Source organism: Rhinopithecus bieti, unplaced genomic scaffold (genome assembly GCF_001698545.2).
Source record: "Rhinopithecus bieti isolate Rb0 unplaced genomic scaffold, ASM169854v2 scaffold_23748, whole genome shotgun sequence".
In the NCBI taxonomy this organism is placed as follows: Eukaryota; Metazoa; Chordata; class Mammalia; order Primates; family Cercopithecidae; genus Rhinopithecus; species Rhinopithecus bieti.
In genome coordinates this window covers 2,298,119-2,420,577 of record NW_016811596.1, presented here as the reverse complement: position 1 = coordinate 2,420,577, position 122,459 = coordinate 2,298,119, and the positions used below count along the sequence as shown (strand labels likewise).

At 39.9% G+C, this 122,459-nt stretch overlaps 2 protein-coding genes and 1 long non-coding RNA gene across 3 annotated transcripts in view; all 3 read right to left on the bottom strand.

Annotated features, from left to right (window-relative positions):
• Window positions 1-27,200: 27,200 nt before the first annotated feature.
• LOC108543698 (uncharacterized) lies at window positions 27,201-37,947 on the bottom strand. The gene is made up of 2 exons (XR_001889647.1): window positions 37,877-37,947; window positions 27,201-27,449 (listed from the first exon to the last, which is right to left on the bottom strand). It is a non-coding gene; the product is annotated as an uncharacterized LOC108543698 (long non-coding RNA).
• Window positions 37,948-47,239: 9,292 nt separating this feature from the next.
• LOC108543697 (ovostatin homolog 2) lies at window positions 47,240-93,879 on the bottom strand. The gene is made up of 36 exons (XM_017894305.1): window positions 93,815-93,879; window positions 93,308-93,491; window positions 92,619-92,775; window positions 91,275-91,327; window positions 90,802-90,822; window positions 88,489-88,657; window positions 87,586-87,670; window positions 83,994-84,111; window positions 79,470-79,581; window positions 78,411-78,520; window positions 77,909-78,067; window positions 76,664-76,891; window positions 75,136-75,190; window positions 74,453-74,598; window positions 73,946-74,095; window positions 68,150-68,320; window positions 67,193-67,337; window positions 65,690-65,795; window positions 64,719-64,947; window positions 64,344-64,473; window positions 62,652-62,770; window positions 61,893-61,944; window positions 61,021-61,104; window positions 60,117-60,290; window positions 59,273-59,354; window positions 58,491-58,647; window positions 56,379-56,453; window positions 55,097-55,262; window positions 53,832-54,043; window positions 52,634-52,843; window positions 51,952-52,073; window positions 50,454-50,544; window positions 50,016-50,084; window positions 49,684-49,685; window positions 48,557-48,657; window positions 47,240-47,868 (listed from the first exon to the last, which is right to left on the bottom strand). Exons 1-36 carry the CDS (start codon window positions 93,877-93,879, stop codon window positions 47,816-47,818), a joined length of 4,362 nt encoding a protein of 1,453 aa, XP_017749794.1. The 3' UTR covers window positions 47,240-47,815.
• A 26,297-nt stretch (window positions 93,880-120,176) lies between these two features.
• Window positions 120,177-122,459, bottom strand: part of KLRB1 (killer cell lectin like receptor B1) — a 12,691-nt gene continuing 10,408 nt past the window's right edge. The window contains exon 6 of the mRNA XM_017894308.1: window positions 120,177-121,044. Coding sequence (XP_017749797.1) covers window positions 120,891-121,044 — 154 coding nt within the window. The 3' untranslated portion in view covers window positions 120,177-120,890. The remainder of the gene's footprint in view (window positions 121,045-122,459) is intronic.

The following is a 122,459-nucleotide window of genomic DNA, read 5'->3' as shown; positions in this document are numbered from 1 at the left end:
ACCCACTTGATCATGGTGGATAAGCTTTTTGATGTGCTGCTGGATTCGGTTTGCCAGTATTTTATTGTGGATTTTTGCATCGATGTTCATCAGGGATATTGGTCTAAAATTCTCTTTTTTTGTTGTGTCTCTGCCAGGCTTTGGTATCAGGATGATGCTGGCCTCATAAAATGAGTTAGGGAGGATTCCTTCTTTTTCTATTGATTGGAATAATTTCAGAAGGAATGGTACCAGCTCCTATTTGGAACTCTGGTAGAATGTGGCTGTGAATCCGTCTGGTCCTGAACTTCTTTTGGTTGGTAGGCTATTAATTATTGCCTCAATTTCAGAGCCTTTTATTGGTCTATTCAGAGATTCAACTTCTTCCTGGTTTAGTCTTAGGAGGGTTTATGTGTCCAGGAATTTATCCATTTCTTCTAGATTTTCTAGTTTATTTCCATAGAGGTGTTTATAGTATTCTCTGATGGTAGTTTGTATTTCTGTGGGATTGGTGGTGATATCCCCTTTATCACATTATTGTGTCTATTTGATTCTTCTCTCTTATTAGTCTTGCTAGTGGTTGACTAATTTTGTTGATCTTTTCAAAAAACCAGCTCCTGGATTCATTGATTTTTTTGAAAAGTTTTTTTGTCACTGATTTTTGAAGTGTCTCTATCTCCTTCAGTTCTGCTCTGATCTTAGTTATTTCTTGCCTTCTGCTAGGTTTTGAATTTGTTTCCTCTTGCTTCTCTAGTCCTTTTAATTGTGATGTTAGGGTGTCGATTTAAGATCTTTCCTGCTTTCTCTTGTGAGCATTTAGTGCTATACATTTCCCTCTACAAACTGCTTTAAAAGTGTCCCAGAGATTCTGGTACATTGTGTCTTTATTCTCATTGGTTTCAAAGAACATCTTTGTTTCTGCCTTCATTTCGTTAGTTACCCAGTAGTCATTCAGGAGCAGGTTGGTCAGTTTCCATGTAGTTCTGTGGTTTTGAGTGAGTTTCTTAATCCTGAGTTTTAATTTGATTGCACTGTGGTCTGAGAGACAGTTTGTTGTGATTTCTGTTCTTTTACTTTGCTGAGGAGTGCTTTACTTCCAATTATGTGGTCAATTTTATAATAAATGTGATGTGGTACTGAGAAGAATGTATATTCATTGATTTGGGGTGGAGAGTTCTGTAGATGTCTATTAGGTCCACTTGGTGCAGAGCTGAGTTCAATTCCTGGATATCCTTGTTAACCTTCTGTCTCATTGATCTGTCTAATATTGACAGTGAGGTGTTGAAGTCTCCCATTATTATTGTATGGGAGTCTAGGTCTCTTCGTAGGTCTCTAAGGACTTGCTCTATGAATCTGGGTGCTCCAGTATTGGGTGCATATATGTTTAGGACAATTATCTCTTCTTGTTGAGTTGATCCCTTTACCATTATGTAATGACCTTCTTTGATCTTTGTTGGTTTAAAGTCTGTTTTATCAAAGACTAGGATTGCAACCCCTGCTTTTTTTTTGATTTCCACTTGCTTGGTAGATCTTCCTCCATCCCTTTATTTTGAGCCTATGTGTGTCTCTGCACGTGACATGAGTCTCCTGAATATAGCACACTGATGGATCTTGACTCCTTATCCAATTAGCCAGTTTGTGTCTTTTAATTGGGGCATTTAGCCCATTTACATTTAATGTTAATATTGTTATGTGTGAATTTGATCCCATCATTATGACGTTAGCTAGTTATTTTGCCCATTAATTGATGCTGTTTCTTCATAGCATTGACAGTCTTTACAATTTGGCATGTTTTTGAAGTGGCTGGTACCAGTTGTTCCTTTCCATGTTTAGTGCTTCCTTCAGGAGCTCTTGCAAGGCAGGCCTCGTGGTGACTAAATCTCTCAGCATTTGCTTGTCTATAAAGGATTTTATTTCTCCTTCACTTATTAAGCTTAGTTTGGCTGGATATGAAATTCTGGGTTGACGATTCTTTTCTTTAAGAATGTTGAATATTGGCTCCCATTCTCTTCTGTCTTGTAGAGTTTCTGCCAAGAGATCTGCTGTTAGTCTGACGGGCTTCCCTTTGTGGGTAACCTGACCTTTCTCTTTTGCTACCCTTACCATTTTTTCCTTCATTTCAACCTTGGTGAGTCTGACACTATGTGTCTTAGGGTTGCTCTTCTCGAGGAGTATCTTTGTGGCATTCTATTTACTGAATTTGAATGTTGGCCTGCCTTGCTACGTTGGGGAAGTTCGCCTAGATAATATCCTGAAGAGTGTTTTCTAACTTGGTTCCATTCTCCCTGTCACTTTCAGGTACACCAATCAAATGTAGATTTGGTCTTTTCACATAGTCCCATATTTCTTGGGGGCTTTGTTCATTTCTTTTTGCTCTTTTTTCTCTAAACTTGTCTTCTCACTTTATTTCATTAGTTTGACTTTCACTCACTGATATCCTTTTTCCCAGTAAATCAAATTGGCTATTGAAGCTTACGCATGTTCTCGTGCCTTGGTTTTCTGCTTCATCAGGTCATTTAAGCTCTTTCCACACTGTTCATTCTAGTTAGCCATTCCTCTAATCTTTTTTCAAGATTTTTAGCTTCCTTGCAATGGATTAGAACATTCTCCTTTAGCTCACAGAAGTTTGTTATTACCACCCTTCTGAAGCCTACTTCTGTCAACTTGTCAAAGTCATTCTCCGTCCAGCTTTGCTTTGTTGCTGGCAAGGAGCTCTCATCCTTTGGAGGAGAAGAGGCAGTCTGGTTTTTAGAATTTTTGGCTTTTCTGCTCTGGTTTGTCCCCATCTTTGTGGATTTATCTACCTTTGGTCTTTGATGTTGGTGACCTAAAGATGGGATTTTGGTGTGGCTTTCCTTTTTATTGATGTTGATGCTATTTCTTTCTGTTTGTTAGTTTTCCTTCTAAGAGTCAGGTCCCTCAGCTGCAGGTCTGTTGGAGTTTGCTGGAGGTCCACTCCAGACCCTGTTTGCCTGGGTATCACCAGCGGAGGCTGCAGAACAGCAAATATTGAAGAACAGCAAATATTGCTGCCTGATCCTTCCTCTGGGAGCTTCATCCCAGAGATGTACCCGACTCTGTGAGGTGCCTGTTGGCACCTACTGGGAGGGGTCTCCCAGTTAGGCTACACTGGGGTCAGGGACCCACTTGAGGAGGCAGACTGTCTGTTCTCAGAGCTCAAACGCCTTGCTGGGAGAACCACTGCTCTCTTAAGAGCTGTCAGACAGGGACGTTTATGTCTTCAGAAGTTTCTACTGCCTTTTTTCATCTATGCCTTGCCCACAGAGGTGGAGTCTATAGAGGCAGTAGGCCTTGCTGAGCTGTGGTGGGCTCTGCCCAGTTTGAGCTTCCCGGCTGCTTTGTTTACCTACTCAAGCCTCACCAATGGCAGACGCCCCTCCTCTTGCCAGGCTGCAGCCTGGCAGATCAATCTCAAACTGCTGAGCTAGCAGTGAGCAAGGTGACTTGGGCATGGGACCCACAGAACCTGGCATGGGAGAGAATTTCCTGGTCTGCCAGTTGTTAAAACCACAGAAAAAGCACAGTATTTGGGCGGAAGTGTCCTGTTTTTCCAGGTACAGTCTGTCACAGCTTCCCTTGGCTAGGAAAGGGAAATACTGTGACCCCGTGCACTTCCCGGTTGAGGCAATGCCCTGCCCTGATTCAGCTCACCCTCTGTGGGCTGCACGCACTGTCCAACCAGTCCCAGTGAGGTGAACCAGGTACCTCAGTTGGAAATGCAGAAATCACCTGTCTTTTGTGTCAATCACGCTGGGAGCTGCAGACTGGAGTTGTTCCTATTCAGCCATCTTGGAACTGAATTCCCCCCTCTTAAATTTTAGTGGAAGTTAACAGGCTAAAACCTTTGAAGAGGAATTTGCTGCATCCAACATGAGTAACTCTATAACTTTGCCAGGGACTTTGGGGCTGTGGACAGGGTTTTGCTTGAGTGGGCCTTGGCACTGGCTTCTGGAGTTCCTCCTATGGCCCCTGCTGCTCTGGCCTCTGCCACCCAGAACTGCCTTGAGAAGGGAGTCACAATCAGGACTTTAACAAGGCCCCTTGAGTTTGGGGAGCTGGTAGAGGAGGAAGTGGAGAAAGCCACAGAGAAAAGAGGGAGATTCCTTGCGGCTCTGCCCTGCAAATCGAGGAAGTTGTGCGCGGCATCCTGGAGTGGCTCAACTCGAAGCTGGAGCCCAGCACAAAGGAGACCCTGCAGGCCATGTGCTCACTGGCAGGCTGCAACACCCAGACTGTCCTCCCCATGCTGTGTAACAAGCCACTGCCTTAGGATAGGTTCCTCTCCCCTGATCCAGGGCATAATCTGCAGCCCAAGAAACCCTCCCCTGCTGTCTGGCTCCAAGCCCAAAAGTCACTATGCAAGGATGGTTTTTCTCTGTCCCTCCTTTTCTTGGATGTCCATCAAGCCTCAACGTCATGTCCTATGTTCAGTTCTTCTTTGGTCTCACTCCTTCTAGTCCCTGAAAACTGGCTCTTCATGGGCCTGAGACCAGACTAGCCCTAGGGGCCTTGTCAGCAAGGCCCATGATACAGCTGTCCCTGGGTCCCACAGAACCACTCTGGGCCTGTGGAAGGCTTTTGGAACCCAGGAGGAGACTGCCATTGGTGTCCTGCAGCTGCTCCCTAGCATCCTGGAAAAGGCCTAGTCCAGACAGGAAGCTGTGGGGATGGACTTCCAGCCTGTAGTGGTTGGTACAAGGGAGGAGAGGGGACGCAGGGCTTTCTGTTCCAGGAACTTGGGGGTAGAGGGAAAGATTGGTCAAAAGTTTTGACCTTGGGAGAGGTTAAACAGGTAGTGGGGAGGGGCACAGAGCAGCGGGTCCACATTAGAATCATCTGTGCTGGGCACCACCTCCATACTCTCACCTCATATTTGTACTTTAATATATAAGAACTGCATGATGGAGAAAGGTCAGGGAGCAATCTCGTTCTTTGAACAAGGACACTGACATGCAGTCATCTTTTCTTTCCTCTGATCTCAGGGCTGGCATCATTTTCCTGGAGGCCTGGCACAGTCCCATGGGGGATGGGAAAGGGAGAGGTCTGGCTGCCTGGCATTGGCGTGGACAAAAGCTGGCATTGGCCTGGACTAAAGCATGCCACACAGCATCTTTTGCTGAACATTTAAAGCTGGCTGCCTTTTCCTGTTTAATGTTAAGAAAGCAGGTTTGCATGTGTGTACCTTGGTTTCCTGGGGATGAGGTGTGACTTTTCAGTCTTTGGATGTGTCTTACATCCCTGAGTCACAGTGAGCTGCACCCATTGGGAGGACAGGGTGGAATTGCAGCCTTGGCTTTCAGTGTGAGGGATCCCAGCCCACTCGATACTGCTTCCCCCCAAGCATCCTGTGCTTTGTGTGCCATGCTGTGTGCCAGGGGCAGTCCAGGAGCTCTACCCACAGCTGCTGCTGGCTGTGCTGTGCCATCTCTACTGGGTGATTGAGCAACATCCTCCCCAGCAGACTGTGGTCTACAGCAAGGCGAGGGCCCTGGGCAACAGGAGCAGCTTTGACCCCACCAGATAAGGCTCACCACCAGGGGATGCAGAAATGAAGCCAAGCAATTCCTGAGGGCCCTGGACAAGCAGATGTGGATCCCTTAGTGGGATGAGGAAGAGAAGAGTCGGATGGGGCGTGGTGGCTGCAACATCATGCATGGGAACATTCTCCCAGATGCTCCAGTGTCCTGACTCCTTTTACTGCGTGCACCCTTCCACTGACCCCCACGATGTTCACATCCATGCTCATCACTGTGCACATGAAGAGATCAGCCAGACAAGGCCAGGCTCGATTATGCTTCCCATGCAGTTCTAGTCATGTCCATCAGAATGATTGGCCTATGGCTTGGCTTTGTTTACAAGTTGAGTCCTCCTGTGCAAGGCCCTGTTAAGAGTTCAGTTTCCTCATCTGTAAAATGAGACTCCTGACTGAAAGTTTGCCATGCTGTTTTCTTAACCTCAGCACATTTAATTCCAATGAATCTTGTATGAAAAGGAAAATGAATGAAACCAACAGAGCAGGGACATTTGGATTAAGTAGGTGTGGGGAGGTGATCCCAACCCTCCTTCTGTGCCCCAGAGAGCAGAATTTGGAAACCACAGCACTGAGATACCTCTGTGGCCTCTCCCATGGAACTCTGTGGCTGGATGAGGGACAGGGGTGCAAGACTGAGTGGATGGGCAATTTGAGATGGGTTCCATTAGAGCTGTGCATTTTTGTCAGCAGAAAAGCGGAAACCAGCCACTGGGGTTGCCAACCAGGGCATAACATCTTGTCCATCTTTTTATCCCTTTCTTTTCACAAACCTGGTGGTGGTGGCCTTCAGTTGTGCCCTGGAGGTCGTGAGGTTGGTGCTCCGGGCAGGTTCATATGACAAAGTGGTGGCCTATGGAAGCGAGCATGGCTGCTGGGAACTGCTGTCCAGTCCAGAGCTTATTACGCAGGGATCAGGGAGCTCACAAGGTGGGGCCATTTCCCCAGGACCCCTGGCACCACTCTGGCCCCTGATCCTAGTTCTCCCAGGTGTCAGGCTTCAACCTTCCCTCCCGTCTCCCAGGCCTCTGGTGTCCTGATTCCTCAGCCCTCACATTCTCCCTGTTCTCCACACACTGGTCCCTGGGCACTCCTCACCCCCCTGCAACTCGTGGTTGCCTGTGACCCATCCCAGTGGCATGGTGCAGAACTATGAGTCCATCCTTCTTCAACTCGTGAACCAGGTGCAGAGCCTGCTGTACAGCTCAGATAAGCTGAGGAAGGTCTGGCCAGGGCCTTCCATGTACAGGAGAGAGCAGGGAGAGCTCAATAGCTCCAGCCACGCATTTCCTGTAGCTGCGCAATGAAGCCTTTCACAGGACCTTAACTAACTTGCTCCTGAAAGAAGAGAAGGAGAGAACCAAGCCATCTCAAATAGGGTTCCCTTCCCTGGTACTTCAGGGGCACGGATAAGGGAGGCCGGGAAGGCCTGGGGAGGGGTCAGCAGCTCCAGTCCTCCCAGAACAACCCATGGGTCCCAGTATCTGGCTCAAATTCAAGCCTTATCAGCATCAGTCACCAACTCCTCCCACTTTGTCTCCATCCTATGTGAGCAGACCTGCCCTGCTGTCAGCTGGACGCAGTCTTTACCTAACCATGAGGCCTGAGGGAGGACTGGGAGCCCTCTCCTCCAGGGGCCTGAACCCACTGGGTCTTCTGTCTCCTCACACACTGCAGTCCCGAGGTTGCCTACATTTGCTTCTTTTGGATTCTGTTTTTCTCAAAACCTGTCCCCAAGGGTTGCATGATCCCCAAGGTGGCAGTGACCTCCGCCTTCTTCCAAAGAAATGGAGGCCCTGAAAAGCCTGGTTCCATCTTTGGGAGGCTTCTTGCACAGTGAGGTGTGGGTAACAGTACAGGTGGTGAAGAGACTGGGCGATATCCTCTGCCACAGGCAGGGTGGGGGGACATCTCACTGCTCTGCGGCATTGCCAGGCAGCTGTGCCCACTAATTAACACAGATGCACACATTTTCAATCTAATACTAGCAAGCAAATTCAACAGCACATTAAAAAGATCATTCACCATGATCAAGTGGGAGTTACCTCAGGGATGCAAGTGTGGTTGAACGTACATAAATCTGTAAATAGGACATGCTACATTCACAGACTGGAGGACGAAATCCACAGGATCATCTCCATGAATGCAAAGAAATAAAAACTCAACAAATTCAGTATAGAAAGGATGTACCACAACACAATAAGGCCACATATGACAAGCCCAAAGCTAACATCATCCACAATGAGATAAAGTTGTAAAGTTGCAAAGTTAACATCATCCACAATGAGATAAATTTGCATTGGGACTGCTGCAGCAGGGAGAGCTGGTTTTGAGTGTTAAACAGAGAACAATGCATCAGCCTGGAAAGAAAGGGCCCAAGCCCCCATGTAGTTTCGTATTTCATATAAATATGAAATATCTATATTTTCATCCAAGATATCTGCACCCTCAGGTGCACTGCAGCACTATCATAATAGCTGAGAGATGGACTCAATCTAAGCATCCACCAGCAGATGAACGGATAAAGGGAATGGGGCATATGTATAACAATGGAATACAATGTAGCCTTTAAAATACAGGAAATCTCTTCATGACATGGATGAACCTGGAGGGCATCCATAACGTTCAAATAAGCCAGGCACAGAAAAGCAAAGCCACACGGTATCACATGTGGAAGCTGAAAAAGTTGAACTCATGGAAAGAGAGAGTAGATTGGTGGTTATCGGGGGCTGGAGGTGGTGGTCGGGGAGCGTTGGTCAGTCAGGCAGGAGGAAGAAGTTCCAGAGAACGACTATCTAACATGGTGACTAGTGTTAACAGCACCATGGTGTAGACAGGAAAATTGTGAAGAGAGTGTGCTTGAAGTGTTCTCACCACAAAAACTGGTAAGTGTGTGAGGCCATACACAGTACATAACTCAGTGTGGCTCTTGCACAGTGTGTTTATAGTTGAAAAACACTACATTGTACACCATACATATATCCAGTTTTTATTTTTCAATTAAAAATACAAGGCAGATATTCTGCAGGCGGACTAAGTGGAGGAAACAATTCAAGGTAGAGGGAACAGGCCAGGCGCGGTGCCCCACTGGTGCGGGGCAGGAAGGGCACCTGGCACCTGCTCAGCACATGGCAAATGCTGGGCAAACCTGGTTCTCTTTCTTTCTCCTTTTTCCAAGCCATGGTCAGTGGTTTGCTGTGAGCATGATTTACGCCTGGGCATTACCTGCCGTTTAAACATACCCCTGGCTGCCCTGTATTCACACCCTTCTGACAGCCAAGCTATGTGGCGATCAGCTGGTGATTTTGCTGCAAAGTACCATCAACTCCGTGGAGCTTGCCAAGACAGTGACAGCCCAGCAAGTCTTCAGGGATGTGTCCTGCAGAGGTGAGTGGGAATGGGGCACAGTCTTGGGGTTCTAGGACTCGATCGTTCCTAGGATATCTCCTTTCTCTGGAGACAGTCCAGTATAGTAGTTAGAAGCACAGTTTTAAATGCAGAGTCATCTCAGTGAGTTCACATCTTGGCTGTGCTTCTCACTAGCTATGCAGCCTTGGGCAAATGACTTCTAGTTTGTGCCTCTGTTTCCTCATTGGAAAAACAGAGGTAAAAATAATTGTTACCTTTAGGGATTTTTAGTGAGGGTGGTGTGAGAAAACTTATGTGAGGTGCTGAGAACAGGGCTTGCTCTGCAATGGTTTCACAGTGGTTTATCTGTGATTACTGCCTGGAAGAGCAGGCTTCGCCTCCAATCGGGCGTGGGTATTAAGCTTTTGCTGTGTGCTAAGCACTGTGCCAGGCACGGAGAATACACACAGAGAAGACAGCCCCTGCCCTCAGCGAGCTCCCTGTAGGCTAGGGAGGGTGAGGCTGTCCACACGGTGAGACGGTGCAGGACAGCAAGCACTGGGCTGCTTAGACGGGAGCTGCAGTGCCCGCAGGAGGGCAAGCAGGCGGTGGTCAGGGGAGGCGGGGTGGGCTTTACAGAGGGGATGGGGCCAAAAGCAGGGAGGAGCTTGTGACCGTGGGTCGGGACAAGGTGGCCACAAGGGAGAGGAGAAATGGCCAAGGTTGGAAAGGTTGAGAAGGACAGACGGTGGCGGGGGACAGTTTGGCTGGAGAGGTGGATTTGTGTGGGCAATTGTGGGAGACTGCCAAGGGGTGGGGCTTGAATGCCTGCCTGAGGAAAGTACAGGCCAGGCTGGTGGGTTTCGGTGCAGGGGTGGCTGAGATGCCAGTGGAGGCTCCATCTGACCTTTGATGCCCAAGACTGTACCTGGCATTCCTCCCGCCCGGCTGTCCTCTGATGTCTCCCCAAGCAGAGGAGGCTGACCTCCAGCTGCATGCCTGTGTTTTCTCTAGTGACCCAGAGGGAGACCTTGAATAGGGAGGTGATGAGTTCAGTGGTTCTACTGATACAGGAAGATCAGAGACCTGTGAGCGTGAGCAATGCTGCGTGTTTGCACTGGGAGGGCAATTGCTTATTGATACCCTGAGGTCATGTAAATGGAGAGGGGAGGGAGATGGGGAATGAGGAGGAGGGGCAGGGCACCCTCACCAAGCTAATTCAGGCTCAGACTCCTGCCCTTGGGGTACATTTGGGTTCTTCAAAACCAGAGAAGAGTTTGAGAAGCACAAAGATGGTTCCTGATTTGCTTTATGCGACCACTAGAGCCGGTGCCAGAGAAAAAGGCAAGTAGGCAAGATAAAAAAGGAAACTTTATTACGTAGCCATTGTAAAGAAAGAGGAAGCGAAGTTCACCGGTCTCCGGTGGTGGAGGCTGAGGTAGTCTCTCCGGTGTTCTCGGGTGAAGTTCCTAGGTCCGCATATGAGGGGGGGCCGAGGAAGTTCGCGCTGCGCCGCCTGCCAGGAGCGGCTTTTCTGGGAGTGGGAGGGCAATAGGCGGGACATGGGCGTGTGGGGGGGGTGTTCCGTAGGTGCGGCCAGGTAAGTCTCGGTCTCTTCGGATTGACGTCACCTGGCACATGCCTGGTTGATCTGCACCTTCCCGGGCACCTGCTACATTTTCGAGCGTGTGAGAAAAGTTGGTGATGAAGAACCCGGAAGTACGCCATCTTAGTCACCTTTGTTCTTTGTTTCCCTCTCCCTACTTCCGGACAGCTCCTACTTTGACTCGGGAGGTGGGGTTGACCCTGGACCAGATTGAAGACTGGCTAAACAGGGAAGAGGGGAAAGCACCTGTGCATAAGACATGCCCACCAGTGCCATGCCAGTTTACTATTGCTATGGCAATGCTATCACCCTTTTTCGAGAAATTTCTGAGTAGCCTACCCCTCGGTGTGCATGTAATTCAAAGGGAGCATCAGTGTGACTGTGGGGCCGCCCCTGAGTAGCTGCTCTGGACACACTGCCTGTGGGGTTGCCCTGCTCTGCAAGAGCAGTCACGGAGCTGTATCACTGCCGCCTCAATAAAGCTGTTTTCTTCCACCATGGGCTTGTTCTTCAGTTCTTTCCTAAGGGAAGCCAAGAAACTTCCTGGGTGAAACCCCGATTTTGGGGCTCGTCTGCTCTGCAACACTTCTTGCCTTCTTCTGAGCCTGTTCTGTGGGCAACACTGTGGTGTCCTTCGGGGAGACACACAGCTCCAAATGACACTGACTGGGGCACTGAGAACCTGCAGGTTGCTTGCAAGGGAGAAAGCCTCAAGCATCATAGCTGGGGTGGGGCCTGAGAAGCTGTATTTTTAGCAAGCTCCACAGCCAGGGGTGCAGGCAGCAGAGACTCCCAGCTGTGGATGGTGTAGGAGACTACACTGGGGCTGCTGCAGCAGGGAGAGCTGGTTTTGAGTGTTAAATAGAGAACAACCCACCAGCCTGGAAAGAAAGACCCTTCTTGCCAGCCCCCAGAAGGGTCATGGCAAGCTGGGCTCTTGAGACCTGGGCCCTCAGGACTTACTGGATTGGTTCCTGGCTTTCCTACCAAGGCCAAAACATGAGACCTTTCCTTTACTCGGATTCCCCCACATCAATGCTCTTGCCAATTTCAGTATCTGTGGGCACAGGAGGTGTGGGAAATAAGTGCTTAGAGTTCTCCAGAAGGACAGTGGGGCTGGAGTGGGTTGGAACTTCAGAGCAGAGGATGGAAGTGGGCAAGTCCAGCCATTGGTGGTCTGCCATGGCCGTGGCACCCACCAAAGAATCACAGTGGACTTGGATTCAGGAGGCTTATGGTCCTTGAAGACCTTCCTGATCTGCTCTGGTCCTCTGTGTGCTCACCTGGAACAGGAGGCCATCCTGAGGCCCCTTCCTGTCATGCATGTGATGGTCTGTGACCCACAGGTACACATGGCCCTGCTGAGCTTCATCGAGATGCTGGGGCAGCACAGCTACTTGACCCTGCCCCAGGGGAACATCATCACCGACCACCTTGTTAGGCTCAGCCAGCCAGAGCCCTCAGTGAGTAGGGCCTGGTACAAGTGAGGGGACCGAGGGTGGAGCGAGCCAGGGGCAGGAGACCGAGGAGGGCAGGGGTGGAAGCAGAGATACAGAATAGGGGCCTGGCTGGCCTGACGGGGAGGGGCTTTGGTATCCACACCCTGAGTCAGTGGACCAGGGAGGTCTTGACCCAGGAGTTTCAGCTAGCATTGGTTCTAGATTTTAATTCTTTCTTTTCTTTTTCCGGAATAAAGACACCCAGCAGATGTGCACCAAGATCCTACGAATGGTACACACATTCGTGTGGCCCCATTAGGGCCAAAGAGGCCTCTCCATTTCCTCCCCCCCGACTCCCCAGATCACTATTCTGCCCCATTAGGCTGCCCTCCATCTTACCCCATGTACTGTCTCTTTTACCCTCCTGATCTCCATCTGTTCTTGCTTAAGGGCCTGGGGATCCTCTGAGAGGTGGCTCAGTGGAGCAAAAGACAGGGATTGGATGGTGAGTCTGGAGACCTGAGTTTGAGTCCCTCTGCGAGTTTCTGGCTGTGTAAGCAAATTGCTCCCTGGGCTGTACTTTCTCCTTCTGTGTAAAGGAGGAGATTCCCTGCCCTGCCTGCTCACAGCAACCTCCAAGGATTCCTGAAGACTCCTGTGGGCTGATGCATGGTTGGAGTTGGGACGAAGGCCCTGGGAGGGGAGATTTGTGAGTTCCTCTCCTCACAGAGGCAAACTGCTCTCCCAAACAAGCCCAGTCTCCTCACCTTTAACATTTTCTTCTCCTCTGGAATGCTCCCCAGTGAAGGTGATCACAAGTCACACAATTTCAAATTTTAAGAAACCCTTCTATCTAAGGGTGTGATTTTCATAAGGACCTTGGTGATCTTTTACCAATATGGGGCAGGAGGGGGAAGAGCAAGACCGGGAGAGTCAGAGATGGAGTCAGAGACACCAGGAGCACAAAGGGAGAGCCGACTGTGCGTCCGGGCCTCTACTGCCCTCCAGGAAAGGGATCCAAGGTCATGGGGTCGGAGAACTCAAGATGGGGGCTGATTTGGGCTTGCCGTTGATGTCCTTGCATATCACCTGCCAGGTGTCCCTGCCAGAACTCATCAATCTCCTATGCCAGCCATACCACATCTTGGTTTTCATGGTTTTTAGCCAGGTAGCTATGGAGGTGGCTCTGCAGGCTTTCTGCATGGGCCAGTTCCTCTTCCTCAGCAGCTTCCACCATAGACATGAGTACAAATCTGGGTCATCTATGGGAAGGGGGGTGGCCAGGAAGGCTGTGGCTGCTGTGGGCATGGAGGGAGGAGGTAGGCTGGCACACTGTGGGGGTGTGGGGTGAGGAGAGGGTGCAGGTCTGTGATGAGGGGGAGGCTGCAGACTGATCCTCGGCCAGGGTGAAAGGAGGGCCCTTTTCATAGCATGCAAAGTATGATGAAAATCTGCAATTGCCTCCAAAGGCCTTCAGAACACAGTAAGTACCCTGGTTTCCCCCACTTGTTCTCTGTCCTGACTGAGAAACACAGGGTGCACTCAGCTGCTCTGTGGCCCCACCAGCAGCGTATTTTCCCTTGCAGGCTTGAAACCAAAGCAAGCTGATAAAGGTGTTTGCATTGTTGCCCAAAACACTGAAAGAAACTGGCCCTGGCCTGGAGTCAAATGCCTTAAACTGTCATATAGACTCCACTCCTTACTAAGCCCCTGACTATGGACAGACCTAGGTAGAATACCCCTTCCTCTTGCTGGCTACCTTGAGGATCCACTGCAGTCCATTTTCTACGTGGTCTTCCCTAATAAATGCTTTAGACTGATCACCCTGGCATCTGGTGCTTCTTTCTTTGGGATCCCAACCGGCTCCATCTTGAGACGGTTTGGGGCATTCCCTTGTGGTAACTCCCCTGACACCACTGTTGACTCCAGCCATGAATTTGGCTGGGACAGAGCACAGTTATTTACTGCCTAGCCCGGTCCCATCTCTGGCAGATGAGATTATGAAAAACTGCGCACTGATCGCCAGCACTCAGTTTACTTGCAGGCTGAGCTGAATGCGCAATAGCTTCCTCAAAGCCTCTGGCCTTGAAGCCCCAGAAAGAAGAAAGTACCTTTTAAAATGTGTCAAAGGGGGAAAAATGAAAACAAAAAGAATTTAGCAATTTGCTCCAAGGCCTGCAAAATTCATTGCAGGAGTTGCCCAATAGGAGGGTGAAAAGAGTTACCTACTACCCCTTGTAATAGGTAACTGACATAAAAGGGCAACAGTGGCACAAACATTGAAGTCCACCTGCAGAAGTAGGGTCTGTCTAAAAGCCATTGTGAACCATGGTGAACAATTAGGGCTGGTGAGATGACCAGATCCCCAGAGCACTGGATTTCCAGAGTCCTGATCCAGCCCTGGGAGACCATCTGCCCTTGGTGTTTATGGAACCCTGAAGCTTGGTGGCCTCATGATTTCCAGAAATATCCTTACCATAGATTCCCATTACTGACGGCAATTCAGGAGGGTCTCTGTGACCCTGAGGGAGTCTGACTGATACGTAGGATCTAAGCATCTGGGGTTTGCAGAGAGAGTTGGGGAGAGCTGGGAGCAGAGCGAGCCACCGCACTCCCACTCTCGACTGTTTTTCCTCCAGCCTGTGCTTCTCATTCCTGCCACAGTGACAGACTGCACCTGCACAGAAGGAAGCCCTGGGTCAAGGATTTGGGTCTCAGTCCAAGCTCTTAAAGTGCAACCATTGAGGCAGGCACCTCTGTCACTACCACTTGCTTCTCCATGAAGAAACCTCCGCTCCTTCTGCTCCTCTGAGCCTGAGTCACTTGGTTTCAGGCCCCTAGAGCTTAAGACATGGGTCACCATCTCTGTTTTCACCCCGGGTTCTGCCCACGGTGACCTGATGGATAGCCCCAACATTAGAATGGGAACCATCCCTTAAAATCCATCTTTTCCCGAAGCCAGTTTGAATTTACATCTTTAAAAATCTCCAAAATATTTATTTCACAAGGCAGGAGCTGTGCCCCAAAGCTTGTGGCAAGTGGGGACCTAAAGTTCCTTGAAATCACCTGAGTGTGGAAGTGGTGATAAGGTGCTAAAGAGGTGACCTGAACTCACCAGGCTGATGTAGATAGAATGTGGACCCCAGTTCTGTCCCTCCATCCCTGAGGCCCCTCCCCAAACCCCGTGAACCCCGTGTCCACGGAGGCAGTGCTGTGTGCCAGCCTCTCTCCTGCATTCTGGAGATGCTGTTCCAAGATGCAGGTTCCCTCACACCTGCCCCCACCCAGCAAACTCCAGTGGACAGATCCATGACAGCAACAGCTTCACAGCTAGGCCCTGGAGGTATGGAGCTCACAGACCTCCCACTAACTAAGAAAAACATGGTAGAGAGCCAGGAGAAGCGTAGCAGCTTCCAACAGAGCCCCTACCATGTCCCCCACTCAGCCTCCCATCCAATCCCTTCCTTCCACCTGGACTCAGCACCGTCCTAAGTCCCTGCGTAAGAGGCACGTTGAGCCCTATGGAAAAATAACAAAAGTGAGAACAACTGGTGCAGTTGCCATGAGGCCCTGGATGCTCAGGGGACTGCAGGCTTTGATGCCCTCTGACACTGCCCCTCTCAGGGGATCCTGAGGACTATCGGGATGTTTGCTTCTCCACACACACAGAGGATCCCATTCCCTGGCTGCCACTCCACATGGATTACCTTCCTACACCAGAGGTTTCAGTATTTCTTTAACAGCTTGGCAATTTTGAAAAATTTTTTTTCGTACATTTATTCCTTATGATTCATTCCTCTGCCTTCTTACAATTGAGCATTTTGAAAGTAATTTAACCTTTTCATCATGACTTGGGGTCCTGATGATGAACACCATTATTGTGTTGAGGTGTCATTCTCCCCAGAGTGCAGGGACCACGTCTCAGTCCTCTGTGTGCTCCTCGGCACCTCGGCCAGCACATGGTGATGCTGTGTGCATCTGTGGGGCTGTCCTGACAGAAGGCAACAGAGGCTCCGGCATAGAGGCTGACAGAGCCAGCTGCTCTGGGTGGTTCTGCTTTGTGAATATGAATTCCTTAGTGTCTTTCCTTAGTATCCTCTCTTGCTATCAGTCTATCAGCTCACCAAACCTTGAGGCCCCTCTTTTTATTTTCACTTTTTAGAAGTTCAGATATCATTTACCTAACATAAAAATCACCCCTTTAAAGTGGTTTTCACATATATTCACAAAGTTGTGCATCCATCACTACTATCTAATTCTAAATATTTTCATCACCTCCACAAAGAAACCTCATACCCATGGTCAGTCTCCATACTTCTTTCCCCTAGCCCCCGGCAACCACAAATCTACCTTCTCTCTGGATTTGCCTGTTCTGCACTTTTTCATAGAATGAAATCCTGTGCCACGTGGTCCTGTTAGGCACGATATCCAACTCAGAGAAAGTCCCTGCTTCCTAAGCCCTCCTGAGACTCACCAGCCACGAGCCCAATTCTATAGCAAGTTCTTTTGAAGGCCCTCCTTACTGCTGGACATTCTTGCTTTGTGCAACAAGTCAATAAACCCATTTTGGTTCAGCTTTTTTTTGTTGTTGTTGTTGAGACGGAGTCTCGCTCTGTCGCGGGGGCTGGAGTGCTGTGGCCGGATCTCAGCTCACTGCAAGCTCCGCTCCCGGGTTCACGCCATTCTCCTGCCTCAGCCTCCCGAGTAGCTGGGACTACAGGCGCCCACCACCTCGCCCGGCTAGGTTTTTTTTTTTTTTTTTTTTTTTTTTTTTGTATTTTTTAGTAGAGACGGGGTTTCACCGTGTTAGCCAGGATGGTCTGGATCTCCTGACCTCGTGATCCGCCCGTCTCCGGCCTCCCAAAGTGCTGGGATTACAGGCTTGAGCCACCACGCCAGGCCTATAGGTGAGTTCTTGATGGTTTTTAGCTTAGTAGGATTGGCAGAAATAGAGGCTCCCTGAGTCAGCTGAGCCCCCGTCTCAGTTATGGTGGCCACAGCTGAGACACACAGGGCGTCTCCCGCTGTCTGAGGTGCCGGGTGGCCGCAGCTGGAAGGCAGCTCGGGCTGAATGGAGGCTGTTTCCTTGAGGCCGCTCCGCTTGAGGCGCGCTCTGCTCTGGGAATGAGGTGCTGTGCGACTTTTCCTGGCGATCTCATCAGGTTTGCCCGGCTCCTCAGTGAAACTGCTGTCTAGCCTTCTGAGAAATGCTCCTGTGTCTATCTGGTGGTCGAATGTTCTGAGCGTTGTCTCTAAGTGGAAAATTCAGTGGTCGACAGGGGCCCAGGAAGTCTGTCCTCAAGCTGGTCTTGGAGGTCACAGTGCTCAGGAGTTCCCCTGGGACCAGCATTCATTGGCATGAGCTTTGCCCCAGGTCACTGTTTCCATACCTAAAGGTGGATTTCCCTTCAACCTTGTCTCTGTGTGGTTCCTGAGAACGGCTCCCTTTAAACTTCCCTCTGCCTGGAATCAGGAGGATTGGGAACAATCAGCCTGTGGCCTCTGACCAAGCTCCGGAGGCAAGAAGTCTGTTCTCAGACTGCTCCGGTGCCTGTGAGACCTTCTTCATCGGAAGTGGCTCTTTCCCAGGCCAAACACCTGCTGCTTCCAGATTTCCTCACTGTCGTGTGAACTCATCTTATGTCTCTGACACAATTTCTTAAGACACCATTTGAAATTGCAGTGGCCACTCTGGGGAATTTTCACATGAATGAGCTTGTTTATTTGGGGGGTTCTGTACAGCAAAAAGGAAAGGAACCTCATGAAGAGCTTCTCTTGTGGGAAAGAGACACTGACTTGCTTAATGCAGGAGACACAGTCCCTTCCTCGTGTGTTTCCATACTTCAGGGATTAATAAGTGCTGGGGTTTTGTTGTACAGATTGATAAAACTATCAAAGGCCAAGCTATTGTCCAAAACAGGATAATTTCACTAGCTTTGAGAGTATTTGTCAAAAATACGTTTTTCTAACTTTTCTTTTTTTGCAAAATAACCTAATTAGCCTGATAGTCATAATTTCATACTTACTGGAAGCCAGTTCTCTCTACTTTTTTTGTTTATTTAAAAAAAGTTTACATTTCTTATTTTAATATTTATTTATTTATTTATTTATTTATTTGAGACAGGACATTATTCTGTTCCCCAGACTGCAGTGCAGTGGCACAATCACAGCTCACCGCAGCCTGGACTTCCCGGGCTCAGGTGATCCTTCCACCTCTGTCTTTTGAGTAGCTAGGACTACAGGTGCCCAACCACCACACCCAGCGAAGTTTTGTATTCTTTGTAGAGATGAGGTTTTGCCATGTTTCTCAGGCTGGTCTCAAACTCCTTGGGCTCAAGCATTCTGCCCACCTCAGCCTCCAAAGTGTTAGAATTACAGACATGAGTCACTCCATCCGGCCTCTAATTTGTTTCTATCCCTCCATTTTTCTTGGGCTAGATGACATTGACTCACTATTTTTCAGAAAAGAAAATAGAGGTTCAGAGAGGTTAAGTGACTTGCCCAAGTTCACACTGCTAACCTATAGCAGGGCCAGGACTCAACTCAGACTGTGAGATGCGGCCGGTGTTCGGAACAAAAACGTGCCTCATTGTGTTATCTCCCTCAGGACCAAGCAGAAAGGAGAGAAACTTGAGGATCATCAGACCAGCCATGCTAGAGCTCACAGCATTCTTACTCAGTCCCACAAGCCTACAGGGTGTCAGCACTCAGATGGATTTTGGAAAAAATCCAGTCTCACCTCTCGATTAACAGATGTGGAGACTCAGGCCCAGAGAGGAAAAGTGGCTTGTTCAAGGTCACACAGATTAGTGGCAATATCTAGACTTGAACCAAGATGAGCAGAGTCTGGTGCACTGCAACACTCCACCTTCTTCCTCCACAGCAGGTGCAGGGAGGGTCCACCCTTCTGGTCACTACAGCATGTTACAGTTTTCTGTGCCAGTGCCCTTCCCCTTAGGAAGAAACATTTCTGGGCTGGGGTAGCTAGCTCCCCCTTTTAGCCACGTAGAATTTCTCTCTGGGCATTTTAGGTAGGAGTGTTGTCTATATTTCTTAAGTGTCTGAGTCTGTCTTGGCTACAGAGATGAATTAGGACAAATTCGTCTCTCCTGTGTATGTGTGCAGAGTTCTCCAGGCACAATAAAGTGTGAATGAAAAGCAGCAAATGCTATTAGCAGCAGGGCAAGCCAAAACTGCTGTGCCTTTTTTTTAAATGTCCTCAAGTCATCCTCAAACCCATCCATGTAATTATCTTCTAAGTGCATTCTCAAAAATGAGGTTTTAAATTTCAGAGTCTATTTACAGCCAGATGATCATAATACTCCCGTGCTCAAAAAGCTTCGATGACCCCTATGCCTTGAAATTAAAGTCACAAATTCCTATCTCATCATCCAAGGCCACTTGTGATCTGGTCAAAACCTATTTCTAGTAGTATTGCCCACTGTTTCCTTTCCAGGCACTCAACTCTGTCTACCTCCAGCAGATTAGATTTCCTAGAAATAACTGCTCCTCCTTCTAAATCCCATGAACAAAAGTTTTCTGAAAAGGAATCTGGAGGAAAGAGACTTTATTTCAGTGGACTGTTTGCAAAGCTGGGTGTTAGGTTTTGAAGGGAAGGCGAGGGTTAAAGAAAGACGCACATAAGAGGGTGGCTTAATAGCAAATGCAGGTTTTATGTCCAGCATAAAACCTACAGAAGTTAGGGACCAGCATAATGCCAGAGCCCAATGCTGCCTACAAGCCTGGGCCGAAGGGGTCTGGGCAGTGTGGCTTGCTGCCTGGCAGGATATTGGTAAGATGTTCCCATGCTGAGACGGTTCTGGCCCTTGTGCCAGTGGGATTTCGTTGTGGTGTTCTGGGTGTTCCTCGGACCTTTGTCCAGCAAGGTATGATAGAGATGTGTCTTTGGTTGGGCCTTTTTCTGCCCAACCAGGTGGTTAGGCAGACTGTTTCTCACGCCTGAACCCCTGTTTCACTTTGACCAAGGTCTGCAGAATAGCAGAGAGAGCTTACAACATGGTGCAGTTTGGACTAACACCGCGAGACCAGACTTCAGTGTACGATGAAGGTGTGTTCAGAGAACAAAGAGAGGAGTCGGGCTTTATAGCAAAATTTGCTGCCCAGGTTCCCCATCAGGTTCATTTGCATATGAACCCAGGTTCCTTTGCATTGGCTTTCTTCGGATGCAGCTGAGCCCTGATTAACCGAGCAGATGAGCTCCGATTGATTGGTTTCCAAGCCCTAAACTGGGAGTCTCTGTCAGACTGTTGCTAGCTGGTGGTGGGAGGGGCCCAGCAGCAGTTTGTTCTGGGAACAACAGCAGGCGCCGGTTTGGCTTGATTGCGAAAAGAGGGGTCCTGTGATGCTCTTACATCTTTCTGAGAACACAGAGTACGTGACCGCTCCCACACCTGGCTGTAGCCACTGGGTTTCTGTTTTAAATGTGAGTACCTCAGTGAGTCATAGGGAGTCCATTTGGTCTATGGGCTGTGGATATACTTTAATATTCCCAATCCTGTTCTCTCTTGACAAACCACTTTCTCTGCCCAAATACAGATACTGGAGTGTGTGTCTTTCCTCCCCTTAAAGACAGGACCTCTTGGGCTTACTTTTATTAGCCCCACTTAGGAGAGAGCCCGGCACATGTTAGGTCTTAATCAGCACTGAGCAAATGAATGCGTTCTACGAGACATTTCATTTACCCTTCCCGGCTCCATGCCTGGGAAGAATGAGCTACCTCTGAAGACGGGTAACGTCTTGAGATTTTCACAAAAGAATATAAAGCTAGCAAGTCGAAGACAGTGTGATACTCCTCTGTTTTTAGTTTTGTTTTGTTTTTTCCTGAAAGGAACACAGCACATTAGGAGTTGAGATGATGGTATTGACTGTCCTTGTGGTTTGTGTGCAATTTTTAACCAGGATTCATGGCTGGGGAAACAAAAGCATTTCTTTGCCTGTATAACTTTGTTCCCTTCCTTTATTACTTCCAATAGGCAAGATGTGGTTTGCATTCATTTCACTGCTAATGTTGTTCAGATATTGCTCTCAGAGATCGCTAAAGATCTCCTCTCCCCTTACACATTCCACTCATTTGTAACCCAGATCCTCAGTGCGGCTAATGGAGGGCCCCTCAGTCCCGTAACTTCTGTGCATAAAGCAGTAGGTAGTGGGTCCAGTTATGTTAAACCGTAGGTAATATCGGTATCTTTTAACCTTACTATGAGAATCTTAAAGACAGAAGCATTATCCTCTGCTTATGATTGCTGTAGACAAGAATGTGCACCAACGCTCTCAAGAGTATAGAGATCATCACCATCACCATTGTAAGGTGACAGCTCTTTACAGTTCTCATACCTTTTTCCTGGTTATTCTCCCTCTTAATCACTGCAAAAGTCTTAGGAGATGGGTGTGAATCTTTCTAGGCCTAGCACAGCTGAAAAAGTTAAATGTCTCCTCCTAGAGCACACAGCTCAGCAGCACCAAGAACGAAATGTTAAATCTGGTATTTTTCCCTCTATGCTGTAGTGAAGCTCCACTAGAGATTTACCAAAGTCCTTGATATTTTCACCTAGCTATCAACTTCGGCCCAGAGAAAATCTTCCAAAAGTAGATTCCAAAAGTATATTCATCCATCAACCATAACCTTAAATCTGAAGCCAGGAACTAAAAAGAAATTCTCAAGTTAACGCAATTGTCATGAAGGCTCACTTCCAGGACCAATTATAATCTGGATTTTTTGTCTTCATCCTGCCAGATGTCTCCGATCCCACTGTAACCAAACCTTGAATCCTAGGGCATTTCTTCTGCTTATTTCGCTCTTTCTGTACACATTTTCCAGGCACTTCCACCACTCATCACCTCCCCAAAGGAGCTGATCCCTAAGCTTGTGCAGTGATTCATGATTTTCATGTCTTTTTCATATGCCTGCAGTTACGCTACAACATCTCTTGGCAAAGGACTAGCCAAGTATGCCTAATATACACATTTGTGTGATTTAACAAACTGGTTTCTACCACTTTCGGCCTGAAGTGACAGTGCTTTTTAATGTTGGTTGCAGGCAGGGGGCTGTTGCCCCCTCCCAAGCGCTTCAGCTTCCTTGCATGGCCTCTCCTTGGCTTCTGTCTGTCCCTGCCAGCAGCTCTTCATGGGACCCATCCTGACACTCAAAGAAAGCAGAAAAGGGGGTTCCTGATGCAAAAAGTAAAGAGCTTTCATCTGAGGAAGGTGAGTCCTTTTTGAACTATGAGGCCTAAAGAGACGTTAAAATGAGATCACACCTTTACTGCCCGCTTTGAGTTATCTATGCATCTCTTAGAACTGCTTGCTATTGCCACAAGTAGCTATCAATTACTTTTAATTTAGGATAATTATTATAGTGTCTCACCAGAAGTATAAGCCACATCCTATAACTTAACAATAACCAATTGCTCATCAATTTTATTTCTGTAATCCAAAGAGAGTTTCTGATCAACAGTTTTATACTGGCCCACTCTCTCGGTCCCAGTCTTTTGTCTTTAAAAACCTGCTGGTAACAAAGGCTCTAGGAAGCTCACAGCCAAGAGTACTTGGGTCTGAGTCTTCCAGGCAGCTGTCCTCACTTTGGCTCAAGTAAACTCTTTAGATTCTAATTTGTGTCTCAGCCTCTTCCTTTTGGGTCAACACTGAGGGGAGTAAATGAAGGCCCCTGCTCCTTCTCTGTCTGAAGCTTTCACTTCTCTTGAGAGGACTTCCTATTCCAAGATAGGAGGGAGTCTCACTCAGGAGAAGAAGGAGCTCCTGCCTCCGAGGACACGGTTCCGTTCAATGAGGTCACCAGGGCTGTTGGCAGCTTCCGTTAATTCTGTTGGGGCAGGCACGTGGCAAGTGGCAGTTATTTGAGCTGAGGATGCTGGGATGGATTTTTACATGAGCGGTTGGCCCTTAGATCATGAGACCAGCCTAAGTGTCCAAGGAAATGGAACAGCAGGGAGGGGGACATCACACCCACCACCAAAACTTCTTGTTAGTCTCTGGCTTCCACATCCTTCCCCAAAACTTCAGCCCAATTCACAGCCTCATTTTTCCATCTCTTCTCCATTCCTCCATGGGAGAGCTTTCTGTTGGTACAGGAATAGCTGCAAAGTGGGAAAGATCAAGGGTAGTAAGAGCTGCCCCAGATAATCTACAGAAAGCTTTGCTGGAATTGGGTTGTGCATCTTTGAACCTGAGCTGGATCTGTTGGCTCAGGGACCATACTTATTTACTGACCCAAGAATTAAAAGAGGAGGTGTCTAAGAAATGCTTGTTGGATGAATAAATAAACAGCTGAGTGAGTGTTTATATGAGCCTGAAAACTGCCTGCACCAGCACAAAAGTAAAGCCCTGACATCCTCAGGTCACATCTACTAGAAAAACATATGTCAACCCCAGAAAAATGTGGGTGACATGAGGCAAGTCCGGAGCAACACAGGAAACTGCCCTCCTCTTCTGTCCTCTCTTCCACTGTGATGCTAAAAATCTCATTAAGGTTGGTCATCTAACCAGGATGTAAGAGGGTCATTCTCTGTGGCCATTCCAGTTTCCTGGAAACTTGGCTTTCTCCTTACCATTGCCCCATGAGCGTGGTGCTGACAAGCTTGAGCTCTGACATCAGAAAGTCCCCAGTTTGAAACCTCTAGCTTCTTACTCGCTAGCTGTGAGACCCTGGGCAAATTAATCTCTCTCAACTTCAATTTCTCAATCTGTAAAATGTTCAAGGTCAAGCAGCTCACTTTTCCACATTGTAATTGATGAAACTAAAATTCAGACTCAGATCTGCCTCACTCCACAGTATGTGCTTTTCCTTCCCACTCATCTTTTCTCTTTCTATTAAAATTTCGTAACACGTTTGAGATTCTGTCTCAACTCATATCACTAAGATCATCTGTCACGTCTGATGATCAAATAGAAGCCAGACTAAGATTCAGTCACAAATGTTATGCCTAAACCTTTCTTATTATTTCTTCTTAATGTTTTTCATTTATACAATAAAACTTGCATCCTAGTATTACTGGCAGGCTAACTTATGCCCATGAGACACGTAGCTTAAATCTCTATATGGGATAGGATAAATATTCTCCCTTTGTTTGTGATTTGAAAGCTTTCCATGGATGCTAAAGCGATTTGTTAAGATATCTTCGCCTGTAGGTATTTTTTCCCTCTTAAAAGCCAAATTCATCTCTGAGTTTTACTAAAATAATCTAATTTGCTCATTTTCTCTAACCATTCCAAGCTAAATCCCAGGAAATACTAAAGAAGCAATGCACAGACGCAGTATCATACCATCTGAGACACAGTATTACACAATTGATGTGAACTTCTAGGCACAGTGTGCTCACAGTCTGTCCAGAAATAACTTTGTAGCAAGCATAGCTCCAGTCTAGCTGCCTGGCAGCCTGGCAGGATGTTATTATTACTGATACTAATTTACTTTTTAATGTAAATTTACCCAGAATATATTAAAGAAGTTTCAAGAAATCAGAATCATGGATTATAACCTGACACAGTTCTAAGGAACCACCAGTTCCATGTTAGTTTAGCTTTTGGTTAGCTTCTTCAAAGTCCATGCTTGAGAAACATTTTCGCTCTCCCAATCAGAGCGTTGCAGTTTTTTTTTTTTTTTTTAGCATACTATTGTGCAGATAAATAAATCAGATATTAATGCCATTGCAAGTTCTGGCTTTGTGTAGGGTTTTCTAATGAGGCCTATTTAGGATCCTGGATTTGTCCAAGCTGTTCTGATTATCCCATCATTTTTAACATGGATAATCTACAGTCTCTCGTCTATTACGTATGTTAAATTCTGGCACAAGTTCAACTGCTCTTCGTTGAAACTGAGAAAAATTTTAGGATCACTTTGCTAGAATCCAAAGAAGACGTTAAATACCACCCCCCCCCAAAAGCCTAAAAACTGGTTTCCAAGAATCTCTGAGGCATCCTTAAGAACTCCCCTTGCATGTTCATTAGACAACCCTTTACCCAATGCATCTCTAATAGCCTGCTGAAAATACTCAAAGGCAAGTAATTTTCATGTAATCAACTAAATAAAGTGTTTAACAAATATGGCAAGTATTAATATTTTTAACTGTTTACGTAAACTTTATGTAAAGTGTAAATATTAATATTTTTAACTGTTTACGTAAAGTGCAAAAGAGTTATTGATTAGGAGAGTAACTCTGAAGCTGAACAGCCTTGGTCTAAATCCCAGTTCTGTCATCAACAAGCTCCATTACTGTTGATAAGTTATTTCGATTATCGGTGTCTTAGTATCTTTCCTTATAAAATAGAGGTGATGATCGCTGCCATCTAATAGCACTGGAGCGATCATATACGCAGAGCTTACCACACTAATTGACATTCAAAAATATTAACTCTTAAAAAATTATTATTAGAAATTTGAGAAAAAGAATCACACTAAAAAAGGATAAAAGGCATTGAATATAATTCCCCAAAAGAAAATAAAATTTCTCAAATCATATAGGACTTATTTTTTAACATTAAGAGGATTCCAACTATTTCAAATTAAATGGATAAGGTGCCTTATCTTCACTATGAGAGTCCAATAGCTCGTTTTCTTATGTCAATGAAAATACATAACGATGGTGAAGATTCAGTGAGAAAGGCACTTTCATACTAGCTGCTGGAATTCTACCTTGACACAATGTATTTGGTGAGCAATATGACAATCAGAAGACTAAAAGAATGTTGCATATTTTGTCTTGGCAATTCCTCTTCTGGGAATTTTTCTTAACTGAACAATTCCTAATTCAAAAGCTGCTTACTATGTAGTTATACACAAAGACATATGCTACAAAATTATTAATTACTAGGAAAAAAATGAAATCATCTATATATTATATAATAAAAGAATAACTAAATTTCATGTAGTCACATAAAATATGTTTATGCAGCAGAAAACTGGTATTTATGAAAAGATTGGCATAATATAGAGACAAGTTTTCTTAGTTATCATGAACAGAAAAGCATGATGGCCGTCATGAAAAATGTTCTTTAATTAAAAATTAGAGGAAAATAAATTACCTCTCTGTGTGTCCATCTATCTTTCTATCTATATTTTGAGATTCTGTTTTATAACTGAAGTTTGGACTCTGTGACCCTCCCCTAAAACTCTGTTCATTTCTTTTTTAGTCAAGACTGTTGACCACTTTTTCACAACAGCCAGTAGACATCAGTGACCATTAACCACTTTTCTCATACATTCTATTTTCCGTATTTCCAAAATACTTTCCCTTAAGCTGAATACAACTTCTCCCTCTGCATCTGTTTTCCATGAGCATATCTGGATTTACTGGTATATCTATGACTTCCATGTCCTTTTCAGGATTGGTGAACCAGGTCATCATTTCCTGCTCCTTGCAGAAGCTTGTTCTCAGTCCCTGGTTTTGAGCCTGTGTATCTGTCTCTCTCTTCTGTTTTTATTTTAGGTTCAGGGGCACAAGTGTATGTTTGTTAGACAGGTAAACTCATGTCACAGGGGTTTCTTGTACCTATTATTTTGTCTTCCAGGCTCTAAACCTACTACCCAATAGTTATCTTTTCTGGTCTCCTCTATCCTTCGACCTTGTACTCTCAAGTGGGCCTCAGTGTCTGTTGTTCCCTTTATTGTCTCCGTGTGTTCTCATCATTTAGCTCCCACTTATAAATTAGAACATTTGGTATTTGGTTTCCTGTTCCTTTGTAAGTTTGCTAAGAATAATGGCTTCCAGCTCCATCCATGTCCCTGCAAAAGACATGATCTAGTTCTTTTTTGTGACTGCAGAGTAGTCCATGGTGCATAGGTGCCACATTTTTTTTAAAATCTGGTCTGCCATGGATAAACATTTAGGTTGATTCCATGTCTTTGCTGTTGTGAATGGTGTTGCAAGGAACATGTGTGTATGTATGTCTTTATGGTAGAACAATAAATCACAATGTTAATGGCAGTTGGTAGAATTAATTTTAGGTAATTTCTTATGCTTTTCTTTATATTTTTCAAATATTCTACAATGACAATACATTGCTTCTCTAGTAATATGAATGTAAGCATATAAACAATTAAAGTTACCTGGTTAATCTCACTTGTTGTCTCTGAACTTTGTGTCTCCCTGCAAAGGCAAATCTCCCAAATAAATGCTTACTTAGCACGTGCATCCACTTGGAATCAAACATCTGAAATAGTTACTGTTTGTGGTGCACTGACCGTAACTTCAAACTTGGGCAGCACTGGAAACAAAGAGAAATATACTTCAGTCCCCATAAACACTGGTGAGCAAAACTTATTGCAATTATACAGCTTAAGGTGCTTCCCAGCACCAGCTTTCACTGTATGACCATCTGGACAGATCATGTTCTGTTGCCCCAGATTCCATGTGGCACCAGTCTACATGATGGTGTCTCACTAGTCATTAACTCTTCCTCTTTCTTTTCTCTGTCCTCAGAATTTTAAGTTTTTCCATTGTAATCTCTTAGATCTCTCCTGGCAGATTGGGCTCTAGAAAATGTATATTTTCTAGGGGAAAAAAAGGCAGAAATCAGAATAAGAATACTGGGGGAGGAGTGAGGAGCAGGAAAATGCTGATGATGAAGCCAATCAGGCCAAGGAAGGGAGAAGAGAAAAACCAGATCAATCGCCATACTGTTTTCCATAATGGTTGAACTAGTTTACAATCCCACCAACAGTGTAAAAGTGTTCCTATTTCTCCACATCCTCTCCAGCACCTGTTGTTTCCTGATTTTTTAATGATTGCCATTCTAACTGGTGTGAGATGGTATCTCATTGTGGTTTTGATTTGCATTTCTCTGATGGCCATGGCGATTCCTCAAGGATCTAGAACTAGATGTACCATATGACCCAGCCATCCCACTACTGGGTATATACCCAAAGGATTATAAATCATGCTCCTATAAAGACACATGCACACGTATTTTTATTTCGGCACTATTCACCGAAAAATAGCAAAGACTTGAACAACCAAGTCCATTGTACAGACTGATAAGAAAATTGTGTCACATATAACATGAATACTATGCAGCCATAAAAAGGTCGAGTTTTGCTCTTTGTAAGGCCATGGATGCAGCTAGAAAACCATCATTCTTAGCAAACTATCAAAGAACAGAAAACCAAACACCGATGTCTCACTCATAGTGGGAACTGACAATGAAGATTACATTGGACCTCGAAGGGAACATCACACAGTCGGGGCCATCATCGGGGAGGGAGATGCATGGAGTTATACCTGAATAAATGACGAAATTGATGGGCTGAACATTGAATGGTTGTAAGCAACAACCACATGGCAGCAAATACCATATGTAAACAAACCTGCACGTTATGCACATGTACCCAAGAACTTAAAAAATAAAAATAATAAAACAAAAATAAAATTAAAAAAATTAAAAATTTAAAAGAGAATTAATGATTATAGACTGTCAGTTCTATTTTAAAGATGAAACGATGCACCAGAGCAGATTGAAGCAGGGAACGTGAACTTACTGGGGCAGTAACCTCCTTCATTATACACAGCCATGGATGTGGCAAGTGAGAATTAAAAACATCAGGTGACTGTTTTTGTTCCTTCAAAAGCAAGGAGGTGCTAAGTTTTCCAAAACCCAGCTCATTGCTCAATAATAATCTAAATTATCATTCAATTTCATGAGGGCTTTAACAAACTGTATTACAGAAAAATTTGTTTATTTGCAATAAAGTCTATTTGCTTGACCAAAAAAAAAAAAAAAAAAAAAAAACCAGATCAAGCTTCACATACTTCTGCCTACGTCTAACATCCAAGGTGTTTTGTTCCATCCTTTGAATCCTTTATCTACATAGGAAAACTACAAATAGCAATTGGTTACCCTACCCCCGACAGTAAATTGGTGTGTCAGTGTCTTTCCTGATTTTCTTTTCACAACAATTGAGTAACCTCCAAACACTGTTTCTGAAATCAACGGGAATGAGAGGAATCGTACAGTATGGACTGTTTTGTGACTGGCTTCCTTCTGTCCACATTATGTCTGTGAAATTCATTCATCTTGTGGCAGACAGGAGGAGCTCGCTGCCTTTCACTGTCTTGCAATCTTCCATGGTCTGAGCACCCCACACTGTATCCATTCTATTCCTTCCACTTTTTGGTGATGATGAATGAAGCTTCTCTGAATATTTTTGTGTATGACTTTTGGTGAACATAAATGCTCATTTCAGTTTGGTAGATACCTAAGAAATTGAATTGCTAGGTCATAGTTTTTTCTTACATGTAGCTTTAGTAGATACTGAAAATTTCTTGTAGTTGTGGTTCAAGTTACACGCCCACCAAGTGCAGACAAAAGCACTAGTAGCTCCACACTCTTGCCAACACGTGGTACTGTCAGTCCTTCTCATTCTAGTGCATCTGGGGAATGCAGTGCTATATAACCTGCATTTTCTTTTCTTTCTTCTTCTTCTTTGTCTTTTTTTTTGTTGTTGTTGAGACATGGTCTTACTCTGTTGCTAAGGCTGGAGAACAATGGTGTGATCATAGCTCACTACAGCCTCCACCTCTTGGGCTCAAGGAATTGTCTCTCCTTAGCCTCTGGAGTAGCTGGGACCACAGGCATGCACAGAATGCTCAGCTTAATTTGTATTTTCTTGATGGTTAATGAAGTTGAACAGTTTTTCCATACACTTAATGGCTGTGTGAATGGCCTCTTTTGTGAAATACTTGTTTAAACATTTGGCCCTTTTAAAAAGATTTTTATTGTCTGTCATTTGTTATTAATCGGTGGGATTTCTTGATATATTCTGGATAAGATTTGCTTTGAAAGACATATATTATGATAATCTTCTGCTCTGTGGTGTGTCTTTTCACTCACATAATGATATTTTTTGATGAACCATGTTTTTTATTTTAATGAAGTTCAATTTATTAATCTGTTTTTACTATATTTTATTTTAACAACCTTGTCAATATATTATTATTTTGTTTATTTACTTATTTTGTAGTTAGTGATTTTTTGTATAAAAAATATTTGCCAATCCCTTTGTTATAAAGATAATCTTATTTTTTTAAAAAAAATTCTAGACCCTTTTTTTCTTCAATATACCATGCTTAACACAGATTGACTTTTTTTACCCTTCATGGTTTGGTCTAGGATCCATCTCAGATTTGTTTACATCAAGACTGAGGTGGAGAGTCATGGTTTCTATTTTTCTATATGGATGTGTAGTTAGCCCAAGGTCATTTTTTGAAAGACCACCCTCTCCCCACTTAACTGTGCTGTCTCTCCTGTGTCATCTATCAGGTGTTACTGCATTTTCACCTCTGTGCACTCTTGTTTGCGCCATTGGTCTTAGAAATATATCCTTGTGCCAGCACTTCAGCATCTTAGCTACTGCAGCTTTAAAAGAAGTGTTGTTGTCTAGCAGTTAAATCCTCCCGCTTTGTTGTTCTTTTTCAGGGCTGCCTTGGCTGTTCTTGATTCTTTGATTTTCCAAGTATACTGCAGAATCATCTTCAATGTATACCAAAAAAAATGCTGAGATTAATTGGCATTCCACTGAATCCGTACATCAAATTAGAAAGATTTGGCATCTGAAAATATTGAGTCTTCCAATCCATGAACATGATATAATCCTCCATTAATTAGGTATTTCTTTAATTTTTTTCTCAGCAATGTTTTGTGTTTCATAGTTTTCAGTGTAAAGGTCTTGCCTGCCTTAGTTTGATTCCTAGGAAATTTTTGGTTTTGGTGCTATTGTAAATGCTCCTTTCAAAAGCGTATTTTCCAATTGTTTATTGCCAGTATATGGAATGCAATTGATTTAGGGGGGTTATTTATTTTAATTGTGATATGATATATGTAACATAAAATTTACCATTTTAATCATTTTTAATTGTACAGTACAGTGGCATTAAGAATACTCACATTGTTGTGCAACAGTTCAATTGATTTTTAATATCAGCTTTGTTGAGGTGTGGTTGACATATGTTAAAATTTGCCAGCTTTAGGTGTGCAGCTCAATGAGTTCTGATAAATGCATGCAGCCACATGGTCATCACAATGAAGACACAGACCATTTCCAGCATCCTTCAGGGTTCCCATGTGCCTGTTAGGGCTCCTCCCCAGCAGCCTCTCTCCTCGCCCTCATATCCACAGATCTGCTTTCTCACACTGTCATTTTGCCTTTTCTAGAATTTCAGGTAAAAGAATCCTACAGCAGGTATCTTTTGTGTCTGGCTCTTTTCACTTCATGTAAAACTCTTGAGAGGTATCCATGTTAGATGTGTATGAGTAAGTTGCCCTGCTTTATTACTGAATATATTCCACTGTATGGGCATACCACAGTTATTTTTATCCATTTATCAGCTGAAAGCCACTTGAGCTGCTCTCAGTTTCTGGGGAGCAGGAGGAAGCTGCTGGAACATTCTTGTGCAGATTGTTGTGTGGAAATCTGCATTCATTTGTCTTGGATAAACACTTAGAGGAAGGATCGCTGGGTCCTATGTTTGACTTTATAAGGAACTGCTAAACTGTTTTCCAGAGCAGCTGTGCCGTCTTGCATGTCCATCAGCACCGTGTGAGTTCCCCTGCGCTGCAGCCTTGCCAACATGGATGTGTCTTTCGATTTCACCTATTCTAGTGCGGATGCCATTGTGGTTTCAGGATGCATTTCCCTAATGAATGATGACGTTCTGAATCTTTTCAGGCATTTTTTTTTTTTTTTTTTTTTGGCCATTTTTTTTTTTTTTTTGGCCATTTTGTATACTTCTCTGGTGAAGTGCCTGGTCAAGACTTTTACCCATTAAAAAAAATCAAACTGTTTTCTTATTGATTTATAAGATATAAGCCAGGCATAGTTGCATTTGCCTGTAGTCTTAACTACTTGGAAGCCCAAAGCAGGATGATCACTTGAACCCAGGTGTCTGAGGTCAGCCTGGGCAACATGGTGAGACCCTGTCACTAAAAAATAAACAAAAATTAAAGATATATGTATATCTCACCATGCTAGGCTGAATGATGGCCTCCCAAAGATGTTCACAACCTAATCTGTAAAAACTGTGAGTTTCTTACCTTACCTGGCGAAAGGGACTTTGCAGATATGATTCAACTAAGGACGCTGAGATGGGGAGATCCTCCTGGATTACCTGGCAGTGTCTGATGTAATCACAGGAGTCCTCATGAGAAGGAAGCAGAAAGGCCAAAGTCAGAGATGGAGAAGTGGCCATAGAAGCCGAGGTCCATGTGCTGTGGGACCATGAGCCAAGAAACCCATGCCGCCTCTGGGAGCTGGGAAAGGCAAGGGAGCAACATCTCCCTGGAGCTCCAGAGTGAGCCAGCCCTGATGACACCGTGACTTCAGCCCTCAGAGACTGACTGTGGACATCGGATCTCTGGGACTGTAAGATCCTAAGTTGATGTTTATTTGTGGGATTATGAACTCTCTCTTCAGTGGAGGACTTGAAGCTGGCTCTTCTGACTTTAAGGCCGTGTTGATTTGTTCCTACCATTGTTTGGGGTGGAAGGGAGCAGGCTATCTCAGGTGGTGGGAACAGTGCGAGGAAGCCCCCAGTCAACCATAAGCGCTGCCGCCTGGGGAGCAGGCACCTCTCAGATAAAGCAGCGTGTGCTGGGACAGTGGGAGGTGAGGTCCATCCGGTGGATCCACTAGGCTTTGGAAGCAGAGAGTCTGGGCTGGAGATGGTGAGAAGCCATATAGTGGTTGAAGTGCTTGGGGGTTTGTCAGAAGGGTCAGGGCTGCTGGCCCAGGCAGGAGCAGGTGCTGGGTAGACAGCACTTGCCTGCCTCCCTCCCTGGGCTCTGAGGAGGCATTCCGTGTGTGCTGTTCATTATTATTCCAGAACAGCGCTGCCCAGTTCCGTGCACCAAGCTGCTTCTGTGAGTGAATGGTAGGGAATCCAGGAGAGTAAGGCCATCTCATTTCTCAGAGACCCTCTGGCTCACTGGATGGCCTCATCCCTTAATCTTCTTCAAACGGGTGCTGGCCTCGCTGAAGACATTCTGAGCTGGCACCGTCAGCCTGAGCAGCACTTCACTTCAGTCCACCCGCACTTCACTCTGGAGTGCACCCTGAAAAGACATGGATTTTGTTTGAGGGTGAAGCCATGTATGCCTCTGTCTGGGAGCTGGAATGTATGCAGTGGTCATCTTTGCTGCTTCTGCCCTGGTGCCACACTCTGAAGAGTGAGAACATAGACAGAGTGGTCGATGGCTTCACACTCCTGTCTCCCCACCAGGATCTCTGGCTGAGACTCAGGGTCGGAGAACCCAGGGTGCCTCCAGACCACAGAACAATGAATTTTCTGTTCTCTTTTAAACTTCTTCCCAGCCTAGGGCAGTTCCAAGTCAGCTTCTTTCAGGAAGCCTGCCCTGAGAGTGCCACCTAACTACAAACACTTATTTTCTGTGCTGCGTATTTTCAGTGCTAAGTGATCGTGCGTTCAACCTTTCATGACACGTGGTCTCCTGTGGTTCTCTAGTCCTTCTGGAGAAGCAAGTGCAAGATGGATGCCTCATCCGGTGAGGTTACAGACCTTCTGAGGACGGGGAGCAATCTTTCTTCATTTGTACCGTGTCTCACCAAATAGATGATAAACCACTGGAGGACAGGTACTGTTTGACATGGAAATAAAGTTTATGGTGCCCTCCTGATCATTGTTCAGTAAACTCTTCAGGGAAAGAAGTGGAGAGATCATTAGTTAATTTGAAAAGATGTTTCTTGTCTAGTGGGGTGGATTCCTAAATTTAGGGCAAAATGTGTCATGCAGCTCTTAATTTTCTACACCATGAGAAGGTAGTCCCTTTTACTTCTTTCATGTACAGTCCATGCATTTGTTCCACAGACATCTGATGTTTACTGAATGCCCTGTGCAATAGAGATTGAGGATTCAAAGGTGAACAACAGGTGATCTTTCTCTGCAGGTGGCTGTCTCTATGCACATCACTCACAAATGCCCATCTACGGTCCCAAGCTCCTTCCCCTAATCCACGTCTTCTGTTAGGTGTTGGGCAAACTTTCCAGATGTCAAGATGCAGACAATTAGACCTGCAGCCCCGAGAGGAGCTGAGATAATGCTACTCCTTTTGAGGAGGGGCACATTATATCTCCTGACCTGCTGAAGCAGTGGACAGAGCGGGGTTTGGGGGACACTAACTGGAAAAGCTAGCCCTCCCCACCTGTGTGTCTTATAGCTGTAGGCTCTGCATCCACGGATTCAACCATGTGGGGTAAAACTTCTCAAACAACATTGCACATGTGCTGAACATGTACAAGCTTTTCTTTTTATCATAATTCCCTAAACAACTATTGACATAGTATTTACATTGAATTAGGTATCACAAGTCATCCAGAGCTTATTGAAAGTGCATGCAGGGTGTGCATAGGTTGTCTGCAAATGCCGCACCATTTTATATCAGGGGGTTGAGCACCTGCGCTGTTGGTATCTTCAAGGGAGGACCCTGAAACCAGTCTCCAACAGATACTGAAGAACGACAGTATGTGGGTTCTGACAGAAAGCTGAGAAACCCAGAATGTCAGAAATAACCTCCTAACAGTAGGAAGCTGAGTTAAAATCAGGAAAAGCCAGTGGTTAAATTAAGCCTTTCTATACATAAGAGCAAACCACATGTTCTACAGCAACGGAGGGAAAACTCAGTGATTACCCAATGAAGTGAATAAAAGCTGCAGTGATAGTGACAACAACACGACAACAGGTTATCTTGAGAAGCAAGATCGCATTTAGGGTTTGTTAGAGGAAGCCAGAGCCAGTAAGGATGCAGCCTTCTTTGGAAGCACTGACCTAGTCCCTGCACCCATGGACATGGGAATAGTGTGGGAGCTGGCAGGGTCTCAGCAACCTCTCAATCCAGTGTGTCTCCTTAGACAGCAACCATCTCCCCCATTCTCCATCAGCTCCTTTTCCAGCTTCCCCTTCCTGCACTTGTTTTTGCAAGGCTGCCAGGGAGGTGTCTGGGCTTACGACAATGCCTCACATTGCCAGGAGACGGCAGCAGATCATTCTCCCATCCTAGGTGCCTCTTCGGCACTGTCCAGGATTCCAGTGAATTTTCAAGGGTTATTGAGGGTTCATGGGAGCCAGGCTCTGTGCCAGGCTCTGGGAATGCAAAGCCGACTGAGATATGGGGCTCTGCTCTGCAGGAGCTGGTGGTCTAAAAGGGTGAGGCAGCCATGGAAACAGATACAGGGCCAAACAGTGGGGTCAAACGCTGGGGCAGAAGGCCCTTCAGGGGACTGTGGGATCCCCAGGAAGTAGGGAGAGGAGGGGGTCTCAGAAAACACCCAGAAGGAAGAGGTGCTTGAGCTGAGTCTTGGAAGCTGGCAAGCTTTCCTGGTTCCTAGGCCAGGCAGGGCACCCCAGGCAGGGGAACTGGGCTGAGCGTGACACCACAGGGCAAGCTGGGGCTTGAACACAGGGTGCTGAGGGCAGGAGGGGTCTCAGGGAGGGGAGGATCATGGAGGTCTGTCCCGCATGGCCGTGCTAAGGAGTCTGGACCAGGACCTGGAAGGAACCGATACTGAACCCCGAAGGGTTTCATTAGGAGAACAACCAGAGCAGACCTGCACTTTAAAATGACAGCTCCCTGTTCGGCCTGTGGAGGACAGACATGGCGGGATGGAGAAGGGCAGGCCTGAAGGCCGCTGGCCCAGTCAGCTTGGCTTGAGCTAGGCAGAGGGAGCGAGGGCGGTGGTCTGAACTAAGGCAGGAGCAGTGGGAAGGGAAGTGGGGTGAGCGAGGTGGAAATGACAGGTTCTGGTCTTTGGGGCCGGATGAGGGCAGAGGTCTCCCAGGTTTCTGGCTTCAGTGGCTGGTGTAAGTGTTGGTGGCAGCTGAACACAAGGGTGTAGGAGTGATCTCGGGAGAAAGATTAGGAGTCATTGACAAATGTGGGGCATCTCCCCAGCCCCCACTATTTCATTTCCCACTGCACGCTCTAATCTAGATCCCTGCTATTTTTCACTGGTTTTGAGACAGTGCCTTCCCTTTGGGTCTTATAAGGTCCAGTCTCTCTTCCTGTTGGAAGAGCTTGTGAATTCTTTCTTTCACTGCATGTTGATGAACAGCCTTCCAGGGGCAGGCACTGTGATGAGTTCCTTCTCCCATCGAGCTCCTGGCCTGACACAGAGGAGATAGATGGTGAAGCTGATGGTTGCAGTTCAATATGCATTGTGGTCTCATAAGTGAAGAACAGGCTACAAGGAGAACATTCCAGGAGGGGCCTGTAATCTGGACTTCAGAGTGCTGAGAAGGTTTCCTAAAGAAATTGTCTGGGCTCAACTGGATGTACAGGAGCTCCTAAGTGACAGGCTGTGGAGAGGGGCTCCTGTGGGGCTGGAAGGAGCCAGTGCAGTGCCCGACCCTGTGGCATAGAACGTGAGAGGTGGGCAGCCTCCGCTTGAGAGGATGCCGGGAGTGGTCAGCAACGATAATGGTGGCGGGGCCTGACGGGGCCAGCTTGCATCAAGCTGGGTGGATCACGAGTAGCTCCAGGCCTCCCATAGTGCCCTGATCCTCAGGCCTGGAGGGGTGTCCTTCTAAAGGAGCATTCTCAGTTTCTGACGAATGAGGCCTGCATCTCTGGCTGGAGTTGGAGTGGGTCTGTGTCTGAAGCAGGCACTTGGGCTCTGGGAAGAGGCTACAAACTCTAGACTAGGCTGGGCAAACTATGGCCAGGTCCTGTTTTATCAGAACACACCTTCGTACCCTCCTTCATGTTTAAATTGTTCATGGTTGCTTTAGTGAGTTGAGTAGTTGCAACAGAGATTACATGGCCTGCAAAGCCTGCAGACGTTTCCTAACTGCCTAACTGGCTTTTTATGGAAAAGGTTTCTGAAGCCCTGCTCTAAACTGGCAGGCAACTTTCTCAGAGATAGTTCAGGTCTAGTCTCCATGTGTGGACAAGATGAGCCCATACCCTGAAGCTGGATCTCCCAAAACGCATGTCTGTCTCAGGTCTTATAAAACTGTGATTCATTGAGCATGTGAACATACATATGGTCATGTGTGAATACACGTGTGGTCACATAAGCATACATACGGTCATGTATTAACATGCATGTGGCCACATGTGAACATGTACATGGTCATGTGAGGTTCCATGTGGTAATGTGTAAATAGCCATTTGTCCACTGTTCCATATNCCTGCTCTAAACTGGCAGGCAACTTTCTCAGAGATAGTTCAGGTCTAGTCTCCATGTGTGGACAAGATGAGCCCATACCCTGAAGCTGGATCTCCCAAAACGCATGTCTGTCTCAGGTCTTATAAAACTGTGATTCATTGAGCATGTGAACATACATATGGTCATGTGTGAATACACGTGTGGTCACATAAGCATACATACGGTCATGTATTAACATGCATGTGGCCACATGTGAACATGTACATGGTCATGTGAGGTTCCATGTGGTAATGTGTGAATATCCATATGACCACATGTGCATATGGTTGCATATGACATGCACATGGTCGTGTGAACATGCATATGGTTGTGTGAATATACATATGGTCCTGTGAACATATATATGGTTGTGTGTGAACATGCATGTGGTCATGTGTGAACATGCATATGGTCCTGTGAACATACATATGGTCGTGTCTGAACATGCATGTGGTTTGATGCATGTGGTTGTGTAATGTGAGCTTGAGGTGCAGCGCCAGGCTGGGATGGGCCTTCCCTGGGTGGTTCATGGGCTCAGTCACTTGCTTCAAGAGACCACTTCCTGAATCCTGGTCCTAAGCCTGCTAGCCTTTGCTTGGCACCAAAAGCGACTCTGTTGATACCGAATGAGATTCAGATGCCTGAACCTGACCTTCTACACACGTGGCCCTGCCACGTGGATCATTCCAGCCTCAGTTTCCACCTCTCCCCACATGCCTACTAAATGTGTCAGCCAAACCAGACTCCTTCCCATTCTGCACACATACTTTCTCCACCTTGGTGGCTGAATCCTTTGGAGCCTGCCTGTCACATTCAGCTCCCTGTTCTTGGTTATTTGGGCTCCTGTCTCATGTGCTCTATCAGGTTCTAGGCTTTGTAGGAGTGAGTTCTATGTCTCCACTCATTTCTATGTGCCTCGTAGGGCTGACTCTTGGGAAGGTCTTCATGGTGACTGAGGCATGGATCCTTAGCCCTGTAGCTTGAATTCACTTGGCACTCAAATATTCATCCTGAAATGGTGCTTTGAAAGTGAGGCTTCCAGTCAATGAAGGGTCCACTGTATTATGGATTCCCAGCACCCAATACCTGGCACATAAGAAATGAATGAAACATAGTGAATGAATGAGTCAATGATCTCCAGTATGCCTACAAGGCGAGAGGAAAGTGATCCTACTTACTAGGCATGCTAGGGAGGCATTTGGGACTGCTGGCTCTGCTGTTGCACAATAGGCCTGGGACTCTGAAGGCTGGCATTTCCTCTTCCTAAACCTAAAATTTCAATAAATTACCTCCAAGTGGACAAAGGTCCATGGGCCAGGGTTCTTGGTATAAATAAGCCACCTCTTTTGGGTGTGGTTAATGGACAGGGACTAAACGAAATTAAAAACAATGTTTGAGTGCTGACTACCTGTCAGCCATGGTGATGAAGCACTCTGTATACAGGCCCTTATTCAATGCTCACTACAAACCCATGAAGCAGATTTTTAGAAAAACTTTGTATCTGGAGTATTTTGTACAAGAGGATAGTGTAATGAGCTTTTACCTCCTCATCAGCAGATTTAAATATTTGTTAACTCATGGCCAATCTTGTTTCCTGTATACTCCCACCCACTTCTCCTCCTCTTTTGTTATTTTAAAGCAAATCCCAGACATCATATAATTTCATCCATGGATATCTTAGTATGTATCTGTAAAAGAAAAGGACTAAATTTGTTGTTGTTGTTGTTTTTGAAACAGGGTCTCTGTTGTCCAGGTTGGAGTGCTATGGCACTCCAACATTCATCACGTTGATGAATTCCTTCCTGTTTCTAGTTTGTTGAGAATTTTTTTTTTCCATGCATGGGTAGATAATTTTACTCTCATTTACAGAAAAGGAAATGGTTATTTAAGCAGCCTGCTTCCAGACAAAGCCCTGGATTATGGTGCTCTCTACAGCACTCTTCTTCCATTTAATTTTTCCTCTGTGCCTCCTCTAAAATTGTCTTTCAGCTCACTGGGGAATGTTGGTGTTCTCCAGGATTCTCAGCACTTTGCTTGGGTGCTTCTCTGCTGAAGTGGGAGAATGGATTCAGCCATCCCCTGCAAGCTGATGACTGCACATTCCCTATCTTCTGTCCTGAGCTCGGTGAATCCTCATGCTCCCAAGCCTTTTCCACTTGGATACATCAGGAAATCTCAAACCCATCTTGTCTTAAAATGCCCCGTTATCCCTCTCCACTCAAGTGGGCTTCTCTGCCTCTGTGTTCAACATTGTATGCTGCTGCCATTTGCCCTGTTCGAGCCTGAAACCTGGGCGTGATCCAGCACTTTTTCCTCTCCTTGACCCCTCCTCTCACCTTTTCTAATCAGTGGCCAAGTTTGACGTATTTTTACTCCTCACCTCCACTGCTACTGAAACAGGAGGTAGAAAGACATTATTTAGGCAGATAGTGAGGGGAACAGAGTCCTTGGCAGCGCTTCCCTTCCAACAAAAGCAGCCCAACAAATTATCTTTTCTAACAAAGAGCAGCCTGAAAATCAAGCTGCAAATGTAGTTAAGCAAGCTGGAAGCTTGCACGGGGGAATGCTGGCAGCTGTGCCAATAGAAAAGGGCTACCTGGGGGCCGGGCATGTCCAACATGGTGGGTCCATTTTCCCTTTTCTGTCACCACGTGTGCAGTAATAGAGAAATGGGTAACATGGCACAGCTCAGGCAGAGAACCCGCCTGCATAATACAAGATTCGGGAGGGGGCGACCAGGATTTTGCACCCTATGCAAACGGCATACCGGGTCTAAGCAGTTTTTCACGTCCTATGCAAATGGCACGCCTGGTCTGACTAGTCTTTCACGTCCTTTGTAAATCAGACACCATCTCCTCACCAGCTCATCTATAAAACCCTCTGCGTTTTGCCATGGACCGGCGATCCATTTCTCTGTGACCCCTCGCTGCAGCAGAGAACTTTCCTTTTTCTTTTGCCTATTAAACTTCCACTCTTAACCTCACACTTTGTGAGTCCACATCCTTGTTCTCCATGGCTGTGAGATCACAAACCTCAGGTGATACCCCAGACAATGAGGCCGTTTCATTCCTGCCTTGCTCCTGCCTCCAGTCTCATTCCCCTCAAATTCACCCTCCACGTTACCAACAGAGCAATTTCTCTGAATTACAGGTCCTCTCACACTTAGCCTTTTAACGGTTCCCTATTCCCACAGCACAGCAATTAAGGCCTGTTCTCATCTGTTCATTTCATGCACTAGGAACTTCCACTAAAGACTGAAGTCACTACATGCACTTTCTGATGTCAATTTTAATAGCCTCCTCCTGCTTTCATCATTTGATGTTAGAAATAACGTTACCCATTTGACTCTGCTTTCTTCTGCATGCTGTGTTTTCTCTGCCTCAATGCTTCTTGTGTACTCTGTTGTCTTTTTAAAATATTGATAGAGACAGGGGTCTCACTATGTTGCCCAGGCTGGTCTCGAACTCCTGGGCTCAAGTGATCCCCTCAGCTCGACCTCCCAAAGTGGTGAGCTTACAGGCACGAGCCACCACTACTGGCCCTACTGTCTTTTTTTGAAAAGTTCTTTCTCCTCCCGTGCCATCCCCTCTATTCCTTTATATCCTGAAAAGCCCTCTTCTTTGAACCTTCTCCTAGCTGGTGCATGGTTAATTATGCCCCCCTCTGTATTATTTCAGAACATTGTGAATGCCTATAATATCACATATGTTATCCTGTAAGTACTTGTCATGTTTTCACTCTAGATTTATACTAGATTTATCTTAAATACTCTTATAATTGCCTGCATATTGAAAGTGCTTAAAGAATATTTGTTGAATTCACCTGAATTAGGATTTGCCTATAAGCCTCCTTGCTTTTATTTTTATTTTTTATTTTTTTATTTTATTTTATTTTTTTTGAGATGGAGTCTTGCTCTGTCACCCAGGCTGGAGTGCAGTGGCCGGATCTCTGCTCACTGCAAGCTCCGCCTCCCGGGTTTACGCCATTCTCCTGCCTCAGCCTCCCGAGTAGCTGGGACTACAGGCGCCCGCCACCTCGCCTGATTAGTTTTTTGTATTTTTTAGTAGAGACGGGGTTTCACCGTGTTAGCCAGGATGGTCTCGATCTCCTGACCTCGTGATCTGCCCATCTCGGCCTCCCAAAGTGCTGGGATTACAGGCTTGAGCCACCGCGCCCGGCCCCCTCCTTGCTTTTAATAAACAACTTTCTAATTTGTCAAACAGTTTAAATGCGTTTTGAAGAGAACATACTTTAAAATAACATTTTAAATGTGACAAAGTAACATGTTTATTTTAGACTATACAGAACATATTGAAAAGACCTACCAAGAAAAGAAAAATGATTTTTAAATCTACGATCTGGATACTGTTAGTCCAGACTGCACCGTTTCGTAAGCCCCCTGCCATTTCACAGACCTTGGTCAGAGTAAAACATTCCATGGGGGTTCCACTGTGAGAAACGTCCTGCCCCACCACCTGACCACAAGGCACAGGAACGTCCCTATCATACCCTGCCGGGAGCAGGCCCAACCGAAGGAAAATCTTTGTCAAGCAGCAAGCCATGCCACCCAGACCCTTCCCGCCCATACCTGTAAGTACCCCAGCCTGTTAGCGGTGGTGGGCTCCGGTGTTAAGCTGGTCCCCCACCTCAGCAGGTTGCTCTGGCAATGAACTTGTGTTGCTGTCGAGCTACCAACTCTCCCTCTGTCTTTTTTTAACCCTTGCCTTCCCTTCAAAAACTAACAGATATGTTACCATTTTGATATACGTCCTTTCAGTTTTATCTGTGCACTCATATGTGCATTCATATATGAGGATTAACCTGGCATTTATTATATAAAAATCACTTGGCTGCTTTTCTTTAAAATTCTTATTTTGAAATGACTAGATTCACAGGGAGTCGCAAAAGTAGTAGAGAGTCCCTTGGATGCTTTTCCTGGCTTCTCCTAACAGTGCTATCTTACAGAACAGCAGGACACCGTCAAAACCAGGGCATGGGCATGGGTTGGCTATTGTTAGACTACTGACCTGATGCAGTTTTCGCAGTGTTTGCATGTACTCCTTTGTCTGTGTGTGTTCTATGCAAGATGGTCTCATATGTAGTATCTTGTAAATACTTGCACCAGTGTCCTTGCCAAAGAACTGTTTCATCACTGAGAGGAACTCACTTGTGCTACCTCTTTTTAGTCATATCCTCGTACCTTGTCCCTGTCTCCTGGCAACCACCAATCTGTTCTCCATCTCTATAGTTTTGTTAGTTGGAGTGGAACAGGAATTAAAAGAAATTAAAGAATGTGTAAGCAAAAACTCATCTGTATGTAAGAAAACCCAGTTCCCCCTGAGGAAGAGAAACAGCTGGAGTCTTTAACAATTAACTGCCTGTTTTTCTGTGACTAGTGAGCCTTATCTCTCCCTTTCCCAGGCATTACGAAGACCCGTTTCTCTAGCTGTGCAGCTGCAAGGTCACTAGACAGATAAACTCAAGTCGCAAAACATGTTTTTCCTTGAAAAGTAAGAAATAATGTAATGCGAGTCTCAATTGAATAACTGTCTTTGTTTCTTGATTCTGTAATATGCTTCCCCCTGCACAGAACTCCCCCCGTCCCACAAAATGCTTAAAAGGTAACTTGACTCTTCGTTCGGGGCTCAGTCCTTTGGATGTTAATCCAACTGGACTGGTGCACCTAAATAATAAATGTCCTCCTCAACCCCTCAGTCTCTCTGATTCCTAAATTATCCTGCAATAGGAGAATGTTTTATACATGGAATCTTATAAGCGTAAAACCTTTTAGAAGATTGGCTTTTTTCACAAGAGAAAGTTTTTTTCTTTCTTCAACAAAAGCCAAAACCCAATCTTCAACAAAAGATTGGCTTTTTTCACCAAGTTTCATGCTCTAACAAAACTTCCAAGTTGTTGCCTGTATCAATAATTTCTTGCTTTTTATTCCTGGGTAGTATTCTCTTATATGGATATAATAGAATTTGTTGAGTCTTTCACCATTGAAAGATAATTGGGTGGTTTCCAGTTTGAGGCTATTTTGAATAAAACTTTTAAGAACATTCATGTACAGGTTTTTGTGAACCTGTTTTCATTCTTCTGGTTAAATCCTGAAGAGTGAAATTGCTGAGTCACATAGGACGTGTACCTTTGGTTTTATAAGAAACTGCCAAACTCTTTTCCAGCGTGTCTATATCTTGTTCAAGTGATGCCAGTGATGTGTGGGTTATCTGGTTTCTAAGCAATCTTGCCGGCATTTGGTGTCATCATTGACCTTATCCATTCTAACAGACATAGTGATACCTCATTGTTTTAATTTGCATTTCTCTAATGGTTACTGATGCTGATCCTATTCACTTGTGCTTCTTTGCTGTTCGTGTTCTTTCTTTGACAAAGTGTCTTTTCATGTCTTTTGCCCACTTTTTCATAGGATTTTTTTTTCTTTTAAGTGATGAATTTTGAAGGTTCTTCATAGATTCTACATACAAGTCCTTTGTCCGCTATATGGTTTGTGCTATGTTTTCACTCAGTCTGTAGCATGTCTTTTGTCGTCTTAATAAGATCCTTCACAGAGCAAATGTCCTAAATATTGAGGAAGTTCATTTTATCAGTATTTTCTTCTATGAATTGTTATGTTGGTGTCATGTCTGACAACTTAGTCTTGAATATTTCTCCTACAGTTTCTTCTAAAAGTTTCATAGTGTTAAACATGTTTTATTTAAATCTGCGCTCCATTTGAATTAATGTTTATATAAAGTAGGAGCTTTAGGTTGAGGTTCAGTTTTTTGCATATGAAAGTTGAGTTGTTTCAGTAGCATTTGTTGAAAGATTGTCCTTTCTCTATTGAGTTGTCTTTGCAGCTTTGTTAGAAATCAATTTTCCATGTCTGTGTAGATCTATTCCTGGACACAGTCTGTCCCATTGATCTCTGTGTCTATCCCTTTGCTGGATTCACACTGTCTTGACTACTTTAGAATTGGAGCAGAACTTTAAAATTGTGTAGCATCACTTTTCCAATGTCATTCTTTTTTCTACCTTTTAATCTTTGCATGTTTTTTTAAATCAGATCACCTGATACGCAACATATCCTTTGGTAGGATTTTGATGGAGCTGTATTAAAAGTATAGATCAATTTGGGAAGAATTGAAATCTTTACTATATTGAGTATTTCAATCCATGAGTCCATATATTTCTTCATTGATTTAGGTCTTCTGTGATTTTGTTTACAGGATTTTGTACATTTTCAGCATACAGATCTTATAGAGACTTAATCATTTCATTTATTTTTCAGAGATAGTACAAATGCAATTATTTTAAAATGTCGATTTTCTGTTAGCTATTGTTAGTATATGCAAATTAAATTGAGTTTTGTATTTTGAACTTGTGTTACTTCTGGAGTGTGTGTATGTGTGTCTGTGTGTTTGTGTGTGGTAGTCCTTGGAATACACCAGAACCAAGTGGGTTTTTCCTGGGAATGCAAGACTGCTTCAATACTTGAAGATCAATCAATGTAATCTGCCATAGTAATAATCTAACAAGAAAATCAACATGATCACACCAATTGATATAGAAAAAAATTTTACAGAATTCAACATATTTTCCTATTATAGATTTTCTGCAAACTAAGAATAGAAGCAAGCTTCTTAACCTGATGTATGGCACCTTCAAAAAGCCTACAGCAAACATCTTACTTAGTGATGAAAAACTTATTGCCTTCTCCATAAGATTGAGAACGAGGCAAGGATGTTTACTCTCATCGCTCCTATTCAACATGGTATTGGAAGTCCTAGCCAATACAATAAGGCATGAAAATAACATAAAATAAAAGTAGTAAGATTAGAAAGAAAGAAATTGTATTCACAAACAAGGTGATTTCTTTTCTTTTCTTTTCTTTTTTTTTTTTTTTTTTTTAGACAGGTTCTTTCTCTGTCACCCAGGCTTCAGTGCGATCATGGCTCATTGTATCCTCAAACTCCTGGGCACACACAAACAATCCTCCTGCCTCAGCCTCCCAAGTAGCTAGGACTACAGGTGCATGCTGCCAAGCCCAGATAATTTTTTTATTTTTATTTTTTGGAGGGACAGGTAGTCTCATTCTGGTTTCAGCTCTGGAAGGGGTGAAGAACAACTCCCCAGAGCCTTTCCTGTCTGTTGTGGATGACATACTGAGGGCTCAGGAAGACGCTCCCTCTCAACCCATCCTGGTTTCCAGGCTGAGCCACCTGAGCAGCTGCTTTGGAAAGCCTCTTGTGCCACAGCCATGCTTAGGAAAAGGCATATCTTCCATTCTGTCCACCAAGAAACAACTGGATACAAAGAATAAAAAAACCCCGCCACACTGGCAGGGCAGGTGGGTGAAAATTGTGCCCCTTCCAAAGGTAATGTCTATAAAAGGACAACTGGGGCCAGCACCAAAGTCCACCTACAGAAGGCGTGTCTGTCTCAATCCCAGCTGCCAGTCACTGTGAACCTTTAGAACTGGGGCTGACGCTTCTTCCAGTTGCTTGCCCGGATGTCAGTGAGACCACTCCACAGCAGATAAGGGGAGCTGTGTGTCAGGAAAGTCCCAGCCACTGGGACAAACTGCACCCCAGGCAGATGTTTCTACTCTTGGGCAAAGAACAGAGCAATCCAAGTTCACAGGGGCAGGTGACACTTGAAAATGTCAGGGTCAACTTGCAGGGCAGAAGTTAGCAGGGATGTCTTCCTGGGGTAGTGGGAGAGCCCAGCAGAATTTGGGAGGAGGGAGGGGCGATATTGGGGCAATCCTCTGAGTCCCTCTTTCCTCTTCAGGCAGCGTTCAGGAAGACCCTGCAATCTCTCTGCAGGCTCATGGGAGCTCCCAGAACTGAGACAACACACAGATCCAGGCCTGCTTTGAAGTCAGTGGGATGAGGCCCTTGAAAGTCAGTATTGGGTTCCTAGGGCTCACATAAAAACATGCCACACCTGGCTGGTTTTAAACAACAAGAGTTTATTCCATCAGTTGCAAAGGCTAGAAATGCAAAGTCAAGGTAGTGGCAGGACGAGTTCCTACTAGAGGCTGTGAGGCAGATCAACTCCATGGCTCTCTCTTGACTTCTGCTGGTTTCTGGCAACTGTCCATGTCCCGTGCCTTGTAGAAACATCACTCTAAGCTCTGCCTCCATTTTCACAGGCACATTCTTGTGTGTGTGTGTGTGTGTGTGTGTTCTCTTAAGGACAGGAATCGTTAGACTAGGTGGGGCCCACTCTAATCCACTGTGAGCTCCTCTTACTTTGGTAACATCTGCAAAGACCCTATTTCCAAACAAGGTCACATTCCATCTTCTAGGACTGTCTTCTGAGAGATGTCTCCCCAAGGATTTGTCCAAGTGGAAGGATGCCCTTTGATCTGCAAAGCCAGCCAGAAAACCAGGATCGGGGCAGCACAAGGGGATGCTAGTCTGTGATGGCTCCCACCCAGGTGGGGGTGTGAGGAGCAGTGCCTGTGGGCTGGGACACGCCAACTTGCTCCCATCACCTCATCTGAGATGGATTGTACAGTGTATGTCCAGGGCCCATCCTGGCACACTCTGCCTTTGCAATGCTGTCTCTGCACTTTGGAAATCTGCCGAGCCCACTGCGTGGGGTGGTCTGAGGCAGGCCACAATCATTTCTCAACCATCCCTGAGTACCTGACCAGTATCCCTCGGGGGTGACGACTGGCCACATCTGGAGTGTGAGGGGTGTGTTTACCTAGTGAGTAAGGATGCAAGCAAAGGATGTGCTGGCCTATCCTCTGCATAAGCAATGCCTTTGCTCCAACGGGATGGGCAACGTTGGATTAGGCCTAAGGAGGCAGATTTGATCTTGGAAGATACATTCTAGTCCATGTTGTGTGTGTTTATTTTTGTTTCCTTGAATTAACATGGAGTCCATTTCAACTTTCACTTAGTCTGCTTCTTTCTCTTCCCCTACTTCTTTCTCTCTCTCTCTCTTTGGATATGGAAGAATTCTAACTCTGTATTCCATAATGTCTAAGCATTTGAATTTAGAGTTGACAGCAATACAGCAAATTATTCAAGTTGCTGTCAAAAAAACCCCTGCGTTTTCTAGGATTAAAACTGTGAATAAAGTACTGGAAGGAAAAAAAAAAGTCATAGACTCAGTTGCAAAATGACAACATTTAATGGGATGACAAGGAAATAAAACCTGATAAGAAGCCAGAGCAGATTGTGGACTGTTCAGGATGCCAGATGGTTCATGAAATTTTTCCAGGTTTGATACAGAAGAATCAGTTTGTTAAAAGAAATGCTTTTCCACCTGGTATTTAAAACATTGTTTAAACAATAAACACATGTTTGTATGTATATATAAATATTTAGATATAAAAACATGCATATATAGGCACATAGACATGTCTCATACGTATACATGCATATGTACAAATACATGTGCCTAAATTTTTACTGACCTGTCAACTTACAAAACAAAAATGAGAGATTTATAAAAGGTACGTATATAGCTGTGAATTCTGTAAAGCTATTTTTAAAGAAATTAATACAATCTTAACGACTATCAGAATACTCATGTAGTACACAGTTACACAATTCTAATGAAGTACCAAACACTTGTCTTTCTTCAACCATTGTTCTATCTTATTTAGGTTTTCATTTTCTTCTTAGATGTGTTTTCAATGGTTTATGATGTAATAAAATTTCTTTACCTCTTCCAGTAATTGCTTTGTCTCACTCGGAAACTGAACTACTGTCGATGTTGTAAAAAGCAAGGGCATATTCTTCTGAAAAAATAAAGGGAACATGTATTTTTATTAAGTAGATGATATAGGCACATTCGATCTAATCTTTCCAATAATTTTGAAATAGAGACAATTACTTTCCCATTTTATACATCCAGAAATATGCTAATAATATTTAAGACACTTGATGAAATACATTCTATTAGTAAATAACAGAGACAAAATTCAAATACTCGACAAACTTCACACAGCATTCGACAAGAAACAAATAGCACCAACCTTCCAGGGAACAGTTGTATGATCTCTACGACATCTTAGTAATTGTTTTAGAAATTAATCGATCAAATTTTTAAAATAGCATTTCAGAATATTCCCCACTCCCCTTTTTAAGTCAAAGTCCTTAGAGGTAGCTTGGAATGGTCAGTCTTAGCATGAACAACAATGACAACAACAAAAAGACCTGGAAGCTTCATGTGTCTTGTATTTCAAGTTCAAGTGGAGCCCTGTCAGATTATATTAAAAGGATTCTGCTGTTGAAAAACCCTGGTAACTGGAAAATGGGTTCAGTTAGAAGACGCATCATGGAAGAAAGAAACCAGTATACAAAGTAATGCCGTCTATTGCTTACTCTGTGAAGACAGAGGTTGATTTTGGAAAGTTTAGTAGCTCGGGAATGTTAGATATAAATACCATGTTCAATAGCCTTAGGGCATGGCTGTTGCTTGCCTACCTTTTTCATAATAATCGTAGACCATGACCGGGGCTGGCTGAATATTGAACACAAGGTTGCTCTGCTCAACAGAAAAGTGAAACTGTAGGCTGTACCAAAACCTGTAATGACACAAATTATAATTACATTGTAGCAAGTCTGAGAAAAGATAATCACTGAGAAAATTATCCCCAGAAGTTTATGATCTACATAATTAAATAGATCTAGGGTATGATTAACTTACATATTGGCAAAATAATGAGTTGCTAACCTTAAATCATATAAAATTTTCAGTTCCTTTGCTTACATTGAGGTGAGAGGAATTTAGCTGGAAGTCTTAGAGGAATGTAGGCATTTATGTGAGTGGTAACGATAACACATAGAAAAGACGTCTCTAAACTGCAAGCCACAGTTTGGCTTTTCCTGGGAAAAATAAAAATAGAACTATCCTATGATCCAGCAATCCCATTTCTGGGTGTGCATCCAAAGAAAATGAGATTAATATCTTGAAGAGACAGCTGCAATCCCACGCTCATTCTTTCATTATGATAGCCAACATAAGGAACCAACCTAAATGTTCGAAACAGATGAATGAATAATGAAACCGAGGCATATATATATACGTATATATATATATACGTATATATATACACACACATGTATATATATACGTGTATATATATATATATATACACACACACACAAATTATTCAGCCTTAAAAAGAATTTCTGCCATTTGCAACAACATTGACAAACTTGGAGGAAACTATTTGGAGTGAAATAAACCAGACACACACAGAAAACACTGCAGGATCTCACCTGTAAGTTAAATCTAAAGTTGAATTCACAGATGCAGAGAGAATGGTAGTTATCAGGAAAGGGAAAATGGGGAGATGCTGGTCAAAGGATAGAAAGCTTCACCTGTGCAGAATGAATACATTCTACAAATCTCAGATACAGCAGTAGCCTACAGTTGACAATGCTATACTGTATATATAATATTCCCTAAGGGAGTAGATCTTAAGTGCTTCATCATGAAAAAAGAAGAGGTAACTGTGTGAAGAGAGGGATGTTTTAGTCAGCTGTTTCACATATAATCACGCTAGATGATAACAATCAGCTCACTACATCAAAACATCACACCACACACCTTCAATACACAATTGTAATTTAAAAAATTATGGCAAACTTTGTGAGAGTTAAATCAAATTATAAAATAATTACACATCTACTCTGTGACCAGACTGTGTTTGATAGGGAGAGGAAAGCTATCTAGTCACGTAGCCAGGGCATATATGAAATAGCCTTAGAACTAGCAAGGAGAAGATAGACGATCAGTGGGATAGAACACTGGTCATCCTTAATGTTACTTATTTTTTTCCTTTTACAATCCTATCATTCTATAAGAAATGGAAGCATCCAATTGCCCTTAGAAGGAAAAAAGAAAACCTTTAAAGAAAAAAATTATTGCTAAACTTACATTTTCCAAATAGAAAAGAACATGGCCATTCTTGACTTCAGTCTTCATCACTTGGCCCTTGTTTTCAAGCTTTGAAGAAATTGTTAGGGAAGGATAGAGAATAGATATTAGAACAAATGACAGCACCACTGCAGAACTGAATGTCCATGCTTTTCCATGTCAGGTTCTGTTTTATGGAACATTCCTTGGTGCCATGATGTTTTCATAAGCATGGATAGCAACTAAAGAAAAATATATGACGAACCATGGGAAATATTGACTGCTAATTTGTATGAATTAAATACACCAGCTCTCCAGTGTTAGCGTAAAAATATAAAGGTGAATGTTGAAGAATTCTATAGTTTTGTTTTGCTAAACAACTGCTAAACAAGTATTTATTTTATTTTTATACTCTATGGAGCTGTCTTTGTGCTGACAGATTAGGCTTCTATTACTTACCTCTTCAATGGAAGACATGGCTGGAGTAAATCCTGATAGCATTTTTACATCTGTAACCACAATACTGGATTTATTGTGAATTCCAGTATATCTGAAAAGTTTAAGAAAACACTAGTTTAGATATCAATTTTAAAAAGTGACTTATCTCATAATGAGAGTGCCAGGTGGATAAATACTAATTGGCTAGAAGTCTGGAGGACAGGTAAAAGCCGAAGAGAAAATTTGAAGAAAGTCATTTTCAAGCATCTGTGAATAGGCATGATCAGAATGATAATGAAAGAGATGATACATAGCAACAGACATTGGAGCAAATAATGAATTATCTGACATGAAATCTCCCCCACATCCTGGTCTTAAGCTTACCTTCAGTCTCAAAGTTTGAACGGATAAACAAAGCTTCTAAATCTATATTACATATACTTAGGTTAGTGTTAGATTTGCATAACACTTAGAGGACATCTTTGCTTACAAGGTGGTATATTAGCAGAATTATGGAGTAGACATGTCTCCAAGAGATCTTCTAGCTCAGTTTCCTGCTTCTGGATAAGACTATTGGGGTATGAAGTTAAGAGTTCCATAGTTCATCAGGGCATGGTTGCTCACACCTGTAATCCCAGCACTTTTGGAGGCCAATGTGGGTGGATCACTTGAGGGTCAGAGTTCAAGATCAGCCTGGGCAACATGGCAAAACCCTTACTCTACTAAAAATAGAAAAATTAGCCAGATGTGGTGATGTACGCCAGTAATCCCAGCTACTCGGGAGGCTGAGCCATAAGAATCCCTTGAACCCAGGAGGTGGAAGTTGCAGTGAGCTGAGATTGTGCCACTGTGCCATTGCACTGCAGCCTGGGTGACAAAGTGAGATTCTGTCTCAAAAAAAAAAAAAGAGTTCCCCAGTTCATTGAGTTCTTAGCCCTGGAGCTCAAGAGATTTTTATTTAGAAATTCTAAAGAATATCTGCCAAACTAATTTTACTCAATGCTTTCCACATATTAACTAAGGCTAACATCCTTTAGCATCTATAAATCATGCTTGAAATCAAGAGGATCATTTTGTTTTTCTATTCTGAAAAGTAAAAATCTAAAATTTTACTCTTTACAGTTATAAAATAAACATTTGTGGGCTTGCTACTATATGACCATGCATGCTTGTCTTGAGAAAGAAATATAGAATCTGTTTTTCAAAACTAGGAGTACTTCCATACAACAGAATAGAAAGTGTCATTGGAATATCAGTGCAGCGAAAGCTTTCAAATCATGCTCACGTAGACTGCATGTTATACTTGCCTCATTTTAGCTCTGATTTAGCTGAAGATGTACTAAATTGTGGTGTCTGGACAGAGGGCTAAAAAGTGACTGTGCTGTAGAATTGTCACCACCAACATGAGAACTCATCATATTACCATGATTTATATTTTGTGATTTCACTACTGCTCAAACTTTTTAAATATTTTACCATCTTGCTCACATGGGAGTTACTATCAAAATATGACACTTACTTGAGGGTCACTGTGAGCTCAAAAATAGTCTGGAAGATATCAGAAGAGTTCTTTACTATTTCCAAGGAAAGAGAAAATCCAGATGCCTTCTTAGGTAGGAGAACATTGTACTTAAGCGTGGCCTGGAAAGGATAGCAAATTATAAGAAAACCCATCCTGTATTAAGAATTATACAGGCTGACTATAGTCAGTAGTAATTTTACATTTTAAAATAACTAAGAGTATATTTCCATCATTTCTAACACAAAGGATAAATGCTTGAAGTGATGCATACCCCACTTGCCCCGACGTGATTCTTACACATTGTATGCCTGTATCATGCACCCTGTAAATATTTACACCTACTATACACCCACAAAAATTAAAAATAAAACATTTTTTAAAAGAAAGAACCTATTGCTTATTTCTATTATTAATGCAGTTTACATCTTTATCATCAGGGAATTGGGTTAAATTCTTTAGCTTTCAGAATAATGTAATTTAATGAAGATAGAATACTTTCTAATAGCAATATTCCTCAAGAAACTTCGACAACTGAGTATCTTTTCATAAAATAACTTGCATTTTCGGCTATTGATAGTGTAAATACACAAAACGGTCAGATAACACTTCACGTAGAACTGAACAGTCTGACTCTTTTACTGGCAAACACTCATCACCCTCTCAGGCAGATTTCTGTTACCTGGATAAATGTACAACCGTGTCCTTCCACATCTACTGTGTATTCTCCAGGTGCCTTTGTTAGTTCTGAATGTTGGACCAGTAGGCGGTTATCACTGTTAACCCGGAAAGTCTTACTGGATCCTTCACTGCTAAAGGTAACGGTGTTTTGATTCTTAGAGAAGGTTAACTTCATGTAACAGGTTATGGCAAGAAGACAAACTGGAGTTGCCTGCACAGAACAGCACAAGCAATGATCCAAGCTCAGTTATGACACAATATTGGTCATCATTTGACCACGGACTTCGTATCAATCCTTAGAAATGTTCCTAAAACAGGTTAGCAAAACACCAAGAAGCAATATCCTGAATGATAGGAAAATATACTTGCTTGTGCAAATTGTTTCCACTTAAATTAGTTTTCTTCAACAAATCTTAATTGTGTTTTACTTTCTAAAATTTTCATAAAATATAGTCTCTTTGGTTAAAAATGGTGTCAAAGCTTTTCTAAAAGTTAAGGCGTTACATAATTCAGCGGCCCCTGTGGCTGCCATGGATAATTCTTTTTTTTCTGCTTATCTTCAAAGAAGGGAAGTCAGAATCAGGAAAAGATCTTTGGAAATTTATTAGTATATGGTTTTACTCAGAAACTAAGACCAAACACAAAGAGAAATGCAGATTTTTCTCATGGAAATAAAACTTTTTTTTTTTTTGCATTTTCAATTTGTTTCCAAGTAAGGAAAAACATGTCCTTGTTTCTCATACCCCCCGTTTCTCCTGTTTTCCTTCTTTTCATTTGCTTTTCCCAGTGTATAGCCCACAGAACTAGAGAGAAAACTTTCTTTTTGGTCCATATATAATTTGAACATAGTATCATCAGGTGTCTAATGTACCACCAAGAGTGGTGCTTATGACAAAAATATCCTCTAGACTTATTCTGTGTTTGCTGTGTGAATGAAGATACAAATGGTGATAAATTCCTGGAATAGGTGGCCTCATTTCATTCACTTCTACTTAGAGGCTTCTTAGTAGAGTGCCCGATACACAATAACTGGTCAACAAATAATTGTTGAGGAAATAAAATGGGATTAATAATATCCACGATTCTTCTTCTCAGAAAGGATTTGTTGTGATATCTTTACTATTAATATCTCACTCGTCATAGAGTTACAGCTTCTGCATTCAACAAGCTGCTATTAATATCAGGCCTACATTAATCACCTGGGTAGAAGAAAAGCCTCCATGGGAATTCATCTGTTGGGCGAGCCACTGCACAATCTTACTGGCATAGGTGAGGTCAGGAATTTTCCGGGAAATGACAGCCAACAGCACATAGCAAGTCTTCTCAGTCTCAGCAGAAGGTGCCCAGGGAGTAAAGGATGGAAATTCTTCTGTCTGGGGTTTCCTTTCTCTTTCCCAGTAGATGACATTATCTGAGAAAAAGGAAGAATTTTCACATAGTCTGTATAAAAGTCATGGGTTACACACAAAGAAGGATGCAAATTCCATTCCCGACCTCTGTTTGTGCTGAATTGTTCCCCTCAAATGTATATGTTGAAACCCCAACTCCAAGTACCTCAAAATGTGGCTGTATTTGGAGATAAGACTTTTTTTTTTGAGATGGAGTCTCGCTCTGTCACCCAGATTGGAGTGCAGTGGCCAGATCTCAGCTCACTGTAAGCTCTGCCTCCTGGGTTCACGCCATTCTCCTGCCTCAGCCTCGGGAGTAGCTGGGACTACAGGCGCCCGCCACCTCGCCCGGCTAGTTTTTTGTATTTTTTTAGTAGAGACGGGGTTTCACCGTGTTCGCCATGATGGTCTCGATCTGCTGACCTCGTGATCCGCCCGTCTCGGCCTCCCAAAGTGCTGGGATTACAGGCTGGAGCCACCGCACCCGGCCGAGATAAGACTTTTTAAAGAGGTGACTAAGTTAAAATGAAGCTTACGGGCCACAATCCAATCTGACTGGTGCCCTTATGAGAAGAAGAATTTTGGACACACCAAAGGGAGAGCAGGGCTGTGCACACACAAAAGACCTTGTGAAGATGAAGGGAGACTGTGGTCACCTGCAGGTGAAGAAACCACACTTCCAACACCTTGAACTTAGACTTCTAGCCTCCAGAAGCGTGAGAAAATAAACTTTTGTTGCTTAAGTCATCCAGCATGTGGTATTTGATGACAGCTATAGCAAATTACTACAGCCTTAAATAGCAACTTTCTAAGTAGCAGGTGATTAAGCTTCCCCAGTAGTTATAATAGTCTATGGCTTGGTCACCAGGCTTGACTCCCCTCACATCACTCATTTGAGAGGAAGCTAGCATAAAGCAAAAGAGGAAAGTCTAGAATATGCAGTGTTCTTGAAAGGTATAAAGGCCACTGATAAATTCCATAAGAGAAATAGAAACACACTGGTGAAGAGGGAGCTCCTATGTGACTGCTTAGAACGCTTCCTCACCCCCACTAGCAACAATGAATAATAACGTTACTTATTTTTGTGGCAGATTGATCCAGGGTCTGGAGTAAAGATTCCACTTTCTGCTCTTCTCCAGCTAAGGCAAAAGTGTAAGCTAGAATTGCATGATTGTAGCCATTAGTGACACCACTGTCCAATGCCTCTTCAAGGCAAAAGAGTGCGCTTCGTAGAGCAGGAAACTGTTGGTCAGGAAGAAGAATTATACATTGTAAACTGATAACTGAACATTCCATGAGCTTGCTGAACATTTAAACTAATCATTGTTTATAATATATATATAATATATCCTCAAAGTATATTTTACATACAAATCCTTTTATATATACACATATATTTTATCCTTCAAAAATATCATTAAAATAAATTCATAATGTCATCATTAGTACCTAAGCAATAATTTTTTTTTTTTTTTTTAGATAGAGTCTCGCTCTGTTACCCAGGCTGGAGTGCAGTGGCATGATCTCAGCTCACTGCAACCTCCACCTCCCAAGTTCAAGCGATTCTCCTGCCTCCGTCCCCCAAGTAGCTGGGATCACAGGCATGCACCACCAAGCCCAGCTAATTTTTGTATTTTAGTAGAGACAGGGTTTCACCATGTTGGCCAGGCTGGTCTTGAACTTCTGACCTCAGGTAATCCACCTGCCTCAGCCTCCCAAAGTGCTTGGATTATAGACATGAACCACCATGCTCGGCCCAATAAAATTTAGTAAGAAAATGGTAGTTTTTATATCTGATCAGTGATATTTTAGTTATGAATGTCTTCTATGTGGCAAAGCCTCCAAATTTATCATAGGCCCAAGAGGCTTACATTTTTGAAGATAATTTTCAAGGTATACTAATGACCCTGACAATTCCTAGCATCTTAGTTCAGGAATAGATTTTGGAAATCTAACCTATGGATTGGGAGGTGGCGAGGGTGAGCCACACTTGAGTTGAAAATGTTTACTCACTGTTGAGAGAGAAACAGAATACTAGGCTATGGCTTTACTTAGAGCAGGGGTTCTCAATCTGAAATTCATGGCTGAACTTCAGGAGAGATGTGAATGCCTGCAGCTGTGTGAATAAGTCGTTTTTGTGTGCATATGCGTATTCTCCCTAGGGAGAAACTCAATCCTGTTTTTCAAAGTTGTCTATGAATGAAAAACAGTTTGAACAGCAGAAATTTAAAGGGTGGTAGTAAACTAAATGTTATCTCGGGGTTTCATCCAGTCTTAGAATCTCAAGTGACTCTGACTCTACAGTCTATTTAATGTGCATTCAGCTGACTGAAATCAGAAGATGATGGGGATCCATACAGTGAAATTGAGCCCAGCTTCAAAGAACATCCCAACAACATATGCAGTGAGTGAAATGTCCTCTTCATCTCCACCCTGAAAACAAAGGAACAATGAGTCATTTGGGACAGCAGAGCACAAAATAACAAGTATTCTTTTGAAGTAAAACTAGGTAAGAAAAAAATACTACAACAAATACCATTATTCGTAAAACACCCAAACATGTGTAGTTTTAAATTAGATGGTTAATAATCATACTATCTGAGCAAGAATCATTCAGACGCTATGCAATAATTAAATCATAATTATTAAGTTGTTATTATTATAACAGTTAATTTCAAAAATAGTAAATAACATATGTAATCGTATTTATGCTGCCTGATGTTAAACTTGCATTTTAAGGAATTCACAGGACTCTATTTGTCTCCACTTGGTATAAATCGAAAAAAGCCAACAAAGAATCTCTGATGAGGTGAAGCAGAAAGTTGCTGTGAAGATTCCTGGAAATTCCTGGAAAAGCACACTAGAAGGTCACCAGAGTCAAGTCTCAGATTCTTACAGTGTAAAATGAGAAACTCATTTATAAATCATGTGGTTTGCAAACTGACTGTGCATAAAAGTCCTCTGGGGTACTTAAATCAACCAGCATCTACACAGAGATTCTCATTAAAAAAATTCGGGAATAAGACAGCGAAATGCATTTTAATGGGCGCTCTAGTGATTCTGATGGAAATGGTATTCAGAATGGCATTTGGGATCTACTGATCTTGTACAAGCTTTCCGTTTTATCTATTTAAGCAAAGGACAATCCTTCCTTTCTTCGGAAAAGAAATATTTCTGATAAACCAAGTGTTTAAGACGCAAATAACAGCATATGGTAGGCAATAACATGAGGTACGAGGACTCACAGTACATCTAAATTACAGCAAGTGGTATCGCCATTCCTCTGCAGTGTAAGCTTTTACTTTTCCCTTGCATTTTTATTTCTCTCAACTCATAACACACACAGACACCCACCCACTCACCCCCTCAACAGATATTTAATTATAGAGAAAATACTGGGGAAGATCAGACAAACTGAAGCAGTAATCAGCAATGATTCGCCAGTAATGAATCCAATAAGAAGAAAGATGGGATGTGAAGATGTTTTAGAAGAGAACGTGGGAAAGTTTTTGATTTTTCTACCAAGGAGCAAGAGCTCTTCTCCATCAGGGCCCCCCTGTTGTAAGGAATAAGTTTGGAATAAATTAAAAATACCACAAAACAATTTGAATACAACTTGCATGCAAATTAAATATCATAGAGTGTCTGTTCTCATTCATATTTTGATGTGGATTAGATATGTATTCTGTGTTTCAAGAACAGGAGTGATGATTAAGAGGAAGGATGCTGAAGAAAAGCTCAGGGTATTTCAGGGGCCATCGGAGCATGCTAAAATGCCATGATAGGAGATTTTGAGTATCCAGAGGGAAAAATAGGATGGGAAAGGAGACAGAAGATGGGCTGGAGGTGGACAGCTATCTGCAAAGAAAGGAAGTTGGAAGGGAGGGATTTACCTAAATACGGACAGGAAAAGGGTTGGATTCTGCCAAGGATATACTTCACCTCATTTGTACTTTGGCCCCAGGGCAAGCTTGGCCTTTGAATTTTTCCTTGAGAGGGTCTTAGAAAAACTTGCTTCATTGAAACAATGTGAACTACTAGATATTCTCCCCAGAACTTTCTTGCCATCTATGGACAGGAATAAACTTTCCTTCCTCATATACTCACAGTCCCCTCCCTTTATACATTGACTGTCTCCAAATTTATGGAAGTTTCTTTTCTAGGTTCCCTTTCTCTCTCCTTCCTTCTATTTCTAGTTTACTTTCTGAAGAGGACTGATACTCAGGAAGGACTAGAGGCTGAGTAAGGCAGAAGAGAGACTCAGAAGGAGTCACATCCAGGCTGTGGTTAAACATGCATGCAGCAGGAATGGTGCTGCTGACCAACCCACCACAGGCCCAGGACTGCAGTGGCTCAGAAGGCTTCATATTCACAGGAAGAATATTCATATTCCAGATCAGGAAAGCCAGAGGCAGGGCAAGGCAGGCAACGCCCAGGAGCAAGGAAAGCCTGGTGCTGCTCCTCTCTCACCTCCCAGGCATGGTTGAAAAGCTGGCCATCATTCTTAAAGCAGCCGTTCATTTTCTGCTGGCTTGAAAGCCAGATTAAGGTCTGTTTCTGAACATTTTCATCAATGAATACATAATTTTTCATTCTCTCCAATGTCTTAAAAGTAAGAGCACTGAGCCTGTAGTACAAATCAGCAAAGCAAAAGTTAGATAAACAGGAAATGGCGTTGTTAGCAATTCCACGTGTTCATCGCCATCGTTCTCTTTGGGTAAGGGACGCATTCAACTCATCTGCTGTAAACCATCTTTATTGATAGTGGCTCTTTCCTTTGGGTCAGGAAAATATTATGACTAGCAATAAGTGGAAATTAGAGTACGTAATTTTCAGCATGTTTGCACCCAAAGGTCTTGCTGTGTAGCCCATTAGATTACCTATACATGGAGAGAGAACTGATGTAATTAGGCATTTTGGGTTCTTCTAATTTCACTTTCCTGAATCTATAGGGGACTCTGAGAAACACAGAGTAAGACGTGCCCTCTTCAGTGGAGTTAGCCAGTTGTGCCTGTAAATGGGCTGTCATGAGAGGATCAGACTGCTGAGCAAATCATCATGAGACTGAAGGTATATTGTTGTATTAGAATTGGAATCACTAAATCTTTAGTTTTATCTCTTTCACCTCTGTAAATTGACTTTGAAACCCACTTTGCTTCTAAATCCCCACTGAACTCTATCCTCCTTCACCTCCTTGCAAGCCCTCCTCAGGTAATTTCTATATGATATACAATAAAAGTTTTATGTCTCACCATATGCTTCCTTTTTGATTCTGCTGCCAAAACACACTATATGAACCATCAGAGTTCTTGAAAGATAACTGCCTTTGATAACCTAAAATGGAACATTGTAGGAAATTATTTTTTAACCTAAGAAAGTCAGAAGAGAAAGAATGGTGCAGTGCAAGCCCGAGGTTTTGGTGTTAGACAGACACAAATCACTAGGATGATCATTTCCATTTGAACTTCTGAAACTCAGTTTCTGTATTCATAAGGGAGAAAACATAACTCTTACTTTATAGGATTTTGATGACAAGATAATACAGATGGATATGTCTGGTTCAGTAATTGCCTCATCATTGGTACCTACTAATTATTCAGTATATTTCCCCTAAGGTCCTTTTACTTCAGTGTTACCTTTCTGAGAAGAAAAACCAAAGAAGATTATTTTATGCTCTTGGACTTTTCCTTAACCTCACATTTTACAACATTGGCCCTCTTTCTGTATACAAAGCCAAGGTCACTTCATTGCAACAGACCACAGCTGAGCAAACACAGACGTTGACAGATGAACCACTGACAACAACTCTTAACAAAAACAACAGCAATCACAACAACAAACAAGGTAGCTTGCAAAATACCAGGCATTAAAAAAAATTAAGTGCATAGCTTGAAAACTCTGCAGCTGCAAATGATGAAGCTAGCTGACCACACAGATTTTGAAGTCAAACAGAAAACAGAGCTAGGACTGAGAGTTCCTAGGTTCAGGTTCACTTTTCTTTCACCAGACTACTGCATAAAAACAGCTTATGACATCTTTGTATGAGTAACAGTTGATTTCAACAATTATGGGCAGAAATTACTTAAATCTTCTCACCGTTAGACAAGAGAAAGAAAGCCTTAGATTGAACTTCCTCTGTCAGTTGCTCAGTAGATTTCAGATAGTCAAGAACGTAAGTATCAGATGCCAGCAGGGCAGCATTCTGCTCTCCACTTCCATAGGGCATTTGCAGAACAACCAGATTCTGCATGGCAAGTCCTAGAATATCCCCTAAAAACAGGAAAAGCGGAAAGCTGTGTTGTTTATAGTTGCCATCTCAGCATTAATAACTATAGACAAAAGAGGCCTAGTGGAATAGGTAACATTTAAAATTGAGTCTAAATGGTGGAAACAAAGAAAGTTTTATGAAGCAATTTGAAAGAGGAGATAGCCATGAAGGGTGAAGTTAAAGTGCTATGGAAAATATTTCTGAAAATCTCATTACCAGAGAGAGGAGGAAGTTAGGAGAATGTGTTTGCTTGTTTGCTAGTTTTTTTTTTTTTCTTTTTTAAATAAACCAATCCTATGAATTACAAAGTGTAATCCATCCCTTCCAAGAGATGTTCATGTTAATAACAGACAAAGAAGCTTGCCTTTTGTAGCAACAACAAAAAATTCTCCTTGTACTGAGAAAACTCCCAACATCATTAACAGGCAAAGTTAATTCTGATTCTCCAAGAGGTGAATTTCATATTTCAGATTAATGATTATAAAGAACCTCTTGCTTTCTGAATGCTAGTTACCATCTACACAAGCTAGGGTTTCCTGAGCATACAGGTCTGGAAACAGTGCTGTAATCCCTTCAGATCCCACCAGGAAACATAGAGGGGACCTGAACAATAATTCCCTCCAATTGATCGCTGAGGAAAACCTCTCTATTCTGTTATTTTAAGGATTGTTTTAAGACCACCTCAACCAAGATTTTCAAACCCTTGTGAAACAAAACATTCAATCAACTTACCCACAACAGTGAAAAAGCCTCTGGCTGAACCTTCTACTACATCGTTTGGCAAGTCCAAAACTCCCTGCTTGGAGGCTTTGGCACCTGGAATGAAAATATTGATTTAAAAAATGTGATGGCTTCTTTATATCAGCAGATTTGGGGGATAAACGTATTGGAGGTAAGATTCCATTACTTATTTTTATTTCACAAGTTGTTTATTAGAGGAGATGAAATTGGAGTTCTGACCTAGTTTAGGATAACAGTACATTCAGAAAATGGCATATAAATCTGTGCATTAGATCATGGCCCCCATTCTTCACTGGTTTAGTGCCTGAACTATTTATGTATGAAAACAATGTAAAACTACACTGACTGTAACACACAAAACAACACACACAAAAGGTAAAGCTTGAAGGCTCTGATGAGGGAGTATAATCGGATCACCATCAACCAGGTAAAATAATACCCCTCATGGCCATGAAACCAGAGACTGAGGGGCAGGGGCAGTGATGTATCTACGGGTTATTTTATCCTAAGAGTACAAAAGCAAAGATTATATTATGTGCTACTGGGCCTCAATCCTGATGTCCCATTGTCCAATGTTGTGTGACAATCATAGCATAAGAGGAGCTAAGAACACATATAATGAAAAAAATAATAGGTCGGGGCAGACCAACATCAAAAAGTGAACTAAAAACCACCTTCTGAATATGCTTCTCAATGGCTAAAATTATATCATGAAGATAAAGCATGAAACACAAGAATCCTCCATGAGATATTTAAAGTGAAATCACAGGGCACATGGACTCATGTGGAAGGAGAGGACATAAACTGATTCTTCTGGTGAATTTTATTTAGGACTAATTTGACTTCCTAAAAGATCCTCTTACCTTCTGTACAGATAAGGAAACTCTGGGTCCTTTCCTTTTCAATACCTTCAGGCTGTCAAAGAGTAACACAAACAAGCACAGAAGAATGAGTCTAAGTCCTCTGTCCATGAAGGAAAAGTGATTAAGCACCAGCTCACTTAAGAATGGCTGGTGCAAGTTTATCCCTGAGAGAAAATCCAACTCATGGTCCCCTTCTGTTCATATCTGGAAGGCATGGGACGTCACCAGCACCCATTTTAGCCTCTGAGTTCTGTAGCTTGGACAGGCATAACCTTGATGTCATTGTGGGACACTCTCAGCTCCTCTGATCCTATAGAGCATCTCCAGTAAACAACTAAAAGTGCTTTGTGGAGCAGGGATGTGCAGAGAGGCAAATCAAGAGTGTTCCTCTGACAAGTGCTGATTCTTGTTGAGGGTGACGGGAACTGCACAGGAGTGTAGGACAAGTAGATTTGTCTCTTGAATATGAGAATCAGAAAAATAGAAGGAAGAGAAATAGGTGTACAAGAAACATCTTGACTCAGAAACAAACAAAAAATTGTCAAGTCTGTTTCAAGTGTTAAGCTTTACTATCCTGGGTGAGGTATGAATTAAAGAAAGGATGAACTTTATGCTGTTTTAATTCATTTAAAATGGCATGTCTTGTGTCAAAAGTAAATGTTGTCAACTAAGTGTCTTCAAGGAGAATGTCTTTTAATACAGAGCCTCTTAGATGTCTGTTTCTTTTCAGGAAAAGCTTGACAGTTTGCATATCCATACCTCTACCAAGAAGCTTTTGACCACAGTGTCTTTCCAGTTTAGCTTTTGCCGCTCCATTCCTTCATTTGGGCAAGCATTGCTTTGTTTGGCCTCGGCAACTACAGTGATATTCACTTTACCTGCAAGAGATTCCAAAATATAAATTAAATTGATCATTGGTCCCTTCTATAATGAGAAATGGCTAGAGTCTGTGAACCATGTCTTGAATTGGATGAACCAAATTCTATCGTTAATTTGATGCTTAGAACAAAATAACTTGTTTCTTCTCCTTCCTAGATACAATGTGGTATCTTCCATTTCACCTGTTCCTTGATTTTCATGATTCCTTATATTAAGTAAGTGATAAATTTACTTAATTAAAACTTAAGACATTTTAGGAAAAGTAACATTCTACAAAGTCATCTGAGTCAATTCCTTGATATTGATTGTTTATAAAGATTACTTATGACAATATAGGCAAATAATGTCAGCTAATTAGGGCTCCTAACTTTTCCCAAGATCAACCAAACAAAAATAGTAAAATATTATATAGTAGACAGGCACTGGGATTGAAATACTGTCCTAGCAAGGAATTCATTGTCTTTAAACTTCCTGATTTCACATTACACAATTAGAGCTGATCTCGTTTCCTTGCTTGTAAAAATTAGAGGATTGAAAACAATCATTCTTTAAAGTTATTATTATTTACATGACTGTACATCAATATATACAACCAATATATTGTTCTTATTTTTTGGTGTGTTTGATTTGTTTCTCTGTCTCAGAAAGCTTGTTATTTCACTCTTAACACTGTGTCTTCAATTTAATGTCATAAAACTATACAAGTTGGTACAGTATTCTATCTCAATTGCCAAGGTAGGATTTTGAAGATCTTGTGCAGTAGAAATATTGAGAAACTTCAAATGTAATAGAAAAATAGTCTGAGAACAGCATTAGAACTGAACTAAAATAATCTAATCGATGTATTATTTGCTGTTAAAATAATACAACAAACACAGGACATTAAACAAAGAAAATTTGAATGACTATTTTTTAAAAGTAGTGATTAAAAGTATCACACATATCACATCTAGCATTCCTTGTTTACTAGAGTTTTAAACTTTTTCCATTCCATGTATTTTCAATATTTCAATAGGAGACAAGTTTATTTTTCCATCTTGCAGATAGCATAGGCACTAAATATTCTCAGTTTTTGATCTCATTACAATCATTTAGTGATTTTGGTATCCCCATGGCACATGTAGTAAATTTACAAACCTGACAATTACCTAACTGATCATTGTGATGGAGTAGCAAGTTTTGTGAAGGTGACCTGGGTTCATGAGGGTAGGAGAAGGAGCCAGTGAGAAGTCAAATAATTAAGGTGGCATTAATGACAACATGGCCTTTATTTGGGATATGGCATATTCCAAACATATAGTCCATGATAGGTCATGCAAGTTAGCATTTATATTGTATTTTAATTGCATTATGCTCTCGTAAAAATGAATGGTGGTTTTGCGCTACACAACATTAACAACCAGAAATTAGATTACTATAGATTAGAATTTCTAGTGGAGAATTTATAACAAAAATTTTAAAAATGTAAAAGAGAAAATCATGTTTGTATAGACAATTTAAGGAAAATAAATGGATACAATTAATATGCGCTGGTTTTCCATGAGCGACTGGTGTAGACAGATAGCTGCTTACCCAATTTCTTAGGTATAATAGTCCAGACATTTGTTTTCCTCCCTCCAGTTTGGATAATCTCACTGCCATTGATTTTCAGGGTGTTAATATTTGCTTCATAATTCTGAGACTCCTCCACTTGAACAGAAATCTGGGAAAACAATCATGGCAATGAGGATGGCACTGGAACACACATCACTATGAAAAGCCATGCTCAATACACTGTTTAAACCGTCACTGTGAATGTAAGCAATTATATTTGTTTGAAGAATATGGACCTAAGTCTCATACCTTTATAGTAGCATTTTGCATTTGAGAATAAAGAGAATATGGAAATATTAAGAAATATTTTAGCTTTGTTAAATTTTTGCCTCCAGATCAAAGAGAACAACTCACCTCTACACATGTATCCAGGTAGTTGAAGACATTGACGATCAAATCAAATTGTTCATTTTGAACAACCGAAAAGGGTGAGGCAATTTCAATAAAGAAAGGTTGGGAGACCTCTAGAGTGGTTGTAGAGGACACACCAAATCCAACGTCGCCATTCACACAAAAGCCACTTGCCTCCCATTGTGTTATCGTATCAGGAATGAGGAACGAAAGATTGGCAGAGCCTGAGGAACTGGAAGAAGAGGTTATCTGTAAAACATATCCTTTGTCTGAACCAAGAACTTAAAATTAAGTGCGAAGCAAGCAGGAAAGTATTGACTGAAGCTCAAAAGTGAGTTATATTGTTTAGATGGGGCATTAGATAAAAATAATGAGAGCTGGATTTTTATAAAATTTGAGTATAGAAAGGTCATGTTTCTTTAAACACCGCATTATGTTTTGTTTTGTTTTTTTGAGACAAAGACTCTCTCTTCACCCAGGTGGGAGTGCAGTGGCACGATCTCAGCTCACTGCAACCTCTGCCTCCCGGGTTCAAGCAATTCTTCTGCCTCAGCCTCCCGAGTAGCTGGGATTATAGGTGCCCACCACCACACCCGGCTATCTTTTTGTATTTTTAGTAGAGACGGGGTTTCACCATGTTGACTGGGCTGGTTTCGAACTCCTGACCTCAGGTGATCCACTTGCCTCAGCCTCCCAAAGTGCTGGGATTACAGACATGAGCCACCATGCCCGGCCCACATTATGTTTTTTAATTGGGGCAGTTTAAATCTGTCTGCATAAAACGAATAGAAGAGAAACTCTTGGTGAAGGGAAAACAATGCTAGAGAAAAGATAAAATGTGTGATCAGTGCATGCAAATCGATGATATATATTTTACAAATATGGTACTGTTTTATATACCCAGGAAGAAAAGTGAAGAAAGAAAAAGAAAATAGAAATAAAGACACATAGGAGAGAAAATGGTTAAAACTCACTCGACACTGACGAGGTCCCATATCCATGTCTCTGGAAAGTTTGTTCTTACTGTTTGAATTATAGCCTGTTCTACATAGTCAGCATTCTCCTCTCTGATTTCACCAGCTAAAAAAAAGAAAAAGGAAGAAGTACCTTATTCAGACCTTGGACTCTGCAAATTATGGTATTATCAGGGTGTAAGGTCGCCATAAAACACCTCACTTTCCTGTATCACAGTCACTTTCTATGACTGTTTTCGTGTATCACCATACATTGCCTGTTCCTATACACAGTCAGTTACCACATAATGACATTGTGATCAATGACAGACCACTTAGACTACAGAGGTCCTGTAAGGTTATAATGGAGCTGAAAAATCCCTATCACCTGTTGTCATCAAAGCCATCATAACATTGTAGTGCAATGCATTGGTCATGGGTTTGTGATGATGCTGGTATAAACAAACCTACTGCACTGCCAGTCCTATAAAAATATAGCAGAGAAATTCTGTATAGTGCATAATACTTGATAATGGTAATAAATGACTATGTTACTGGTTTTTGTGCTTACAGTAAACAGTATACTGTTTACTGTTTAAAATGTGCTCTTTTTACTTATCAAAAAAAAAAATTAACTGCAAAACAGCTTCAGGCAGGTCCTTCAGGAGGTGTTACGGAAGAAGGCATTCTGTCACAGGATAGGACAACTGTATGTGTGTTATTACCTCTGAAGACCCTTTCAGTGGTACAAGATGTGGAGGTAGAAGACAGTGATGTTGATGATCCTGACCTTGTATAGGCCTAGACTAATGTGTGTGTTTGCGTTTTGTTTTAACAAAAAAGTATAAAAGTTATAAAATTGAAAATAGGAAAAGCTTATAGAATAAGGATGTAAAGAAAGAAAATATATTTGTACCCTGACTCACTCAGAGTAACTTTTAACCTTGCAAGCTCCATTTATGGGAAGTGCCGTATATAAAAGTACAACTTTTTTTATCCTGTATACCACATTTTCACTGTGCCTTTTCCATGTTTAGCAATGTTTAGATACACAAATAGTTACCATTGTGTTACAACTGCCTACAGTATCAGTATAGCCACATGCTGTGGAGGTTTGTAGCCTAGGAAAAATAGACTGTACCACATAGCCTAGGTGTGTTGTAGGCTACAGCATCTAGGCTTGTCTAAGTACACTGTATGATGTTCACACAGCAATATCACCTATCAATGCATTTTTCAGAACAAATTCTCCATCACTAAGTGAAGCATGATTGTATTTCTGACATTGTATTTCATCAATAAAAGTAAACTACATCTCACCTCTGAAGCTAATTTCTTGTTAGAGCCAAAAGCATTTCTAATCTGTTTTATTCTGCTTTATCCAACTATAGGATGTCTAACTGTAGCCAAAAACATGGCATAATTCACATATAAAATTCCAAAATTGTATAGTTTGTCTCAAATACACTAAATTCCACAAATCGCTTTGGTCATCCCCCAACAAAAAAGTTTAAGATTACCTACATGCAATTCTAGATGGAGCGTTAAGCATCAGACCATAATGTTCTGTTCCTACATAAAGCGGCTTAGAGAGTGAACGCCCTCTCTCCATCACACATACTTCTGGTTTTCGGTAATGGAGATTGGTAAAGACTTTCAGACCCATGTTCTTTAAAGAAACAAACAACAAAAATATTGTTCATTCTTTTCATGCAAGAACTATAAAAGGCCTTTTATTTATATTGTAAAGATAAACGGATCGTCAGTATCCATATTTTCTGTCTTAACAAAGGCCTGAGAAGTTACAAGTCAACTTACCTCTATTTGACTTATGGAAAAGCCCTATTTCAGAGAAAAAATGGTAATTACTATGATTTAGCACTTATTATGTGCTAGCGTTTTTCTAAGTATTTTCCATTATTCTCCATTTCATCCTAAGTGAAAAATACTGATGAGATCAGCGCTATCATTACCCTAATTAACATCAAACACACACACGCGCGCGCACACACACGCGCACACGCACACACACACGGCACACTCAGTAAATTGAAGAGCTGATAAAGTCCATCTGATTCAACGCCCCTTTTCTTATACACTTGTGACGTTAATTATAAAGATACTTTCATGGAAGACTCAGCATATTTCATTAATGGCCTAGGGATATCTGGAGTCCACACTCTCTTAGCCTCTTGACTTGACTATCTTTGCATAACATTTATTGTATTAATTGGAGCCTGTCTTTTTCTTTAAATGAGGTTTTGTAATTATAGCTACACGATTTATTTTCAGCAGAAAATTTAAAAATCAACAAAATTAATATCTCCTTTTATAAGACAGTTTCTCTGTACTCTATTGGCAGATTACAGACACAAATCTCAAAGTATAGGAAGAAAACTACATAATTAAGAAAACATCAATATGCATTATGAATACTAAAAATTGAGATGAAATATTTTCCAAAATCCTTAGTGATCTTACCATGACAATATTATAGATGTCTCCATCCCCATAGTTGCTTACAGGCGTGTAATATAAACCATTGTAGAACATATCTCTCTGAGGAATGCAAGGGTCTTCCTTGCTATCATCAAGATGGAGGCCACGGTAGAAATAACCATACAGCTCTATACTTGGAACCATGTTATACACCTATGAGAAAAAACATTTCCCAATAATTTTAAGCACTTCTTTTAAAATTACAAAATTGGCAAATTGTGTACTGTACCATTTATTCTTGTTCTTTTCTTTAAGAGCATGGCCATCATATTTAATCCAGTATTTTCACTTAAGCTCTTCCTTTCAAAAGAGCAAACCAGTTTTGTTTTAGGCCACTGATACCATGTTCACAGAATTTCTCAGCTTAGGCACAGGATTTAAGAGAGAATATAAGAAAGCAATGCCTGATTATTGATTAACCCAAGGCCCATTGTACAGACAATCAATTATAATGCTAGAACTTCTAAGTCTGGAGAATAATATTAGCTGGCTGATTTTAAATCTTCTTACTTAATCTTCCAAAGAAAACATAAAATCAACAAAGAGAACAAGTAATGATACTCATGACTAATATCTTTAACATTACTGTGACACAGAGAATACTGTGATCTTCAAATTATTCCTTAGTAGAGAAACAAACACCAAATTCCAAGAGAGCTTCTACTGCTGTTGCAGAGGGAAGGCTTAAGAGACTGCAGAGAAAAAGCAGAATGGCATGGAAAAATGAGAAGAAACACGCACCAAGTCAACGCCAAGTAAAAGAAAGTCTAGCATTGTTAAAAATACAAATCATAGTTTCCAGACTCAACAGTTCCCAGTACTGCACACAGGGAAAGGGCTTGGAATGAATGGGCCTGGTAGTGGAAGCTTCCATAAAACATGGCTAATGGGAAATAATCAGATCACAAGAAGAGGTGTGCAGACCCTTGGAGACAGGGCATTTAAAGAAGGAAAGGATGTCAAAGGATAAAATAACTCCCTTCACCCTCATTTCCATCACCAACATTTTTTAAATAATGCATTTTTCTAAAACAAAGAAAGGGCACTCTTCACCTATGAACACTGTGCACAAAATAGCAAGAACTAGAAAAAATCAACTCCATACAAAGCTGCTGTAAGAGAAAATAGGAAATGTAAACCAAAACAGTTCAGTTAATGAAACTTCTCCACTAAAGTCCCTAAGTAAATAAATAAGTAAACGAAGAAAAGCCATACCAAAATAATTTAACATAAGTGAAATATTCTCAAGCATGTATTTTGGGTATTTAAAAGGCAGCATGAGTCAGAAATTCAATTAAGAGAAGAGAGAAATGGAAAAAAAACAAGAAGAAATAAAATGAGGCTTTATTGAACTCAGAAAAACTAGACAAAATTATATCATAAATAAACCCTAAAGTATAAGGACATCAAGATAAAACAGTTCAGAGAAAACTTTAAGGCAACGTAGAGGAAAAACAAAAGAATAAAACTGAGAGAGAATGAATTAAAACAGGTCACAGACAAAGTGATTGAACTGGAAAGCAGGCAAGGAAGATCCAACACATGTACAGAGATTTTTTTAGAACAAAAGAAAAGGGAAAGACTAATATTTACAATTATAATTCAGGAGAAATATCTGAAAATAAAAAAGATTTGAGTTTACATATTGCATGAGTCCACTGTGTATCTGGCAAAACTTCTACAGAATAATACATTCTTACTGAAACTATTAGATTAAAGTATAAGTGGGAAAAACATCCAAGGCCTTCAGACATAAAGATAAAGCAGCCCACAGTGGAAAATGAATTTAAACTAATGTCAGCACTATTAAAAGCCATTTTCAAAGCAAGTCAATAATAGGGTACATTTCAAAGAAATTTTAAAATGTATAAACCAAAGATTTAATATACAAATACCTGTCCTTCATTTATTAAGGCTTTAGAAAAAATAATTTTGAATATGAAAATGTCAGAGAATTCTACACTCATGTGATATCCTGAGGACTTTAGTAGAGAATTCACATTTTAAAAATTTTTATTTATTTATTTTTGAGACAGGGTCTCATTCCCTTGCCCAGGCTGAAGTGCAGTGGTACAATAATGGCTCACAGCAGCCTCGATCTCCCAGGCTCAAGCAATCTTCTCACCCCAGCCTCCTGGAGAATGAGCTTTATGTAGCCAAAAGGTGACTCAGGAAATTAGTAAAACTTGATGAATAAGAGAAACAATAAAGAATGTAAACATTATATATCCTGACAAAAAAGGAAAGATACCACAATCAAATGAGAGAAGAGGGAGAGAAAAGTGGAAACTAGAGATGACTGACTGTTGTGTAGGTAGCAGTTAAGACTCAAAGATTAAAAATAATAGACTAGATATTAACGTTAAGCAAGAAAAAAATGAGATTAGGATATTATAAAATATGTAAATATAAAATAATCACTAAAATAAAATTCAACCTGGCCTGAATACTCAAAGAAGCTTTAAGCAAGGTAACAAAAAGCAAACAAACAAAAAAGCTAAAGAAATAAAGTAGTTTTAGGCCGGGCGCGGTGGCTCAAGCCTGTAATCCCAGCACTTTGGGAGACCGAGACGGGCGGATCACGAGGTCAGGAGATCGAGACCATCCTGGCTAACACGGTGAAACCCCGTCTCTACTAAAAAATACAAAAAACTAGCCGGGCGAGGTGGCGGGCGCCTGTAGTCCCAGCTACTCGGGAGGCTGAGGCAGGAGAATGGTGTAAACCCGGGAGGCAGAGCTTGCAGTGAGCTGAGATCCAGCCACTGCACTCCAACCTGGGCGACAGAGCAAGACTCCGTCTCAAAAAAAAAAATAAATAAAATAAAATAAAGTAGTTTTAAATAAAATATAGAATCATAAGAAAAATAGTTGATAGAGCTGAGGCCTAACACATACATCATATTGATAGAGTGAATAGACTTTATTCTCCTTTAAAAGACAAAGATATGTATATTTAAAACAAAACCCAATGCTGTACTTGATACAAAAGACAAGTGAAGTGTGTATTTCAAAATGTGAAATCCAAAGGGCAGGTAAAGGAAAATAATAAGAATGCAAAGGCTGCAATCCTCCTGTTATTGGAAATAGTAGAAGTAAGGCCAAAAGACATCAAACAAGACAGAGAAGAATACTTACTGCTAAAAGCTACAATTCATAACAAAGCCATAACAGTTATGATTACCTGTGCGGAAGCTACAGAAGACGCAAGAAGAAACAGAGTGCTATTAGTAGGGTATTTTAACATATCACTCAGCAGAAGAAGGTTAAATAAATTTTACAAAATAAGTAAGAATACAAAGGATCAAAATAATCCAACCACGTGGATGGAAAACAAACTGACAATAGAGACTATATCTTCTCAGCACATGAGATATATTCGCAAAACCTCATTCTACATTTGGGCACAAAAATATATCGGTGGAAATAATGCTGACCATGAAGATATAGAACTTGAAATTTAAAAGAAAACTCTAAAATAAATTCCTTTTTACATGAAAATTATAAAATACTCCAGTAGGCAAATTTTCAGTGAAAGGGTTAATACAAACAGAAATTACAGAATTTCTGAAAAATAAAAATGGTGCGATTGCTATGTATCAGGATCTATGAGATACTTCAAAAGTAGAAATCATAGAAAAACTTATAGGCTTAAAACACCGAACCCAATAAAATAAATTAATGAAAATGAAGTAAATTTCTAAGTGAAAAGCTAAAAATAACGACAAAATAAAGCACCAGTAAGGAAATAATAAAGATAAAAATAGAAATTAATGTGGTGGAGTAGCAAAAAACCTCATATCATATGACATCACATTAATAAATTAAAATTTATGTTTTTGGAAAACTCGGCAAAACAGGTAAACCACTAACTAATCTAACAAGGAAGAAAATTAGCTATCTGCTTAGGAACAAAAGAAAAACAACTTCTTCCATGACTCAGTTTTCAGCCTCATTTTTTGTCCTTTTAGCATCATGAATTGGGGTCTTGAGTTGTTCGTATTTTCCTTTCACAATAGACTGATGTATGTAACCTAGTCTCAAATGATTCAGAAAAAATTGAAATGCCATAAACTCTGTGTGTGTGTGTGTGTGTAGGGGTGGAGAGAGTGAGAAAGAGAAAACAAGTATGGCAAAATGTTCACAAACTGGTGAATCAGGTCAATGGTATATGGGAGTTCTCTGTGCTATTCTTGCACTTTAAAAAATTATTTAAAACTAAAAGCTAAGCTTACATAACATAATATAAAAAATAACAAACATATAGAATATAAATTGGAATTCACTCATTTATAGAACTTCACTTGATTTATATTATTGATATAGCTATCAATAATAAACGAGGGCAACCTCTTTTGGTTCTGACATATTCTGAGACCCCTGAAAATGCCTCTAGAATTTTCTTTTTGAGGTCCCTTGATGGTCATTTCTTGAGATAGTTTTCCTAAGATATTGCCACCTCCAACTGTAGGAAGAATGAGCAGAAGCTATTTACTCTGAATCCATGAAACTCTCAAGGTAAAAAAAAAAAGTGTGTGTGTGTGTGTGTGTGTGTGTATTCCTTTTTTTCTTTGAGACAGGGTCTCGCTTTGTCACCAGGATGGAGTGTAGTGGCACGATCTTGGCTCACTGCAACTTCCGCCCCCGCCAGGGCTCAAGCAATCCTCCCATGTCAATCTCTCAAGTTTCTGAGATCACAGGTGCACACCACTGTGCCCTGCTCGTTTTCATATTTTGGGAGAGACAGAGTCTCATCATGTTGTGCAGGCTGGTCTCCACCTCGTGAGCTCAAACGATCTGCCCACCTTGGCCTCCCAAAGTGCTGGGATTACAGGCGTGAGCACAGCACACGACCATATTCCATATTTATAGATAAATTTATCCTTTATTTGTTTGATGCCTCCTCAGATCCTGAAAGCTTCTAACTAAAATTATTTTTGCTCCCTGTAATAGAAAACTTACATGTATTTATGTTTTGCATTGAGAAAAATATATGGTTTCTATCATGATTCACAGTTATTCAGTTATCATTACTGAATTCTATAATTTTATATTTAAAACTGGATTTACTATAGAATGTTGAAAACAAAATACAGAATTGTATTTTTTGGTGAGATCTCAAGTTTGTAAAATATATATGCCTTCAGAAAAGAGATTTTAAAATTACAGCAAAACTATAAAGATGCCTAAGTGTTAGGACTATAAATGATTTTTGAAATTTCCTTCTTTATGTCTTTGTATACTTTGCACATTTTCTATATTATACAGGTATAATATTAATCAGAAAAAATTAAATTATTAAATTAGATTTAAACATGATCATAAATTTCAATAGTTATTTATATGTAATTGTGTTGGAAATAAACACAAAATATCCAACAATTGTTAGCCGAAATAAATTTGATGTGAAATTCTGGAATTCCAGGTCTGGAAATATTTAAGAAAATAAAATATGCATTTATAGAAAATAACTTTACACTGAATCCAAGCAGATCCTTGAAAACAGAGATTTCATTTTATTCCAGGTTTCCACAACTATGATTACGCCTACGATTTTAAAAAATCACAGTTGTAAAATTCCTAAACTGTTATAATTATCCATCAAATTCTCTATTGTTATAAGCATGTTCTTAGGATAGCCAAGAAAAATAAGTATATAATCCATGAAGGAACAAAGGAAGAAAACATTCAATGTTTTCAAGATGTTCAAAACATCATCTGAAGGCTAAGACTTCTGGGAGTCCAGACAAACATGAAAAACAAGGGAGTCAGAGAACTTACACTTTCAGCTGACAGCTGTTGTTCCGATTTCAGTAGAAGGACGCTCCTATCCACAGCCCGGAGGGCACAGAATGAGTCAGGGGCCGCTTGAAGATAGAGGCTAGCATTGGAGCCTGGTAGGCCCTGCTCTTCAGAGAACTTTATGTTAACCTAAAGTAGAGAAAAATAAATAAATAAGAGTAGAAACCATTTTATGTAAAGATGATCTGAATACACTTAATGTCTCCTGAATAAATCCTTACAGATTTCTGTACTGTATTTCCCCTGTCCACTCTCACCCTCAGCTCTCCTTGCAGAAGACCCCCTTCACCACCCTGCTGCCGTCTCAGGATTGGCACTGCTGCCAAGGATCATGCGTGGTGTTTGGTGATTCTCGCATCCCCTAAGAATTCAATTATGCCAGCACTGAGTGTGAGTTTCCCACTTGACAGTGAGAGTAGTCAGAAGAGAAGACAGCAGGGAGCAAACTCTTCCCACTTCTCAGGCCAGAAATAAGAGAAACATCACCTTGTGTTTAAAGCACTTGTCAATCTGGAATCTGACACTGTCAGCCACAATTTCCCCACTGGGGTGAAGGGTGTAGACAAACAGGACAGCCACAGGAGCCAGATCAGCACTGACGTTGATTGCGAATGAGAAGTTTCCATTCCAGGCTGTGTAAATAGGAGACGAACAGATAAAATGCCGAGAGTTTCCTGGATCACTGGTACACTTAGATAAAAGAGAATGGCTCATGGACAGAAAGTAAATTTGGCCCTGTTTTCAAGACAAATAAATCAAATAATAGGAAGTACATACACAAATAAAGAAGACTGCATAATTTAGATAATAACAATACTGGAATTTTGTACACCACTTTTCTAATGTGCTCAATGACGTGCCAATAAAAGAAACAGGTAGAACTCTCCTTCGTGAAGACATTTAGTAGCTTACCTCAGGCTGTGCTAACTATTCCCTTCATCCACAAATTGAAATAAGTGCTCGTTCTAACTTCTTTTCACTGTGTATATACAAAGTGTATATATACACACACACACATATATCTACACACACACACACACATAAGTTTGACTACATATAAATGTATTTTCTTAATATATATAATTGCCATATATATAATATCTATATTTCCTTAACAAGAAAAAAATGAAGTTTGAGTACATAGTTTAAAATGAATATATTATATATACCTTTGTTTCTGATTTCCTTTTGTCCACTGAGTAAGATAGCTCCTTTTACCATCATCTGTGCAGAATAAAGAAAACATAACATGCAATATATTATCTAATGTCATCATATTCTCACATTGTGATTAGGTAATTTATTACTTAATGGTAATTCTGTTCCATAAGATAGGGTAGTTTCCACAAGCAAATATTCAAAATAGACTTTGCATAAGTTGGAAAAGAGCAGAGAAAAGGACTAAAATTGATTGAGGTTCTATTATGTACTGGAAACTTTGTGAACTATGTGCAATGCACTGTGCAAAGTGGCACATAAAGCTCTGAAATTGTCAGGGCTGTCTGGTTTCAGATACACCTTCACCTGCTCATTAACTTTGTGACTTAAGGCATGATGTTTTACCTGTTTGCCTCTGTTCCTTTATCTGTAAAATGGAGATACCTATAAGGCTAATTAAATGAGTTAACACATATGCAATCCTTATAACAGTGCCTGACACAGAACACTTACCCTAAGAGGTAAGTCTTATAATCTCGAATTACACTGTACACCTGAGGAAGCCAAGGGTTAAATAGTTCAAATGATCTGTCCAAGATGCACTAACTTGCATGCTTACTAGGAGAGGGTGGGGGATTCAAGTTAATGTCTTAATTTCCAGGTCTTCAATTTTCACTCTTCAACAAGCTTTAGAGCAGAAGTCCCCAGTTCCCAGGCTGTGTACTGGTAGGTACCTGTCCGTGGCCTGTTAGGTACTGCACCACACAGCAGGAGGTGAGCAGTATAGTGAGCAAGCATTACCACCTGAGCTCCTGTCAGATCAGCAGTGGTATTAGATTCTCATAGGAGCACAAGCCCTGCTGTGAACTGCACATGTGAAGGATATAGGCTGTGTGCTCCTTAAGAGAATCTAATGCCTGATAACCTGTCACTGTCTCCCATCACCACCAGACAGGACCATCTAGCTGCAGGAAAACAAACACAGAGTTCTTACTGATTCCACACTATGATGAGTATGTAATAATAATAGAAATAAAGTGAACAATAAATGTAATATGCTTGAATCATCCTGAAGCCATCCCACCATCCCCACCCCATCTGTGGAAAAATTGTCTTCCATGAAGCCAGTCCCTGGTGCCAAAAAGGTTGGAGGCTCCTCCTTAGAAAGACAAAATGGACAGAAGCAAGAGAACGAAGTCCGTTTACTGCTTATCAAAATAAGTTTTCCACCTTACTTTCTGGCATCTGCCCAATATTTTACTATTACAGAGGGTCATACATACTTGATATGAGTTACATTTGAATGCTTAAACAAGCAGACGCTGAACAGCAAGTTCTTCAACCTTTGGGAAATTTAAATTGCCTTAGATCATTTTATGTGTTTGTTGTTAATGGATGGAATAGTATTCACCAGCAAAGTGAGAAGGCTGCCCTTACTCTGGTCACCATGGGATGACTGATGCTTGGTTTCTAAGCTGTGCGGGGCTAAGCAGACGTAAAATTGAATAGGATTCCAGGAACCCACTGACTGAGACTCACCAAATAGAAGAACTTTACATTGGAATCATCCTCATATGCTTCACTGTTTAGGGAGTAAAGCACAGTAACAACCTTCTGCTGATTACATTCAAGCTGCTTTGGTTCAGGAACAATCTTCAGGAAGCTGTTGGTTCGGGAGTAAAAGCGCGAGACTAAGAAGCTGGCATCCGAGTACTGAGGCGTCAACCAGCTGGGAAGATAGCAGCTCTTAGGTCGAACATATGTGGCCTGAGATGACAAAAGAAAGTGAAGGGTCTTGGTATCATGACATCCGAAGACAGGTGTTACTGAGAATGAACACAGCAGAGTGAAACATGTCTAGCTAAGCTATCATCCACAGCAATATAAACGTGACCAGCTTGCCCAGTGTGAACAGCATCAAGGTATTGATCAAGTATGCGTATATAGAGCACTTTACAATGGCATAATCACAATTCCTTTTTAAATAACAAGAAATAATGAGAATGGAGGCTTCTGAACTCTCCAGAGTAGGGAGGAATCTCAGCTTGTGGCTGACATTTTAATGTGAAGTTATTGGAATCAAATAAATGCGTATATAGAGCACTTTACAATGGCATAATCACAATTCCTTTTTAAATAACAAGAAATAATGAGAATGGAGGCTTCTGAACTCTCCAGAGTAGGGAGGAATCTCAGCTTGTGGCTGACATTTTAATGTGAAGTTATTGGAATCAAAATAATAACAGCACTCTGCTCTTTGTATACAAAACGTGACCATGAAAGATTGTGTAAATATTTCATTAGACTGATGGTGAATTGTTGTGTTTTTTACTCTTTAATTGAAGCCACAGAACTGGGCTTCCGGTTTGTTTCTTTCAGCTTCATGTGAACACTGACAAATTGTTTAACTGCGAAATTCTGTTTAAGCAGCAGAAAATAAAGAGAAAGCATAGGATCTCCCCTATCTATGCGTGAAATGATCTGAGGAAGAAAGTCAAATCATCCTCATGAACTACTTCTTATTTCCTAGAGGAAAATATTAGTTGTTAGCAAATTTATAACAATCATTAATAGACTTTTAGCTTCTTATCCTCTTGAACAAGTATTCTCATATATTATTTAGTGAACAAGCAAATTATATAAAATAAGCTACATTTTAAATTTTCTTTAAAATCTATTCTGTATACAAGTTATCTTTTAAGATATTCCTAATGTTTAACATTTCTGATACCCAAATCCTTTGTGGGATGTCTAACGGTCTTCTTCTGTTCTTTGATGTCTTACTTTTAGGTTGAACTCTGGGTCAAATATGTCTGAAGTGTCAATGGAAAATTGAGCTTCGCCATTCTCATCTGTAGTGTAATTTCCTATGAATTCATCATTCAGCTCCAGTTGCAACAACTTGTTCACCATAGGTACATTATCGGGACCTGAAAATTTCAGCTGTACAAGAAAAGAATAATTAATATGACTTAAAACACAAAATGTTTACATTTTTACAGAGAAATAGTTTTCTGCTCATAAATGTGATCCCTTGTCATTTTCCTAAATTCGAACAGACAGAAAGATGCTCTATTAAATACATAGATATATAATATAAAGTATGGAAACAACTGTAATGTTATCTATTTTGCTTCTTTCCATCTAGGACATTTTCTAGCACCTCAGACATAGTAATGCTTAAAATGTATTATAAAAGTAGGAAAAAAGTGACCAGAAATTTTCAAAGGGCAATCTATGATCCAAGAAAATGAAATGGAAGCATGTCTTCTTTAGTCAAACCTACAGTTCCAAAATAAGAAATCCCTCTTCTGTAGAAAGTATCCATGTTCTCAAAGTTTACAGTTCCCAGCAATTGAGTGATAAAAACTGAAGTATTCTCACCGATCTGTACACCTGTAAGGAATGATGAACACAGCAGAGTGAAACATGTCTAGCTAAGCTACCATCCACAGCAATATAAACGTGACCAGCTTGCCCAGTGTGAACAGCATCAAGGTATTGATCAAGTATGCGTATATAGAGCACTTTACAATGGCATAATCACAATTCCTTTTTAAATAACAAGAAATAATTAGTAGTTACATCTGATTTTCCCACTCCAGATGAAATAATTTCTTCCTTACTTCCTTTTCTTTTCTTTCCCCTCCCTCCCTCCCTCCCTCCCTTCCTTCCTTCCTTTCCTTCCTTCCTTTCTCTTTCTTTCTCTCTCTCTCCTTCTTTCTTTCTCTCTTTCTCTCTCTCTTTCTCTCTCTCTCTTTCTCTTTCTTTCCTTCCTTCCTCCCTCTCTCTCTCTCTCTCTTTCTTTCTTTCTTTCCTTTTCTTTTCTTTTCTTTTCTTTTCTTTCCACTGACTCTTGGTCTGTCACCCAGACTGAAGGCTGAAGTGCAATGGCATGATCTCAGCTCACTGCAGTCTCCGCCTCCTAGGTTCAAGCGATTCTCTCCTGCCTCAGCGTCCTGAGTAGCTGGGATTACAGGCACTCGCCACCATGCCAGGCTAATTTTTTGTATTTTTGTAGAGACGGGGTTTCACCATGCTGGCCAGGCTGATTTTGAACTCCTGACCTCAGGTGATCCACATGCCTCAGCCTCCCAAAGTGCTGGGATTACAGGTGTGAGCTACCACGCCTGGTCTCTTCTTTCATTCTTTTCACAGATACTTATTGAACACTCACTATGAGCAATCTTGTGAATTTTTCAGTAATAATTTTTGCACTTGCAACTATTCCCAGATGTATTAAATTAGAAATAATTAATCTGAATTTGTACTTAGTGCTAACTCAACAAGCTTCTCCCAGTAAGTTGCCATATATCCTCAGGTCGTCCAAAAATACAGTCATTACCTGTTCCAAATTCTGTAACAATTACAGCAACGTGAAATGTCATGAATAATCCAGAACGGTAGAGTTGGAAGACTTTTGTATTTACAATTTGAGAAACACAACCATTTTCCAACTGAAAAATAAAGAGAAGGTATAATTAAAATGTTAGGGATCTAAGAGGTTTTTTTTTAAGTGTCTTTTAAAAATAGGGTTTTTGCACAAATATATTAACAATCCCCATCCCATGCCATGGCTCTACCTCATAAACTTGTTGAAATGGCCAAAGAATTAAAGGAGGAGAAGGAGGAGTGAATATTTACATCAGCATTTTAAATAAGGTAAGGAGGTAATCTGTATTTTACAGATTTCAAGGAAATTCTCCTGGAAACATTGTAGATGGGAAAAGGTTAAAGGATGGAAAGGAAGCTGAGCAGTATTGTGAAAGGAAAGTAAATCTCAGGACCCCCCCAGCATTACTAAGTCAAAGGGAAAGGGCGAGCTGGGAACTCCTGGGCAAATCTGTCTCCCATTTTATTCCCAAATAAGGTAGCTACAAAGTTAAAACTAGATACCTCCCTCACGATTTTCCCTAAAACAGAACATTTCCCGAAAAGAGTTCTTTGGAAATTCACCCTGGCAATATAAATTCATAGTTTATCTTCACAGGCGTGAGACAAAGAACAGAACTCAAAGTCATCCCTCTGCTTACCTGAGACAAATGCATATCTGATTTATCCTATTGCTTCCTCTGCCCAATAGTTTACGTAAAAATGCAGATTTACTGGGCCAGACTAAGGCATAAATGACTATTCCTCTATCCTCCTCTCACATGTAAACTGTGTATTCAGTGAAAGGCTGATCAAAGACAAAGATTTATTCTTTTTTTTTTTTTTTTTTTTGAGATAGTCTTGCTCTGTCACTCCGGCTGAGGTGAACAGCACAATCTTGGCTCACTGCAACCTCCGCCTCCCAGGTTCAAGCGATTCTCCTGCATCAGTCTCCCAAGTACCTGGGATTACAGGCACCTGCCACCATGCCTGGCTAATTTATTTATTTATTTTATTTTATTATTATTATTATTTTTGAGACAGAGTCTCGCTCTGCCGCCCAGGCTGGAGAGCAGTGGTGCGATCTCGGCTCACTGCAAGCTCCGCCCCCCGGGTTCGCGCCATTCTCCTTCCTCAGCCCCGAGTAGCTGGGTCTACCGGCGCCCGCCACCACGCCTGGCTAGTTTTTTGTATTTTTTAGTATAGACGGGGTTTCACTGTGTTAGCCAGGATAGTCTCGACCTCCTGACCTCCTGATCCTCCTGTCTACGGCCTCCCAAAGTACTGGGATTACAGGCGTGAGCCACCACGCCGGCCCAATTTTTGTGTTTTTAGTAGAGATGTGCTTTCTCCATGTTGGTCAGGCTGGTCTGATCTCCTGACCTCACGTGATCCGCTCGCCTCCGCCTCCCAAAGTGCTGGGTTTACAACCGTGAACCACTGAGCCTGGCCTCAAAGACTTATTCTTCATACAACTGTTTGCCTCTTATCTACCTATGACCTGGAAGCCCCCTTGCTTTGGATTGTCCTGCCTTTCCGGACTGAACCAAGGTACATCTTACACATATTTGTTGATGTCTCATGTCTCCCTGAAATGCATAAAAGCAAGCTGTACCCCAACCACCTTGGGCGCATGTTGGTAGGACCTCTTGAGGCTGTCATGGGCACATCCTTAACCTTGGCAAAATAAGCTTTCTAAATTGATTGAGATCTGTCTCAGATACTTTTGGTTCACAGCGTTTTAAGAGGAAGAAATTATAATCATGGAGAAAGGCACTAAAACAGATGGAACAGAAGCACTCAGCAAGTGTGTAACAACAAAACAAACACTTTTTAAGGCAAATTGCTTATTTAAAATAACAAAAAAAATCTATAGTTAATCTATCATCAGTAATGTCAATAATTAGAGAAATATAAATTTAATTATATTTTACACCACAGTGTTTACTAATTCCAGATTTAAAATGTTATAAGGATATATCAGTTTATTCGGTACTCAAAACTATCACATGAGCTAGGTACTGTTATTATCTTATTATATAGATGAATAAACTATAAAAGGTACATCATGTAACCTGTCCAAGACCTCACAGCTAAAAGATGGTGGAGCTAAGTAGCTGCTCTGGCTCCAGAGTGTGTGCGTCTCAATTTTAAATTAACAGCTATGACATCAACAACAAAAGCAATTTTACTTTGTCTAATTATAATATAGTGAAATTAAAATGAAATAACAGAAAGTGACCAGAAGAACCTTAATTATTTTGAAAATTAAGAGAAAACCTTTTTTTCAGGAATCCTTGAATCAAAGAAAAAATATAAAGTAAACCAATAAGAACCCAGATATTACAGTAATGAAAAAATGCTTTGCATCAAAATCAATGGTGTTCAGCTGTAGTTAAGAAGAAATGTAAAACATTGAATGTGCTTATTACTAAAAGAAACAGCTAGTATATTTTTTAAACCACAACAAAATCAACTACAAATATTAAAAAAAAATTAATAAGATGAAAGAGAAAATAAATTATTTAGGAACACAAAATAATATAAGAAAGAAAATAGTAAAAATAAGAACCAATAAAATAGGTGAAACTTTTGTGGGCATGATTTAAAACAAAGAGTGAGACAGAACAAAATCGGGAGATAGGTGCTAACACAACACAGCCCACATCTGGAAGAAAAATTCCCATTTTAGAATATCATTGGAAATGAACTTTACGTCTATTAAAAAATTGTTAACAGTCTTAAGAGCATACTTAGATAGCCACATGTACAACACAGGAGCCGGTGAGATTTTTTTTCTAAGACTGGAAACCCAGGAACGTAAGGAAGGTGGGTATGTCAAAAATAGGACAAAGTAAATGAGTTGGCTGTTTAAATAACAGGCTTGAAAAAAAAAATGCTTGGAGGATGGAAGGCAGTACTTACAATGAAAGTTTCCATTTCACATGAACAGAAAAACCTAGGTAATTAAGAGTTCTCAAATCCAAATTGATAACAAAAATATGAAAAGTTGCTCAAACTTAATAGAAATTAGATAACACAGATTAAAACAAGCTAAATTTGTGACTATCAAAATGACAAAAACTTTTAAAACTTCTAAATATATTGCTGAAAGTAATTTGGAAAATATAGTATTCTCATATATTTCAGACAGGAATTGGAATGCCTAAAACCTTTTAGGAGAGCAATATGCTAATATCTATTAAAATTAAAATTATCCCAGTGAACATTATCCTGTATTTCGCTTTGACTCAGGAAACCTCATGTACTAACGAAAATTTATTTCCACAGACATAAATAAACATCTCTTCATACATATAAATGATATGTTCCACCAGACGAATTTTTTTTCTTTTTTTTTTTTTTTTTTCTTTTTTTGAGGGCGGTCTTGCCTATTGCCCGCCCAGGCTGGAGTATAGTGGTGCAAACACAATTTATTGCAGCCTTGACCTCCTGGGCTCCAGTAATTCTCTTGCCTCAGTCTCCCTGTAGCTGGGACCACAGAGGTGCACCACTATGCCTGGCTCATTTTTGTAGAGAAGGGGCTCACTAAGTTGCCCAGGCTGGTTTTGATCTCCTGGAGTCAAATGATCCTCCTGCCTCAGCCTTCCAAAATGCTCAGATTAGAGGTGTGAGCCACTGCTCCTAGCCTCTACCAGATTGTTTATTGATATTTTTTTCACATGGGGAAAAAAATAAACCATTAGGTGAGGGAGCAGCCATCAGTGTGTAAAACGGTTGACTGAACTCTATCAGAACCACCCAATGGAAGAATGTACTGCTGATGTGGAAAAATTCCACCCTACTTTTCTTTGCCTGCATTTCCTATATAAAGGTAGGGTTCTGCTTGTCTTTGTCAATTATTGATATTTACCTAGAGGATGTTCACTAAATTTGATGAGTAACTTTAGGACAATTGGACTTAAAATATGAACGATGTGGCATACACAGGCTTCACTTCGGGGAGTCAAAAGAGAGTTTGGAAGAGATAGGAAGAGTTGTTCACTTAAGGTTAGGATGCTGCAGATGGAGAGAGCGAATGGTGACTTTGGATATGAACTGCAAGTCTAAAGTAATATAGTGGGGGTACTCTGGATTGCAGCTGATTGCAAATAAGCTGTTTCCATAAAAAAAAAAAATCCAGGTGGCATGGAGAGTAATATCAGAGACTCATTTAAAAAATGATTAACAATTCTCCATAGGAAAATCAGGGAGGCTACCTAGGCAGTATATAAAACAACAAAGCCCATGATACCTTTTGGATTCTAAAAATCCCATGAATCTAGAGGTGGATAACAATTTATGTGGCCTATGGAATAAAAGACTACTTTAAGCCCTGTATTTTCTTCTCTTTCTTCACTTTATGTAGCTGCAAACTCCATGATCAATAAAATGAAAACAGTACTGTTAAGCCCCTCTTATAAATGAAATCAAAGAAAGAATAAGAATGAAAAATGAGTGAGAACTTTTATTTTGGAGTAAAGATTGTGGTCTTTACCTGTGCAATAAATTGCTCACATATTTCATTGTCGTTTTTCTCACAATTGCTTGAAGAAAAATACTCTCTGCACACCTGGATTTGGGTTTTCCCTTGCACAGGTTGGCCAAAGGTGTACCTAATAGGGGAAGGTGTAGTTATGATTACAGATAACCAATATCATAGCAATATTTTGTGATCTTCTTCAGAAATTATGTAGGAAGTCTCTAAACTATGAGTAACCCAGGCTAACCAAATTGAATTAGGAATCCTCACCTACTGGTGAGGTTTTAGGTTCCCCACAGAATTCAGGTTAAACTGGGCATTCGATCTCTTAAGAGGATTTGCCTGCTTTTTAAAAAATCAAATTCAGGGTAAGGCAGAATCTAAAATAATCTAAAATCTCATTGAATATGATTTAATGCTTAAACTGAGTTTTTTAAAAAATATTTTAATCTGATAGAAACATCATAACATTATAGCGCTTTCCCTTCTATCAGAAAAATATATATATATGTCAAACTTGGATGATTCAGAATCTTGAAATATTTCCACATTAGTATTTTAAGCATGAGTTTTTATTTATCACTCAATAAATATAAAGGCTGTGGGACTTGGCATGAACTGGTTATGCTTTGACCAAAAATATAATACCTTATGGGGTGGGTTTGAGTATCTCATTTTCTCCTAAAACACAAAACTACAACACAAGATTTGTAAAGGTTCAACCAAAGGCAAATCTAGTTAATTGGAGTTTTCGTTTTGTTAATAGATAACAAATGTAAAACTAGCATATAATAAAAGTGAATATTATTTTCACAGATTAGAATACTTTTTTCTAATTGTTGGACACTGATATATATCATTTATTTTTCCCAGTGACCCTGATTTGTAAAATGAGGTCAAGTAACTTACTTCTCCACATTGTAATTGATGAAACTAAAATTCGAACTCAGATCTGCCTCACTCCATGGCCTTTTCTTTCCACTCACCTTTTTCTCTTTCTATTTAAACATTCCTAACACTTCTGAGATTCTGGGTCAATTCACATCAATAAAATCATGTGTCAGGTTTCATGATCATATAAAGGCCAGACTTAGATCTGGCCACAGATATTTCTTCTTACGTCTGAACATTTCTTCTTATTTCTACTTAATGTCTTTTATTTATAAAATAAAACTCTTACTGTAGTGTTATCTGTAAGCTAACATATGCCCATAAGACAGGTAGCTTAAATGTTTAAAACAAGACAGAATAAACATTCTCCCTTTGTTTGTGATTTGAAAAGCTTTTCATGAATGCTAATGCAGTGTGTTAAAATCTCTTTGCCTATAGGTAAATTTTCTTCCCTCTTAAAAGCCTAAGTCATCTCTGAGATTGTTTGCTAAAATAATCCAAGTTTTTCTTGTTTTCTCTAGCCATTCTAAGCTAAATCCCAGAAAGGACTAAAGAAACACAGACACAGTATCATACAATTTGAGATGAACCAATTTGGTGTGAACCTTCTAGAAGCAGTGCTCTCACAATCTGCCCAGAAATAACTTTGTAGCAAGCACAGCTCCAGTCTAGCTGCCTGGCCTCTTGGCAGGATATTATTATTGCTGATACTGATTTACTCCTTAATGTAACTCTATCCAGAATACAATATTAAAGAAATCTCAAGAAATCAGGTTTGCAAGTCTTTTCCAAAGGCCATGCTTGGGAAACATTTTTTCTCTCCCAATGTGTTGTAGTTTTTTTTAGTATACTATTGTGCAGATAAATAAATGAGATGTTAATGCCGTTGAAAGCTCTGGTTTTGTGTATGGCCTTTCTAGTGAAACCAGTTTAGGACTCCGGATTTCTTCCAGCTTATATTTAACACCTTATCATTTTCAACATCAATGATCTACAGTCTCTCATCTATTACGTATATTAAATTCTGGTATTTTCAACTACTCTTCATTAAAACTCAGAAAAAAATTTCTAATCGTTTCCTAAAGTCAAAACAAGATTTGAAATGCTGCTGAAAACTGGTTTCCAAGATTCAAGATTCTCTGGGGCATCAAAGGCATCTTAAGAACCACCCTTGCACGTTCATTAGACAGCCCTTTAACCAATGTATCTTTACTAGACTGCTGAAAATACTCAAAGGCAAGTAATTTTCATGACATAAGTTAAAGTGTTTAACAAATATGACAAATATTAATATTGTTGACTGTTTTTATAAAGTATATGACAGTTATTGATTAGGAGAGCAGCTTTGAAACTGAGCAACCTAGGTCTAAATCCTAGTTCTGCCATCAACAAGCTCCATTACTGTTGAGAAGTTATTTTAATTCTCTGTGTCTTATTATCTTTCTTCATAAAATAGAGATGACAATAGCTCCTATCTCATAGCACTGTGGTAATAATATACGCAGAGCTTAACAAACTAGTTGACATTCAAAAATGTTAGCTGTTTGTTTGTTTTTTCTGAGACGGAGTTTCACTCAGTTGCCCAGGCTGGAGTGAGGCGGCACGATCTCGGCTCACTGCAACCTCCACTTCCTGGGTGCAAGCAATTCTCCTGCCTCAGCCTCCCGAGTAGCTGAGATTACAGGCGCCTGCCACCACGCCCATCTAATTTTTTGTATTTTTAGTAGAGACGGGATTTCACTATGTTGGCCAGGCTGGTCTCGAACTCCTGACCTCAGGTGATCCCCCCACCTTGGCCTCCCAAAGTGCTGGAATTACAGGCGTGAGCCACTGTGCCTGGCCGATTGTTTATAAATTATTATTAGAAATTTGAGAAAAGGCATTAAAAAAGGGGAAAAAATTAAAAATAATTTTCCAAAAACAAAATACAAATTTCTGAAATCATGTATTTTTTTTACATTAAGAGAATTCAAATAATTCAGATTAAATTGATATGATGCCTTATTTTCACTTTGCCATTTCAGTAGCTCATATTCTTATTTTAATGAAAATATGCCATGATAGTGAAGATTCAATGAGACAATTTCATACCAGCTGCTAGAATTCTACATTGGCACAACATGTTTAGTGAGGAGTACGGCAATCAGAAGACTAAAAGAATGGTACACATTTTGTCTTGGTAATTCCTTTTCTGGAAATCTTTCTTAAGTAAAGAATTTTTAATTCAAAAGCTACCTATTATGTGTTATACACAAAGACATATACTGCAAAATTATTAATTACCAGGAAAACAAAATGAAACAGCCAACATGTTATATAATAAAATAATTAAATTTGGTACAGTCACATATAATTATGTTTGTGCAACAGAAAATTGGAATTAATGAAAAGATTGGCATAATATGAAGACATGTTTTCTTAATTATAATAAATAGAAAAGTATGATTGTAGTCATGGAAAATAGTCATTAAAATTAGAGGAAACTTAACAATGTTAGTGACATTACAATGTTAATGGCAGTTGGTCAAATTAATAATAGGTAATGTCTTGTATTTTTCTCCATATTTTTTCAAATATTCTATAATGAGGATTCATTGCTTCTCTAATAACATTAATGTAAGCATATAAATAATTAAAGTTTCATGGTTAATCTCACATCTCATTCTCTCTGAGCTTTGTTTTCTTGTGGAGGTAAATCTCCTGAATAAATACTTACTTAGCACAAACATCCACTTGGAATTCATCATCTGAAATAGTTACTGTTTCTGGTGCACTGACCGTAACTTCAAACTTGGGCAACACTGGAAACAAAGAGAAATATATTTTAGTCTGCACAATCACAGGAAATTGCAGTCTTATAGCTTACTATGATTCCTGGTACCTTCCATCTGTACGAGCTATGTATCATTTGCCCCAAATTGCGTGGCACTATTCTACATGGTGGTGTCTCACTAATGATTAATTCTTCCTCTTTCTTTTCTTTTCCCTATCCTCAGAATTTCACATTTTGTTTCTTTTTGCTTGTTTGAGACGGAGTCTCACTCTGTTGCCCAGGCTGGAGTGTAGTGGTGCAATCTCGGCTCACTGCAACCTCTGCCTACAGGGTTCAAGCCATTCTCATTCTCCTGCCTCAGCCTCCTGAGTAGCTGGGATTACAGGCATGCATGACCATGCTAGGCTAATTTTTATATTTTTAGTAGAGACTGGATTTCACCATGTTGGCCAGGCTAGTCCCGAACTCCTGACCTCATGATCCACCTGCCTCAGTCTCTCAAAGTGCTGGGATTACAGGTGTGAGCCACCAAACCCAGCCTCACATTTTGTTTCTATTGCAATCTCTTAGATCTCTCCTAGAAGACTGTGGGGATTCTAGGAAAAAATGTGTATTTTTCTAGGGGGAAAAAGAAGGCAGGAATCAGAATAAGGATACTGGGGAAGGAATGAGGAGCAGCAAAGTGCTGATGACGAAGCCAACCAGGTCAAGGAAGGGAGATCAGGGAGATAAAGAAAATCAGATCAAGCTTCACCTACTCCTGCCTAAGTGTAACATAAATGTTGTTTTGTTCTATCCTTTGAACGCTTCATCTACATAGGACAACTACAAATAGCAACTGGTTACCATATCTTTTAACAGCAAATTGGTGTGTCACTGTCTTCCCTGAGTTTTTTTTCACAACAATCCAGTAATCTCCAAACATTGGTTCCGAAATCAATTGGAATGAGAGTTGGGTAATATTTCGGAAAGAAGTCACATTTTGCCATTGAAAAATCCGATTGTTTTGAGGATCCTAGAAAATAATGAAAAAAAAAAATAGACAATCAGAGTTTGCATGAGAGTATCACCCTTTGCTGATATATTTTGGATCGTTTCTATAGTTGTTGGAAGTAAGGAAAATGCAACCATTTTATTGCACTAATTATCTCAAATTGTAGAAGCAACATAACTTCCTCAATGCATTCAATTCCAATCTTAACGTGTATCTCACTTAAACCCAAAATGGCTAAAAAATATTGTATGTAATGCTTTTGCTTTTGATCCTTCTAAACCAGAGTTCCATAGTTAAAGAATTAGAAACTTGTTTTGCTTGCTTCAGAGTGGTGCTGTCCAAAGCGATGGACTCACACCAAAAGGGTCACAAAGAAACACATGCTAACAAATGCTTATAAAAATTGCCACGGGTTTTTATTTAGTCTCTACATAAGTTGGTCATGAATTGCACACTTTGTGTGCAAGAGCTGCTAAGTGGAAGTTGTATGACAAGAGAGGATTGATGATGCCAATATAAATAAATTTATTAACTTATTAATAAATTCTAGAAACAATGTATATTTTCTAGGGGGAAAAAGAAAATAAATTTATTGATATCATTCAGCTGTGATTAAAGAAATCCTGACTAAAAGATCTTCATAAAAGACAAAACATACTTCACCACTCACTACAATTTTTTTTTCTTTCCTCTACTGTAAAGTCTAGAAAGCTAGAGGCCAGGCACAGCGGTTCATGTCTATGTTCCCAGCAGTTTGGGAGGCTGAAGTTGGAGGATTGCTTGAGCCTATGAGTACGTGACCAGCCCAGGCAACAAAGTGAGAACATGTCTCTACAAAAAAATTAAAAATTAAAAAATAGTAAAGCATGGTGGCTATTTTTTTTTCCTGTGTAGCTCTGGCCCCAGCTACACAACAGGTTGAGGCAGGAGGATTGCTTGAGCTCAGGAGATTGAGACCGCAGTGGGCCGTGTTCACATCATTGCACTCCATTCTACACAACAGAGCAAGACCTTGACTCAAAAAAATAAAATAAAATAAAATACAAAAAAAGTCTTAAGGCTGAATTTATATCTCAGACTTCCTTTCAGTAAGAGTTGTACAAGTGACAGAGTGTTGGTTGATTAAGTGTAAGGGGAAGTTACTGGTTAGAAATTCTCTAAAAGAATCAGGCCTAGTTGGCAGTGAAAATAAAACAATACATTGAGGGTAGCAGAGAGGTTAAGCAGAAAAAGCCTGGATCCTTGGCAGCACTGTGTTGTTGCTAAGTGTCTACACTCAGACTTAGTGGTTTGTGAAAACAAAGAATCTTTACTCGTTTAAGTCAACTTTAGTTAAGTTTTCTGTTACTTTCAATGGAATGCAATGTTAGCTGAATCAGGATGTGATGAAAATACTATTTATAGATTACTGATAATGCAGACAACATGAAAATGACTGACATAATAATTATTCTACTATAAGAATGAGCTTAGAGTAGGATACACCTCTGTAACAAAGTCAAAGCCATCTAAATTATACAAAGACTATTTGATGCACATATTTACATACATAATTACTAGTGCTAAGCCTGGATCTCAGTGTACCCATCTTCAGACATAGCTAGCAATACTGTTGCACGTTGTATGTAACATATTAAAATACATATGTTGGAGTTGGTTGATACAATTTTTTAATGATAAGCATACGACTTCAAATAAGTTTGAAGACCCCGCTATTCTAGAGATTAGAACAGTTAGGAGGAGCCTCTCTTAATTATTTTCTGAAAACAGAGTCAGTTTTATAATAATATCACCTTCTAGCATATTTCAAAATTTTTAGATGTTTGTGTTTTCTATTTCCTTAAAACAAGAAGTGGGTAAATTAAGATTGAAAATGGCCAGCAGCCAAAATTGAGCAATTTCAGGCGAGGACACCGCTTAGAAAAATCTCAATGCTTTATTCTCCATAAAAACCAAGATAATGCATTTGCCACACGGCTTACAACAAAAGCAGCAGTACTTGATTTAGACCTTCATCTGATGCCTTACATTGTGTATGCACATAAAGACTTTCACTTCCCCTTATTTAAGTCATCTTAATTTCTAATTATGAATTATAAAAACCAAAACAAATCACCTTTATCTAAATATTTTAAAAGAATGAATGTAAAAAGCAGGTATCTTACCTGAACTATGATTAAAGGATACTGAAAGAGGAAAAAACAATACAGATTAATACTGTAATAGCACATGATTTTTTGCCAAATATTGCATTACAAAGTTCTAAATATGTCTTAATTTAAGTATTGAAACCTAGCCCTTACTTCCCCAGAGGACAACGTTTCTATGGCTAAAGATGCCAAGAAAATCACAAATGCAAAATAAATCCAAAACATCTTCTGGAAAGTAGAAAGCAGGTTCCATACAACCTATGTTTACTTTACATAATGAAAAGGCCTAAAAAATATACGTCAACTCACTACAAATGAAAGTTTTCCATTTAAACATGAGGTTAGCATGGAAGCTATACCCATAAAATACCCTATGTTGGAACCTCATTTCCACACATATAGAAAGCTTCCTGAAGAAGCTTTATGTAGCAATGGATTTGTCTAATTTGTGTACATTTTATTGTACCACTAGAAATTATTGAACTCACCAAATCTTCAACAGCCTTGAACTTGGTATCCAGGGTCACAATGCGAAACTGAACTAAAAGAGAGAGAGAGAGAGGGAGAGGAGGGGGATGATTCTTTGTCGGTGTTGTTTTTATTTTCCCTCTAGGTATGATTGCTTGTAAACAGAGAAATTAATTGCCTTGCAATCATGGAATACTATGCTCCCTTCTTCCCTTGCTCTGACTTGACCCTTTCAGATTGGGGTTCCGTTGAGAAAGATCTCTTATTGCACATTGATAATTCTTCTGTTCAGGATGCTCTGCTGTGACCAAGGCTGACACTAGCAGCTACTACCGCTGGGAACTTTTGCCCTTACAGCCCAGAGAGATCTTCAGCATTGGTGACAGAATTAGTCATAGAGGGATAAATCTGAAATACATACGGCAGGAGATAAACATAATTTTCCTGAAAAAATGTACTGATGCTAGCAAACATTAATTTTAGCAGAATTCTAGAAAAACTATCTTAGCTAACTTTGTATACATAATTTTCATCATAGCATTTTAGTGAGTCCAAAAGAGAAAATATCACTATAAGAATTCTGAGTTTAGTTCTATTTATTTTCAATAAATGATGTATAATAATAACCAGAATTAAATGCAGAGATGCTTTCTTTCAACTCTTTAATTTTACAAATGAGAAAACTAAGTCCTAAGTAACAGAATTCACTTTGCAAAAGCCAATTATTTATTAACAGATCCAAGACTAAAACTAAACCCTCTGAATCTTGATTTGGTGTTCTTTCTGCTACCTTCTACTTACAACAACAATAAAGAAAATAGAAGGGCTTTACCTAGGTTATCAGATTCATTATTACTTCTACTAGTATGAATAACAGTGACAATAATATTAGTTAGGGGTCTTTACTGAATGTTAGGCACTATTTTACATTGACTATCTTATTTTACTCTAACAATATTTCTGCAAGTGAAACACTTTTATTTCCATTTTGCAGGTGAAATAACTGAGCCTTAAATAGAGAATTAATTATCTTGCCCAATCGGTAAGTTATGGAGCAAAGATTCAAACCAAACAATTGTCCTCCAAATCCTATACTTGTAGCCATTACATTATATAGGCCTATCGCTAGAATTTGTAAACACTGAAAATGGTATTGAAAATTTTATGAAGCAAAGCATTCAATTACTGATGTTGGAGGGTACTCTTTCATAACTGACCCAGGCAACCAATAAGAATTCCAGAAATTCACAATTCCGTGATGTTAAGAATCAATTTAAGACTAAAATTCAAGTTTGAATTGCTCTTAATTTGGTGAGTGCATTTCTGAAGCCAATGATACTAAGGAAACACAAATATTTACTTACCTTTCTCTCCCGATTTATAGATGGGTTTATCTGTCTGTATAAAGGTTGCCTTCTCCTCTGCAATGACTGCTACAGATCTTCTCTCAGAGATTTGATGAGTAGCTCCCTTAGCCAGCAAAGTAATAAAAGCCAACTGTTCAGATGACTTCTGAGAGACCTTTTTATGTGGAAGAGCAGAGAATGAAGAAATTATTTTTGGATGTTAAGATGGTGAACAATGTCTTAATTTGGTTTCTTAGAATAAGAGAGACTTGTAAACCTACGTTTTACTAATGAGAGACAGTGATTCCATGTTATAATTCCTTTATTTAGCATGAGGACACTTTCTAAGTAGCTTGTTTCTTATATCTTCTTGCCTTTTGTTTATGGTTTTTGTTGCCCTGAGTCCCAACCCTTCTCTTCTTTACTTACATTCTCTTTCCTCAAACTGTGGAACAATTTTACTACCTAAAAAAAGTTTTTACTGTTACCTCATTACATCTTTTTACGATAGAAGTATGACAGTATTTCCCAAGTTTTGTTGCATGTGAAAATTTTCTTTATTTCTTGACTTCCAGGTAGTATCCAATTTTCTTTCCTACCTTTTACAATTCATCCCCAACCAAGATTTGTTACCTCTCTAAAATAATTTTAAAAAATAATTTCATCTTTCCATCTGAAGTCCCAAACTGTCAAATTCAATGCCTGACCTTGAAATCTGCACAAGCATAGAAGTTATCTTCTTCCACAAACTGGTCAAAAATAGTGGTATTGGATCCATCATATTCTAAGACGACACTCAAGGATACAGATTCATTAAGTCTTAAGAGGTGGAGACAAGCTTTTCCTGCAGAATCACTCTGAATCACAGAGGAGACCCATAGGATATATTGCCTATGCAAAGAAAGCAACTGACACTGTAAACGCGTGCAGGAGAAATGGAGAACATCCACAGAAAGCATCTTTACCTTGCTGAAATATTCCTGAAGCATGCACCTTTTTCACAGATGGTATTACAGTAAACTTAGGCACAGAGAAGTATCTTAAGAAAAATATGTCAATTGTCTTTATATTTGCTTAAGATTTATAGAACAAACAAACCGGCACTCAGTCTCAGAAGGTGCAATGGTAAAAGTGTAATTAAATTTTAACATGAAACATATTTAATGAGGTCATTTTGTTAGTGCTTTGCTATAAATAGTGCAATATTTCCTTACGGTTCTGAAGCCACAGCAGCAGTAAAATGAAGCAAAAAGGTGCTCAGGAGAAAAGTAGCCACCATTTTATCCAGATGCCTGAGTAATAAAGGTTTCAAGAGAAATTTTCTCACTGTCTCTTTCTCACTCTCATTAGAAATTAGCTACCTCGACTCTCCACTTTCCTTACTTCCTTCTGCTCTGCCTCTCTCTGTATATTGTTGCTTTTATAGTCATACACAATGGAAGATCAATTACTTTTTGGCGCAAGTACCATGGAATCCACCAATCACGTTTAGATCATCTCTCCTGTTACTTCTCCGAAAGGTGTCACTTTATATGCAACTTCCTGCTTAAGTTCACTGGACCTTGCTCTGTTTTTAGAATCAGCAGCACAAGTTGTACAGGAAGAAAGAGAAGAACAAAGAAAATAGTTGTGTGACAGGAGTTCATTAGTTTATTTCAGCATCACACTCGCAGGGTTGACCACAGTATCAAAAGCATTACTACCTAGGAATTAGCAGTTGGAAGAAAAATCCCTCTCCAAAGAGCTGTTACCATACCAATTCCCAAAAAGTAAATTTTCCAGGCTTCTGAGAGAAGTAGCATTACTGATTTTGCCAAAACATTAATACAAACAGATATTCAACGTAAGCTTATTTTACAGATAATTGAAACTGTTAAGTTACTCTTTTATAATTTCATAATACAAAATTCAGCATTAAAAATGTTGATCTGTGTTTAACATTTAATGTGACTATCTTAGTGAGGTCTTCTTACAATGTTCAATGTCCTTTTCTACCTGCAATATAATGAGAAAAAAATGAAAGAAAAGGTGAAACACACACACACACACACACACACATATATTTCTTGGCCACAAAAAAAAAAGAAGAAGAAGAAGAAGAAGAAAATAAATTCTTTACCATTATTTTGATTGCAGAACATTTTTTACAAAGCACATGAACCAGCCTTAGGATTCCAAGGCTTTTATGACAAAGGTGATAGTACTTTTATTTATTGGTTTAGTGCAGCATTTAAACAGACAGTGTACTGTAAGGTAAATAACGAGTTTTAGGATAACGAGTACAATTTCCAGTTTTAAAAGTAAAGATTTGAAAGCATTAGTTTGGGGACTTAAAATCCATAAAAAATTTATGATTTAGTCTAAATTGAAGAAAAACAAAAATAAAAACTCAAAAACAACTAGCAAAAACTATAGTTTTTGGAATATAATTTTTCTGTCTCCAGTCCTTATTTATTTTAAAAACAAATCATGATACAACTGATTTGTTTGCAAAATAAACTTTAATTTTATTATAGATGGTCCGATTATTTGTATAAAGCACAGCAAGAATAACTTTTTTTTACATAGATTTTTTAAGTTGACTTTGATGAAGCTCTGTTCCACAGGAATCTTTTTAAAGCCCAGCCCAGCCATGGTTGTACTCTCAAATATCTGTGAGTTAGGAAAATTCCTCTCCTCTCAACATCCCTAGATAACTTGGGGCTTCTGGTCCTGTCAGAAAGTGACAATTTTTACTTACCACAGGCGAGAAATGCAGTACAGGGACTGTGTGGGCAAAGTATGAGGCAAGTTTTACCAACAGGTTTTATTGGCTGTATAAGTCAGTTTTAATTCCTTAAAGGAAAGCATGCCATTCCAGGTAAAGCCTTGGTAAAATAACCAGTTTTTCCAATTGTGCCCTGTTACAAAAGAAAACAGATTCTGATTGCACGTATGCAAATACCTATATTGCCATAAATTAAGAATACTTTCAAATAGTTTTTAAATTCTGGAGAAATCACATAGCGATAAACACATATGCTCCAAATTTTGTTCATAGGAGTATATGTTACTCAATTGCTACAAGCTGTAATAGCTTAAAAGAAGTTGCCTTGACTCTGAAAACAAAGCAAAGGATCAGCAGCATTTTAAGCAAAGTTAAAAGATTAAACTTTTATTAATTTAGTTCATGCAGTTAACTTCTGTTTGATATTCATGAACACTTCAACTCTCCATCAGAGTTCTAAAAGCTTTTTCCTTTATCTTAATGTCATAATCTGCAAAGTTATTAGAAACTTGCGTTCAAGAGCACCTGTCAAAGTTTTATAGCTGATTATAAAACCATCTTCTCAAGAGGACTAAAAGAAGACAACAATTGACTGTGGATGACAAAAACATTTTCATCAAAACAGTTAAAGATACAATTGACAAGGAAATTTGTTACTTCTTTGGCACACAGTAATTCAAAACAATTATAATTATTATTGATGACATATACTGAGGCATATCAGAATTACAGGAATTTTATGCAATTTTGCAACACATGCTAATAACAAATTTATATGAATATAATCTAAAGAAAGTTAAACACCATTTTATATTTGACAATATTTCCTGCATGATTTTAATACATTAAATCAGTCAAATAAGTCTTTTGGACTTCAGGGTACTTAATTTTTTTCTTTATTTTAACCTAGAGCTTGATTTTGAAAGGTTTCTTAAGTACCAAAGGTTTAAAATACTGTATATTACAAAATAAAATCTTATATTACCATAAGTCATTCATTTAGCCAAAATGATAACTTACAAATTTTAAAAAAGAAAAAGCCATTATTCTTATAGGAGACTCAGCTTTCCAAACAAGACTCATTGAAGATAGCATGACACCAACTGAGTGTCTCCTTTCTCTCAGGAGATTTCAGTGGGAGGATTGTTTAAGTCCAGGAGTTCAAGACCAGCTTGGGCAACATAACAAAAACTTGTCTCTACTAAATTTACACAAAGAGTTAGCTAAGCATGGTGGTACAGTGCCTGTACTCCCAGCTAGTCAGCAGACTGAGGCAAGAGAATCCCTTGAACCCAGGAGGTCAAGGCTGCAGTGAGCCGTGATCATGCCACTACACTCCAATCTGGGAAATAGAGTGAGATCCTGACTTAAAAACAAAAATTTGCTCAAAGATTATCCTAGCTTACAGAGGTAAGTCCTTTACAATGGCAATATCTCTTCAAAAGACATATTTTCATTCCAATTCTCAGAACTTCAGGTTGTTTGGTATGGGGTTGATAGTATGGGGTTGAAGAAGAGGGAGAGGGTGGGTTGCCACCAATGGTGAATGGTGTTAAAGTTAGACAAGACAGGAAAGACAAAACAAATATGTAAATGAAGTGATGATTAAAGTTTGATATATATTAAGTATGAGGTACTGCTGTACAACAAAGAGGTGATATCAAGTTGAGGGTTGAAATAAATTTCACACTCTGGAAAAGAGAGATTTAGCTATAGATTTGGGAATTATTGTGATATATAGATAATATTTAATATTAAGGACATTATAAAATTACACAGGGAAACCATTTATAATGGGAAAGAAGGTAGCCAATTATAGGAAAGACTGGTGAAGATCTGACTACTCTGCTACTTGAGCTGAATGATAACTACAGGCATGGGGCAATGTTAGTTAATTTCCTTAGTGCCACTGAGTTGAATGTAAGACAATGCCTTGAAAAGTTGCTTTGACATTATATGCTTTACAAATTTTTAAACAACAGAAAACCATTTCGTTGATTTTCCCAGCTGCACCATTAGTCATAGTACATTTTAAGCATCAAAAATATAGAACCTATTTCAGTTCTTGAGAACATCTTGAACTTCTGGTTCACCTTTATGAAGTGTTTTCACCAACACTACAAATAAAAGTATTGCCCAAGTCCAGTAATGTGTAGGCAGTTAATCATGCTGGAATACAAATAAAACTGTTCCATTCTTGATATTGCAATCCATTGAAAGGAAATCACTTTTTCCTCATAAAGAAATAAGCTGCTTGACAAGTGAAATTGCTCCTCTTGAAGTCAGATGTTTATCTCTAGCATCAAAGATTGATTGTCATAGTTGCCAAGAAATTTCTAGTTATAACACCCACCTGTGGATGAGTGATCAAAAAAGTAATGGGGGAGAGGCAAGTGGATAGTGAAGAGCCAGGCATGTATGATGTGACTGGGTTTGGAGAGTCATATTTTTTCAGCTCTGCAAATTTCAACAGTGTCAAAGATACAATTTTATCCAAGGTCATTTAGGATCAGTTTTTATCGTTTCATTTGCCTAAGAGTCTTCTAATCCTGAATGATATCACACTACCCAAGCAAACAGACTGTCAGACATGTAAATAAACAGACAAATGTCAAACAGAGTCTTACTAAATGCTACCACCATTATGGTAGTTCAAACATCTTTAATTCTTTTTTTGCGTTAATGAAATGCAACCGTTATCAGTTATATATATTGAGGTTACATAAGATTGGATTCAGGGGGAAATGGTTTCACTGTTAACAAATGCTTAAGAACCACTGATAATATAAACACGAGAACTCTGGGCTTGAAAAATGAAGACTTTGTTTCATACCCATAATGCACCAGTGCCTACCTAGCTCAGTGATCTTGAGCAAATTACTTAAAAGTTTTGGTCTTCAGTTTAAATCTATGACACAAGAGAGAATTGTGTTAGCATTTTTTTTTAAATCAGGAAAACAAATAAAAATAACCTATATGAGTAATACTATTTGAATTTATGTCCGTGCCCCTTGCTGGGGGATGGATTTCTCCTTTGCTGTTCTCATGATAGTGAGTGAGTTCTCATGAGACCTGGTTGTTTAAAAGTGTATAGCACCTTCCTCTTTGCTCTCTTCCTCCTTCGGGCGTGTAAGACATGCCTGCTTCCCTTTCCCCTTCCACCGTGACTGTAAGTTTCTCTTAGGCCTCCTCAGCCTATAGAACCATGAGTCAATTAATCCTCTTTTCTTTATAAATTACCCAGTCTCAGGTATGTCTTTATAGCCATGTGAGAATGGACTATTACAATGAGGATTAAAATCTCAAGAGATATCTGAATATTTAAAAGAAGCTGGTTGGTGCAAAAAAAAAAAAAAAAAAAAAACTCTAGTAGGTGACAAATGTGGAAAATGATCTTTTCTCAGATTCGTCTTAACTAATTCATCTCATCTCATTTGTCTCATCTAATCTCAGCTACATAACACTCCCTTGCACTTTCTTTACTTTAGCTAGTGACCCTACTTATCATGATGCTCAGAAAAATATAAAGGCCAGTATAGAGAATTCATAAATACCCAAGGGCACCATTGTAAGGTGTATTCTATGCCTACTCTTGAAGACTTTGAGGTTGACTTTCACTAGATGTGCAACATACTTGATGAGATTCTCACACCCTGATCTTGCCTGATCTCATCAGACATCTTTAATCCTACAACTCTTTTCTTTACTAGAGAACATAGTAAAAGCTGGAGGTGGTGTATAGATGAGGTGGTGGAAGAATGCCAAATAATGATTTAAAAACATAGCATTTATAATTATGAAATTCACTACTAAAACCACTCTCCCTCTGAAAATTTTGCTACCTTACTTGCAGAAACATGGCCTTAGCAAAACAGCTGTGATAATATTATGCATTCAATGTAGAGACTTATTCATTGACTCAAGAAATATTTACCAGTATGTATTTTAGGTGTTGTGACTGAATGGAAACTAAGAAAATGATATATGATTTCTTTTCCTCAAGCATATAGTGATATGCTTAGTGAGATAAACACACAAAAAAACCCATTCCAGCTCATGTAAGACAATGGAGAAACAGACAATTTAGGAAATCCACCTTGAGGAGGGTAGGATCAAACGTGATTCCACAAAAGGGGTGCCACTTGAAAATCTTCCCACTTCAGCCTCTTGAGCAGCTTGATCCACAAGAATGCACCATCATACCTGGCTAAGCTTTGTATTTTTTTTTGTAGAGACAGGGTTCTGCCATATTGCCCAAGCTGGTCTCAAACTCCTGGGCTCACGCAATCCTTTTGTGTTGGCTTCCCAAAGTGCTGGGATTACATATGTGAGCCACCATGCCTGGACAACATTTATTTTATCTAAAATCAGAGATCTTAATCTGATGTTGTATTTCATAACCAGGACTTTAACTCAAATAAGCTAGATAAATCAGCAGTAAAGAAAACACAGAAGTTGGATTATGAAACTTTAGAGCCACAGAAAAATTTGAATTTAGATAGTGGATGTTAGTTAGGCTTGAAAATACGATATTTTTTCTTTCCTCCTTATAATAAAAGGAGAGAAAACTTAGCTAACCTGGCATTCTGGGTTCCTCTAAACTGGTGGAACTCTTCCTCCTTCAATCATTAATTCCTAGAATGATAAAACCAATTAAAGTAGCACTCCTTTGAAGAAAAGGAGAGGGACTGGGAAGTTGTATCTTTATTTTCTTTGTATCTTTTTTCCTTTTCTTGCTATAACGAAACAGTAAAATAAAGTAAACCAACATTAGCTAAGTAGGTCTGACCTAGTGCACTGTGATTCTGGGCAATCTTCAAACTACCTTGAGTAATATTTCTGGCCTGGACACCTAGCTCACCAGGATTACTGTGGTGATACTTAAAATATTGTTTATATATGACTCATTACATATTTCACAGAATTTTACACTTCAGTCATTCTATCACTTTCTAGTATCATAGTGATACAGTAATGACACATTTAATGGAAATAAGTTATATTACCCTAGCCAGAATAGTATTTACAAAAGTCCTTTGTCACATCCTATTTGCCCTAAGGTAGTCCAAATTTCCTTCTGACTCTGACGTGCCTCCAACGGTAAATATCAAGCCTATTAAGTTGAATTGTTATTATGACACTCATGGAACAAGATACGACATAATTCAATAATTTGGCACAATTACTACTCTACAATCAGAGTTTTTAAGGATGGCTCCAGGTAGATTACCAGGTTGTTAACTGTGCATGACACACGAGAGTTCATCATTTCCGCCTTTTCTTTGGAGTCTTGTCAATGTCTGTAACCAAAGTGTTGATCGAAAAGGCAGTGAACTGGGCAGTGAAATAAAATACAGGATAAAGTTTGCAAAATAATTACTGAATATTTACTATGTTCCAAGCATAGAAAAAGGTACTGGGAATTCAACAATTAAATAACAAACATACATGACTCCCACTCTCAGAGGTTTTACAACCAAATGGGAGAGATATTTTAAAAACTGGTCTTGTACAATGTGACAAGTGCCCTGAGAGGAGCAGTATCAGGTGCAAGAGGAACCTGTAAGAGTGGTGCCTACCCTGGACCTGCAGAAGAAGAGGCTGCCTTCTAGATGTCACTGGAGGTCATTGTCTTAAGTGGAATAGCTCAGAAACAGAAAATCAAACACCATATGTTCTCACTCATGAGTGAGAACTAAAAAACATGTACAGATAAACAAAGAGAGTAGAATAATAGACGTTGGAGACTTAGAAAGGGTGGAGGTTTAGAAGGGAATGAAGGATGAGAAATCACTTAATGGGGACAGTGTACACTATTTGGGTGATGGTTACACTAAAGTCCCAGACTTTACCACTATGAGATATATCCATGTAAAAACACTGTACTTGTACCCTCTAAATCTATTAAAAAGGAAGAAGAAAAAAAGTATGATATCTCATGTGAAAAATAGGTATACATTTATAATGGAAAGATATATCTGTTGTTAGAAAAAATAGTTGGTACCTGCTATGGTTTGAATGTGTTCCCCAAGAAGCATGTGTTGGAAACTTAAGCCCCTGATGCTATAGTTTTGGGACATGGAGTCTAATGGGAAGTGTTTAGATCATGAGCTTCAACCTCATCAATTGATCAACGTCAATTATAAAAGGGCTTGATGCTGCATGTTTAATCTCTTGCTCTCTCTCATCCACTCTTTGTTCTTCTGCCATGACATGACACAGCAAGAAGACCCTTGTCTGATGCCAGCCCTTGTATCTTTTTCTTCCCAACTTCCAGAAATGCAAGTCAGTAAAGTTCTGTTCATTACAAATTTACTCAGTCGTAGGCCTTCTGTTGTAGCAGCACAAAACAGACTAAGACAGTCCCTGATGAAGGTAAAAAGTATGCCACAACTTGTAAGTAAGACAGAGTCTGTCAAGTACAAGGATTTAGAGTGGCCAAAGTGGCTAGAATACCAAAAGACAGGGTAGGATGCAGTGAGACTTGGGATAACAAGAAAATTGAGGTGCCCAATTATAAGGTCATTTTGCTCTGTGTCCAAATGGCAGCTGGAATCTATTTAAATGTTTTAGGTATGGAGTGACAGAAACAACTTTTTGGCTAGGAACTGGGATAAAGAAAACTCCTAAACTAATAATATTTATTCAAATTAGCTGATTAAATTTTTTAGAAAATCTAGAACAAAAATGCTGTTTTACATCTGTCAATTCAATCAGCATCTCTTCAGCATGTAAGAGCACGCTTTTTCCTTTTGGGGGGAATGTTCGGTGAATTGTTTAATATACCTTATTAAGCTCAGTGATGGATTTATACTTGGAGAACATATTTGACAAACAAAAGATTTAGAAGCAAAAATAAGAAAGCAACATTTAGTTAACATTTATTACATGCTAGACTCTACTGGGTACTTTCATGTAAATTTTCTCATGCAAATTTAGACAGGGACAAGGGAGCAAACGAGGAATGCATTGGATTAAGTGACAACTAACTCTGCTGCATATGGCTTCTGATATGGTTTAAAGTCACTAACTACAGTCATAAAACAGGAAATGAGGCAGTGATGTTTCTCTAGGAAGACTTGCCCTGTAGTTTTACAGACCCACCATCTTGACACAGGAATATCTTTAATTCTTTAGTCTCCAAAAGCAGGTTTTCTCAGTCCTTCCACTATTGGGCTTCATATATGGCTCACCCTCCACACATAGATCCTGATACTTCCATCCCAGGAAGCAACAAGGAAAGGAATAATTGGAAGGGAAGATAGGAAGGGAAAATTAGAAAGGGACAGTGGGAAGGTTATATATTTTATTATTTATTTTAGTCAGGAGTTTCGTGAATTACTTTTGTAAAGTCAATCTTTTTCTTTGCTCTCTTTTTTTCTTTGTAAAAGATATCCATGGTTGTCTTCTAAGCTTGTTTGGGTTAGAGGGCTAGTTATGCGTAAAGAAACATCAAATGTTGAACCCTTGCAGGATGAAGGTAAGGAAGTGTGGCCTGTATTGTAGAAGTCAATGAAGGTTGCAGGAGAAGAAAACAGAACTGAGGCTTGACCTATGAGGGCCTGTAAGGCTGGATACTGCCTACTTCTGTATCCTCAACTGCCTGGAGGAGAATTATGCAACAATTAATGCTTCATTCAGGTAACTTGCCTCTCAGCCTCCAGGTTAGAAGAGTAAAGGACCTTTATTCCTCCCCTTCCGCTTACTACTTGGGTGAGAACACTTCCCATCAGATGCCTGGAAGTCTTCTCACATTCCCTAACCCAATCCATGGGAACTCCGGTCCTTTCTCTTTCAGAAACCCATGCTTCTGTTGGCAACCCATCCATCTTCATCCCCCCAAACTGTCAAGAACTGTGAAGAATCTAAGATGTTTATCCTACTTGCAAACTAATAAGTTAGCCTGTGGGTTTCATGAATTCTGACAAAAGACCTGAACCTCCTGAGTCAGAGAAAAAGGACCCTTATTATTCATACATAGCCAGAAGAGTAGGTTGTACTTTTGCTTTAGTTCCCCTTGTCCATTCAAAGTCTGAATATTCATTTCATATATCATTATCTGTGTACAAACATTTCAAAGTATCCTTCTGAATTTTCCAGCTACACAATAATATTACCTTCAAAGAATGACAGTTTCTTACACATATATTCTGCTTTTATTTAGGGAGAAAATTCTCCAGATTATAATTATGAAAGAGGAAATTCAGATTCTAGTTATGGGCATAGATTTTTCCTTTCTGCTTATTGATTAGCTCATCACATTTACTGGGTGTGTTCTGTGTATATGAGTCTGGGAATCCTTATCCCAAAAAGCAAAGAAAAGGAAGAGGCTGGGGTTTTGTTCGTGTCTCAGGAAAAAAATGCATTATTTGTTTGTAAATTAAGATTTACTGATATTTACTCTGCTGCATATGGCTGATATTCTGATTTACTGATCAGAAAAGGAAAAAGGTTTGGTAGTATTTGATTTGCAAATAAGCATTTGTTGCTTATTTTTGAGGTATACTATATTAAGTGAATTTAGTGTTGAACTGCTTGCTACATTTCATAAAAAGGTCAATGATGAGAACAGACATGCAAAAGCAATTCACCACTGTCTAAACGGATAAATACAATTCTATTATACTAGATTAAATAAATATAATATAGTTTAAATTATATTGTTAATAGTAAAGAATAAGAGATGTAAAACATGACTACTATATTCGTATAATAGTAAAAAAATTTCTGTACAGTTTTACCATTTGAACACATTGATTGGGTAACACTGCTAGATATAAAGTATTAGAGAGATGGAATATATTGTATTTAAAGTGTAGACTCTGAAGTCTGATAAGGTTCAAATATAGGCTTTTTTACTGACAAACTGATTGACATTGAGCATGTTGACATCTCTTGGGAATCGAATTTGTTCATCTGTAAAATGAGAAAAATAATAATGCCAACTTTATAGGGTTCTCATAGGGATTAAATGAGTTACTGAAGACAAAGTGCTTAGAACAGTGCTTGGCACATAGTAAACGTTCAGTACATGTTAGGACATATAAGGTGAGAGATGAGAAATTGAATTTGAGCAAAGAAGCAAAGTAAAAGTCTTTGACCTGGCCTCATTTCTGCTTTTGTAGAATGTGGCCATTGTACAATCTCTATGATTATACATTGTGCAATCTCTATGATTCCATCTAAGTTTATACAGCCTATTTCTGTGGTTAGATTATTCAAACTTCCAGCCAGAGACAGGATCAATTGTTAGAAAAGCAAATGGTCACTTGCTTGTTGCCAGGGCAATGATTTGCATTGTTCCAGGAAGAAGGAAGGAACATAAATGTTTTGCTATGAACTGGACTCTGCCTAATTGATCTGGCATTGTGTAAACTACTGAAACAATATTTGCTTAATTTAGTCCAACACAAACGTGGAGAAATGCTTCTTCACCTACTGCTTCCTCCAAGATTCAAAAAAACAAAACAAAACAAAAAATTCAAGTGCTACTGAGCTCTTATAAAGGCGAGGCATTTCTTTTGTGAACTAAAGATCGTGTAAGGCATTATTGGGGATTAGAATATATTTTAGAATTCATCTAACACTAACATCTTTGTTAAAAGCCTTCTAAAGATGTGAATTGTGTGTATTTCCTTTTGTCTATTGACCAGTTATATCTTAAAGTATTATAAAGAAAAGAGGAGGTTCAAAGAAAGAAAGAAAAAAAAAGAAATGGAGCACCTTTTTTTTTTTCTGATAAAATCTTTATTATTTAAGATAACCCTGACCAAGAGTAATATGCTTTTATTTTTACTCATGGCCCAGTAGTGAAGAAATAAGATTCTAAGTAAGCAAAGTGGATCCTTTTGGTGTTGTGGAGAACTGGTGCTCTTTCTTTGTAAGGATTTCATTTACACAGCTTTCTAGCAATACAAATTTTCTATTTATAACTTTCTTTCATGTTTCAAACCCTAATATACAATTTAGAAAGTCTGAACTCAAGAAACTCTGTAACAAAACCAAATGGTTTAAAAAAAATTTTGCCCCACTTCAGGTTGGGTGCAGTGGCTCACGCCTGTAATCCCAGCACTTAGGGAGGCTGCAGCAGGTGGATCACTTGAGACCAGGAGTTCAAGACCAGCCTGGCCACCATAGTGAAACCCCATCTTTATTAAAAAACCAAAAAATTAACTGGGTGTGGAGGCACCCGCCTGTAATCACAGCTACTTGGGAGGCTGAGGCACAAGAATTGCTTGAACCTGGGAGGCAGAGGTTGCAGTTAGCTGAGATTGTATCACTGCACCCCAGCCTGTGCGTCAGAGACAGATCCTGTCTCCAATAAATAAATAAATAAATAAATAAATAAAACTTTGCCCCACTTCAGACCTAGTGACTTCTTCCAACCCTCAAATACCAACGGCTTTCTCACCACAAGATTTTTAACTATGCTGTGATCTATGACTAAAATGTTTTTATTCCTCATTTCCTAGGAAATCCCTAAGTGACATAGGCTATAAATATTTTGTCACACTGAATCTGAATGGCAGTATAATCCTTCCCCACTGAAACATTTTTTATTTCGTGTGGCATCTTTCTTTTTCCCCTTTCTCCTACATACTACATTGTATTGTTGATTCAATATTTGTCTTCCCTACTCAAATGTGAACTCAATGAGGGCAGAGAACAAAAAATTATGTGTTCTTTTCTAGTATTTTCACTGCCTGTTACTATATAACAGGGGTTCCTAACCCCTGGACCATGGACACATAATGGTCCATGGCCTGTTAGAAACTGGGTGGAACAACAGGAGGTGAGCAGCTGGTAAGCCAGGGAAACTTCATCTGTATTTACAGTTGCTTCCCACCACTTGCATTACTACCTGAGTTCCGCCTCCTGTCAGATCAGCAGTGGCATCAGATTCTCATAGGAGTGCAAATCCTATTGTGAACTGTGCATGAAAAGAATCTAGATTGCGTGCTCCATATGAAAATCTAATGCCTGATGATCTGTCACTGTCTTCCATCATCCCCAGATGAGACAGTCTAGTTGTAAGAAAACAAGCTCAGGGCTCCCACGATTCTACATTATGGTGAGTTGTAGAATTATTTCATTATCTATGACAATGTATTAATATTAGAAATAAAGTGCACAATAAATTAAATGTGCTTGAATCATCCTGAAACCACCCCTACCCAGGTCCATGGAAAAATTATCTTCCATGAAACCAATCTCTGATTCCAAAAAGGTTGGGAACTGCTACCACATAAGATATGGTAGTTAATAGATATATTTCAATAAGTGAGTTGTTATGTTAGAACTGAAGAGACAGTCATTCAATGAATAACTATAAATCAGATTTAACTTTTTGTATTACTTTATTCCTATATCCTTTCATGAAAATAGGTTTTGGGGTCTGGTGCTGTGGCTCAAGACTGTAATACCCGCACTTTGGGAGGCCGAGGCAGGCAGATCACCTGAGGTCAGAAGTTTGAGACCAGCCTGGCCAACATGAAACCCCATCTCTACTAAAAATGCAAAAATTAGCCAGGTGTGGTGGTGCATGCCTGTAATCCTAGCTACTCGGGAGGCTGAGGCATGAGAATCTCTTGAATGAAGGAGGCTGAAGTGAGCCAAGATCGCACCAGTGTATTATAGCCTGGGCAACACAGGGAAACTCTGCCAAAAAAAAAAGAAAATAGGTTTTTGAGAACTAAAAAATGGAAGCAGAGAAACCACTAAATGAGGCTCTGGAAGAGATATACATGAAAGGCTATGGTAACTTTGTACTGAGATGGTGCCTGGGGAGATTGAATAGACAATATTTGGAACATGTTACGAAAGTGAAGTCACCTGGATTTGCTATGAAGGATAAAGGAAAGGGAGGAGTAAAAAATTAATCCTTTGTTTTTGCTAATGGTACTGAATAAATAATTAATACGAATTTCTGAGATGGAGCATTAATGAGCAGATAATTAAGAGTTCCACTCTACATACTATATATATGTAATATAAATTTTTTTCAGACATCATGTAGCAAACTCGAGTAGGCAACTGGAAAAATTAGTCTGGAGTGCAGGGGAAAGATGGGACCCAAAGATGCAAATTTGTTTTGGGCCTCATTGACATATATAGTTGACCCTGGAACAATGTGGGGTCCAAAGAGCATGGACCCCTGCACAACTGAAAATCCACATGTAACTTTTGACTCCCCCAATCTTAACTACTCTTGTAGACTGGAAGCCTTGCCAAAAACATAAACAATCAAATAACACCGATTTTGTATGTTATATACTGTATTATCACACTAAAGGTAAACCAGAGTGGAGGTGGTCATCATAAAGATTTTTGTCCTTGTTTTCTTCACATTGAGCAGGCTGAGGAAGAGGAGGAAGAGGAGAGGGAGGGTCTTGCTGTCTCAGGAGGGGCAGAGATGGAAGAAAATCCAGTGTAAGTGGACTCATGAAGTTCAAACCCATGTTGTTCAGGGGTCAACTATAGTTCATATCCATATTAAATATTGGCCAAGCTGAGCCAGTTAGATTCTCATCAATTATGAAATCAATAGCTACAGTGCTATTATTTACCTTACAACTACATAGTGTTTATATTATTTTATGTTATCTTTATATTTATATTATATTATAGTGTTTATATTATATATTAATACTTTTAGAGTCAGCAGATTCTCTGCTAGTTTCTCTTAAAATGTTTGACATGTGATCATGGGTGACTTAAACAAAAGTTCATATGTAATTTCCCCTAAGCTTTACATACTTTCCCAAGGCATTTGGATTTAAAACATAAATCCTGTTATTTTAGGCCAATATTTTCTCTTAGGAAACAAATAAGTAGCTTTAGAACCCTAATGTCTATAAATCTTAGAGGATTATACACTGTGTTTTGGTCATAAGAACTTGTACTGCCTTTATTCTTTTTCTTTTTTTAAAGCATTGTAATTATACATACTTAAAGGATACAATTTGGCTGGGCGCAGTGGTTCATGCCTGTAATCCTAGCACTTTGGGAGGCCAAGGTGGGCAGACCACTTGAGCCCAGGAGTTAAAGATCAGCCTGGGCAATATTGTGAAATCCCATCTCTACTAAAAATACAAAAATTAGTTGGGTATGTGGTGTGTGCCTGTAATCCCAGCTACTTGGGAGGCTGAGGCAGAAGAATTGCTTCAAAGTGGGAGGTGAAGGTTGCAGTGAACTGAGATCATACCACCGCACTCCAGCCTGGGTGACAGAGTGAGACTTTGTCTCAAAAATAAAAACCAAAGTGGGGGTACAATTTGATGTTTCAATACACACACACCCACACAAACACACACATCTATATGTATAGTGTAATGATCATATTGGAGCAGTGTTACCAGTACTTCATTCATTAATCTTTTTTTTAGTGGTAAAGACATTAAAAAATCACTCATCTAGCTATTTTGTAATTTACTAAATCTTACTGTAAACTATTGTCACCCTACTGTGCAATATAACACCAGAACTCATTCCTTCTTCATTCTTTTCAGATTAAATGAAATTTTAAAATACTTGTAGAGTGTCAGATGTGTTCCAAGGACTGAGCCAAATGTTCCAGGCACAAAAATGTATACGACATGATAACAGCCCATATTAGCTTAAAATTTTAAGACATTGTGCTCCTTGTTACTATAGTCATATAATTTTCTTGCATTATTGCTGCAATTCACATTCTCTAATCAGAGTATAGATGTCTAAGTAAAGTGTTGGCTTAATAATTGTTGTTCTAATCAAAGTGAATTACACATTAACAAAACTTACTAAAATTTTCCTTGCATATTTAATTCTATCTCTTCCCAGCCCAAGTCAAAAAAATATGAACCTTGGAAGAATTACATTTAGAAATGACAAGTCCTAGTCTAAATATTTAAATACATAACATGAGGAATTCAGGCCAAAAGTTTATTCTGCTAGGTCTATTTTTCGATGTAGTAATAAAACTGGCCATCTCTGCTATAGTTTTGCTAACATGTTGCAGAAGTAATGTCAAGAAGAAAATAGCCCTATTTGATAATGTTTAGGATGGATAGTTCAATATACATTTTGCCAAAATGTTATATTGAGTTTACACAAATAAACACACACAAGCTGTCATAAGTTCATTTAACAATTGTTTTAGGATAGATTTTTATTCTGGAAGATCCATAATGAATTGTATTTTATATGAAGATAGGGCTACATTTTGCTTCAGTATTTTGATAGTAAAGAGTGCTTGTGCATCAATAAAGTACTTGTCTATTAAACAAATTAAAGATGTTTTGTGAACTAGCTATGCCTTGAAGACTCACAGGGCTTGGGATGTAATACTGTCATTCTCAGAGATAATAAGCTCCAGATTGTTATTTCTGCTGGAGTTGTGAATTGCAAATCCATTCTTATCAGAGTGAAATCAGAACTTCAAACCTAATCAAAATTGATTGAATTATTGAGTGTTACAAAAGTTATGAGATGAAGGGCCCTCATATTTTGACATTCATTTTATTAGATCCTTCTTATCTGGAGATTAGGTATATGAGAAGCTCAGAGAAATAATCTTAGAAGAGCCAAGCAGAATTTCTATATCTAAATCCGTGTTATTTACATAGAGTATATTGTTCTTTAAATATAAAAATCTATAAATCTGTACAAGATCAACTGATACAAGTGAAAAAAAAAAGTCTGATCCTGCTTGAAATGAATTATCAAAGCCATCTACATTTAGAGATGGAATATATTAGTCAGGTCTCTCCTCCTAACTTGAGGAGTAAAGGAATTTATTAAAAAGTTACTAGGATCTTTTTATTCCTATTTATTTATTTATTTTTGTTTATTTATTTTGCTTGCAGTGAAGCCCATAGATCATTAAGATTCTTTACCAGTTGTGTGGTCTTAATTTCACAAATCGAGGAATCTGATCCATTGATGGTCCTACTTGAACGGGGTGGGAGGGTAACATCCTCCTGTTAAATGTAAAGACTGCATTGTGGGACGTGGCGGGGCTCCATGAGATCCATTTAGTTGCCTTCATCCTCCTGTCCCCAAAGTATATCAGTAAATGTATTGTTTCTTAAGAGTTTGGCTGTGTTATCCCAGAGGCCTGGACGTGGGAATTTCCAAATGGCCAGATAATAGTCTCAGCTTCCAATTCAGTGAAACTATTCTTAAGCATGTTAATGAAAATATACTTCTTTCCTGGATCCTAAAATGTCTAAATGAAAAAAACTCCTATTCCTGAAGATTTAAAACAAGTATTTTGCAAAAGCCACTACCAATCCATACCTTGGTTCCCAGACATATCTCTAGAAGAGACAGAAACAAGCCCTTTCATGTAATTCATTCTTCAACTTCCTTGGAATCCGTCCCTTAATATGTCTTGTTCTAAATCCCTGATCATCTTGCCACACATTTGTTAAGGCTTATAAAATAGTGTACGTCTTTACCTCAGGCCATTTGTAGACTTGTCATTTACTTTGGTAATTTCCCAACATATGTGTTTCACTTCCAATAAAGAAGTTAAAAGACTCTATTCCCAGATTACCTTGAATCCAGAGGGCAGGTAAATGACAGGCTTGACCAATGAGACGCACTGTTCTGAGACTGGGAATCAGAAGCGAGTGAAATAGGGAGGCCGTGGAAGAGTTTATTTTCAGGGAAGTGTGAGTACAATGGCAACTTCTAGTTCATTGAGGATAAGATAGGCAGAACCTTTTCACATCCACTCCAATGTGTTTATTCCACACATGGAGGAGCCACAGTGGGAATTCTGATCACTGCTAGACATGTCGTATCTTTTTCACCAGTGTGTAATAGGGACTGCTGAATTTTCATGCCTTAATATTTATATGATTTTCACTGGAGTCCACTTCAGTTAGGCAGACATTCAGCCCTAACGTCTCCCTCCTATCTTTCTCAAAGATATTCTGCCTCATTATACCTACATATTTGGAAAATGAATAAATAACCAGAAGATGAATCCGGTCTCTGTTAGGCCTGCAATGAAGACAATTTGGCCCCAAATTCTGGTTATTCCTGATAGTCATAATCTTTGCCTCTCACCTCAGATGTTATTAGTGAGGTAATATTCAATAATGTATAGAATATTTAGATATTTCTCTTTCCAGGAGCTCGTGTGCTTTGGTAATGAGGCAGAATATCTTTGAGAAAGACAGGAGGGAGACCTTAGGGATGGGTGTCTGCCTAACTGAAGTGGACTCCAGTGAAAATTATATAAATATTAAGGCATGAAAATTCAGCAGTCCCTATCACACACTGGTGAAAAAGATAATCAAATAATCTTCTGTTCACCATTGACAAAGTGCGCATTGACAGCAAGCATTTAGGGATCACAAATTTCCACTGCTATAGAACGATACCAGTTTGATCACTTCTAAAAGTTCTGGGAAAATTAAGGAAAAGAAAAACAAGCTAGGAACTCTAAATTAGCCCTTATCATCCAGAGTTCTGTAACAGAATTATCTCTAAATCTCCAGTACAGCCACTGAATGGAACAAATTAACATTACATTTATTGATGCATAAATAGTACCATTCTCTCCTATGTATCCTGAATGGTACCATTTATGTATCAAATGGTCTCTCGAAACATTCTCTGTGGAGTTAAACAATTAAGTAATTTTCTCATATAACGGTTGAGAAAGGTTGCTCTAAATTTTTGGTTGAAGATATACTTTGAAAAGTGAGTACTTTCAATTTTGTATGTCAAAACTCTCATTTATCGCAGAGCAGTTCTGTAATCAAAATGCCTCATTATTGTATGTGCTTAGATAGAGGCTGATAATTTACCTGTGAGGGATTTTTTTTTTTTTTTAAATCGCTGACTGTGATAAAAGGTTGGGAAAGATGTCTTTCAAGATGTTTCCTAAAGCAAAGTTCTATAATAATTAAAGTCATTACTTACTGAACACTTACCATGTTCCAGACACTTCTAAGTGCTTTACATGTGAACCTCAGTTGAAGCTCACTATCAGTCCTAAGTGGTAATTAATATTGCTATTGTACCCATTTTACAAATGAGGAAACTGACGCATAGAGGGATTAGTTAAGTTGTTCAAGGTCAGGTAGCTAATAAGTGGCAGATTCAGGATAAGAACTCATCAGACGGGCTTCGGGGATTGTACTTCCTCTTTTTTTTTTTTTTTTTTTTTTTTTTTTTTTGAGACAGAGTCTCGCTCTGTTGCCCAGGCTGGAGTGCGGTGGCGCGATCTCGGCTTACTGCAAGCTCCACCTCCTGGGTTCAGGCCATTCTCCTCCCTCAGCCTCCGGAGTAACTGGGACTACAGGCGTCCGCCACCACGCCCGGCTAATTTTTTTGTATTTTTAGTAGAGACAGGGTTTCACCATGTCAGCCAGAATGGTCTCAATCTCCTGACCTCGTGATTTGCCGGTGTCAGCCTCCCAAAGTGCTGAGATTACAGGCGTGAGCCACCACACCTGGCTGGGACTGTACTTCTTAACCACTAAGAATATTGGTTTCTTAGGTTGTATATGTAATGTGGTTTGCCCTAATATTCAAATATTTGTATTCTAATTCTGAAATTTTCAATACCGCTGTGATTCTCATATATTACTTTACCTCTCAAGCCTATTTTCCTCAGTTGAGTTAGTTGCCAATAGTTAAATTAGTCTCTGGGTTCATTACCAGTTCTGGCTTCTTAGAATTTAATGAAAATAAGAGTCTATTATTAAAAAGTCAAAAAATAACAGATGCTGGTGAGGTTGCAGAGAAAAGGGAACACTTATACACTGTTTGCAGGAATGTAAATTAGTTCAACCATTGTGGAAAGCAGTATGACGTTTCCTCTAAGAGCTAAAAACAGAGCTACCATTCGAGCCAGCAATCTCATTACTGGGTATATTCCCAGAGGAATATAAATCCTTCTACTATAAAGACACATACACATGAACGTTCATTGCAGCACTATTTACAACAGCACAGACATGAAATTAACCTAAATTTCCATGAATGACAGATGGGGTAAATAAAATGTGGTACATATACACCCTGGAATACTATGCAGCCATAAGGAAGAATGAGCTCGTGTCTTTGTAAGAACGTGGATGGAACTGGAGGCCATTATCCTTAGCAAACTAATGCAGAAGCAGAAAACCAAATACTGCATGTTCTCACCTGTAAGTGGGAGCTAAATGGTGAGAACTCATGGACAGAAAGGGAACAACAGACACTGGAGCCTCTTTAAGGGTAGAGGTTGGGAGGAAGAAGAGGAACAGGAAAAACAACTATTGAATACCAGGCTTAGAATCTGGGTGACGAAATAATCTGTACAATAAACCCCTGTGACACGAGTTTACTTACATAACAAACCTGCACATGAACCCCTGAACCTAAAATAAAAGTTAAAAACAAAAAAACAAAGGAAAGAAATAGTCTATGCACATGGTTGAACTCAGGTTGCAAATAGAAAGGGGTTCTTTGGGGTATGAAAAGAAAACTGCATTTCAACTTTTTTTTCTCATAAGCTATTTGTATTGAAATAGATTACAGATAATGAGTGGACAAGAACTATGTTATGCATTTTTGTACCTAACTGTGGCCATGCCTTGAAACCCACTGAGTGCCCAATATGCACCTTCTCGATTGTAAATATTTAGTATTAACATGATGATACTAAATAGATGAACTAATCAGTTCATGAAAACTTGCTCTTTGGCCCAAATCACTCAATACTAATGTGAGAAAGGATGTAAAAATAACCTTGCATTCTGTGATTTCTGATTCTTCCAAGATATCACAACCACAGCTCTGTCCTGAGAGAGCAAAGAATGAGGGCTATTTATTTTGTGATGTTGCAGGTCTGCCCACATCAGTGCCCACCACAAAAACTGTTGCTATGTTATCAAGAATGTAAAGGTAAGAAACCATATCTATGTAGGTAAATGTTTAGACTCTATTCAGAAGATTATTTGTCTGTAGGGGGTTAGGTTAAGTATTATTATATTTTGTAGATATTGATAATAATTATCTAGATAATCCCTGGAGAATTAAACAAAGCAATGTTGAAGATGTCCTGCTTATATATTGTGCTAAAATTCAGTTTACACTTGGTTTGAAGTGGGAGTGCAAAATTTAGCCTGAAGACATGTATATTTCATTTGAATTGTTCAAACAGGCTTGGGGTTTGTAGGTTTTGATTATGTTTGAATATTGAGTAAACTCAGTAATATAGTATATTTTTTCCATTCAAATCCTGAGAAAATATATTGGCACTGCCAAATGCAGGCATGCTGAATGAGTAATGAAACTAATTTGGTGTTTGTATTGGTCAGGATCCATTTAGAAGACGGAAATCATACCAGCAATCTAACAGGAAAATTTATATAAGGAATTATCAGCATGGTTGAACCTGGGAATTAATATAAATGATTGAACATTTTTGGTTCATTATTTACAAAGAAACATGAATACATATGCAGGATACTAATTAGTATCTGTTAATTAAGGACATCTTAATACTTTATTAGGATAGCAAATTGAATATCATATAGACATTGCTCTATTTAACATACTTACCAGTTAATTATTATCTTTTTAAGGCTTTAGGTAAATTTATCATCTATTTGCATATATATCTTTCTATGTGAAAATGCATGCATAGAAAAATGTTAAATTCTTTACTGGAAATTTTCACATAAATAGTACACATTAGTAAAATTAGATTTGTCCTTTTTTTCTGTAAAATGAGCAAATTTTCTGTGTTCAGATAACAGATACTCATTTTTTTCTAGCAATCTCTTCTTTGCTCTTGATGTATTTTAACAAACAACTTGTCTTTGGGAATGTTAAAAGTCCCTGCTAATCTTTGCCCCTGCTGGTGGTATTGTGTTTATATCTTGTTTCTTTCTTTCTTTTTTTTTTTTTTTTTTGAGACGGAGTCTCGCTGTCACCCAGGCTGGAGTACAGTGGTCAGATCTCAGCTCACTGCAAGCTCCGCCTCCCGGGTTCACGCCATTCTCCTGCCTCCGCCTCCCGAGTAGCTGGGACTACAGGCGCCTGCCACCTCGCCCGGCTAGTTTTGTATTTTTTTTAGTAGAGACGGGGTTTCACCGTGTTAGCCAGGATGGTCTCGATCTCCTGACCTCGTGATCCGCCCGTCTCGGCCTCCCAAAGTGCTGGGATTACAGGCTTGAGCCACCGCGCCCGGCCTATATCTTGTTTCTTTTGACCATACTCAATTTTGCCTTTTTGAAATTTCGGCCCCAAATTAGAAAGAATAGAATGGTTGTGAAGCTTTTTATATATAATCAATTTTTTAGGTTTCTTGGAAAGGCCCCCAAGTAACATATTTGCTCCTTTGTTTGTAACTATGTTACAATGATTGTTTACTTTTCAAATTAAAAGAAGTATACTCATATTTAAGCATAGACTGGTATAATTGTTTACAAAATATTTTGCTTTTTAGAGCCTAGATTTATTAAACTCTTGTCAATTAGTGGCATTCTTTTTTTTTTTTTTTGAGACGGAGTCACTCCTGTCACCCAGTCTGGAGTGCAATGATGCAATCTCGGCTCACTGCAACCTCCGCCTCCTGGGTGCAAGTGATTCTCCTCCCTCAGCCTCCCCAGTAGCTGAGATTACAGGTGCCTGCCACCAAACCTGGCTAATTTTTTATTTTTATTTTTTGTATTTTTAGTAGAGATGGGGTTTCGCCATGTTGGCCAGGCTGGTCTCGAACTCCTGACCTCAGATGATCCACCTGCATCGGCCGCCTAAAGTGCTGGGATTACAGGTGTGAGCCACTGTGCCCGGTTAGGGCACTCTTCTTATACCTTATGAAATAAATCAATAAACTTGCAGTTAAAGTTCCCATACTATTTCTCTCGTCTTCACCTATCAGTATCCATCACTGTAACATGCCAACTCCAGGACTCCTTCCTCTACTAAGGAAAAAAAAAAAAAAAAAAAAACCTCTCAATGATTTAATCGGTATGAAAATATTTTCTAGGCTTTACATAGGCTTAATGTAGATTTCCTTGAACAATCCTGATTTAATTTTGTTTTATAATGGCTTGCATTTAAAAACAAAAACTTGAAATTATCAAGCAGGCTATCCAATTACAGATTCAAATTCAATCTTGGAACATGAGACTCTCCTGGAATTTATATTGGTTCATATAACTGAGTTCATTGTCCTCATCTGAGCCTCCCCGGTGAAAAAAAACAAAGATCAACATTTACACAAATAATAGGCACGTTGTAGTATGCTCGGTCATTGCTTATTTTGAGGACTACCTTTCACTGAGAATGTTATTAAATGCCTTGGGAAAGCTTTACTTTCTACTCAAAAACTTCCTTTTTCCTATCTACAATCTTGATAGATTGCAATCTTTATAGAGTAGAGATAACAAATGTAATTCAAAACCAAAAATTGGCAACACGCTCAGAGACTTTAGAACTTCCAAGTCCTAAGATATTGCCATAAGCCTTGATGACATACGTAGATTCTTTCTTAGGGCTTAATGCCAGGCCATCCCAGGAATTTAGGATACTTCCCTATGGTAAATGGATATGACTAGATATCACCAGTCTTATCATTAAACAGGCACAAAAATCATTTCTAAGATAACTACTCATGATCTGGAACATGGAAATGTAGTCTTCTTAAAGGAACCTCATAAAAAAATCCACCCTTACACTTCTATGGAAAGGACCTTACCAGGTATGGTAACAACCAGCATAGCAGTAAAATTCCAAGAAGTTGATCCTTGGATTCATGTTTCTTAAAAAGACAGACATCATTTTCGTTTGACCGCTACATATCATCTTCTTTCAATTGCTGAGAGTCTGTTGAATTAGGGGATTTTCAGTTGAGGATTCTTAACTGTCTTCTAAAATCAGAAAGCTCTAGGGAGAAGAAAACTGCCATCCAGCATGAACAAACAAAATCAGTTTTGTGATTCTTCTTCATCCTATTCCTTTCTGTTCGCTCTTCTTTAACCTTGCCTACTATTGTACTGTAGCATACCATATTGACAAGAGACCAATTTCTCAACATGCTTCCTCTCCATCTTTTTACTTTGGGCACCTGTGGTCTTCGGTTGCTCAAAGAGAAACAAAATTCTCTTGTGCATTTTCTTCAGACCATTTCTATCACTTTGAATTAACTGATTGTTGACTCTGTCATCCTCCATCCAACCCTGCTGTTATGGATTTAACAGCTGTCTCTTTAAAACATTCATTCTCAACAGGAGTGGTATTACCCTCACAGAGGCAAAAATCTGTTCTTATGAATTAAAACGTCTTATCCTTTTATGTATAGTCATGGTTCTACACATGGTACGTGAACAGGTATGCATCTGTATGGTATTAAAATTTCTTGGGTATGGCAATTAGAAACAAAATGTCCAAAAAGGCTCTTTCAAAAATAATATTTAAAAAAATTGACAAACATTACTCAAGTATTTCAGAAGGTCAGTTATCTTTCAGAGGTCTTGTCTGTACTTAAATTGCCCTTACATTATTAACTCCAACTTTTAATCTTGTAAAAACTGGATCTTAACCCTACTCAATGAAATGCTTCCATTGAGGTCATTATATCCTCATCAGCTAGACGTAGCTCATCAGATGCAGGTACTAATTTCAAGGCTATCATTACTATAGTAGTCTTCTGTTCTTTCAAAAACACTCCAGCCTGCTTTGCAGAAATTATTTCGCTCTACTTAGAAAATCTGAACAACTTAAGGTACCAATGATTGATTCACTTCTGTTCAAATGAAGGCTACTTATATTACCAATGGGGCTGTGCTCTTCTAGGATACTGTTTCTTATGTGAACATCACTTCTGCTCTGAAGACTCAACAAACCATTTAAAATCCATCAGCCAAGTTTGGTATAGTTCTTGATTCCCTTTTAAGGAATTCCCAAGCAAGTGCTTATGCTATAGCAAAATGGTTCTTTCTGCACCTCTTAAATACAGTCAAGTAAATAGCCATGACTAAGCTAAAAGAAAAAGCCATCCAGCTCTTTGAAACAGACCCAGCAATATATTGGGATGTTTTAATGGTCTGGGTTTAGTTCTGGGTCCCTGGTTTTGTGGTCTATTCCAAGGACTAAAACAATTGTGCTGGGAGTCGTCTGTGTTGCAGTTAGCTGTTTACATCCTATCCAAAATTTTAGTTGCTGTTTGCACAGCCATTGTCACATTACATGATTGAACAACTTACCTCATAACAAAAGCAGCAGGAAGGATTCACTTTAATCCAACTTCAAACAATATTTTTCTGGAAAATCTCCTGATTCACAGAATTTCAGCCATGTATTTTATTGATTGAAATTTCCCTCCTTCATCCCTTCTAGTTTTTGTGGGTGAAATCATAGAATTGTTGAATCCTAATGTTGGAAAACACCTTTAAGGCTATATAGTACCAACACCCCAATTAATATCAGAAACTTCTCCACTAATACTTTGTGAAGTCTGGTATAAAAAGAAATAATTTTAAAGGTTATGTGTCATTTGAGTAAAAAATTAGCATGAGTTCTGCTTCTCTACACCTCCCTTGCACCTATGCCCTGTGTAATGTGACTTCACACCTCCTCTCATCAGGATGAGAAGTCTATTTCTCCCACCCCTTGAATCTGAGCTGGCCTTTTCACTTGATTTGTCTAATAGGATGTGGGGGGTGATAGTGTTTAGTTGCAAGTGAAGGCCCCTCTACCTCTTTGAACTCTGCCCAGCCACCATGTGAACAGCCTGGGCTAACCTGATGGAGAATTAGAAACACATGGATCTAGCAACCAAGTGGACAGTAAACTAACTGTCCCAGATGTAACTGAGGTTATCCTAGACCAGCCAGCCCTCAGCTGGCCAGTCAGCTGCCCTTAGATGCATGAGTGAGCCCAGAACAAATCAGACGAGCAAAGACCAGATCAGTGGAAAGTTTCAGCTAACCTGTAATCTCCAGAGCAAAACTAAAGCCTTTTGTTTTAAGCCACTAAACTTTGGAGTAATTTGTCACGTAGAAATCCTAACCGACATAGGCAGCAAACTACAATTGTAATTATATGTATTTATTCTATTAGAACCCTATTTTAGCATTATATAATTCCGTTAATTATATTTGAAACGATTTCGAGTAATTTGTTTGCTCTGATTTGATTGGTTAATTTTTTTTTTCTTAGAAAGTATTCCTTTGGGTTGTTTTTGTCTGTGTTTAGCTGATAGCTGCAGTAAATCCTAATTTAGGAAAGAATATAGAGAAACCAGAAAGGTGGACATTCGAGAGATCTATGATAATAAATACTTCTGTTTTTCAACTTTAACTTCAAAGTTAAAAGGTATAACTTATTTTCTGTCAGAATAACTAAAGATTTAATTACATATTTTCTATAGCTTGTGTGTGTGAGCCGTGGGTAGAAGAAGATGTGGAAGAAAATGATGTAATAATAAAATTAAAATGGGAAGAACTATGGAATGGCAGGAAGAGTTAAGGTCCCTTTCCAAACTCCTTTAATTATGTGTTTCTGATGTCAGAGTTAAAAGAATGGAATTTAATCAATGTTCTGCCATAATTCAATTGGGTAGTGGTTTAAAACATGATAGACTATGATAGATGCACAGGGATTTAGCAATTATTTACTAAAACTTTCCTGGAGATGAGCCATGACATGGAAGGGATCAATGAAGGCCACACATACACATCAGGATTAGAATCTAATTCTCTTCAGCTGGTCTGGGGTTCTTCCCATTGAAGGGGAGCCAGAGATCACCTCCAAAGACCCTTTTAAGCTCGTAGTGGGCTCTTCTGTTGGATCTAGAAACTAAATTGGCACCAGGCAGATGAACAAAATGAAAGTATACACATTTTATTCATTTTGCATGTACATGACGAACTCACAAGAGAGTGAAATCCAAAGAAGTGGCCTAAGCAAGATGCTTGTATGCTTTTTAGACCAAGAATGATAAATGTGAAAAGAAATGACAGGATGAAGAAAAGCTGGCTGGGGCAATACACTTTCTAGAGGAGTCACTAGGAGATATATTAGTTGTGGGGGGCTGTCAAATAGGCGAAAGATAAGTGTTTATTAAGTATCTTTATTCAGGTTCATTGCAGCATCCAATTCCAGGTCTCTGTCGGTAAGAGCTATTTTCTTGCCCTTGCATGACTAGGGTAGCCCTCCCAGAAGAATCTTTGTGCCTTGCCACATGTGGGAAGTGACAGGTCAGCGCTCCCTTTCTGAATCTACAATTTCTCCACTGTTTTAAACACAAAACAATCAATATACCAATTCAGCATATTCAGGGACATCCTTCACTCCTTCTCCATAGACTATCACTGTTTCTTTAAAATGATACGTGTTTTCTCTATGTCTCTGTTTCCTCATTTTGTAGAATGAATATGATAAACATGAACTTCCATAAGATTCATACCAGTTGAACAATTCTCAGAATTTGTTCACTTTGTGCCACTGAATATACATTAGGTAGTACCAATAGTATGTGCAGTTAAAAGTACAGAGATCAGTAATGGGAAGCAAAGAAATTGAGACGGGATTCATAGCCAAGAGTCAGGAGACATTTTATTTCTCACAGGTGTTAGTTCTTTTTGGCAGATCCATTTGATTTCTGTACTACAGTGCTCAGAATACACAGATGTATGTGAGATGTAAACACAGCTGTTTTCTTTAGCATCACCTGTAATTTTTAAGCTGGAGAGGAAAAGAAAAGTCTGTCTTAGTGCTTAGGATTTTCTCATTCCTATTCTCACTTAGCCATTATTTCCTAGGACTCTCAGGAAGCAGTAGAAAGATAAACCGTTAAACAAAGAAGGTACACAGTCACAAATATAATGGTATGAACTTTTAAGATAGAGCTAATGGAAACCTCTGGAACTTTCAAGTTCATCTTCATTGGAAACAATCCCTCTAACAAGAAACTTCACAACTACATTTAAAAAAGAAAGAAACTTTGGAAACTGGGGATTCAGTCTTCTTATTGTTCTACTAACAAATCACGTTAAAAATGTTTCTTTACTGAGCCACAGGTTTCTTAAATATTTAGGCTATAGCCACCTAATATTTAGGGGAGGCATGGAGATGAAATATGAAAATGTGACAATACTTCAAAAATATGTGCTCAGTAAATATGATAGATATCTGGAGGCATGATGGATGTTCAGGGTCTATAGAATTTGAAAGTAGTGAGAAAAAGTGGCTCAGTTCATGGTTATGCAGTCAGAGGTTCCTTTCATTCTCATTCCAAACAGAGGTGAATGGGTGTCTGCAGCAATACAATATTAGTTTCAAACAAGCATGAGTCCTGTGGCTCGCTGCAGGTAGGAGGTGGCGATATAATTCAAACAATGGGACAGGCTGTATTAGGGTTGAGTTGCAAAGATGATGTGAGTTCAAGACTCTCCTATTTGTCTCAAACGGATGAGGTGGTGGCAGCGTGCAGGGCTCCATCACAGCTTTTCTTTAGTCCTTTGTTTCATTTTTTTTTTCATGTAGCCTCTTGGGGCTGCTTGTCTGATTTCTTCCTACTGCCCAACCTTCTAGTCAAACCAAGAACTTCTTTCAACTGGGCTATTGCAAAAGTTCCCTGTATTTTATCTCTTCCACCCTTTTAATTCTTTCTTAAATTATCAGGGTAATTTTTTAAATGCCAATCTGGCCAAGTCAACAATTTCTTTTCCAAAAGGCCCTCAGTGGTTTTCCAGGCCTTCCTTGATGAGACATCTTGTACACTGTCTCCTGCAGCCCCCAAAACAATCCTGTAAAAAATATTATGATTCTTTCCTTTCTTTCCTTGCCTTGCAGATAAAAACAGAGTCTAACTGGTGCTATAACATGATACCTTCCGGGTTTACCTGATCACTCCTATCTTAAAGCATCATCTTTCTCCTCAGAATAAAATGAGACGTTCAACTGAATTTACTCCATCCACTTTATACATATTTATGTTCACATTTCAATGTTTTCCAATTTTATTTTTTACTGTGAACCACAATAAAATAAACATTTTGCATTATGACCCCGTTAAGAAACACACACAAACTATATTTAATAAATGCTAATGCACCAATACCATGTATGAAAAGAGAAAATAAATTAATAGCAAATAT

Bases quoted from the DNA above. Each gene is read 5' to 3' on its own strand.
- LOC108543697 (XM_017894305.1), bottom strand. From the start codon at position 93,879: ATGGTGGCTACTTTTCTCCTGAGCACCTTTTTGCTTCATTTTACTGCT. The intron at 79,582-83,993 runs GTAAAGACCACA...TTTATTTTTCAG, and splicing joins GTGAGCAATTTATTGCACAG to TTGGAAAATGGTTGTGTTTC. The intron at 76,892-77,908 runs GTAAGACATCAA...TTGTCATCTCAG, and splicing joins ACCCAGAGTTCAACCTAAAA to GCCACATATGTTCGACCTAA.